This window comes from Amblyomma americanum, chromosome 3 (genome assembly GCF_052857255.1).
Source record: "Amblyomma americanum isolate KBUSLIRL-KWMA chromosome 3, ASM5285725v1, whole genome shotgun sequence".
NCBI classification, from domain to species: domain Eukaryota; kingdom Metazoa; phylum Arthropoda; class Arachnida; order Ixodida; family Ixodidae; genus Amblyomma; species Amblyomma americanum.
The window spans coordinates 50176268-50320446 of record NC_135499.1 but is presented as its reverse complement, the minus strand read 5'-3'; the positions used below and the strand labels follow the sequence as shown (position 1 = coordinate 50320446).

Sequence of the window (144179 nt, the reverse complement as noted above, 5' to 3'; positions counted from 1 at the left end):
CTAAGTTTGCTTTCGCCTTCAGAGGGAGCATCTTGCCACTCGCATCGTTGATTGCAAACTGAACAAGAAAGCTGCATCCACCTTTTGCCCCCGTTAACCAGATGGCGCCACTTGTGCTCGCCAAACTGCAGTGCACAGATCCCATATTCAGGAGCGTGGGACAGAGATGCATGAGAGCAAAAAGTCGCCGGAAAAATCTCGCCAACCTTCGTGCGTAATTATGGGCTCTCTGTTGCGTGTAGAAGTGTATTTTGATGCGAAATCATTACTAGGATATGTCGCGTCTACAAGACGTGTCCGCAAAATGTGTCGCCAGTAGTGATGTCATCACCTGGTGATGTCACTGCAGTCACTGGCAGTATTCTCGAATACATTCACCAAAGTTTTCAGCAACCGTTCATCGTACAGCATTCCGGGTAGCGTCATAGCATTTCTCTTCGCATATAGCTGACATGTTTTAGTCAAGTTGGAGACTTTAGCTTGCGACAGGGGTTCGGACCAATGACATACGCACCTTAAACTGCATGCTTTCCTAGACTACATTTTCTCTTAAGGTGCGGTTGAGGTGTCCAACAAGATATCGATATGTGAAGATAGAAGCTAGCTTGCGATGGGTTCAGACGAATGACATTTGCACCTTCAGTTGCATGCTTTAGGACATGATCGGTCACCGAGATCTGAGAGCTACTGCGCCCTTTCCTTTCCTCAAAAACATTATCTTTCTTCAAAACACATGCTTCCCCATTCTTCGACGTAAGCAGACTTAGGTGCCCTCAGAATTTTTGGCTCAGGTGTTTATAACAACACAGTGCAGTGATTGAGCAAATTGTTGGGCTCTCCTCAGGTCTTTCAGAGCCGCTTCAATCTGTAAGAGAAGGGACATCAAGGATTACGGACCAGTCAGGTTACTATGTGTTGCCTTCAAGGTATTCACAAATGTAATCACTAATAGAATCAGGAGAACCTCAGACTCCAATCAAATAAGGACCAGGCAGGCTTTCGCAAAGGCTACTCGACAATAGACCACATTCACACTAGTAATCCGGTGATGGACATGTGCACAGTACACCATCTCCTATACCTTTCCTTGCAGTCATTACAGAATGAGGGTGTAGAAGTGCTAGATGTAAACATATTGAAAGACACCTAGAGGCTGCAGTGCCACTTAAGTCATCCATAAAGGAAGTACTACAATCTGAATAAGAAAAGGCATCAGGCAGGCTGACACGATCATTGTTATGCTATCCACGATGTGTCTGCAGGAGGTATTCAAAAGACCTGGATTGGGAAGAGTTGAAAAATTTAATGGAGAAAACGTTATTAATATGACGATTCGCTGATGACACTGCCTTGCTAAATAACTTGGTGGAAAAATTGCAAAAGCATGATCAATGACTTGAACAAGCAAAGCAGAACGGTAGGTTTGAAAATTAATATTCAGAAAACTAATGTTCAACAACCTCAGTAGGAAAACTAATGGTCAACAGCCTTAGAAGGGAACAGCAGTTTATGATTGGTTGCGAGGTGCTGGAAGCGGTAAGGAAATATGTCGATTTTGGGCAGGCAGTGACCACAGATACGGACCACAAGAGTGAAATCAGAAGAATAAGAATAAGGTGGAGCACATTTGGGAGGTACTCTCAGATTAGAAACAGCAGTTTACCATTATCCCTCAAGATAAAGTACGTAACTGCTGTACTTTACCGGTACTCACCAAAGTGGCAAAAATTCGAACGCTGATGAAAAGCAATGATCAAGTTGAGGACAGCACTGCAAGCTACAGGAAGGACTGATGGTCGCCAAGAGTAATGGGCTGGATAACAAGAGAAGGCAAGTGTAGAAGGGGGCGGCAGAAAGTTGTATGGTAGAGATAAGGAAGTTTGCGGGGACACGGTGGCCTCAGCTGGCACAGGACCACCTGTAGACACGGAGACTTGCAGCGGGAGTAGTCAGGCTGATGATTATTCCGCATTGAAACCTGATTTTTCTCCATTCATATATCTCCTATTAACAATGCCAGAGCATCAGCACAAAGAGACTGACGAGTGAATTATAAGCACACAATTTTTTTGTGGCGCAACAGAAAGCTTGCTGCTCGATTTTGCAACGGTTTTAGAAACTCTGCATGTGACTTTTACTAAGAATTGGTCGATCAGTGTGTATGCCCACTTTTATGTAGACTAATTCTGGAAGCCATGATCAGTAAAAGCAATTTCTAATGCACGTACGCGGAAGTGATGTACCAAGGACTAGTAATCATGTGCCTTAGACAGCAAGCTTTCCATTGCGCCTAAAAAAATTGGGCGCTTAAAATTCAGTGTTCTGTTCCTTGTAGAGTAACATTACAGAAGCTGGCTTTTTTATGTGACATTATGCAGAAAAAAAGAGTAACAGCATCAGTCACATTACATAAATTTTTCAATTTGTTCAAAAACAGGTACCCAGAAGATATATATCCAAAAAGAAGTTATGACCGCTTTTGTCCCCCAATGCTGTTATTTGTACAAATAAATCTGAATGTCAGTCCTGCTTTACTGAAGATCATCCGAATAGGAAGTGCTGTTGACATTAAGTGCCATATCCAGAGCTTTGTTCGCACGCATGTACAATAGTTGATATGCACTTTTGAAGGAGGGAAAACACGTGAAGAATGGCTGTTTGGTGTAGAGCTGTCTAACGATTTAGCTATTTCATGAGACTGCTGACTTTTCCTGTGCTGCAGTGCCTTAAGATGCAGCAAATGTGTAAAAGAGTGCAAAAGTCAAGATTAAGCACAGGGTCAGAAAGCCTGTGCGTAGTCTCATTTTTATTTATTTCGATAACCTAATGGCCCTTGTGAGACTACATAGGTGGGATTCACCAAAGAAAACATACCTGTACTACAATACAAAACACAAAGCTGCAAACAGGAATAAGGAAGCTAAGAAGCCAGGTACAAACTAAAGGAAAAAAAAATGGCTGGGAACACATTTTTGAAGATTAAGAACTACAATATAGCAAAATAGTCAAATAAAGTAGTTTGGAAACGATAAGAAAAATTCCTTCTTTGGAAGTTACTCCAACCCACACACACACGCACACACTCTTGAGAAGAAAAATAGTGAACCAAAAGATATGTTTCTTAATGTTTCTTAATGTTTTTTCTCGCTTACGTATTTTCGCTGACGACTGCATTATTTACAGATCAATTAACAGTACTGACGACCACCTGGCCCTTTAAAATGACCTTAGCCTAATTCATAGTTGGTGTAACACCTGGTTAATGGCTTTAAATGTGTCAAAATGTCAGGTAATTTCTTTTAGTCGTAAGCGTGACAACTCACATTTTTTATACAACGTCAATAATAACGAATTGTTACATACAGTATCGTATAAATATTTGGGTGTTCACCTAACCGATAACCTCTCCTGGACAGACCATATTACAGCCGTTTGCGCAAAAGCTTCAAGGTTATTATGTTACCTACGTCGTAATCAGAGTAATTCACCTTCCCACATCCGCAAATTGGCCTATCAGACATTTGTTCGTCCTCAGCTCGAGTATGCATCTTCCATTTGGTCCCCACATCCTACATACTTAATCGACATGCTTGAATCAGTCCAGAACCGAGCTGCCCGTTTCATTTCACGTAATTATAGCCATCACTCCTGCGTAACGCAAATGAAACTGGATCATTCCATACAGCCTTTAGTTCTTCGCCGTAATATCGCTCTGTTATCCTTGTTTCACAAATATGTTTATGATGCCACACAATCCACACTACATATCCAGACCGCCTCGAACACGTCTCGTCGTTTAAATAACCACTTAAGTTTTGCGCGCATGTACGGTACGACACATGCTTTTAACTTTTCCGCACTCCCTACCGCCATTCGCTTGTGGAATAATCTGCCTGATCACATTGCTTTCGAGTCAGATCAAGAAAAATTTCGTCATCTCCTACACGAGCATTGCTCATAATAGCACTTAGAAATAACTTTATCTTGTTTCTTACACTTGGCAATCTGCTTCGAACTTCTTGTGATATTTGTGATGCATTGCTATCTCGCTCCTGTGAATTGCTATTTTATGCTGCGTCGTGTGTTGACTTGTATGACCTGTATATATTATTGCTTTTTTGCGTCTTTTTCCCTGAATATCACTTCAAGAATTGTACTCCCTGATATGTTCATTCTTTGTGTATTTTACTTTCTAGTATTAATGCCTTACATTAAGTTTTACTCATGTTATTTCCTTAAGTGTACCTTTGTGGCCTTTCATTACTACAGTTGTTCCTGTTTCATGTTTTTATCTTGGTAGTAATGTTGATGAGCACTGTATTGAGGTGTATCTTTTGTATACCACTTTAGAAGGCTGCTTACTCTGTAACCCCTCTTAAACAATGCCCCCATGGGGCCTGTAAGGTATTTTAAATAAATAAATAAATAAATAAGATGCATACCACTCTAGGTTGCAAGATTCTAAATACGACAGAAGAGGTGCTGGAAAGGATGATGGTTAAGCAATAACTGCAATCCCAGAACGAAGCGAATTCCACTCTTTAATAGCCAGGACCAGAAGTCAGCACTTGTATCATTCCATTCGAGCAAAAAGGGCTTAATCTTCTTGATATGATTACACAAGCAGAGAAATGTGGTACCAGAAGAATATGTGAACATGCAAATAATGGTGTGCTGCTCTGGTAGAGTGCATGAAAAAAGAAAGAAACAACTGAATTTTCTGCGCATAGCCAGTGGACAGATAGAGCAATATTTTCGGTACTGTTACACTTGCACTTTAATGCCGAGAGTATCGTGAAAGAATGAATTGGAACGTTTTGTTTTTAATAGATTCCAATATGTAAATAAGATAGGTGTGATGAGGCTTCCAAACGATTGAATAGCATTTTGAATACGTGTAGTCATGTGTCTTGGTTGGAGTGATGCAGTCGACACTTAAGAGGAGGTTTTCAGTGCTTTGCAAGTGATGATTTCAATACAAGCACTCCAGCAAAATTTCAAGTTAAAATTTGCCCCATGTATTTCACCAACACACCAGTTTCAATTACAGTGTTTACTGCACAGGCATAGACTTGCGCTAGTAACAGCAGTAAACTTGAGATGTTCAGTTTTACCTGCACTAATTATCATTTGCCACCTGCCAAACTAATAAGTTAGCTTATTGAGGGCAGTCTGTAGTGCAATGACGTCAGAAGGGTTAGGGTTAGAGCCAAGTCAAAAGTTGATATGAGAATGGGTGAAAAAGGAATCTGGATATTGGCCTAGGGAAGCAGCAGTAGATTTAATCAAGGGTTTGACGAAAGTTCATTTGGTCAGGCATTAGTATAGAAAAAGTATAATAGTTACTGACCAAATGAAAGTTAGCGATGGATAAAATGGGCAATCTGTCTCTAAAACCTCTGTGAAGTGGCTGCTGAATTGGTCTGCACACTGTTCTATTGGTGTGGTGCGGCCGTTTACTCCCAGAAAAACAGGAATCGCACTAACACTTTCCTGATTAACTGTGTTCCAAAACTTCTTATGGTCAATCATCTAACAAGGAAGTGTGAAATTAATATATTTGCTTTTGGCTTCAGAAATTTGTAGCATCCTTTGTTCAAACCTCCTTCCTGAATGCTTTTTTCCCTACTTATTGCCTTATTGATACCTTCCGTAAACCCAGGATCATTAGTATGTATGCTTATCATTTAATTTGAAATGCAGGAATCTTCAATTTATTTGAGTGTGACAAAACAACCTCCAATTTTCATTAGTCGTGCGATTCCGAAAATTGGCTTGAAAATTGAAAACCATTAGTGAAAGTTTCTAACAACAGGTTCATTCTTTTAACGTCTGCACGTGTGCTGATAGATAAGCTTTTTAATTTTTGTTTTATCAGTACATGGAAGTGAAAAAGAACAGTACAGCACTATGGTCAATGACTGAGATCACAGGTTGGTTTGTTAGGTTAAGGTCCAGGATATATATGTTTACAGCGAGTGGACAGTTTGGGTGAGCTGGCGATATCCAAGTAGAAGAAGTAAATGAATGTGCTCCTGGCGGTTATTCTCGGAGTCAACAGTTAGTGTCATCCAGTTAATGGCAGGAAAGTTAAAGTCACTTGCTAAAAACAAAAGGAAGTTCAGATGTTTTAGAGGTATCTGCTCAGTAGTGTTATTTAACAGCCCTATAAATTCAGGTTGGCTATTTGGCGGTCTGTAGCAGGTGCCTATAATGCAAAGCACGTGACCAAGCTGAGCAGAACCCCGGACTATTTCTAAGGGAGAGTCTATAGTAATAAGATGCGTGGAAATCTTCCTTAACTGCTTTGAGTACTCCTTTTGCTTTTTGAGAATCGGCCCAATTTTTTCTAAATAAAATGACAAAGGAAACGCTATGTCATGGCTTGTGATGTCTTCAGTGAGCCATGTTTCCATGCCCATGATGTTTCCATGTCAGTTGAGCAGGTATGTGCAACAGGTTGTAGAGCACCTACCTTGTTATATGTGGTGTGGAAGTTTGCCAAGAACAACATGACTGGTTCGGTTTCATTCCAATTGATGCTCTTTGCAGTAGACTTGTTTCCGGGGGGCCTTATGCCGGGAAGTTTAATAATGCAGTCTGTTGCCTAATCACTACGGTAAATAGCACTTTTCATGTGAAGTTTATCAAATCTTACCGAATAGTGCTCCTATTCTCCAAGATTTGCTTTGGAGAAGTTGCACAGCTTCCATGCATGAAGAACCATTAGGAAAAAGTCTTCATCCAGCCAAACTTTTGGTCATGCAAGTTCTTCAAATTATGTGCATTTTGAAGTGCCCAGTGTTAAGATTTATACTTCAGAAATTGAACTGTAATCAGTTGAGCTAGATCAGATCGAGGCTGGTCAAGGTGATGAGCATGGTGAATGCCACCACACAGTTTTAAAGGGGCTCTGAAAGGGGCTCTAATAAAATTGCGGTATGCCTGTGATGTGAAACGATGCTGTTTCATGAATATGTTCCAGCAAGAATTTTTTTATGCGCTTAATAGAAGCTAAGTTACCTGTAGTAAAAATTTTAATTTCAGTGTCTTTGCACCTTTTCCTCTCCCCTTGTCACTTTTTGCGCACTAAAAGGTCAGCAGCTTCCTGACCTGCCGGAGCTAACCTGCTAATAAGCAGCGGCCATGGTAGCTGCCTAATGTATGAAAGAATCTAACCAATAGCCATCTCTGAACTGGCATATGCAGGAGCGGTGCAATGGAGGAGGGTGTGAGCATGAAAACATCGCCGGAAAGGGCTCGCCAACTTTCACGCGATTGTGGGTTCTCTGCTGCGTGTAAAGTTGTAATATTTGGCTTAGCTGCCCGTTCATGACAATGCAATGCAGTGATTATGCGAGTTGATGTGTTCTCTTGGGAAAGTGTTTCCGGACTCCTTTAAGGTGCTCACTAATAAAAACCTGAACTAGCTTTTCAGCTTCTGCATAGCCTTCATGTTTGTCTTCAGTAAGAGCTCCCCAGCTGAAAAAGTCCATTGGTTCCAAATGGAATTTTTCCCATTGGGGGCAGTTAGCTTTTCGGACACCAATTGGATGCACTTCCAATTGGTTTCAGTGGTGTCAAAAATCAACTGGTTCCAACTGGAACTCATTAGATTTTCTCCCAGGACCATTGGAGAACATTCTGCCTTGTGCCAACATTCTAGAGGGAAATTGAAATTGCACACCGTTAGGGAAGTGAAGCGAAACAAACCATCACAAAAGCATCGCACACAAGGAACATAAGCTCAATACATATCCACAGAACACACCTTTGCTTCCACTTGTATACTCCATTAATCGGACCCTCCTGCTGGAGCCAGTGACGCTTGTCCGTTGGGTGAAATTATTTCATTTACTCGCACTTGCAGCGGTGGTGGAAATGATGAAAACAATTCAGCAGGTAAAGCTGCCAATATCTTTTTATTTTTTTTTTAACAGAAACCTCTTCTGCTTTAAGCTAATAATGAGCAATATGCAGCTCTCACACCAACCATCTGAAACCTCTATAACCTAGTGAAATGTCCAATTGGAATCTCAAGAACCAATTGGATTTATCTAGTTGGACAAGCTGCAGCCAATTAGAACCCGATGACTCCAACTGATTCCAGTTATCAGTTGGCAAAACCAGCAGGACAAGCTGCTGCCAATTAGAGCCCAGTAACTCCAATCGGTTCCAGTTAATACCACTTGGCAAGACCAGTTGGACCAGCTGCTGCCAACTGGAACCCAGCAATTCCAATTGGTTCCACTTAATACCAGTTGGAATTCCAATTGGGACCAATGGACTTTTTCAGCTGAGCCTAAAAATCAAGCTGCTCCTGCTCACTCTGTTGTTCATACCTTCGACAACACGTGTCAGTTCGTTTGTTTTATGTTTGCCTTAACTTGCTCTACAGAATACGACATGGTGTCGAAGTATTTCTTAACGTCAGGTACAGTGGACATACTCTCCTTGGTGGGACCAACGTGACCCTAATGTTGTTCATTTCTTGTTTGATTTCTTTCAGCAATGCTAATGTTTCAGCATGGCATTCTTTTAACAGTGAGAGCACATCGTCCATCTTTGGTCTGGGGTTTGTGTCCACATTGCCTACACAAAGCAAAAGCAGTGTTAGGCACATGACCTTTTAGCAAGTTTGCTCAGTCATAGAAAGCTGGAGCACAGAAAAGTCAGTGGTCTAGTGAATTCTAGTGAAGTATTTAAAGAATTTGGTGCCTGTAAATATCTTTTTTTTTTTGAACAAGAAGCTCAACATCAATATAAACTAGCAAAAGCAGCCACTGATACAGGTAATCTAGCAACATTTGGCATAACTACTGTTTGCAGAATGTAGCAGAAACTCTATGAAATTGCGGACTTCCTTTATTGTTGTCTGTCATCACGCGTTTAAAATACTTTATGTGAACGCCTGTGGGCAAAAGTTTAACTGGAATGGCTATTTGCCCATGTGAGTCTGCATGTGCCTCACAAGGCTTCGTTTTCTTGGAAAAGACAAGAGACACCATTCACACTGGACCAGCTTCTCCCAAGTGTGGGTAGGGAGGTAAGGCACCAGAGTGGCCTTTTGTGCAAAGGCTATAGGGCAATACTGGCACCGGAATGGCTTATCGTCCGTGTGGGTTCGGAGGTGTTGAGCAACGGTGTTCATTCATGCAAAGCTGTTCTCGCAGTAGCCGCAACGATATGGACGGTCACCCATGTGAATACGAAGGTGTCGCACCAGGGTACTCTTTAGTGCAAAGCTGTCACCGCATTGGTCACAACAGTAAGGACGTTCACCGCGTGGGTACGCAGGTGATCCCCCAGCTTAGTTTTCGTCGTAAAGCCCTTACTGCAGTGACTGCACAGGTGCAGCCCCTTGCTTGCTTCTTCACTATGGTCATGGTCGTGTCCCTCGCTGCTCTCAACAGTTGCAATGCAGAGGCTCGCAGGGTGGTCTCCTTCGTTCGAAATTTGTCCAGGAGGTGTGCTATTCTCCCAATGTGTTGTCACCAAGCCTGCATTTGAAAGCCACAGTATTTTCAGTAAAACACAGGGCCCTACATATCAGCTCACTTGGCACAATGACAACAAGCTTGTGAATGTGCCAGTTTACATTTATTATGCCAATGTATGCAATGACAAATAAAACAAGTTTTATGCAAACATACTGACTAGTCAAGTTTATAAACAGGGTTTTCTTTTTTCAAAACTTGCTTATATTCAGTGTGACATTTAAAGTGGCAAAGAACTTGCAATTACCAGAGCAAATTTTCAGACTCTGTAACAAATTTAAAAGCTACTGAAGCTTATGCTTGTGCTCTCACAGTCACTGCTATCACTACTAGGATTTCAGTCAACTGGCACAAACCCAGCTTTTTAACAATCAGGTGAATGTTGAATAAGACTTTTCAACACAGCACGTTGCCATTAATTGCATTCCTTGTGTCTGCTGGTCGTCTCACATACATCAGAATAACGGTCTTAAAAGGAGATGGTAGAGAATCACGGCTGTGGAACACCTTTGGAACATGTAGCCTACACACTGGCAAATAACTTCACACTCTATTGTTCCATGCCAAGTCATTTTGGCGGCATTTACTCCTACGCACTGCATTTTTTTGTGTACACTTTCTTAAGGCTTAGGTTTGGAGCACTCTTGACCATCAGGTGATTGTATATATCAACAAACCATGTAGCTTTAGAGGAAGCTTTGGAAGTAATTTCATCATACAGCTCCATATTACAGCTACAGAGTACATAACAATGTTGGCTCAGGGTTCCCACAACCATCTCTAATTACAAATGAATACATGCAACTCTTAAGCAGAAAAACGAACTACAAATGTAACCCTTTAATACCTCACACCACTATTATTACGCACTTGATCACATACAAACATGACTTAAGCTAAAGCACAGCAAAAGGAACTACATGGACAAGTTTCTAGCACCAAACAAAATAGAATGTCTATAAAGAATGCTCTTCAGCCTACAGCAGTTCGAGTGAAAAAAAGAAATGGTACATTGCAGAGACGTCTTGCTGCTGCTTTTTCAGGGCTGCGGTTATCGCAAGATTAGAAACCACAATTCGACAGGAAAGTGAACAATATAAGAAGTGAAAAAATGAAAGTGAAAATGAAATAAGCGAAGCGCAAGGTTGTAAAACCACAATAAAGTAGCAGTGCAAGGCACATCAATAAAACTTGAGGTTCTAGAGCATAAGAAACAGGATCAAAGATAAGGCACCATATCAACAGGCATGAAATAGATGCTTACTTCACTGCATATAGAGTTATCCGAAAAAGTAAGAGCCCCCTCCCTCGGGTTTGAAGCTTGCTGCCTGCGTGACGGCGCCAAGCTTTGGAACATGATAAAGGGGACTCTTACTTTTGCCCATGACTATGTTTTCCCTACACACTCAATGGATTTTGCAGAAGCATTGTGCTCTGCAAAACAATCACAAAGCTCGCTGCACGCAATGTCATAAGCATATTCTTTCAGAAAACTCATAATTCATGCTTTGATAATCTCACAGCGGTCATGGTGGAACAGGAAACTGTCTCAAGCGCCCCACTTTGTACAGAGAAAGCACTGAAATTATGCTATTAAAGAGGCTGCCGAAATCAGGCATTGGGACCATGAAGCGTCTCAGAGATTCTTCCTCTGCCAGCTTGTACTCCTAGGCTTGCCAATACTGACCTGAAAAATGAAACAGAGCAAAGCTGAATAAGTGCAAAAAAAGATGATAGGCTTTTAATGTAGTTAGAATGAGTAGAACGTATGAAAGCACATGGGACAACGCTGCCTCAATGGCAACTGCATGCAAGACCTTGTCAGCCTCTATCAGCAGCTGCGTGCGGGAGTGGGGGCAGGATGCTAGTTCCGCGTGTTGACTGCGCAGCTGCGCAAGGCCTCCGCTGTTGGCGTTCCGTCAAAGGTTGAGCCTTCACACAAACCTCAGGTTTTTAAGCTTCGCTAGTTAAGTAGTGCTTTAGCGCTAAAAAGAAAAAAGCGGCAACAGTTATATGCTGTATATGTTTAACTACCATAATTTTTTAGCCCCAGCAAGGATTTGGAGGGCATTGATTTAGGTTTATTGGGTTTAATGTCTCAAAGCAACTCAGGCTATGAGGGACGCCATAGTGGAAGGCTCCAGATAATTTTGACCAACTGGGGTTCTTTAACATGCAGTGACATCGCAGAGCACAGGGGCCTCTAGCATTTCGCCTTCACCGAAACGTAACCGCCACGGGCAGGATCGAATCTGCGTCTTTCAGGTCAGCAGCCGAACACCATAACCACTGAGCCATCGCGGCTGCAGTAATTTAGGTGCAATGCTAACAATGCTAAATTCTTCATGGTTGATAGCGTGGTAGTGGTTAATAAAATGCAGGAATGCATGTGGTAGCCGAGAATTTTCCTTTCAAAAACAGATCAGAGGTATAATAAAATTAGTGCCCAGTCTTGATTCTCCAGTGCAAAACACTCCTCTAAAACATCAACACATGAGGGTAGCTTATTGACACCAGAACCATTGAACCAGTCCTAACGTTAGATTTCAAATTTTGCGAAAAGTGGTACATTTAACAGCTTAAAGGGTGACCTTTACCCCATGTAGCTATTAAAGGGGCTCTGAAATGCCTTCCGAGGAGAGCACATTAACTCACCTAATCGCTGCACTGTGTTGCCGTGAAAACCAGAGCCAAAAAATACTATTTTACACGCAGCAGACGACCCGCAATCAAGTGCGAATGATGGCGAGCCCTTCCCGGTGACATTTTCGTGCTCGCACCCTCCTCCGTCGCTCGCATCTACGAATACATATTGAGAGATGGCGATTGGTTCGATTCTTTCAGACGTCAGGCAGCTACCGTGGCCGCGGCCAGGCCAATAAGCCGCTTAGCTCCGGCGGATCGTGGGAGGGAGGGGGTCGGCGGAGGAGCGCCTACCTTCCAGCGAGCAAAAAGTGATGAGAGGAGAGGGAAAGGCGCGAAGACGCTCAAATTAAAATTTTGACTACAGATAACATAGCTTCTACAAAGGGCATTTAAAAAAATTCTTGCTGGACACTATTCGTGAAGCGGCGTGCTTTAATATTCCAGGCATGCCGCAATTTTATTAGAGCTCCTTTCACAGCCCCTCTAAAAAAATGTTCTGCTGAATGGTCATCGGCTGCAGTTATAACAAACGCTCAGCTGTTATGAATGAAGGCGGTGCTATTGTCAAAACATTTATTATGGCAATGGCATTACTTCTCAGACAATGGACCATGGCTGCACAACTCTGTTAGAGTGAATGCGAAGGTGCCGCAAATTTTTCGCTGCTGTCAGAAAACTTGTGGAGATTGTAGCTTCCCAGCCCCGCGATAACTACCCTTTCGACTTTATCCTCCAGAAACGCAACAAAGAAGAAACAGTAGAACAGCAGAACAAAATTGGCCTAAACTGCACCCATAGGCTGCAAGGTGAATTAGTTCATGCATGTGTGCCGGTTGCACAAATTATTTCATCAGCTTGTCGAGGGAATGAAAACTCTGGCTAGTGCTAACACACACATTTATTGCACTGCCATTGCTCCTGGCACTGTGCCAGCAACTGAAGCTTGCTTGCCCTCGCCGCTCGGCGCCTGCTTCGTTTTCATGTCTGTTGCTGTGCGCATGCCTTTCACTAGTGTGTGCAAGATAGCGAAATCGTACTTGAGCACGTGCTTGTGGAAGCGCTGAAGTCTTGAACTTGTTTCAAAAATATGTCTCATTGTGAACAGATACACTAATGGCTTACAGTCTGTCTCAATGTGGAAGTGCAGTCCCAGCACATGCATTTTAAAGCATTCACACGGCCACACAGCTGCAAGCATTTCTAGTGTACACCTTTGCTGTCAGTACCAGAGGTGGGCAGATGCCCTCATTTTTACTTTTCCTCCCTCACCCTCATTTTTGAAACCATGGCCCTCTCTCGCCCTCATCCTCACATCGTCGGCTCTCCCTCACCCTCATGAACGGTCGTTCTAAAACTCGTTATTTTTTGCAGTCGGCAACTTCTGGCGATATTACGGAGTAATAAGCATACAAGTCATGCCCTCAAGTCTCTATTGAACGAGAGGCTAGATCCTTATATTGTGTGTGTCCATGTACCTGTGTGTGTATTGTTTGAGCTAATACGCGAGACAAAACCGAGGTAGTTACGAGTTGAGTCCGAAAATATCACTCTGCCTTTACTTCTGGCGCTCACTCCATGCATACATGAACCCTGCAATTATAGCATCTCATTGTTATCTATATGCACTGCTAAAATGAGGCAGCACGTTGCGGTCTTTGCACAAAAACTAGTGTATGCCAAGAATATTTAGAAAACAACGCAGTAGCCTTTACCACATCAATTACAGTAAATGCTGAGCACAGAATATACTCAGAACAAGGAAAGTTTCTAGGTCGCCTAATTACCATTGCCCGATGGCACTGCGACAGCATAGGGTATTCTGAATTTCACTGCTTCTAATCTCCCAATATTTCGTGTGGTTTCCTGCATAATATTCTGATGATGCTTCCACGCGCACGCATGAAAGATGATGAAGACCACGTTTTCAACCTGCAGCGTGAGAGATTGGCAGTTAACACACGTGAATGTGAGTACGTGACAAAGGCGACGACATTGCAAGCACAGCTCAAGAGCTTAAGAGCTTGGCAGTTCATAAAGACAGGATGTTAAGATTTTGCCCAACTGATCGTTCATCTGAGGGAAGTGTATCAACCGATCGACTTTGAATTGGAATGGCATTCCCTCTTGGTGATGTCAGTCTTACCTAGCATCTAGTACTTTACTGCTTTGTGTTTTTGTGATGGGTTTCGTGGCATTTCCTAAAAGATTTGTAAATAATTTAGTTAATGTAAATAGAATATATTTCCATTGCAATAAATACATTATTAAAAAAAGCTGTGGCGATGGAGTAGTAGTCTAAAGCAGCGGCCAGTGGAACTGATTTCTAGCGCCGCCGCGGGTTTGGATCCCGCTCCCAAAGCTATGAAGTTTTTTTTAAATTTCTTTAGTGTCTACCTCCAGTGCGATGCCGGCTTTCCGCTGCAGTAAGGCTCTTATGCTGTCGCTTAAAATAAAACATTATCCATGCCACTTGAAAATAAATAGGTCGCTAAAATGCAGCATTTGGGCTGCATAACGGTAATCACTACCCCCCCCCCCCCCTCCCCGGTCTGGAGTGAGCGATTCCTGTGGTTGCCATTTTAGTGCCCTAGCGCTTCCACTCCACCGAAAAGCTGTTGCCTTGCTCTCCGAAGCCTGCTTGTAGCACATGGGCAACCTTGGTCACGTAACGTGACGTCGTCACAAGCTGCCCACTGGATTCTGAGCAGACTGCCCACTGTGGCAGTTCAATTAATGATTAGTCGTGAGATTCCTCACGAACAACATAGGTCTCATAAGCCCCACCGATGGCAGCACCTGCCATCGCAAAGCAGTGGCGCGTAGCTTAACCACTGCACCTCTGCGACGAGAACAGAATCAGAACTCCCACGGATGTGCGAATGCAGAGAATTGACCAATACTACCGCAGTACAAGTCTAAAATGGTGAAATATCATGCAGGCTTACATTATATGATTTATCAACCGAAGTAAGCCAGTTCAGGTCAAGCAAAAGCATAGAAAGTCAAGATAAACAGTGCAAAACCAGAGCGGTGCTAGCGCACAATAATTCGTGGTTAATCCCAAACCAAACGGCCCGCGATTTTTTTGCTTGCACATCTCCACACAACCCAAACACTGAGTGTCAATTCCCTACCATGCCTGCAAGAAATTTGGTTCTTAAAACCAGGTGCGCGATTACGTGGCGACGCGTCTTGCCAGGGACAGAAATAAACCAACAGCTCTTCCTGCTTTTAGAGAGCAGTACACTTTTTTCGTTTTTAGCACATCGCACATAGCAAAGCGGAGCGAGCGATGAATCAGAGCAAGGTGGTTAAGCTGCTTTATTTCCATGGTAAGACTACAATGGTTGGCTTTGCACACCACATTGCGGCACCGCTTTCCTATCAAACCATTCCAGCGAAAATAGAGACACGACTATACTTAACTACTCACAGTGCGTGTGAAAAAATTCCACACCAACGCTACCAACATGCTTTGAATTGGCAGTGGAATTTCATAGAAGTATTTTTACGCTGCAGCCAGTTCTTTGAAACCTCATTAAGCTGAAATCTTTGTTCCGGGAAACCAGGCTAATATTAGAACTTGGAAATTCAATAGCCTTACTAGGTATAATTTCTCCATGCTTTACTCTACACTCTGATGATCCAACAGACTCGGGGCTGATAATGAAAATGCTGACTGCAGTACAACGGTTATCATTAGACCGGCGGTTACCCGCCCCCCCCCCCCCCCCCCCCCCCCGACCAGTGCCTCCTTGTTTGCGCACTATACACGGTGTTTCACCTAAATCTCTACATAATTTTTAAAAATAGGGTTTTTTAATTAGAAGGGCGCTTTTTTCGTCGTAGTAATGTCAGCGGTGCAGTACATCGCGGCGACATTCTTGAGAAGGTATTCGGCTCCCCACCTTTCTTGTTCACCTCGTGTACATCGAGACTGTAGAAACTATGTCTACGCCAGTATCCTTCACCCAAGGACTGTCGCTCTAAAACGGGAATTCCTAACTGGCTGCACAGAAAAGAGCGTTAGCCCGGAGTACGGTCCGAGCCATCAACCTCGCCCTCACAGCGTGCATCTTGCCCTCCTTTGCCCTCACCTCATCATGTCTTTCCTCCCTCACCCTCATCCTCACGAATTTTCATGTGCCAATCCTCCCTCACCCTCACCTCACGTAATGAAATCCTCATGAGATGAGGGTGAGGACGCCCTCATGAGGGCTTGCCCTGGTGAGGATGCCCATCTCTGGTCAGTACTATCGCTATATTAGATACAACTCAAGAACGAAGTGGCTTTTCCCCTTCAAAGGATCCCCTTCCAACCAATGACATCGGCCGATTCTCGTGAGCCTGCTAGCGTGACAATTCAGGGAGTGGCAGATGAAAGGGAATAGTCCCCTCACCACACTGTCATGCTAGCAGGGTCATGAGAATCTGCTTGGTCAACCTTGAACTGGAAGAGACATCCATCAACAAACGCTGTTGATAGGCTGTTGATGTGGGAACGCCGCTCAACGCTATTGATGTTTAACATCAGTGTTGATACTCGGCCAGATGTAGTGCTGGGTAACGGGGTACTGCATGGCTCAGATGCTGGGATGGCAGGTGTCATGAAGTGAGTGAAAAACCACTCGATAAAAGTCAGCCGGAATGAAAGGGCGAGGTAGGGCCGTGGATTTGTCGCACCAGATTGGTCAAGACACAAACGGATGAGGCACCCGCTGCAGCCGGAGGGAACGGAGGTGATCACGCAGGGCTTGCCGCTCAGGGTCCTTGAGCTGTGCCTGGGCCACTCGCTCCCAGTTCACAGCAGGCGGACAAGTGCCAACAAAGGCTACACATGAAAGAGCATCAGCTGCCTCGTTGTCGGTCCCTTTGATATTGCGGATATCCGTTGTAAACTACAATATAAAGACCAGGTGACTGACTTCTCGGTCGGCATACTTGGAAGAGTTCGTATGGAATGCATAGGCCAGTGGCTTATGATGCGTCAAAATGTGAAATTGCTGGCGCTCCGAGAAATGTTGGAAGTGTTGTGAGGTGAAGTAGATGGCAAGGAGCTCAAGGCCAAAATGCTGTAGCAGGTCTCAGTGGGTTGGAGCCTCCAAACCAAGAGAAGAAACTCAGTGGGTGACACTCGGTTTGAGTCGATTTGCTACTGAAGAACAGCGCCGATGGCAACACTGGAAGCATCCACCATGATAAAAGTGGGCACGTCAGTCCTCGGGTAAATGAGAAGGACCAGATCAGCAATGGCTTGCTTAACAGCCGTGAAAGCAGTCAGCCTCGGGTGACCAGGAAAGTGCGAATGAGGAACTCTTGCTTGTGCAAAGGTCAGTCAGGGGGTGCAGAATAAAGTACCGTGATAAAATTCACGAGGCCTAGGAATGCTCATAGCTTGAACAGAGTAGTGGGTACTGGGAAGTCTTTCACAGCCTTGACATGGGAAGGCAACGGACGAATTTCGAATGCCGAGATGTGGTGGCCCAGAAACTAGAGCTCGGTAGATTCGAACCCACATTTCTGGGCACTGACTACCAGACCACATTGGTATTGGAGAACAAACATTTCCCGGACGTGATGCTCGTGGGTGTGCGGTGTGCAACTCGTGACGAAAATGTCATAAAAGTAGGCATATACAGCTGGGAGTCCGCATGTCACCTCAGCATTACATCATTGAAAAGTCTGAGCAGCGCTGCAGAACCCAAAAGACGTGCACGTGCCCGAACACGCCAAAAGCTGTAGTGATGGCCATCTTCGGTATATTGGCAGGCTCAACGGGGATTTGGCGATCCGCCTTGAAAAGGTCCACTTTGCTAAATATCTGGCATCCTTCCAAGTTGAAGGCGAAATCTTGGATGTGGGGAAGAAGATAGTTATCGTGGACTGTGTGAGCGTTGAGCGCCCGGTAGTCTCCACACAGCCGCCAGTCTCCTGGGTCTTCCTTGGGCACTAGATGTAGGGGTGAGGGCCAACTGCTAGACGAAGGTCATACTATACTCAGCTGAAGCCTGAGCTCGAATTCCCTTTTAGCAATCGCCAAGCACTCACCGAAAAGACTGTGCGGTCGTGCGACAGGTGGACCCAGTGTAACAATGTGGTGAGTTACAATGTGCCTGGGTGGCTGGTTTAGACTGCAGGGCTTCGTGACCTCAGGAAACTCTTTCAGGACTTCAGCGTACGGGCATAGCGGAATCAGATAACAGCAGATCTGTTGAAGGACGGAGGGGAGATTGTGCTAGAAAAACTAGCCACCCTGTATATGCAATGCCTTACGACCTTTACTGCACCAAAAGCTTGAAAGAGCACTAACATTATCTTAATTCATAAGAAAGGAGACGCGAATAACTTGAAAAATTACCGGCCAATCAGCTTACTGTCCGTTGCCTACAAGGTATATACTAAGGTAGTTGCTAATAGAGTCAGGGCAACCTTAGACGTCAATCAACCAAATGATCAGGCAGGCTTTCGTAAAGGATATTCCACGATAGATCATATTCACACTATCAATCAGGTGATAGAGAAATGCGCAGAATGAAACCAACCCTTAATTATATAAAGCCTTTACTGACTACGAGGAAGCATTTGACTCAGTGGAAACCTCAGCACTCATGCAAGCATTGTGTAGCCAGGGTGTAGAAGATCCCTATGTGAAACTACTGGAAGATGTCCTTAGCAACATCATAGCTACCGTAGTCCTCCATGAAGACAGCAAGAAAATTCCAATAAGAAAGGGCACCAGGCAGGGAGACATGATGTCGCCAATGCTATTCACTGCCTGTTTACAGGAGGTATTCCGGGGCCTGAATTGGGAACAGTTAGGGATAAGAGTTAATGAAGAATACCTAAATAATCTGCGATTTGCTGATGACATTGCCTTGCTCAGTCGTTCAGGAGATGAATTGCAAAGCATGACCAGGGTGTCTACCAAGTTAACGTTTCCAAGAGTTTTCCAGGTTTTCCTGAGTGCATGTGTAAAATTTTCTGAGTAGCACAGTAATTTGTTTTATGCGAAAACAGGCTGACACAATGCCGCCTGACGCTATCACTCTCCAGTCAGCATGTAAAAAAATAAAAACAAGGATTTAATCCTATTTGAATAGTAAGGAGTAGTGTTTATTTCCTCAAGTGCACCATTTAGATGCCGTTCCCCACGATTGGGAATTAGCGCACACGCGAGATTAGAGATGACGATCCCCTCGCCAGCTTGAATTTCAACGGCAACCTCTCCGCGATCTTTTTGGTGCAGTTCTTCATGAAAGTGGCGCAGTCCCTTCTGAGCCCAAAGATAGCCAAATCTGAAAGTTTCGGGGCCTTTCGGAGCGCATTCTTCGTAGCAAACCAAAGGTCAACCTTGGGCGTCGCAACTACGTTCGCAGTCAGGTCCATGTCCACCTTCATTAACTTCAACGGACTGTCCTGCGCCATTATTACTTACTTCTTTATTATTCTACTTAGTAGTGATCGCAGAAGTTTCTTCAATCAATCAATCATTTTATTTTAATCACAAAATGATGAGGGTTGGTTCAGGCAAAAAGTGGAAACAACTTCCACTTGAAACAGCCTGAACCCCCCGTATACATGGCTTGCAACGTGGGGGACACGTGTACAAAAAAAAAAAGAACACGAATATTATTTGCGTGCGAATTAAAGCGCAAAACATTTGGCACTTCAGATATAAATTCTGGTAACTCAAGAAACATGTCAAGCAAGGCGGTCACTAGATCTCAAAATATACCACAAACAGAAGTGCGTCAAGTGATTGATCTGCTGTTTCAGGCACAAACAACATAAATAACACTACAATCGTAAACATATGTCCCGGATGTCTTTCTGATTGCAGGTGTCAGTACAGACGTTCAAGATAAGTTTATTTAGCAGTACTGGAACGTTATGAAGCAGCATTTGATCACCAATGATCTTCAATGCTGCGCCAAGAAATGGAAGCATAGGCGAATAGGTCTGGAACTGAGCCAGAAACGGCTGCAGTTCCTCCGCGATGCCAAGCCCAAATGTTAGCTTTGCAGACAGCAGAGGATCGCGAATAGCTGTTTCGACCATGCATTCACTGGTGGTGGTTGGTCGATTGTCCTCGTTTCTACACTACTCAATGTACACTTCTAGGTATGGCAGAATCTCAACAGCTGTTGAAATTACACAAACATTTTCAAGCCACCACACAGCGCAAAACTTCATAGGGTAAATGCTCCTACCGGTTATGCGTGCGTATTCAGCGTGTCGGGCAGGTACGCATTTGAATAAGTTGTACAAAGCCCGAAGAAATGCCACGAGTTGTCAACCTGTTGTCGCGTGTCCGGTTTTGAAAGCACCATTCACAACATGAAGGCCACAGCTACCAACTTCTAGAATATGACTGCCGTCGCTGGATTCACAAAGTTCTTTTTTAATCTCACGGATGAATTTTATATTTACATTTGGCCCATCCATTTAGACCTGAAGAATTTTTGATGGGGAGAGTCCATCTGTGGCAGTTTTAAAAGCGGACACCAATTCTTCCGCCCTCGTGCACCTCAGAAAGCATGACGTCATGTAGCGGGTTTTCAAGTTCTGCTCTGCATCCGACCAAAAGCGAACGCACACGTCCATTTTCTCTCTTTGTGCAACTTTGTTTAACGATTCATCACACGTCACCTTGTCCTTGGCTCACTTCCGACAAGAGGCTCTCCTTGAAGAAAGGTGCGTGGCCACAAACAACAGTATATCCTACCTTGTCTTTGCCAAGCTGCACTTTCTTGGCTGTAGCTGATGGTGGGAACATCAAAGGGAACAGAGAAGCCAATGCCACGGCAGCCCGGAGTGATGTGTGCATCATAACAGCATTAAGACACCACATCACTTCAGAATTTATGACCTCTAAGTCACACTGAAAGATATTCTTTGCTGTACAATAGGGTTGGACATCCATCGCCATAGTTGAAGCACTTGAAGGATGTGCAGAAACTGACTGCACTGGCTTGGCATTGGTCACAACGGTGGCCGACGGTGTCAAAAATGAGGCTGCTGAGGGTGTCCCTGCTCTCGTAATGGCCAGCAGATGCTTCTTACTTTCAGCGTGACTTTTCTCCGCTCTTCTTCCCATGTTGCTGAGTGAAAAATTCTTTCTGCATAGTGCACAGTACGCTGCGTTCACGTTACTTTCGACGGGCCTAATTCAGACTGCAAACTCATTAAGTTTCGCATTCGTACAGCCCTGGACGAACATGAACGTGAAGGCAGTCATGCTTGACACATCTCACACAGCTTGCCTGCGGCACCACAGCAGTCATTAAAACTAAGTCTGTTCGTAATGGCGCAGCAAAGTACGGACATAATTCGTTGATTCGTTGCTTTGCCAGCGTCGGCAGATCGCGATAAGGTGCGAAACTATTTCCCCCTCTTCCAAAGCTGCACTGCCTGCATTGCATGCGTGCACCCCCTACGGCAGAAATGGACGCTTCCATAAAGGCGATGCGCAGGGAGGAAGAGTTCATTTGGGACCTGCATTGCTCCCATTGGAAATCGGAAGCATCGCAAGTTCTCGCATAGTTTTCTGCAGCCTTGTTGGATCTGTCTACTCGGAAACACAGGAAAACAAGAGGAGGCCGCTGGCCATCTAACAGCGCAGGTGCGGACTGTAGGAAGCGCGTGCTCTGCCGTCGGCCACAGCATCAGGGAAGCACGGGAAAGTGTCCGCTTTTGAAGTTTGCTTTGAAATTCGAAGCGCCGCTGGCAAAGCTCTTTGCCGCTTTGCTGGGATGCTCCACTTGGCAGCACGACGTTGGAGGCTGGCGGTCGCTGAGGAGAGGATGCGTAATGCTGCACTAGACAATCCGTTCCCAATCTGCCCAACCCAAAAAAGAATCGACTTCAGGACCGGGAGAAATCAGGGCACTGACTACTGATTGACGCTTCATAATAACCCAAAGTTGTTTGCGAAAGCAGTTCATGCCTCCCAACTGGTCCTAAATTGTCTGAAACATCTTGCAATATAGTCTCTTGTTAAAATCAAAGCATTGTAAAGTATTTTCAAGTAATTTACAGTAGAATTTTGTTATAACGTACACGGATATTACGATTTATTGGCTATATTAAATTGTTCCTAAATATTTTCAGTGAACATATGCTTTTCTCACTTTATATATATAGACCGTTTACAGAGCAGATTGCTCTGTCCATGACAGGTTGCGCCACTAAGACGGCCGCCACTTCTGGCCTTTGGAGCTGTCGTTAGCAGCATCGGCGCGCAGTTCTGAAAGCTGCTGCATAGCTTTTGTACGGACGTCAAAATCAAACGAATCACCTTTCATGATGTTCACGTTGGTATCCCAATTTGTCAAAAGCATAGGTGAAAATAACTTAGCTAATGCTCCTTATTTGATTTCGCATTCGCAAATTATTCTTTATTTTTTCCGCAATAGTTGCAATAAGTATATGTGTTGCAATAAACATCTTGCTGTATTATTGTTGGGTTCAGTGGCACATAAGCATCTAAGGTTATCATGTGTCAAACACAAAATGTAAAAAAATATTTTGTGCAGGATTTTATGAAAAAGTATAACACACTATTGGTGTGAAGGCCTAAAACTTATTTCGCACTAGCTATTGGTGACAAAGGACAAAAATTTTACAAATGGCTAATACTACAAGCTTTAAAGAGCGTCGGGTAACCTCAGCACCATCCTTGATGGGGCAAGAATCTCGATGCTTCTAAAAATCAAATGAAGACCGCAGCATTTTTCTCAGGAATGAGGAAGTGGCAGATGAGCGGTGAAAAAAGTCTATTTGTGGTAATAAACAGACTCTATGTCATCATTTCTACCATTTCTTTAAATCAGCTACACTCTTTAAAGGAGCTGCGAAACACTGCTTGAATTATTGCTGGCTATACTTCAGATGGATTCTTTGTCACACAGATGATGACTAAAAAAAATGACAGGAATTGATGCATAGGAACGGGAGTTGTTCAATGAAGAAATTTAGAAATGCAAGCAAAAAAAATGCTGCCCTCAACTTGATTTTCGCCGGGCTTCCCATTCTCATTTCACTCTCCCAATGACGACACCGGGAGGGACCAATCAAAACAGCCTATCTGAGCACATCGCGGAAGTTTGCACACCATGGCTGCCTAATTGCTGTAACTCGTTTTTGCCAAGGATGGTAGTGTCGTTTTCATGGTTACAACAACCACTTGAACGCCCAGTTGACCCAGAGATGCTTCACAGTAACGTCGACGGCGCAGGTGGGAGCACTGATCACTGACGTTCCCTGACTTATAGATCCGAACTCGAGCACGAGATACTGCGACGGAGTGACGCCCTGCGCAAGATACTAGATACTTTTAGAATAGCGCGTATCCCTACTGCTTACAGCGTACCATGGCCCCTACTAGGAACGTGCTGATTGGTTACGGCGAGCAATGCGCGCGCGCTGTTGACGGGAACATGCCGACATCTGGCGCCGCCGCCCGGTAATCCTCCACATGCAGACAATGTGCTCAGCTAAATGTGAAACAAATGGCTTTTTTTTGCATCCTTCTTTGGGACCGAAAGGAATGCTTGTAGAGTGCAATGGTTCCATCGGATCGATTCCGCAAAGCCGTTCTCAGATACATAGAGAGTAGCCATAAGTGCTGTGCGCTAGGTCGTAGGATGTGTACAGAGATTCGCAAAGTTCTTCGAAGCAAAAAAATAGCCAGAGTCTCTGGTGATGTATTTTTGTTTTACTTGCTTTACAGAGCTTTTATCCAAGGCAAACAAGTTGCTTTTGATGATGTAATATAAAACGCAAAAACTTGACAAAACTTATCTACTCAGTAACACAATTTGCAGTTATTTACTCTACTTTACTATATTCAAGCGCGGGATAGCGAAAACATGCATGAAAGCCGCTCTGTTTAGATCATGTGCACATAAGACCCAAGCCAGCTTTGATGCGCAGGTTACCAGGCTTACCGCTGCGGGATACCCGACGAAGATCTTATCTAGCATAGCAGAGTCGATATTAAAAGAATGCAGAATTCAGAAGGAGACGCGCAAACTGGACACTAAGCACATAACATGTATTCCGTAAGTTCATCAAGTTTCGCATAACCTGAAAAAGATAGTGAACAAAGCCGGCGTAAAGCTCCTTTTCTCTGCCAGGAACAAGTTGGGAGGCCTGTGCAAGAGAATGAATCAGGAGAGTGGAAAGAAGTTTTGTCAGAAAAAACACAGAAACAAATTTGTCAACTGTTGCTGTGGTGTAGTGTACAAGGTTCCACTGTCATGCGGCCGTTTCTACATCGGAGAGACCGGACGGTGCGTCAACGATCGGCTACGCGAACACGCGAAAGACATTGAAAACAAGTCACGCCGAAATAATATGGTCATTCATTTCGCAGATTGCGAAGAATGTGAGGCGTTTTTGAACCAAACAACTATCATCGCCAAATATAACGATCATACCTCGCTCCTGATATCGGAGGCCTTTCACATTCATGCATTAGGCAACTCCTGTGTAAGCCAACCATCGGTGGCTCTATTCCCACAGGAGATCGCTTTTTTAAATCAGTGATGATATCCCGAATGCATGCCATATCATGTTTTGCACCGCATTTCTTCTTCCCTTCTATGCTTTATATTGCCCCCTCTTTCGCAATAAACCATTTGGTTGTTAGTTCAGCGCATGTGTCTTTCTTGCCTTCTTCCGTCCCATCCGTCAGCGCTGTTTTGCATACCATTTCTACAAAAAGAATTAGCTGTGGTTTAGCTACTGCTGAACCTGGTTAGAAAGTGAAAGCTGTGGTGTATCGGGCAACTAGATGCAGCTTGGCATCTAACGTTGAGTGTGTTCCGCACACTGAATAGGTAGCGTGCCCACCCTGTCATCCTGGCAGGTGGAAGTTAAATTAATGGTTGATCGCGAGAGGCTGGTCACCTAATGAACGCTGAGGCCTATTGCTGCAGTACCATGTGTCTGCCACAACGTTGTCAGCACTAACGCATGCAGCCTACATCTTTCTCACCTCCCTCACATACCTCAAAGCGCGACTGAGGCGTCCACTGACCCAGAGAGCAAGTCATGCGCACTTCCTTTCCTCAAAACCATGGGAGTCTAGAACGTTGTGAACGCCAATGAACACAATGAACGCCGACGGCCTGTAGCTTCAGTGCCTCGTTTCTGCGTAGTCAATGTCAACCCATGCAGCGCACATCTGTCACTACCACCAGCCACTTCGCTTGAAGCGTGACTGAGGTGCCCACTGTCCCAGGAGGGCAGTTATGGCCTTTTTTTTTGCTTTTGAAGCTCCCGCTCTTAATCGGTTTCAACGCAGTTGCGGCTCGACGATGTCACATGGTTCTCCTCAGTTCAAGGGCATATGAAACACGCGCGGAAGAAGCTACAGAAGGGAGTAGTAAAGCTTTCGTTTTGAAAGATTATGAAGACACCTAAGCAATTATTAATATATGTATATGTCAGAGCATTACTTGTCGCTGAGTGTGCCTCTGAGTAGTAGCCGGGAGCTTGGTGGTGAACGTGGTTTTGCTGCTGCAGCTCACTTCGTACGTTTCACTGCACTGTGATGGTCTCGCACTTTGCAGTGAACTGCTGCCTCCAGCCATGCTTTGCTGTTTTGCCTGGCAACTGACGTTGGTGGCGGGGAATTTCTCTTTTGTGCAATCTCTAGCCACCTTTAAGTGAACACAACAGTGGCACATCGTATTTGGTAGCGTATCTCGCAGAGGCGACATGCCACTGTTTACATGTACCACATCAAGGAGGCGGGATGGCCTCTTGCTCAGTGCATGCAGCAGAGAGGGCCAGCCGCTCCAATCTTGAGTGTGGTCTGCTTTGCTATCTGGGTGAGGGATTACTGACAGCCACCCGAGAGAGGAGGAGGGGCAACCCCGAGCCTGTTTCCAGCTATTGCTGCGAGCTTTGTTTTCTTTTTGTGTTGTGCATTTTGTTTCATCCAGGCAGAGGTGGAGAGTTGCATTCAGCAGTGAGGGGAGGAGTGTTTTTCTCCCCTGCCTGGACAGCGATGGTGACGCTTGCTTGTGATGGGTGATGACGTTATTGGCGGGACGCATTTCTGCCACTCGTGCCTGCCATGGCTTTCTGATGACCGCAGGGTTTTCGCACAACAAGCCAAGCAATGCTCTTGCATTAAACAGAAATTAAAGGAAAAAGACAAAACGTAGGTGGGTGCGGAGAAAGCATGAAAGGAAGAAAGCACGAAAGGAAGGCGGGGGGAGGAGTGTGGTAACCAAGAGTTCCTGAGAAATGATAGCAGGAGGTGCAGGACATAAGGTAAAAGTAGAATGATAGCTTAAAAGAAAACAAAAAAAAGAAGAGGAAAAGGCGGAAGGACCGGTTGGGGCGAAGCAGTAGGGTAAAAGAAACGATAAAGCGGTGATATGAGGTATTGGAAAACCCAGTGTAATTTTTTTTTCTTTGACCATGTGCAAGCCCTTCTCAAAGAATTGCCAGTGCCGCAATTTGCTTGACAGATTATAAGTTTCCTTTGAATATGTTGATCCCTGCTGGTTGTAGGGTTTTAAATTTGTGGATTAGGAATGCTTCTTTGTGTTTTCTATCCCTTGCAGATTTCCGTCAAACAAGCAGGATGCTTCTAGTTACACTTCCTAAAATTCATAAAGTTTTCACAGAAGACTTGTTCACAGCAGATATTCCAGTTAGGCCTATCATTTCAAGCAATAATACACCTACAGAGAACTTGCCAATTTTTCTGAACCACCTTGCAGACATTCCGACACTCCTTCCTCCTTCCCTTTGTCCAGGACACACTGTAATTTTCTTAAATAATAGAGTTGCTTAATCACACAGCCATTATATCGGCAGATAGCACAACGGTTACACTTGATGTCACTGCTTTGTATACGAATATTCCAAGAAATGAAGAGATCAACGCACTCTCAAATGCTCAAATCAAAATCCACACTCGCTTGAAAATGAAGTGTGTCTCTCGCTACTTCAATTGGTACTCATGCTCAACTATTTTGAGTTTGATTCTGCTTATTACCTTCAAGTATTTGGAACAAATATGGGCACTCCCTTTGAACCAACTTGAAGCTTGAAACTTGCTTGGAAATTTGGCCGCTTGTAGACAGAGAAAAGAAAGCCCATCTCAACTTCTTACATACTTCTCCAGACTTGGTATCCGACCCGAAACCCACATTATTAGATTCCACACGAGCCTCCTGCAATAAGCAGAGCTTTAGCCTTAAGCCTATAGGGGCCCCAACCTAAAGTTTGCCTCGCGACGACAGTGCCGTGCTCCTCCCGTAGCGGCGGAATTCTGAAGAGTCGATCGGGCGCCGTGGTGCTCCGACTGGCTGTATTCGCGTGCTGCGCGCTTTGTCTCTCCGCGTGCTGCTCGGCCCGTCTCCTTGCGGACGCAGTGGATGCGAGCACAGCCTGACGACTGCACAGTGCGCCGATTATTTCCATCGGTGGGCAGGTTTTACACGGTGACTGAAGTGGCACGCGGCACCATGGTTGCGTTAAGGCAGAGAAGCGTCTTGCTTGACTTGTGGGCTTCCCTGAAATGACGCATTTGCTTACTGCCATGTGTGCTGTCAACAGAAATTGCCCAGGTGGCAGGAATCGTTCAATGCGAAGTACCGGTGCGGTATCGGGTGCTGCAGTATTGATTAAAAAAATAGTACTAATGATCTATCACCTGTGGCAACAGGAGAGAGCGCTGGCAGGCCCTTAATATATGTGCACTTCCTCAGAGATATGCAAAGAGACCTCAAAGGCTTCACTTCAATCACATGAAGAACATGCATGTAACAACAAGAAAACGACAAGAATGAATACTATGCACACAGGAGGTGAATGACTGTTTGCTCTTCCACCCATAATGGTTGAAAACTTCTACTGGTATAAAGGAGAAAAACTCAACACCACTTGCTTGGTTGACACGACGGAAATGCATTAGCGGTCATCATCATGAACTACGCTCATTTATCAAACACACATTTCTTTTTCATTTCTTTTATTTGTCGTTCCTGCCGTCTTGGTTTTTGTCCTCTTTGAATGCCGCAATGTCGGTCATTCTCTACTTTACAGTCATGGATCCCTGGAAGTCCTCATACCACTCCTGGCGGAGTGGTGCAGCGGTTAAGCGATGGAAGATGTTGCCATCGGTGGGACCTGTGCGACCCAGGTTGCTCTTGCAACCAATCATTACATTAACTGCCGCCTGCCGCAATGGGCACTTTGCTCACCATCCAGTGGGCAGGGCTTCACCTAGGGCTTCACTCTGTTTACTCACCTGCCACTTTCTCCGTGACATGTTCCCGCCAATGCTCACACATTAAAAACAAATGCGGAAAGGCGGAAGCGGATCCCTTCCAATATCCTTTTCTTCACTGCCTATGGAAGAGGTATCATGTAGAAGGCGGTGTTGGCGAATGATGGGCTACGTTCTGGTCTAAGATACTTGGATCCATGCATTTGCGCCTTCTAGAGCATAATACTTTTTCAGATCCGATATGTGAACAGGGCCATATGCTTGCCTACAAAAGCAATGTTCGAACAAGCACGAAAGGTAACACCTCTGAGTGATCCTGTATGATCTGGCTCACTAGCTGGCAAGAGATGTGGTGAAACTTCTGCTGGCATCGCTAAGTGGGTGCGTCCTATTCAGCCTGAGACCACCAGGTGCATATCGCACAGACGTTTGTTGTAATGGCCAGCCCAGTTGAGACACTTCAAGGTGCTGTCTTGTGTTGTGGACTGCGTCTTCTAGGTGTTTCTGTACGTCAGCTGCGAAGTTTGCATAAGATCTACAACGGTTTGCTTTCCGTAGTGAAAAATATTGTCCTGTTTTAAATGCAATTCTTCTAGGTTCAACGCTGCTAGAGTAAATGTTGTGGACCCATTACCCGTCGTTCATGTTGGAAAAGCCATTTCCGGTAGCTTGACACTCCAGTTTTATGATGGACTGCGCGTGCGACAAGCACCGACTTCACTGAAGGTTTAGGGTTACCTTCGCTATACACCGAAGTATGTGTGTGATAATTCCCAGAGCATTACAGCAATCTGTAAGTACCTTCCTGGAGAAGTAGGTTGCATTGTTGGCAACTAACTATAGGAAAACCAAACCTCGTGGACATCTCATGTAGGCATTCCCGGGGTTCTGCGAAAGTCAACTTGCTCAAGGGAAACAATTCCACATACTTCGTAAAGCACTCAGTTAAAACAAAAACAGATTTTGGTGAGGGCTTATAGAGCCCATGATGTCACATGCAACTATCTCCCACGGTTTCATACTATCAAATGGCTGAATTTTATGTAACGGCAAAGCACCATGCGATTCTGGTTTTTGGAAATCAAAACAAGATCTAGCATATCTTAAAACCTGCTTTTTTTGCGCTATGGAACCTCATGTGAATTACCCACTAGCCCGTACAATCTCCCTCCTATGCCGTATTTACATGATTGTAAGTCGAATGGCATGTAAGCCGACCCCCCCCCCCCCCCCCACACACACACATAAAGCATGGCAAAAAAACAAACAAAAAGGGCACGCTTGCGGGCACATTACACAATGAGAATGTATTAGTCACCGGACTATTCATCTGCACTTGTGCCATTGTCCTTGCTAGTGCCGCCGTCGTCAACACTGCTAATGTCCCACAGCACGTTATTGCCCAGTGAAATCCTGCTCTTTGCAAACAACCGCACCACGACAGTGCATGGAACAGCCGAAAATTTTGCCTTGCTGCAGCCACCCTCACCACCTGATTGGAAACGTTGAATTTGTGGCCCAGCGTGCAGTCATTCATTTCTTTGGTGCAAAGAACCACAGCCCTCTTGAATGTAGCCGTGAATGGGCACCTAACGCTCACCAGACCCAAAGCACTCATGACTGAAGAAGCGTGACAGTAAAACTGATAAGACATGGCAGGCAGTAATGCATCAAACAGAGCCAAAAAGAAACTATGCGCAAGCAGTGTCAGCTCTTCCGTCAACTATTGGCACTCCCCAGAAGTGCTGCCATTTCGAGTGGAGCTGCCGTCGCGATTGAAATAGCGGTTTTTCCATGAACTGTCGACGCTCCCCACGAGCACAGAGGGCGCAGTAAAAGCAAAAAGGTATTGAAAAATCCTTCCGAACAAGTGCACGGAATAGCTGAATGCTACCGGGTGGCACCACACAGCAAACATAAAATTGTAGCCATGCCTTAGCTTCTCTGATGTCTTGTCTTTATTGACTGCGCCATACTTTGGTTTCAATTTTAAGTCGACCACCTAACTTCGGAACTTCAAATATAAAAAATAGGTCTACTTGCAATCGTGTAAATATGGTACGCACAACCGCACACAGTCACACAGCCAGCGCTACTTCAGCAGAGCAACTGCCATGGCTTAAATAGCGTTGGTGAGCTTAATGCGCATCCCCAGTGCAGAGAAGAAATCCAGGCGTGTCAAGACGTGTCCCAACACATGTGCAGGCTGTGTCAGAAGTTGAAAAAAAAATGTCCCAAGATGCAGCAACTTAATGAAGAACACACAATGCATTTTCTGTAAATCCTGTAAATTCGTCTGCTTTTCTTGCATTACATTTTTCTTTCAAAGGTACTGAGGAAAACTTGGTGTACAAGAGATGAGCCAGAAAGGCATAGTGGGCCTTTCTTTCAGTAAAAATCATGGCTTATCAAAGCATAAAGCAGCTAGCATGACACTTTCACAGTACAAGTTCCCGTTAAGATGTAGCCTTACAGATTATGTAAATAAGTGCTTAAATTATATCAGCCATTAACCCACAGTTAGGCCAAGTAGTCTATGAACAGAAAGGAGATGCAGTTTGCAGTTCACAATGCTGGGTATTGGATGACGTCCGAAACCGGCGAGAATTGACGTCTTATACTGGCCACAACGCATGCAGGTACCACCACTTCGTTCTGGTGACCCAGTCTTTGCCAAACCCAACGTGTGAACATGCGGCAGGCCATTAACCAGAGTTTCCTGCAGACAGGAGAACAAGCGTAATGAAACCACTGCACTGGTAAAAAGGTTATCATCATCAGCAGCAGCAAGACTATGCACACTGCACGGCAATGTTTCTCTAGTCAACCCTTTCCTTAAAGGAATAAAACGGTGCAGGGAATGAATCACTTGTGAGCTGGTCCATCGAGGCTTAAACCGTTTTCTTCCAGCTCATAGTACGTGGCCGCCAAGACAGCAGGATTGAGGCATAAGCTCGGGAAACATTGGTGGCGAGATATGCATTCCTTGTTGTCTCCTTGTATGGCAATGACCTGTGGCATATCTCTGCAGCACACGTTCTCAACAGCGTTCTCACTGGCCATGCACAGCCCGCATGTACACCTGCGTTTAAGACATACAAGAGCAATAAACTTCCACTGAACTGCCTATAAAGAGACACTGAGGAGAAATTGAAGGTGGCCTAGATCAATGGATTACCACTTTAAAAAAGACTATTACAAAATAACGAGCTCTTTCAAGCCACAAAACAGTGAGAAAATAATGGCAAGCGTCGCTGCCCCACACCACTTCCACAAGTGCATTGCAAGGACAACTGGTGAGATTTTTTGTAAAAGGGAAGAGGACACGAAGGACTATGGGCCGTACATTGACGTAGCTTTCATACTGCTATGGCTAGTGCCCTTTATTCGCAAGAAGAAAAATAAAAACCAGACTTGAAAAATGAAATGAAGCTAGCCTCCTACACACTACACAACCGCCAGCATCATGAGTCTGAATTGGAGTGGTGAGAAAAGATACTTCAAGCCCAAATTTCTTGGTAATAGAAGTGAAATTCGCTAACAAACAAAGGTGGAATCAGAGAAGCTATTGGGCGTTACTACGAGAAAAAGCCTGATGGAGTTGTCAGTGTCTCTTTAAATCTGGAGCGCAAGCATCACACTCCAAAGAACAGTTATGGATAACTGCAGAACATATGCCAAAAAAATGTAGTCAGCTGAGAAGGGAAGGGAAACAAGGGGCTCGTTATGACATGCATGAGTCAACAGTCACCGATACCAAGGAAAGCATAGAGGAATTTGATTTTTTTAATTTGTAGAGTTGATCAGTGAGAAATTTGCAGTGTAATAATTTCATGTTTGAAAAATAATTTATTAGAAAGTAGAGGAAAAACTACCACATGTCACGAGTGGTGTTCAAACCCACGATCACTGAATTTCGCGTCCGGTGCTCTACAAATTGAGGTATGGTGGCGGCTCTCTAATGTTCTACTTTTGGTGGTATTTATGTTGCACGTAAAAAAACCTTAAAGGGGCCATGACAGCCCATTTTCACACATACCCTGCTTATCGCATTTAATTCTCAACACGTTAAATTAAAATTCCCCAAGTTTCAGTTGATTCTGTGCGGTAAATATTTTTAAAACGAGTTTTTCCCATTTTTTCTGCGAGCTGCTTGCTGGTCTGGCAACCTCTGATCGCTGACGTCAGAGCGCCATACCCGCCCCGCGTCGTCTCCCGTGCGCTGTTGAGGTGTTTGCATGCACACCGACGGCGGCTGCTCGAAAATTTTCTTTTTTTTAGCTTATCGAAATAAAATGCATTTTCAGTGTTTTCTTTTCGGACACCATCAGCTTAGTACGCGACCCGAGTAATCCTTAAGAAAGCGGACTTGCTCGTGGCACCCCTTTTCTGATTGTTGAGGAAACAGAAATCGAGGGACCCCTGCTTTATTATTTACGCTATAAACATGTTATTTTTATGCTATGAGTGTGGTTTCTTTTGAGCAGTCAAGTGCTTCCGTATGTGAAAAGCGGCACGTGCCGTGCATGCCTTCGCCGATGTGTGCCGGGAAAGCCGTGACGTTTTGTAGCTGGCTGCCAATTTCTTGTCTGCTATTCATCGGCTCGATAATTAAACTCAAATTATGACAAGGTGGCACTAGAGTAACCTTGAAGCACGAAAGGAGGAGGGAAAAGTGCCGAATGAGACGACTTCCCCGCTGCATGTGTGCATTTGTAAGTCGAACATACATTTCCTTCGGCTCGTAGAACCCTTTTGCAGGAACCATGCCGCTTGCAAAACCCTACGCGACTCGAATGCTTTCACAGCCCGCACCGGTGAATAGTCGCCGCCTTCTAAATGAGTGCTTGAAAATAATAGTACATCATTTAGCGTTCACTGTGCGTGCGCATTGCGGCCCAGGAATACAACGATTACGACAACTGCAGCCCCGCGCTGGGGTTGTTTACATAGCTGTGCGCAAACAGTACTGCTCATTTGCGTGGCATCAAACGCAAGGTGGGCTCTCCTTATCTTAAATATTACGTAGTATTGCTCACAAATTGTAGTTTTACTCATTTACACACTATGATAACACTGCAATAAGCGCCGCTGATGCTATATCGCCTGCTTGGGAAACGCTTCGCGTAGGACCGGCGCTTCCCGCTAATTGTATATGCTTCCTCTGATGTCATCAATATTTGATTTTAAATCGCTCTAGCTAAAGATATGTTCGGACATTACTTGAATTAATGAAGACAACCATATTTGTTGTCCACAGTCGACACCGACGGCTGCTGCCGGCTGCCTTCAGCACATGCTGTGAAGACCGGGCCACATACCGACACTTCCCCCTTTTTGTACTCGCGCCCTGCGATGTAGGCAGTCGTCGCTTTGAAGGCACTGTAGCCAAAACTACGCTCGACAGCTATTTTTGGGCTCTAAAACTTGCGAATTTGCTCTCCACAATCACTGAAATCGCACACACGAATTCTGCGTACTTTCTAGGCCTTGTCACGAAAGGGGCCAGTCCACCGTCAACCAAAATTCAAGAATCTGCCAAGAGTTCCCTGCCGATTAGTAAGAAAGTGTGAAGATATCAAATGCAGCCGCTCGTTTCACTATATTTGATATGAATAAGGTACACAAGCGCAGTTTTTTGGGCCGTCTATTCACCAGGTGTGAAGCTTTTGTTCGGCCACACAAGCCCAGGCGATGGCGGCGAGCGACGAGCGACACTGTCGTGCTGCGTTTTCTGCCTGTGTCGCTTGTCTCGCCGATAGGTTCTATGCGCAGGCACCGATTGAAAGCACTTATTTGCTGGTGCATGCACATCGCGTATGTCCCCGTGACTAGCATCAGGTCCAATAAGTTTTAAAGTTCTTAAGTTCATAGAATGTCATACCAACTAGTCCTCCACCACACTCTGCCAGTTCCCACTAAGTTCACTCTTTACACTACTGCGATACGGGGTCATTGGTCGTGCTGGTGTCGTCGTCGGTCTAGCGTGACAGACCGGTGCGTCAGCGACAGCATTTGCATACCGACTAGCCAACCGACTGTCGAGCGCCGTCACATCGGCTTAGTGTGACCAGACCCTACCTATACCGAAGAATAACTGTGTTACTGTTATTAACGCCTTTGCGGCACCAGTCACTCATATATGGGGGACAACTGCTACTTCGATAGCCCCAAAGTACAGTGGGGAACGGGACCTCGCTGCGCACACTGCAGCAACGAGAGCAGACGACGTTGCTCCGTGTATGCCCTAGTGACGTCAGAGAGCATTCAATATGGCGGTCGCTGCCGGTGGGGGGAGTTCCCAGTTCTCAATTTCGATCGCATTTTTTTGGAATATACTGTGCGTCCAGGGCATCGAAATTTCGAAAACTGACTCATAAGCTCTTGTATTAGTTACTGAAACACAAAACTGCAATATGAAGAACGACCATGTCATGGCCCCTTTAAGACTGCTAACCGGTGTCATCCTCGTCCATAGCAATGGACGTACATTAAATTACCATTATTAGATTAGATTAAAATTCATGTGAATGCTTGTACACACAGACTGTTGTTTGCCTTTTCTGACCAGCTATATGTGGGCACATGAGTTGAGATCACAGGGGTGACCAACATATGCGGAGAGAGCCAAGGAACGATTTTTTGCCGACAACAATAACTGCATGGCGTATAAGTCCCTCAAACACTACTCTCTCATGTAAGATACAGCAGGATACAAAAGGTAACCATAGTCCCTAGTAGGTGATTTTTTTCAAAAATCAGATTTCTGCTCCAGTTATGAACGCATTTAACTGCAACTGTACTGTCATATCTGTTCAGCATAGTCATCATAAAGTTTCTGCTTGCTCGCATGGGGATAAAAAAACTCGCTGTAAGGTCTCAGTCCAATTACACCGCTACATCAATGATGTGCACTTCTGAGCTAAATTTCTGCTGATCACAAGACATGCAACTAACAGTAAATGAGCTCTAAATACTTCTAAAAATGAATTTGTTTTCTCAATCATGACGTTGCTATACTCTGCGGCAACTCTTTTTGGAAATGAAGAGAAAGGTACAGGGACAGAGTGTCTGTGTCACTTCGCCAGTAGCTTGGCCACAGGAAAGCCGCCTGGCATGTTGCTCAATTTGCAAATGCTTCGCTTCACCAAAGGTGAAGATGGCGCCATCTATCAAAGCTTCACACAAGTGGATGCGCTCAAAAATTCACAATCAAAAATGTTCTTGCCGTTACTCTCTAATGTTGAAAATGTACACTTATATTAGAAGTAATATAAAATAGAAATAACAGGTGTTACCGGTACACCATGTTTCAAGAAGAAGTTATTAACTGCTACCAGGGGCTACATTCTGCTGGATAAAACAAAGGGGCATTTCGGCACTGTAGGTTTTCCTTCACTGCCAAAAAAAAAGTTGTGGAGTATAGCTAAACTGTTAATTAAAAACATATTGAATACCTATTTCAGTTCTGCTATCTAGTGCAAGAAATACTTACAGCCCTGTTATAGCCAGTATCAGTGTGTTAGTGAACACATTGCTGGAACTGATAACAGGCTTCTTGTAGCTGCTTTTGTAGCAGCAATTTCAATTTCGCAGTAGAAAAAATGACGTTTTGTAGCAGACGTCTCTGCTATTGTAGCAAAAAAATGGCATTTTGTTGTGAAATTATGCCTTTGTAGCAAATTAGTAGCAAAACTTCCGATTTTTGGAGCCAGCAAACTCAAATTTTGACTTCAATCACAGCAGGGAAAAAAATCATAAACCCTAAGTGCAAACTTCTACATCATAGCACTCTTAAAGCTGCACTAAAAGAGGACTCTGAGCTTGTTTTTTTACCGCAGTAACTTGATCTGGAAGCTTCGAGCATTCTTAAAAATTCTGAATTATTGTCCTGTGCAGCCAATTTTCATTTTAAATCGAATGAAACGTGCCAGCTCCTGGCTTTTTTTTTCTCACCTCCGAAAAGAAGACTAGACAGCAAATGTGTGGAGTCCAGCCACATGGTGTCTTGCTGCTCTGCTATCAGTGGATTGATACATAGCGATCAGCGAAAGCAGAGTCCACACGTATTTTTATTTCCGTGAAAATAATTTGCAGCTATGTAGTCTGCGAGTGAAACTATATGTTCATGAAACCTAAGAACAAAGTAAAAGTGAAAGCAAAGCCGCCACACGACTGGCTGAAAGGAACTCCACACGTTGGCTGACTCCTCTTTTTGGAGGCGAATTAAAGAAAAAAAAACGGGAGCCAGGGCGTTTAATTCGATTTAATAAAAAAACCGGCTGCACAAGACAATAATTCAAAGTTTCTAAGAATGCTCGGAGAGTGTAGATCTAGTTCCCATGGTAAAAAGACTATTTCAGATACTTCTTAGTGCACCTTTAAAAGCCTATAACGAGCAAATAAACAAAAAAATTGTCTCAACACAGTATAATTTCATGCAGTGGAAAATAACTAGACGTAAGAAAAATTCTGCAGAAAATACCCTTGAAGCTAAACCTTCAAGTAGTTCTTCTAGTCTTTAATGATTCTGAAGTGGCATGAGCTGCTGCACTGTCGGCGAAATGCAGCGAGAAGCGGCAACTCTGTCTATAATTCGATCCGCACCATCCCCTTTTACATTGTCTTGCAATGCCTGAAGTGCGGAGCTGGCAGAGGAAATCCGCCTAAATGCTGCCTTCTCTGCAAGACGCAGTGAGCTCAGTGCTCGTCTATCGGCTCAGCTGTAATCATCCCTGTGATGTAACTGTTGCAGCTATAGTGACAGTTTCAAACTGTTTTTTATTGTGACGAATGAACCGTCAAGCATGGTGCCAACTACTTCACTGACCGGCACTACATGCAGAAAGAGTTGTGCAGCCACGGCACGATGCAAGAGGCACTGCAAGCTCCCCCCTTGTAGGACAGAAGCCAGACGAGCAGCCTAGTGGACATGCTTGGATGAGGCTGCGCAGAATGATGGCAAGACCACTGGCGTATGAGTGGCAACATGCGCCCGTTTCAGACCATCACCAGACATGACGTCTTCACAACTGCTAATGTCTGCCGTGAATGAATTGGTCAGATGATGGAGCACGCAGTACGGTCCATTCTAGGTTGGTGTTAAGGTATGCAGAATAACACACTGCATGCCGTTGACGGCAGAACTCCCGCCACGAAAGGGACGGCTATACTAGAGGCGAGGAATATACGGGAAAGTGCCAACGTGCAAACTCTCCCCATGCCAAACCAGTCAAGGTTCATGATGCTGCAGGAGCACGCGCAGCTCCATTGCTGCCGCTGGCATGTAAATTTCCCCCTGGCATGAAACGCTCCCCACGTGACTAAGCTGGGCACCCCTCATTGGTATCCCTGCTCCACGGCACGCGACAAGCTGCCGAAAACGACTCCTTGACCCATTCGCTGCGCGGCAGATCAAACCGCCGCTGCGGCAGGTTTCGTGGCAAGCGCCTTACCGCCGGTGGTGGTGCGTCAAGCGCGGTTTTCCGCCAGTGTGTTTGTAGCTTTAGGAGTGGACAAACATGGTTACACCGGATGAGGAAATGATTGCAGGGCTCAAGATCCCAGCTGACAAATACTGACTGGGGGCTGAAGTCAGCAGGGATGACTAGCGTAAATTTTGAAAAGTGCTGCGGAGGTCTCAGATGTAAGTGGAATTGTCACAGACGGACGGCGGGGACGGGGGCGAGAATTCTGCAGGAGGTGCAGGACAATGCCCCTAATCCAATCCAGCAGAAGAGCAGGCCAAGCTGGCCTTGAGTGCTGAGCAGATGCCCAGAAGGACAAGAGAGAAGTGGTTGGACTAATGCTCCCGAGGCTGATATGTGGTGAGGACAGCCTTCAGCTGGAAGTAGAGCCCTTTCATCATGGCACTGGCCAAAGGATGGTAGGCAGCCGTGTGGATGTGTCGGTCACCCAACCTGTTGGCAAGAGCAGTGAACAGGGCCAAATGAAACTGGCATCCTCGGTCGGTGGTGACAACAGAGGTGCAGCTGAGACACGCTGCAGGCCATGAAGGCTGCGGCAACAGTCTCTACTGCGGTATTAGTAATGGGTAACGCTTCAGACCAATGTGTGATGCAATCGACACATGTGAACCGTTACGAGGCTCCACACAGATTACGGAAGCAGACCCAACAAGGTCAGGACGTAGGAGGGCCGGGCGTCCAGAGGCTCAAAAGGAGAGCAGGCATGATGGCATATCAGTGAACCTGACGCACTAGGGTTGAAGATTGGATCATGCCCAGTGACATGCATCGGCATTTGCGAGCAGTGACTAGCTTCTGCTCTGCATGAATACCGGGGTGGCTCATGAGGTACAGTTGATTACAATGGCGCGATGGAAAGCCAGAAGCTCGGAGGGGCACGGGGCACTGGTGGATGTCTCACATGTCATTTACAGGAAGGAAAATGGCAGTGGACAATTTGCGAAGGACAGGGGCATAGATGAGGAACAAAGACTATGCAGCTCTGGGTCATAGTGCTGAGCCACTGCTAGCTCCTCCATGTTACCGTTCCTACAGGCTCTCACAATGACCATCAAATAATTCCTTTCATGCAGGACCTACTATATAGCAAGTATGCTTTTTCAGCGTAGGGGTGATCAGCCATACACGGAAAGAGCAGATCCAATTTCTGTGACAAGTACAAGCTCATGGATGTCAAACTATTGAGTGCTGTTTACAAACGCCACAATTTTTGAACATGATTTCTGGGAAGCAGATGCATCCGTGATTTTCGGATATTCGTTCGTTACTTCAAATGGAAGCGTGTGGCACAGCTCAAAACAAAACGCAGATTCTGTTCACAACCAATCCCAGATTTGAATATTTCCCCATCGCTACGTTCTCTGACACTTGTGGAAGAAGCGTGCAACCAACATTTGAAAGTGCAGGCTTCAGTTTTGATTTCGCTCTCGCCGTAGTTTTGCAATGACCTTGTAGTGCAGTTGTGATGCAAAAGTGAGCAAAAGCTCGATTTTGTAGCAGCAAATAGCAGCATTTGCCATTTGGCGCAGTCTGGCACAACTGGTCCGGCAGTTCCGCCCCTCTGAGCAAGTTCAATGTTTTGCAGGCAAGCAGCCAGAAAATTCAGTGCATGGCAAATGCACATCAAGGAGTACCAAAAAGATTGCCAGTCTCCTCAAAATAGGCAAACAAATTACAGGGCACAGAGCTTCATGGAGCAGGCAGAGGGACTAGAACACAGTTCACTCTTACTGGCCCTTGAGTGAAAGACTTCATATGATGCTCATTATATGCTAGTTTATCTGCAAAGCCCAGCATTTTAAGAGAATGCATTGCATTGTTTCAACTGAGCCCCGGTTGTCGTGATGTGGACTGTTCATGGGCGTGCACAGGGTTCTTCCATTAGGAGGAGCGAAGTTTCACAAGAGCGCCCCCCCCCCCTTCCCAACTCCTTCCCACTATGATCCATAACAGCGCGACAGACGGGACAGAGAAGAGAGGACACAACACAGAGCGCTGACGCAAACTAAAACGTTGATTGGCCGCCAGTCAGTATAAATACTGCCCTGGTGGCCGGGAAGGATACAAGCACGCTTGACTTGCGTGACATTCAGAATCACCAGTACATCAGGCACGTGTCAACAGGTAAGAGTCATATGTGGGAAATATCACCGCTACAGCAGGCACAAGTTTGCATTCACAAGTTAGCATACACAATCAAGGTAACGGTTTTCCTTATCTGACAGTGCTACAGAAGGAGTACTGATACATTGGTCAGGGGTCCTAGCTGTCAGGTGGGCTTCTATTATTTCCCTCTGTAGCACTGTCAGATAAGGAAAACCGTTACCTTGATTGTGAATGCTAACTTGTGAATGCAAACTTGTGCCTGCTGTAGCAGTGATATTTCCCACGTATGACTTTTACCTGTTGACACGTGCCTGATGTATTGGTGATTTTGTATGCCTTGTTGGCGCATTTAATGCAGGCGGCAATGCAGTCGCACTGGCATGATCCGAGTCATCAACAGGACCGCGTGTGTAAGCTTGACGCTGGCTCACGATTACATTTCCCATCTGTGGTGGTGCGACGTCATGGGACTTTACTCCACCGGCTACGGCTTGGCGTTGCCTACACCAAACACTATCTTCACAAGATCGGCATCGAAAGTAACCCAAATTGCGCACAGTGCAACACACCAGAGACTATTGGACACCTTCTTTGCGTGTGCCCGAAGTATACTTCTGAAAGAACAACATTGGAGGCGACCGTGAAAAACCTGGACTCTCGCCCTCTCTCTGAGGAAACTCTTCTGGGCGCAAGGACGAGACGTTCTGATTGGTGGTGTGTGACAAAAGCCCTGCTCAACTTTTTGTGTGAAACAGGCCTGGATACTCGTTTGTGACCGCCTGTGCACAACCTACATGGTTAATGACATGTGTCGGTGTTGTGTTGCAGACACCAGTTTTGAGTTTTATGTGTGTCCAGTAACCGCGATGCGAGCGCCAGCCAGTGTTGTGTGTGTGTGTGCGTGTGCATATATATCACCCGTGAAACTCATTGTATTATGCCATCATCAGCCTTCATTCACACTTTCCTTTTCCTCCTCTTCCCTTTCCCCTGTGTGGAGTAGCAGGCCAGGGCCCTGTTACCACCGGCCGACCTCTCCGCCTTTCTTTCATTAAAATTCCCTTTTTCTCTTCTTGTATGTCACGCAAATCAAGCGTGCTTGTATCCTTCCCGGCCACCACGGCAGTATTTATACTGACTGGCGGCCAATAAACATTTTAGTTGTGAGTCAGCGCTCTGTGTTGTGTCCTCTCTTCTCTGTCCCGTCTGTCGCGCTGTTTTGGATCATCGTAAACACCAACTCGCCGAACAAATGGTATTGTCCTTCCCACTGAGGTCCCTACAGTCAAAATGCAGTACAACGAATGGTTATGAAACATTTACTTCAACGTGATGAAATTCTAACATGTAAAAAAGATATAACTGAGCAGAAGTTTTAAGTAGCATCATCATATAACCTGCATGGCCATAATCCGCACTTTAAAGAACGATGGGACAGGTCCGACAGCGTAAAGGTATACGGGGCAAACGTGGTGCCCCCTTTAGATGATTGGGAGAGGGGCGGCTGCCCCTCCCTGTGCGTACGCTTAAGGGAATGCTCACTTGACCAAACTGGTATTGGAAGCTGCTTGTAAAGGCGGCATTCAGTTGATAATGATAGACAGACTCCAGGGGGTGAGGAAGTTTATGCAGAAGTGTAGATTTGAAGCGTACGTAAATGGAACGCAGAAATGAATAATGATGAAATGGTGGGCTCCAGAGCTGATCCCTTCTTTCATACATATATTTTTTTTTGCCAAATGGGATGCATCGGATTTTGAAAAGTAAATCTTTCTAAAGTTCCAGTGCTGGAGACCTTTATGAGCAGCTTTAATCGGCCTTTTCATTGCCCATAGTACAAGGATGTACTGAAATCTGTGGAAATTGAATACAGTGGCTTGCAACGCTGGCCAAGTGATGGACGTATGCAATAACAAGGACTGGTTGATTGTCAGTTTTTCTAAACATGCTTGAGACGTTTTGTAGAGCTGCTTTAGACTCTGAATATATCTCCCATCGCCAAGATCTTCAGCGCAGGATACACAAGACAACTTCTTTGATGCCATGCAGCTCTGTCAATGTTAAGGATGTCTATTGAAGGTGATAGGAGCGTATTTCCCTTTAGGGGGAACACAGAAACCACAGCAGGGACTCTCCTCCAAATATGAGCTGTTTGGGACGCTTGCGAGCACTTTTCAACTCTGTAGTTCGAAGCAACTTGGAGTAGCGTAGTCTGTGGCACACGGCTCTTTGCACTGATACCAAGTATGAATTGTACGGTTGGGAGAGGCAAGGGTCTCCTGGAAGATTTAGGAGTTGCACAGCTTGGCCAAAGCCAGAGTTGCTGTGGGTCATGTGTATGCGATAAAGGAAATGCTTCTTGCCTTGAGCGCATGCCGGCGGTGAATAAGAATTTCTCCTGGGAGGTGACGACACCTAGCAGTAGACAACCGGCTTCCGCTGCAGTTCCTGAGTAAGAGGATCCATTTTGGATGTTGAGACAGATGCGAAAGCAACTGTTCTGTACCGCTTCCAGTGCTTTCTTGCTTGTGTGATGCACTCGTTAGGGAAACAACAGAAAATAACGCAGCGCTCCTTCAGCGTAAGCTCTACGAAGGAGTACCAGTGATTGGTAGTTGCTGCCTCATTGTGTTTCCACCATATAAATACCTGAACATCTTTGATGCAGGAACAATTTTTCTCAGAAAGCTTTTAACTTGAGGTGAAGAAGCGAGATTTCTATCAATCACATTACCAAGGAAACTGAGTTCACACATACGGGAGTGCATATCCATCCAGCAGGAGCAGATATCTGGTCAATTATTTTGTAGTAAAGGTCATGGAAACACTCTTTTTCCGGCGGGAGACAAAGACCTCGAGATGCCAGGTACACCAAGACAGTGTATAATGCTCTCTGAAGATGCTGCTCTGCAACATAGCATGAATGTGACGTGCTCCAAATGGGGATGTCTATATATAACATAATATGCACCCCTCGCGATATGTGAATGGACCTGATGTTGAATAGTAGGGGGCTAGGCACAACACCCTGTGGCATGCCCTTTTCCACGACACGAAACGATGTTGGGACAATTGTAGTATTCACGAAAAGTTGCTACTCTTTTGAATAGTTTCCACTGAACCTGTAGAGTTTCCCTATGAGACCACGACTTGTAAAAGCTGCAAGTACTACAAAACAGAGTCGAAGGTGGTCCTGATGTCGAAAAAAATTGCAATCGGCATATCTATGTGTCAACGATGAAGATACTCTTCAAGAGATGAGAGGAGGGCACGGGTCTGACACTGCTTTTGCATCGCACTTGTCCAATCACGCTTTCTCCTTTTGTTTGCCATTGCACTGACGTGCGAGCCACTGCCTGCCTCCACCGAAGTGATACATTTATGCACCCACCCCTTCCCGCAGTTCCTACAATTAATTTTTATTACACTGTATCACAGGCTATATAAATAAGTCACTGTAGTTGCTTATCTGGTTGCCCCAACAAGCATTTTTAACAAACTGTACCAAATCCACACAGAACCATGCTGCATGCACGCTTTATTACTTGTGGTTATAACAGCCATTCCAATATGACTAAAGTTATCCTATCACTCCTGTCTTACAATCATGTCGAACAGCTGCACCTCTTTGCTTATTTCATAACATGACCTACAGTCAGCACAGGAACGCCCTGTCTTTGCCACAGCCATGCCGTATCATCACATTAACTTCCTCTTCAGAAAGCCTTAGGAGCAATGCGAAGGGGAAAAGCAGCTGGCGAGAATCAGGTAACAGCAGATCTGTTGAAAGATGGAGGGACGATTCTGTTAGAAGAACTAGCCACCCTATATACGCAATGCCTTATGACCTCGACCGTACCAGAAGCTTGGAAGAACGCAAATATAATCTGAATTCGTAAAAAAGGAGACGCCAAGGACTTGAATATTACAGACCGTTCAGCTTACTGTCTGTTGCCTACAAGGTATTTACTAAGGTAATCGCTAATAGACTCAAGGCAACCTTAGACATTAATCAACCAAATGATCAGGCGGGCTTTCGTAAAGGATATTCCACAATAGATCATATTCACACTATCAATCAGATAATAGAGAAATGCGCAGAATATAACCAACCCCTATATACAGCCTTCATTGACTATGAGAAAGCATTTGACTCAGTAGAAACCTCAGCAGTCATACAGGCATTGCGGAATTAGGGTGTAGATGAGCCTTATGTCAAAATACTGGAATAAATAAATAGGAACCATAGTCTTCCATAAAGTCAGCAATAAAATTCTAATAAGGAAGGAAGTCAGACAAGGAGACACGGTCTCGCCAATGCTATTCACCGCCTGTTTACAGGAGGTATTCCGAGGCCTAAATTGGGAACAGTTGGGGTTAAGAGTTAATGGAGAATACTTAAGTAATCTGCGATTCGCTGAAGACATTGCCTTGCTGAGTCACTCAGGAGATCAACTGCAAATCATGATCAATGAGTTAGAGCAGTACGATGGATCTTAAATTAACATGCAGAAAACCAATGTATTGTTCAACAGTCTAGCAAGAGAACAGCAGTTCACAATTGACAATGAGGTGCTGGAAGTGGTAAAGAAATATGCCTCCTTAGGGTAGGTAGTGACAGCTGATCCGGATCATGAGAGGGAAATAACTAGAAGGATAAGAATGGGGTGGAGTGCATATGGCAGGTTCTTTCAGATCATGAATAGCAGTTTACCAATATCCCTCATGAGAAAAGTGTACAACAGTTGTATCTTACCGGTACTCACCAACGGGGCAGAAATATGGAGGCTAACGAAAAGGGTTCAGCTTAAGTTAAGGACAGCACAGCGAGCCATGGAAAGGAAAATGATAGGTGTAACGTTAAAGACTGGAAGCGGGCAAAGTGGGTGACGGAACAAATGCGTGTTAGTGACATCCTAGTCGAAATCAAGAGGAAGAAATGGGCTTTGGCAGGGCATTTACTGCGAAGGCAAGAAACCGCTGGTCCATAAGGGTAACGGAGTGGATCCCTAGAGAAGGCAAGCGTAGCAGGGGCGGCAGAAGGTTAGGTGGGTGGATGAAATTAGGAAGTTTGCAGGCTTAGGGTGGGCGCAGCTGGCAAAGGACAGGGTTAATTGGAGAGACATGGGGGAGACCTTTACCCTGCAGTGGATGTAGTCAGGCTGATGATGATGACATCACATCATCTGCAAAAACCACAAAAGCTTTATGCACATCTTTATCGTACTGAAACGTTTTATTTGTCAACCCTGCCATGAACCACAAGTCAGTGGAACAGCCTTCCAGATAACATTAACGCCGATCATGCCACATTTAAAGAAATGACAACCACCATATTTACCTAATCATTTCTTGTTCTGTGCACTTTTTCATGAAAGTCGACATTTACTGTTGTATAAAATGTATGCAGTTGTGCTCTTGTCTACCTCTGTGCAAATTCCTGAACCGCTTCTGTGCAGTCAAATAAATACTGCATAATGACTTCCTTGAAATGTATTGTATTCTAGTCATTTTTACTGTGAACAATCGAACAACATTTTAATCTTTAGTTTTGTTCTTATGTCATAATTTTATGTCTTGTGTTGCTCACAAAATACTCCTATGAAGGACCTGAAAGTTATTCAAATTAATAAATGACACTGTGAATGAATGACCATGAATATAGTAAGGCTTATGCATGTTGTGAGTAGTAAGCAGGAAGTGGTTTATCAAAATAATAATAAAAAGAAAGGAAATGATTTTTGCTAGCTCTAGCATCTGCATCAATACTGAAGCACCTGAGCTGGGGCAGCAGAAATAACGCATAGCAGGCAGAATGGCGAAATGAAATGAAAGAGGTGAGGGGACAGGAAGAGAGAATAGGGGGGGAGGTAATATACACAAAAACTAGTTACACAATAATAACTTATGTACAGGTAGCACGCGTGATTAGTTCATCGTGAAGCAATAAAAACACACGCGCACAGCACTATGTTCACTACAGCTGAAGGGGGGCGTCCAGCTGTTAGTTGTCCAAGGTAGTAGCACTCTCGGAGTGTTCGGTCACTATTCATAACTTCCTGGCGGAGAACAGACGGGATGTCAAGCCCGTCTGTTCTAGGAATGCACAGAGGCTCGAGTCTGGTAGTACGCTAAGTGCGGAGTTGTGAGGGAGCAAATAATTTTTTAGTGCGGCAGCCTTACACAAACATGATTTTGGCAATATTTGCGAAAGAGGTTGCTCAAATAAAACCTGTCACATTGAAGGGGTTGTGAAAGGTCTCAACAAAGATGCGATGTGCCAAGGATGCTAAAAGACGGCGCTTCACAAATATCGTCCAGCAAGAATTGTTTAGATGCACTTCGTAGAAGCTGAGTTATCTGTAGTCAAAATTTGAATCTGCTCATCTTCGCGCCTTTTCCTCTCCTCTCGTCACTTTCTGCACGCTTAAATGTCAGCGCTCCTTCGCTGGCCCCTCGCACTCGCACCCTCTGCCGGCTGCAGACGTGCGTGAACCAATGCTAGCAGTCCGTTGCTGATGTAATGAGCGCTACATGATGTAACGAACGCGGATTCTGACGTAACGAGCGCGGATTCGGGCGAAAGCGCAGCACCGCTGGTCGCCACTAGGCGTGGAAGTGGGAGTTTTCAAAATTGTATTGTAAATTATCAGCTCGCTTTTGAGGTCCTGTATGCGGCATGAACGCTCGTTGGCCTGTACTCTACATTATTTCGAGCCCTTTATAAACAACCCCAAGCACCCTTTTCAGGGACCCTTTAAATCACTGTCTCAAAACAAATGAACTGTTATCACATTTATGCCCTATCAACACCGCTATACAAGGAGGGAAGCGAGGAATGCAGACAGACACGTAGGATATTCTGAGTTATGATACCCCTCATTATCAGAATGATGTCTCACACATTATGCTCCTATTATGTCCTTAATTTTTACCTGTTAGAAACGATGGGCTTACATGTGAGAAAGAAGTTAGCCAAACGGCAACCTTACAGGTTAACAACAGCATTAATTAATTTTGACTGTAATAGTGAGAAGACAATGCTCAACTTGGTAATGCATTTAAACGATACAATATGGCCAGTTGAAACCATATCATTTTATTTTGTTCAGAACATCAGTAGTTTAATTATTTCTTGAAGGGAATGATACTTTGACAAAGTAGGCCTAAAGACAGCCACATGCCACCTGAAAGATCCCAACCCATCACCTCCACATGTCGCACAATGTGCTCTACCAACTGAGCTACAGCAGTGGCTGAGCTCCCCCCCCCACCCCTTCCCCATCCGTATAAACTAGGTGTTATTTTAGGAAATAGCAATTTTTTTTAAAAGATATGAAAGATACATCAGTGGACATGGCCTGCTCGGGTAGATTGTATAACAAAACCACTGGGTAAAATTAACCAGCTTTCTAATGTTTGTTTGATAGAACAATATTATATTACAAAATTTATGGCTATCAACACAGAACTTGAGCGGAGTATTGCAGTTCCAAATATTAAATCTTAAATATACATTTATGAAAATTTTTAAAACAGGACAATTCAAGTTGGCCTGTACTGACAGAGTATTGCATTCTAATCATAGAAACCACTCTAACCGATAACGGAGCAGTTATCAGTAAGAGACTACAGAAAAAAAAGTGGTAGAGGTTTAACATCGTTAAACGAAATACACGTGCGAAACCATGAGTTCATTCTTCAATTGGAGGGAGCACTTAAGCTGCGCCTTAAGGGTGACGCAATAGCCATAGTGGGTAGCTACATATGACAGTACATAGCGTTTCGTGTGTTTTTTGTTGAGTGTTGTAGGTTAAATGTTATGGGCCAAAATAGGCAATAAAGAAAAAAACAGTGGTGCACCGGTTAAGTGATGCGCCACTGCACTGGCAGGTGGCTGTTTCTGTCAAAGCCACCGGTAGAGATTGTGCAACCCATTTTGCTCTTTCCAAGCAACCTCTCGTGGCAAATCATTATTTCAACTGTCACCTACCTTCCATTGGCAGAGCTGGCGCGTTGTTCCTCTCAACTCCCCCAGGCTTACCCAAGAAACTCGGGGTTCAGAGCATGGTACACGAAAAGGCTCTTGCTCAGCGTTGGTACGTCTAGAGCATTGCTTTCACACTAATACAGCTGTCGGCTATCATTGGCCGATTTCGCTAGTAAAATGCATGCATCAATGCCAATTTTTGGTGGACGATTACAGAGGCTACGCTTCGCTGCCATTCCCTTCAAATCGGTGGCAACCTTTTTGGCTGGGACTCACGAGTTTACATGAACTGGCGGCAAGATTTTTAAATACAATTTTCTTGGCTATAACTGCACCTTTCGTTTGCGGACAAAATGCATAGCCACAGAGAGTGACAGAATCAATTTTTACTGAGAACAATAATTTGGCCGTTGTTCTCAGTGTTCCTTTAAGTTGGCTTTCCCACGCTTCACGAATGCATGCCACACACGGCTTAACTGCATTTTTTTATACAGCAACAAAGCAAAACCAAAACCGACACCTCATGAGAATTTGAAAGTAGTGTGCTATTTTCCCACTTTGGCCGAGGAAGGGTGTGAAAGTAAATACCAGTGCCATTTGGAAATGTTTGTGTCATGAGCATTTCCCTCCACACCACGATGACCAGTGTAAATTCCGAATGCTGCAGGTCTGTTTCTCTTCTCACAGGCTGACAACAGGCCTGGCCAACATTATACTCACACCCATATATATATATATATATATATATATATATATAAAGGACTGATTAAAGGATTCTCGGAAGAATTAGGTCGTCCACTAGTGTCGCCTAACAAAGATGTAGGATTACATATGGCACTAATAATTTTGCTATGAAAACAAACTTTTGATGTAGTTTTGGTGCAGATTATTCGTATTTTATCATAATGTAGCAGCATGTAACAGGCTTTGCCTTTTGGCACAATGTGGTGCAATTGGTGCACCAATGCTGCCATAGCTAAGAACTTGCACCCCATGAGACATCAAACCATCAAAACGTAAAATAGCAGCTGGAAAACTTCTGAAAGCCCTTGAACTACAAAGGCTTTCGCAAGGTGTCAGAAAATGCAAACACAATTGCGTACAAGTGCTCTTTTCTGTGAAAACCCACATGGTGCATTGCCCTCAGAGTGCAATCACAGAAGTAAGATCACAAGATCATGGCAGCAATTATTGTCCCTCACCTTGCAGGACCTGTACAGCATTGCTGGCTCTGCAGCAGCAGGTGCTAAGAAAGGGCATCCAGGAAGTCAATGCGGGTTTTAATGCGATAGCATTTAGAACATAGTTTCACAAAAAAATTGCGGCTTCTCTGTAACGAAATACCCTGATACGACAAGAAAGGCCACGTGACCTTGTGATATCATCATAACCTGGCCACCGGGTCATGCACTACCTGCCCCCCGTGGCATGCGGCAATAAAATTTATTCAAATAAATTAAATGCAGTTGTCACCTGCCCACACAAGGCACTGTGCAGGAGATTTACGGGAAGTTGGGAAGAGCAACCACCTGCCAGGGCAGTGGTGCATCGCTCAATTGCTGCACCACTGTGCCAGTAGTGACATGAGGACTCCTTGTTATCAATGAATAAGGTTGCCAGGGCCATTATGTCACCAACCTCACACGACCATCAGTGGGTCAATAATAGAGCACCGTCAAATCTGAAAATCTGAGGCCCTCCAAAATTTGAAAACTGGTCCACTCCAAAAAATTCCCCAATATTTTGGAAGTAAGCCCACCCTAATAAATGGATTACGGTGCATTAAAGGGGATTAATGGGTGGATTAGGGGGTACGAATAGTGTAATCCCATAGTATAATCCAAGAGAAGGCACTGAAATGTTCTAGGTAGTGATGACCCATACATACCATATAAGGGCAATGCAACCGGTTCGAGTTTACCTTGAACACTGTGGCTAAGAAAGCCCCCTCACCCCCCCCCCCCCACCCAAGTTTTTTCAGTGGATATTGAAGGTTTGTCCTGTAGCATCCCTGACGATTAACTTTTTAGAGCAGTGCACGGACTCAATGAACAATCCAATCCAGTGTGACCGGCTGGTTGAAGTGTTTTCAGAACTGCTATTCTTTTATCTGTGCTCCACTCCTCTTAATTTTTTCAGAATTTTTGTTCTTTCACAAGAACTGGAGAACCCACTGAAGAAAAAGAAGTGCGCATAAAGGTGAGGACAGTGACAAGAAAAGGAAGAGGTCCAAACGAAAGTTCTGAAGCAGAGCGCAGTCGTGCTGAGAACATGTGTAGCAGATGCACCCACAGAAACTGAGGCTCAATACGGTGATGTATCCGCGATGGCTGGTCATTCCTCAGAACAAAACTACGTGGGTGGTGCGACAGACCACTGAGAGCAGCTTGGTGTTCGAAGTGGTGTCATGGACATGCTGGATGGACTACACAGCAGACGTACTGGGTGCTTCAGACTTCACTAATGCGAGTGATCACAAGAAACCATGCGCATAGGTCTCTAACTACATTTCTTGGCGAGTGGAAATTGAGCAGGTTGTCGAAGGACTTCACCATGCGGCTTTGGACAAGTGTATAACGTCTTGTCCGGTGGTTTCTTGTTAATTTATGATGTGTTCTGTCCTGCATTGTTTGTCTGCATAAATTGTCCTATCTGTGCGACTGCCTGTGATATCACTCTCTCCACAGTCAGTGAGGACCCGCCCTTGAGTTCATGACGGTAACGTCGCATAGAATTAAGTATTGGCATTTGCACTGGCCCAGTGGTATGCCGTACCTTTCTAACAAAATTCAACAACTCGCCTTGAAGCTTTCTTTATGATAAAGATGTGTGCAAAGTTTTCAGGTACAGTCCGCATCACCCTTGCGTAGAGCGCTCAAGAAGTGCATACTTGGTAAAAAAACAAATTAGAGAGCAGCCATTGATTTCTGGGCAAAGTGCTCATGCCTACCTTGTTTGCAGGTCTATCTGTCATTACGTCCGCACAAGTTTTGTCCTCGGAACCTAGAGGTCGCAAAAAGATCTGGATATGTTTGCAGCAATGTGGACCACCCGAGCACTCACGGAAGGGGGGCGCGGACTATGCATTGATGACTGCTTAATAACTTGAAAGCTTTTACCACGTACCTCCTTGCCCATAATAGTCCTGAGTGCTTTAAAAGCTTCATCACACGCTCTTAGTTTAGGAGTGCAAACTGCTGGGCTAGTTGGTTCATATTGCATAGAAAAGGAACCAGCGAAAATAGACGCAAGACAAGAACAAAGGAGGCACACATCACAACGCTGGACTTGTAAGTCCAGCGTTGTGGTGTGTGCCTCCTTTGTTCTTGTCTTGCGTCTATTTTCGCTGGTTCCTTTTCTATGCTCTTAGTTTAACTCATGAACTTCATAGCAACCCTTTTACCAGGTTTTTAAACCTTCATTTAACACCTTGTGACGACGGCCAGAACTAAGGACGAACTACTGCCTTACAGCACTGCTCGCTTAAAGGTTATAAAAAGAGGGGCTGCTACGAATGGTTTTCGTAATGCATTACAAAAAGGCTTTCACCACGCTATCTAAAGCAGCCGATTTTTCAGTAGCCCTTTTTACTGCGGCTGCTGAATCACTGCTCCAGGTAATAAAGAAGGAAAAAAAAGAAGCAGGCTGGTGGTGTGGACGGTCAAAGCAAGAAACCTTCGTCATGTCATATGTGTACAGGCTGGCACACAGCATCAGGACAGTAGTACTTCCCAGGCATGGTGTGAGCATTGCTTTTTCAGCTCCCTGCAATCTTTCAAACTTGTGCCCACGTATATGAGGTGGCAAACCGAAGAATGGAACGTGCATGATGCAGCACGAGAACATTTTCACATCATGCGCCACATGTAAAGTATACAAGACTCCTCCAACATGCGAAAAGCAGGTCAGTGTATCAATGACAGAATAGAAGAACACTATGCTTCCTGGGATTTTACTGATGAAGTGCACCTGCCTTACCATGGGCAAAACTGTGGTGGGTGCCATATGTTGTTTAGCAATGTCAGTATTCTGGGAAGTAGGGGCAAAAAAGAATGAGAATGTATAGAAGTCCATTCCGTCAGGATGCACGGCAGTGATTGCATCAGCAACTCGCCACCCTGCCTGTTCGAAAAAGATTTAGGCTTTTTAGACAAGAGGAAATAGTTCCGCTATAGCTTTCTATCTTCCCACTATTACTGTCTTCGTTGTTTGCATTTTCTCTAGGCATGATCTGTAAATCTTGCTGCGAAATTCAGCTCTTCAAAAAGCACCAGGGTGATTCCATGAGAGATCGAACAACCTAAGTGTTTCAAGCTTTTATCTTTTTCGATTATTTTATATATTACGCGCACGTTATTAAGTAGACCAATAGTGAATTTTGTTTTGTGAAAATGCTAATATTTCTGGAAAAAAAATATATAAATGTTGTGACAAAGGCAGTGTTTTCGTGCACAGCTCAATTTCGTAACATTGCAATGACATAAGAATTAAGATATTAAAGACATGATGGATGTATTTTTTTGCGCTAAACGTACACGTGAGAATAACAGACAGGCTTATTTCTGCCATTTTGAGGAAGTTCCTGCTTCCTAAAAAATGGCTTTGAAATAGGCACAAGTCTAAAATGAGGCAATTTTTAAGAATTTTTTTCTGCCCAAATATAAAACACATCTCCATCAGATTTGCAGTATAGATAAGCATCTTCGTACTGAAAGAGCACCGACTGCCATTGTTATATATTATAGAGAAACGCAAGATATATTGCCGAAACCTGGCATTCTAGATTATAGTAGAGTTTTTCAAAAGTTGAAGGAAAAAATCCCATCTGTAATTTTTCTTAAACTTCAGAAACAGGTCTCTAGGAGGAGGAGGAAAATACGAAAAACACGCTGCATTCTCTTGTTTCAAACACTCTTATCCCAGCTCAAACCTTTAGCCTCTCGAGAATGAGCAGGAGAACTTGAATGAAAGTGCGGAAACAGCAAATGTGCCCTCCCGCTGCTCTAAATTTTTCCCAAATCGCAAGCCAGACGTTTTCATCAAGAGAGAGGACACCTAATTACATTTTTAAGGACACACACTGATCTGTGACGTTAGCAGGTTATGGTGCCACTGCTATTGCCAAGTTTGGGTGACAAACAATTAACTAGGAGTGCGATGGATAGGAATGTATGTAAACAATTTTTTTAATGGGTTTTTCGGACTGCACAGTGCATCTAGGAGGCCGTGCGTGTACCCAGGCCTTGCATTGACGTTTCACTCTGGTTATACAGTGGCTAATTTTCTTTTCTAATTCGCGCCTGATTTAAAGATACATTTTTTTTAGCCACTGTTCATTTTTAAGCCTGTGGCAGCTATGCTGAAGTAGGCATTCCCTCAACTTATTTACTACTTTCTTTACGCTTTTGGCTATCAAAGAGACTGGATAACGACTAAATGAGGTTCTCCTTGGTTAACAAAAGATGATAAAAGCCTAGAACAGAATGTGGCTGCAAGCACATATTATGATGTTCTAAAAATAATTTCGCTTTGAAATGATGTAAACTTCCACGTTCCTTTCTAGTATGTTGTCAGCTATTTTTAACGAAAGGCAACCTCATTAGTGCACTGTGCAGTCATAAAATTACATTAAAAACTTTTGTTTGCATGCATTCCTACGAGCTGCATTCCCAGTTATTACCCACGCCGGCAATAGTGGCACCACCAAATCCTGCTTACGTCACAGATCAGTGTGTGCCCTTAAAAATGTAATTAGGTGTCCCCTCGCTTTATGCAAAATGACTCAGTCTTGTGATTTGGAGAAAATTTAGAGCAGGAGGTTGCTTCTTCCACCCTTAATTTAGCTGCTCCTGCCGATGCTCGAGAAGCTACAGGTTTAAGCTGTAATAACGCTGTTAAATACAATATAATGCATCACGTCTCTTCGTATTTTTTCTCCTCTTTCTAGGGACTTGTTTCTAAAGTTTTAAGAAAAATTTGGGATTCTTCTTTCGAAAAAAACTACTATATTCAGAAATGCCAGATTTAGGGCAATATATCTTGCGCTTCCCTATAGTATATAGAGAGGTCAGACTTCTTGGTTTGAACAGAAAAAAAACAAAACAATAAAAGTACGCCGAATCCACTTATCGAAATTCCGTTTTAAACTAAAAAGGGCAGTATTTTTGGCCTGCCAGGCATAGCAGGCTGGGTGCTAAATGCAAGTTACATTCACCTAAAGCTCAAAACTAAGTAGAGAAGCCAAGGGTGTGATGAGATGTTATTATAGTATAAACAGTGCAGTAGTGTGGTTTGAGGTGTTGCTCCGCTACCTCGCGCACCTCTGCAGACCGGGAAGTATCATCTCCTCGACGCCTTCTAGCTAAGCACTGTTGCTTCACTGTCATTTGCTGAAAGCAGATAGTCGGTTAATTAAGTTAATCAAATTCATGTAGGACATTAACACGAAACCGTGAAAGGGCATCATGAAAAAGAATGTTTTCGCTACCGCAATGATTGAGCGACAGTTACATTTCTCCCGTCAACACGCAAACTATGTGATACCCTCCCCTTGCGCTCAACAAAGCGTGACAGCCCAACGATAACAAGTCAACCTATTTCTTAAAAGTAAACTTCCACTTCCATTCTTGCCTGCCGGCTATTTCGTTTAACTTGAGTTATTCTTTTAATAAGGGCAGCAATTTTTTTCCAAGCAAAGCTCCATTTGCTTGTTAATTACTGGCAAATTAACTGTTCAAGATGACACTACATTAAGTCACCGAAAAAAGTCACTATTCCATTCGTCGAAAATATTATTTGACAAAGAAAACCAAATGCAGCATAATGAAATAAAAAAAAAAGTCAGTCGAATTTGCGGAAATTATAAACCGAAAAGTCTAACCCCTAATTATATTGTGACGAAGTAGAAGGCGAACTGTGCAGTGGCGCGGGCAGGAGTGCTGCACGCCAGGCTGCTCGCTATTAAAATCATTCTGGTTTAGTTCATTTTTTGGGGTTTAACGTCCCAAAGCGACTCAGGCTTTGAGAGACGCCGTATTGAAGGGCTCCTGAAATTTCGACCACCTGGGGTTCTTTGACGTGCACTGACATCGCTCAGCACACGGGCCTCTAGAATTTCACCTCCATCGAAATTCGACCACCGCCCGCGGTGGTCGAACCTGCGTCTTTGGGGCCAGCAGCCGAGTGCCATAACCACTGAGCCCTCGCGGCGGCTATTAAAATAATTCTGTAGCCATCTGTCATCACATCTCATTCATAGGCTTGCTATCACGTAACATTTGGTGTAAGGTGCTGGGGTCCCTTCATCGACATCCTGGTCCCGGAGCTTCGGCGTCCTGCGCCTGCCGTGGTCATCAGCCGTGGGTACCTGGACCGCCCCGCCCCGCCCGGCTGTCTCCCAGCCGGCTGGATCTGAACCGACCTCGCCGCTCACCCCAGCCCTGTCCCCCGCCCGGATCACAAGACATGATGAACTGACGACGTTGTAGCGACCAGACAGAATGACCCGAACGACCTGAGACACTGCCCACACGTCGGCAGGCCGCACCACTGCCCCTGCCGTTCGGTGCGTCCAAGGACCTCGGCCGTCAGCTCCTGGCAACCTGCAGCCCGCTTGCTTCGTGGACTGGGACTCATTCGCCGATTGTCTCATCCACCGTGGTGGCAAGCCTTTCAGCTCCTTCTGTATTCAATCATTTTTCAAGTCTATCGTCATCTACAGCATTTCATCTTCACAACCGGTCTTCTCATTCGCTATCGGGACGACACCCCGGTGGCCCCGGGTAGTGTGACGAAGTAGAAGACGAACTGTGCAGTGGCGCTGGCAGGAGTGCTCGCGCCAGGCCGTCCGCCATTAAAATCATTCTGTAGCCATCAGTCATCTTATCTCATTCATCGGCTTGCTTTAACGTAACAATATAATAATGGCAGTCTTTTTAGCACGAAGATGCTTATTTATTAATGCAAAAGCATTATTTGGTTATGTTGCGTAAACAAAAAGTGTCCGCAAATTTTGTCCGAACGATTATGTCGTTCTGTGGAGATAAATGTGCAAAAGTTAGTGTTAGGTAGTGGTGGTCCATGCATGCCTCGAGGCCGCGAGATCGGACACGCGTGCCAAGCTTGTGGCATGCAAAGTGTTTCCAAGGAAGCACTTATGAACCATCGTTGTGCGGTGTTGGTACGTGACAACAGCATTAAGTAAATCAGAAAATGCCTTTCGAGCACAGGTGCCTGCAGCTGTCTTCGGAACATGGAAACAGCGAGAAAGCTTATCTTTTGGCCTTCTAAGCATGTAGCTATGAACCTAGTGCTGTGTCCCGGCTCAACCCGCACAATGCATGCACTTCTCGGTGCAGTCCCTGCCCTCAGGCTGAAAAAAATTCAGCTTTTTCACTGCTTCTGCATTTTGAAAAGTTCTGGAAAGCACATATATTTACAGAGGCTTAAATGCTGGTTTATGCTCTCGCCCGACATAAGCTCGGCTGTTCAAGCACAATAGAAAAGGCATAAAAAATTGTTCGGTCACACGGGGGACGGTGGAATACGAGGATTTTGACCACATGGTTTCATACAGCCCGAGTGTGGTGCCGGTAGAATTCAGCCGCTAAATGACAAGGTTACTAGCGTAATTGGTCAGCCCTGCACTTAGAGACGTCGTCGAGGCCGTGGTAGATATCATACCGTAGAACGTCGTATTATATGATTCTGTCGGTTCTTATAGCCACCATGCCACTCTTTGACTTGGAAACCGTCAGGCCTCAAATAAGTAGTGTTGCAAATAACCGTTAGTCTTATAATTCACCCGACTGTTGTACTTCTGGGGCCAGTGCCTTTGCAAAGTATTGCTTACACCTCGAAGCAAAACGATTAGCATTTTACCTTAGCAGGCCAAGCAGCTGCATTTTTATTAGCTATGGTACTCGAGAATAAATCAAGGCGATGAAATGTGCACTGTAGACTTTCACTGGCGACGACACATATACGAGCTGCATAACCTGTTTGCACTTCTTCTGAGTACCTTATGTCCAAGAATTAAGGAATTTCTGGTTGTAGACGGCTCGATTGAGGCGCCAGCACATTCGTCTGATTTTACATTTTGTCTCTATGTCTTTAGGGAGCAACAACGATGAGTGCACACCACTGACTGAGAGAGAAACATGATTGTGTGTGTGCAATTGTGTGGCTGTCCAGTCGCCGGCAGTACCCACTTGGTGTTTCTCTCTCTCACCGCCAGGTGGCGCAACGGCCTACGGACATTGCGGATTTTAAGCGGGTAGAAGTAACCAAGCGAAGGTCATCTGATTGGCGGCTAAAATCAAGACGAGTAAAATTTCACAAGTCATGGCTAGGTGGCTTGAACCACCAACCGATTCAAAGAGTTCAGCCTCCATCCATCCATCCATCCATCCATCCATCCATCCATCCATCCATCCATCCATCCATCCATCCATCCATCCACCCACCCACCCGTCCGTCCGTCCGTCCGTCCGTCCGTCCGTCCGTCCGTCCATCCATCCATCCATCCATCCATCCATCCATCCATCCATCCATCCATCCATCCATCCACCCACCCACCCACCCGTCCGTCCGTCCGTCCGTCCGTCCGTCCATCCGTCCGTCCGTCCATCCATCCATCCATCCATCCATCCATCCATCCATCCATCCATCCATCCATCCATCCATCCATCCATCCATCCATCCATCCATTGCGAACTGAGCGCTCGATAGGCCAGCTTTTGGCTGCACGCGCTGCACCTATACCGATAACGCCTGGTCTGAGATAGCCTGCATCAGAGCATGAGTGGCCACACTGATGATGACACTGCCTTCATCTTTATCGCGACGCTGGACCGCAGTCGCGATCGCGAACTATCGTCTGTGATGGCGCTGCAGTGTGCGGAACAAAAGCCGAGATAACATGACCCGTCGCGGGCTGCTGCAACTGTACACAGGGGGAAAAAGTAAAACTGTCATTACTAAGATCATTGCTAATAATGTTATCAGAAGAGGAAGAGATGCACAAAACACTTTGGAACATCACTACCAGATGTGTCAAGAACGTGATGAAAACAGGCGACAACCACGCCGTCTTCACGTCACATTGCACTTTCTTGGCACCATGTTCTCGAACCTGCAACTAGCCCAACTACACTGTTATCATGAAAGTATATACCATGCCACAACAAGCGGCCAGCGAAGAAACACAGGTGAGTCTCCTGCCTTTTTTCGCCGTCCTCGTACTGTGGCGTGTCATTTATTTTCACGCCATGACATATCAACAGGCCCAAAATACGCTACTGCACTCTCTCACAGTTCTGCTATTGCACCGTCTTTAGATACGCATTCATTTTTACACCGATTTTTTTTTCTCTCTCCGTATGATAAAAAAAAAATTGGAGGCTTATCAAGGTTAAGCCCAGTGGATGCGAAGCATGTTAAGCAGCTGCCTCAGTGTGAATGGGGCTAAGTAACGGAGACGTGGTTTTAGGTTAATCGTCGTACTTTATTCTTTGCAGCCCGACAAACACACTCTTATGGTCCGTAAATGCATGACTCTTGGTTTGCACGTCACTTATTCTGTATTGTCTTTGAGCATTTCTACACAACACCAGTCTAAACTGTTTCCCCACTGAGTCGTGGACTTTGGCTGTCCTTAGCGTTTGGAGGCATCTTGACCGCATACACGCCCGGCGCAAATACGCTGGCGCGGTTGCGGGCACAGAGACTGACGCGACGGCGGGCGCGCGCCGCCTCATCCCTGGCGTGACGTCACATATCACGTGATGCAGCGATGGTGGCGCCGCCGCGCGACGGCGCGAACCGAAGCGTGGAGGCCAGTGATGCCAACCCTAAGGATTTATCCCTAGATTTAGAGATTTTTTCTCTGCTTTACGGATTTAGCGTCTTTTTTTGAAATCTAAGAATTTTTAGGCCTTATAATTCCTATCTGATTATATACTGCCTTTCGAACAGAAAAGAACTATGAAAAATCCTAGTTACTGCTCCTCTATTTTGGCGTTGTGCCAAGCCGATAGATGGCGACCGCAGTTCTGCAACGCGAAATAATCGGCTGCTGCACAGAGTGGAGAAACGAAACCATATGACTTTCAAACTGTTTAATCGTGCGTGTCATCACTGGCGCTACGAGTGACTGCTGCTCTACGAAAGAAAAAAGTTGAGTTTGACTTGTATTGTTTGGATCAACGCGCTACGTTTACACTCACCGCGTACCTTGTCCGTTCAAACGTGCTGCATGTCAGATGGCAACTTCTGGACCAGGAGACTTTGAGGAAGATGAGCCAAGCAAAAAGAAAGCGAAAGCATACGACCGAAAATATTTGACAAAATGGGAGGCGGATCCAAAGTACAGAGGCTGGTTGTCAGCCAGTAAAAAAGGGTCCTTGTTCTTTTCCTGCAAAGCATGCAGATCCGATTACAAAGGGGGAAAATCCGAAATCGACCGCCACCTTGCGAGCTCCAAACACAAAAAAAGCGCTGCGAGCTTGCAATTTACCCGCGCGCTGACATCCATGCCTTCAATAAGTGGGCAAACTCAAGTAGACAAATCTGTCAAAGAGGCTGAAATAAGACTTGCGGCGTTTATCACGGAACACAATCTACCCTTTAATGCCATGGGGCATTTCGTTGATGTCAAAGCGTCGTGTGACGACTCGCAGATTGCAAAGAGCTTAAGTGGCCGCCGGACAAAGTGCGCTGCCATCATAAATAATGTGCTTGGAGAGGAGAGTCGCGAAGAGCTCTGCGAGCTTTTGCGCAAACAGAAGTTCTCCTTTCTAGTCGACGAACCCACTGACAAGGCAACGGTGAAGCATCTGTTCCTCGTCGCCCGAGTAATGAACGTCGACGGCGGCATAATAGATGCGTTTTTGGACTTAGTACCACTCAGTGATGCGACTGCCAGCTCTCTCTACACTAGCCTGAAGGCAGTGTTCAGTGCTGCGGAAATTCCGTACGACAAAAATTTGATTGGTTTTGCGGCCGACGGAGCGAACGTGATGATGGGTGCGCATCATTCCGTCGCGTCGCTGCTACAGGCAGAAATTCCAGGCCTCTTCATTATGAAGTGCGTTTGTCATTCGTTCCATCTGTGCGCCTCGTATGCATGTATAACACTTCCGAGAGGAGTTGAGGATCTGGCACGCGATGTTTTCAACTACTTTTTGTCGCCGAAGCAGACATCTGCCTTCCAAGAATTCCAGAAGCTTGCAGAGGTGAAACCACACAAGCTGTTGCACCCAAGCCAAACAAGGTGGCTATCTCTACAAGTTGTTGTGACACGCTTACTTGAGCAGATGCCTGCCCTGATTTTGGTTTTCAAAAAAGCCGCCACTGACGACCACCTGCTTGCTGCAGGAGCCATTCTGGAAAAACTAATTGACCCGTGAACGAAACTCTACCTCGAGTTCCTTGAGTATGTCCTGCCTTTTTTCGCTAACCTAAATAAAGAAACGCAGTCGGAAGAAACCAGAATCCACTTGCCCCATGAAAAAGTTTCGGCCATGCAGAAATGCATACTTGAATGCTACATCAAGCGGGACTACTTGGAGGCCACAGCGTTGTCCGATGTGCGGCACAAAGACCCAGCCAAGTTCCTGCCATTGGAAGAAATTTACCTTGGAGCAAAGGCAACTGCCGCACTAGCCGGTAACACGCACGGCTTAAACGATAATCAGGTTCACATCTTTCGGCGGCGGTGTTTAGAGTTTTTTTATTGAAGCAGCTCATCAGATCTACCTGCGGTTCCCCTTAAAAAGTGAACAGATGAAAAACCTTCCAGACATAGACCCGAAAGTTGTCCTGGGAAAGACAGTGCCATCAATCGCGTCGCTTGCGGTCTCCTTTCCTCTGATAGTGAAAGAAAACGAATAAGTGAATGAACTGGACAGGGAATGGCGACTTCTCCGCAACATGGAGCTTAGCGACTACGCTGACTTAACTGCGAGCCAGTTCTGGCACAAAGTGTCTCAAATGAAAAAAGGAGACGGTTCACAAGAGTACCCCCTGCTGTCAAGTTTTATGAAGAACCTTTTGTGCCGTGCCTGCCACACTCCAGCGCCGCTATCGAACGCGTGCTTTCGCAAGTCAACATGGTGAAAACAAAGCAGAGAAACAGATTGTCAACACAAGCGTTGTGCAGTTTGTTGCACGCAAAAGCAAAAGGAGCCTTGATGGACAGCTGCTGTTACAAGTTCAAGATCACTCCTTCTCATTTGAAGAGGATGAACAAAGATATGTACGATGATTAAGACTTTAAGATTGTGTGCGCGTCTAATTCCTTAATTGTTCGTGTGCCATATAATAATTCTAGAGAGTTAAGAAAGATATATCTTAAAGCGTCAGCATCGACACTGCACGCGCGTTTACGTTATTTCTGAATACAGTATCATTTGCATCGTACGTGTTTTTATGTTATTGAAGAAAGTGCTTCGATCTGTGCAGCTTTTTTTTCTTAAAGAAAAGCATTCTCCACGTTTGCTAGACCGCTTCGTTTCAACGTGCTGCTCAATTCCAAAACAACATATATATTCTCAGTTTTAAGGAACCATTTTCTGATTTTGTAATTACCCACTCTACGTCTGAATCAGTGCTATATAACATAGCAAGACTACATTTTTGAGGATGTCAAGTTCTCGTGATGTCATTTCTTAGTCGCTCGAACTACTATTTGACGATCTTTGATTGAAACTTTGATAAATAAAGTACTGGGCGGTGAGGTACGCATTTCACCTCTTCTGAGTGTTCTGTTTGAGGCGAGAAGGGGACTTTCACGAAGTCAAACGTGTTCGTCTTTCTGTCTGCATCTTAAAAAGACTGTTAATGTTGTCTGAACAAAATACTTTGATGCGTTAAGGGGGATTAGCAAACAATGGAAGCTCTTTCAACTTAAGTTAATTCAACTCCATTCTATTTACAAAGGGCTGCAACGGTTCTTTGCGCGTAAGGATGAGCCTGCTGAAGGAGCAGCTCAAAAGGCGGTGTGGTGAAACAGGAGTCGTTTGCTCGAATTTTACTTCAGATAGAGCTAGGGGGAGTCAGGAGAGCGTCGTTGCTGACTCCCCCTTTATCTGGTGGTGCCTTCTGTGGGCCTTCTATGCATGGTAACTCTACAAAATTTAAGAAAAAGCTACAGTTGCGGCTAACACACCTTTATCTCAGATAAAATGTACAAGACATGGAATAAAGAGCGAACTGCGTTGAGGCTTTGTTAAAGCTGTAATCGCCACATTAACAAGAAAAGAACTAAAAGCTAGGGATTTTTCTTCAATCTAGGGAGTTTTGGGGGTTCATTTTTGGGAAAAAACGTTGACCTGAGTTGGCATCACTGGTGGAGGCCACCGCCGGGAGGCGACCGACGGCGCGATATGAGGCCCCATCTGCAGCCTGTGCGACGTCATCACGTGACGTCATGTCACGTGACCCAACTTCAGGGTCAATGGTGGCCACCGCCGGGCGTCGCGCGAAGGCCCGAAACCTACGTTAATATGCTTCGCATAATATGCATGAACTGGTCCAACAAGTTGCGCTCTCCATGGCAGTTATACGTACCAGTGCATGTCACGACCGCGGCGCGGATGTAGAGCTGGGGCATCGCGCCTCCGCCTGTCAGTTTGCATAGGTGCGTCGGTTACGGATGAAAGCGCCAAAATCTGCTCACTCTCTCGAGGTGAGCTTGGGGAGCGGGATCCATTATGCTGGACGCCAAAAAGCTGTGGCTGGCTGTTGCGAAGCGCGCACACGTAGTTGCGCGGAGTGCAAAGCGAGCCGAACCGCGCTCTGAAATATCAACTGACAACAGGAGACTTCCGCGGAACTGGAGAAAAACCAAAGGAAGTACTACAGTGAATTGTCACTCGCGACTGATGAAAATATATTCATAGGCCACTGATTAAAAGATGTTCACAAACAAGCCCCATCCGAATGACTCCGCGCGTTGTTGACAGGAGCGGATTGGAAATGGATTGGTAACAAAAGGCATCTACTCTGGGAATAATGCCCTACTCTGGTCTGAAAGAATCCAGAAATCTTCTCAGTACTTGTTTCTAAAATAAGCATCTTCTTTTGCACCATTTGTTTACACCACAACATTTATAATTTGAGGTAACACCTTAAAAGAGACAAAACAAATTTTCAGGGACGGCTTCTCTTTCTCTCGTGTAACATGGCAACATGGATAACCACGCGGGTGATTTGAATACAGCGGTATGAACTTCCTGCAGGTCAACTTTGTGGTGGTGGTTACAATTTTATTGCCACAAAATGGAAGAAATTACTTTGGGCTGGGGCGAGTTCATTCAAGGGCAACCTCTTGAGCTCGCGTGATTAGGGCCAGTTGCGTTGTTTTTCTTGAACTGGCCAAGAGCCTGTCCCATTCCTCCGCTGAGGGAGCTGACAAGAGTGTCGTCAGAGGGTGTTTGCTAGCTCATTCCCATAAAATATGGTCTTGGGTGGCGTGCGTCCCGTCACCGCAGTGGGGACATAAAGGGTCATATTCGCCCTTTGTGATTAAAGATAATCGGTAGGGGCCATATGTATCCTCCTTTGTAGGGAGTAAGAATTGCCTTTGTTTGTTAGCGTCTGAGTGTCGTGGCTTGCGCCCTGTCCGGATCGGGGTGAGAGACGGGATACGTGCATCTTAGGTCGCGATAAAAATTTGCAATCTCCGCGTACGAGCGAGGCGCCTCGGCGGGGGCGTCCGTTCCAGAGAGGTCTCCCGTCCCCCGGTTGGTTAAACCTCGGTCTAGACGGTCGACCCCCTCGTTTCCGGAGTTACTCGCGTGAGCCGTAACCCATACGAGATTGATGTGATCGAGAGTTCGGTGGCGCAGAATTCGCATTGCGAGCGCGCTTAGAGTTTTTGGCTAAATTTTGAATGGCGCTCTTAGAGTCGCTTAGAATAGTTTGGGATAGTTTTGTATGATCTCCGCAAACCTTGCCAGACCGATGTCACATAGGTTGAGTTGGCCTTGTGGTCTGAGAACGACTTTAAAGTCTTCGGCCGGTAGGCGGGGGAGAGGCCTCTTCCTTTGTCTCGGTGGCGGTCTGCCACGTGGCAGCTGTTGCAACCCGGCGTTGTCCTCAGTCGTTGTCGGCGCTATTTCATGTTGCTCCGCTGAACTCGATTGACGACGGTACATCTTTTACACAGCTAGCGCTCCGTCGACGTTCCGTCAGACAGCTCTTCATCGCTGATGTCGAGACCCTCCACGACGTAAGGAATGGTCGGAGCGTTCCCCAGGCACCGCCGTATTCGACGCGCAGCTGTTAGGCTTAGCCGCCCGTGTCGACGTGGCCAGCCGAAACGCTGTGGAAGCACGGAGAAACTGGCCCGCCTGGTAATCCCCGCTCTCAACACCAGGTAAGAGATAGTGTCCGAGAGTCCACGGCGAGAAAATTGCGACTGTTGGTGACTGTCCGCCACGAAAATCTGGCGACAGTCGCAGAGCTCATGTGAGGCACGTCAACTTGCAGGTCAACTTGCGCAGTCCGTTGCAACGTTGGTCCGTTGGGCAAGTGCACTGTCCATGGTGGCATGTATTGAAATGCAGCGGTGTTATTGGGCTAAAATTCGGAGGAGGGCGGATTGTCGTGATGGTCGTGGTCAATAATATAAACCAATTGTGGCATTTTACAAACGCACTGGCACCTATAGAAACAAAATCAGTGAAACAGATGCAGCAACATTGACGCATTAACCATAGAAAAATAAATTCCGTAGCGAATTCGTGCCCAGCTAATTATTATGAACCATGGCTCCAGTTTTTTTTTTTTTTTTGTGGGGAGGGGGGTTGGTCTCATTATAGGTCCTAGCGCCGTCTTTTTGCCGCAAATGTCCGTCAAACCTACAATGTTCTCCCGGTTGTCTGCCAAGAAGAATTATGCTATCGGCATAAATCAACCTTCCTGACTTGCTCTGCACCCTAATATGCTCATTTCTATAGTTTCTTTTAGATCTCCCTAGCGTATACCGCAAAAGAAAGTGGCGATAAAAGACATCTCTGGCCACGGATGTAGGGAGTTTCCTCGGGGAGAAGGGCTAGGAAATTACCTGTACCGGGGTGGGGAAGCGCTTTCTGATTAATTTGTTTTGCCTTGGACACCAAACATATGTGTCCCCAATTTTTGCCCTCTCCGGGATTATGCGTTTAGTTTCCATTAACATATAAAACTCATGGATGCAGCTGTTGCAGCCCTGGGTTTCCGTTGGCAACGTCGTCAAGGTATGCGCACATATCTAAGGCGCATTTTCACCTATCAGAAGTAAAGAGAGTTTTTTTCTGTTCTGGTATTTCGCTGAAGCTCACTTCGAGACACGTGCGAGCCTACGCTAGAGAGAGGCTTCAACTTGTAGAAAACCCGTAACCTAGCTGAAACCGCTTACTTGCGGCGTACGCTCATCCTGTCTTTGCTTTTGGCCTCCCAAGTTGCTATTACATGCGTTTGCTCTTGTGTATATATAATCATGCTTTTGTAGTCTTTAGAATGTTAATTTTCTCAAGGTTTCTTAACTTTCAGCCTGCGTCGTTTTACTTGCTAATTTTGTTCCGTTTGCTAGAACTGGAGAAAAAAGTGGACGTCCTTATATGCCGATGGCGTACTGCCACGTACAGTCTGCCAAAAATACATAGCCCAAGTGGCTTGCTTCCATGCCGCGTGGCGCGGCTCTTGAGAACTTTTGAAAGTCTTAAGCTTTGGGTGAGTTGAGCACTTCAGTCCGTCCTGCGTTCTTGAGATTAGGGTCCCTGAGTATGCAAGACGAGCTGCGATGCACGACTCAGAAGCAGACCCTTGGGCTGTGGAGTTTTGACAAAGACTGTACCGTGGGCATCGAATGGTACATACATGCGTCTGCTGCTTGCCTTCTTTTCAGCACACTGCGTATAATATATTCGGAGGGGAGCAGGAAATATTCCACACATGACCGACGCGATGACGACAGGCTGTGCAACAGAAAAGAACGTAACGCGTCATAGCACAGCCAAAAAATTATGAAGTGACCTTTTGGGGCCTTCCCTGGGACGCACATCTTTTTGGACGCTGCTGGTTTTGGGAAACGTTTTTTTTGCATATGCTCGGTGAAAATGAGCACCTCCCGGAATGCCCCGATGAATTATTTCGGGGAAAATTTTCAGGAGCTTTTTTGTGTTTGCTGGGATCACAGTACGCGACTTCATTTTTACAGTATGCAAATAGCGATTTTAAATAAGCAAATGTATTGAATCGAAACTCCCGCTGCCGCCCTGACACACTGCGCGAAAAGCGAATCTACGTGAGAGCCCTATGTCGGAGGGACCATACAAATATCAGCGATTTCTCCTCATTGTCATTAGGCAGTGACAGTGACGATCGACAATAAGTTTTAGCGCAAGCGAATCCCCATTTAGCGACTACCCGCCGCGACTACAAAGGCCCAGCCATGGCGATGCTGAGTGAACGCAGGGCGTCGTTCTTCAACACGACTGCGATGTGTATAAGCCCTCCTTCAGTTACAGATTATAAAACACTCCAACAATTTCATTAACTCCTACGCTGCCCTTACAGGTGCACATGCGGCGAATACCAGCCGTCGCTAAGAGAAGAAGTTTCGTCCTGTCGGCAGATCGTCGCTGTGCACAGTCTCCTGCCCGGGATCGCTTGCATCTGTCTAGAGTGGCTGTTCCCAATGTTGTAGCTTGACAGCGAGATGGTGGACATAAACAGAAGCTAATCGCAGTTTTACAACCCCAGTTACCTCAAACACCGCAAGAACAGGTATGCGCCCCGCCATGAGACCTAAAATACTGCGTCAGGAGACATTAATTTTGAAGCCGTTTATGAACTTTGACACCTTGATGCAAGTGGCACATTTAGTCAAACAAAGATGCTGCGATTGCAACGGCGACCGAACATTACGGCTAGTCCACATCCCCTTTTTTGCGTCGATATCGACTGAACCACTTCAATTACACTCAATTATTTTGGTTGCTGTTTGCTTCTTGCAGGTTTAATTAACTAAAAGAAGACACGCTATAATATAATTACCTTTGCTCCCTTTCTATTCATTGCTTCCCCTTGGTATAACGGCGGTTCAGCAGGCGTCGCCTACGGGATCGGCACAGCATCCGACTTCAACGACCGCCTGCTACTCGCGAGACGAAGCTCTTCCATCTTCCTCCAAGTCTTGGCAGCAGTCCCATTTGAAATATTCCGAGCACACACGCGTTCGCAAATCGGGGACCAGTTGAGGCGCCGGATAGCACGAATCTAAGTGTCGAGTGCCTCTTAGTCGTTGTGGCAAATCACTGTCTGGTTTTTCATTGACTGATTCGTACATCCTACAACATATAGAACCAGCTACCACCACCCATTGCTCCCAAGGACCCCAGTGCGCTAAGCGTGAGCTAAAACTGTAAGTTGAACCCAACATGCTGCTCGCAAGCTTGCCTCCGTCTGTCTGTGCTTTGACAGGCTGTTCTGAGTATCATGGAATCACAGCGCTTGCAGACGCGGACACAGAGAGGACATACACACATGCGCAATTGTGTGTGTGTCCTCGGCGTCCTTGTGTGCAAGCACTATGATTCCATGATGTCTTACAAAAACCAACTAGCCCAGCAACATACGCTGCATTTTCTGAGAAGCGCCTATGGTAGCGCCGCCGTCCTCTAGCCCCGTGCCAGGAAAACTCTACTCGCGGACAGCTTTGCGTGGCTATGCAGCCAAGGCTATAGACAGGAAAGAGCAGTTGCGCCTTTGTCCACGAACTGTGAGGGCTCGGTTGACATCTGTTGGGGCTAGAGGTGCGGCGGAATGAAGTGGGAGATGGTTTTTTCCCGATTATAGTAGGTACAGTTTCAAGAAATAGATTTGGGTTCACCTGTTACCCCTTGCACTCATCCTTAGCACAGCCAGGCCGGCCGACAAGGGCCGCTGCATTGATTTGTCACCGTCATCCGCTACAAGTTACTTGCTAACTTGTGACGCCATCAAGCGCAAGGTTGGCAGTAAAAAACTTCTGTTTGGCGCGTGTCCGCGTGTCTGCGGGGGGGGGGGGGGGGGGTCTATCGCTCTCAGCTCTGCTGTTTGGGACACGATCTTGATACCGAGAAAAACATATGATACAAATTTCATTGATATCTGTGAGCACCGAAAAATCGCAGGAGTCGCCCTTTAATAACGCCAAACGCCACGCGAGGTATTTTATAAGCGCACGCCCACCCATTTGCAGCATTCGCTTTCTGCGCTGATTGTTCACAAAGCTTTATAGGTGATTTGTTTTCAAATGGAACACACTATTTTATATCTGATTAGAAGTACTAATTTCGTGCATTTATTAACTCTCCGGCAGTGCAAGATTCATCGAATGTAAACGAATCGACATGAACTAGAACTGCGAAATAGACGGGGCAATTTTTTTAGTACGAAGCATTACTTCACTAGAGTACAGCTGAAAAACGCGAGGAAACCCCTTCCAGTTGAGCTTCTCCCGTGTTCATAATTGTTATTTTTAGAAACTCTAGTAAAGCTCTCCCGACTGTGCAGTTGTCGTAGGCGTGAGGCAATGTTTTCCGTGTGATCGCATGCATGTGTTATGCGCGTCAGTGCGTCCCTGTGACATAGTATATACACTATGTATAAAAACTGATGTGCGAATGTTTCTTATTGCTTCCAGCAATGGATATCCACGCGATGCAAGTTTATTAAATGATTGGACGCTCTTACTGAAGAATCCGCACCGTACACACGGTGGCTGGGTCAAGACAACGTTTATTGCTTTGATGCGTGTTAGTACAGGCGTTGCGCGAAACGGTTAGAGAAGGAGTGTGAGGAGGAGGACAGCGGCGATAACTGTTGCCGTAATCTGGCGCGACGTCATTCCGATGTAGCATCTCGTTCCCCCTACGGTACATAGCGGTCTTCTGGGGCGTTTTCATGTCCGGCCCGACCGGCAGTGCTGGCGTCGGGGTGCTTGGGGCAGCCTTGCGTATTACTGGGCCCTGCCCTTGTGTCCCAGCTATATACTTGGGGGATGGCGGTTCCATCTTGGCGCTCAGGGTCGCAGGCTCCATCGTCCAGGTCATGCTCGCCCACACGTGGCTTGATCTGGTTGGTGTGTCGACGAATGTTCTCCCCCTCTGGACCAACGGCGCTCACCATGCGAGTGCCGTCCGGGGACGTGATTCGGGCTGGGATCCATGGCTCGCCTCGCCCGAAGTTCTTTAGCCAGACAGGTTCCCCCGGCCACAACACACCAGGAACGTGGCGGTTAACTGCAGGCTACGGAGCGAGATGCCCCGGTGGTGCCACTGCGTTGTTCAGTCTGGAACGGAGCTCATAGCCCATAAGGAGTTTCGCTGGGGTACTGCCCCACGCCTGCGGCGTCCTTCGGTACCTGTGCAGAATCCTTGCCAAGCGTGCTTTCAAAGACTCATGGGAGCTCTTCTTCAAGAACTCTTTAACACTTTGCACGGCGCTTTCCGCGAGCCCGTTGGACTGCGGATGATACGGTGCGGTTCAGAGATGGGTTATGTTGTTCAGCTTCATGAACTCGAGAAATTCAGCACTTTAAATTGCGGGCCATTATCAGAAACCAGCATCCGGGGCAATCTGAACGTGTTGAACAAGGTGCGCAGGGCTTATATGGTGGCGTGGGCTGTGGTGCGTTTCAGGGGTACTGCTTCGATCCATTTACTATGTGAATCCACAACGATGAGTAACATGTGTACATCGATCGGCCCCGCAAAGTCAATATGTAACCTAGACCAACGCTCGCCCGTTTCTGGCCATGCGACCGGGGATTTCTTGGGAGCACAGGCACTGCTTGTACGCAACTGCGACACGGCTAAACCATGTTCTCAATCTCGTTATCAATCCCGGAGAGAGAGAGAGAGCGAAGTGGTAGAGGAAAGGCAGAGAGGTTGACCAGTAAAATGTTCCGGTTGGCTACCCTACACTGGGGTAGAGGGATGAAGGTGGCGTAAAAGAATAAGAAGTAGAGAAATGCGGTCCGTAGCAAGCACGGAAGCACTGATGCAAGCACTGTAAGTCACAGGCCACCGCAGCTGTAGCCGGCGCACCCTGAGGGCTGCCGACTGCTGCGACCTGAGTGGAACAGATTGAGTGCCCTCCGTCACAAGGCAGCGCAAACCTTTCTGTGTCAAAAAAGGCTGCTTGCCGTTGAGGCTGATAATGTTGGTGACAACGTAAGCATCGGACTTCTCGGAAGGATGAGGCTGAAGGATGCGTTGTGCCAGCTATTGGACAGCTGGAAGCACTGGATTCAACAAATCCAGCATCTGCATTGCATTCTGTGCCGCTGGCATGTGCATGCTGGAAAGCAGCACACGCATGGTATTCCCGATTGGCTTTAGCATTGCAATAACTTGCTCGTCTGCGACATGATCCGGTTTCTGACCTACTACCCGACCAGAGGTAGGCTCAACGAACTGGGTGCGCGGTGCGGGGGTGGGTGCTTCGGGAGCGATGGCCAAGTCACTTGCCGGTTCCGGTCTTGGACAGGAGTTGTGACTTGTGCTTGATTAGCAATGGGCTCGGGACTCTTAGTACGCAATACCTGCTTAGTCATTGCGGGTGTCTGTAGCTCAGGCAGGGATGGCCAAGGCCCGTCTGCGACAACCGTCTGTGCTTCGCCAGTTACATTGCTCCCAATCCTTAAAGTAGCATGCGGAGGGGGAGGACAAGTTGCGGAAATTCTTGGACGATCCTTTCCAATGCTCGCTAAACTTTTATGAGGTCTGTGACGACGACGTTCTCGCACCTTAGTGGCAGCTTCTCTCTGTGTGTGGAATTGTCTCTTGTCATTTGTTTGAGTATAGCCCTTTCCATTTTCAGGCGAGGACAATCTCTTGAGGCAGCGTCATGAGGGCCGCGGCAATTGGCACACGTAAGGAATGTTGTCCGGCAAGAATTGCCGCTGTGTGGGTGAGTACACCGTGGGCACACGATGGGGAAATTGCACACACTACTCACGTGTCCTATCATCATGCATTTCCGGCACTGGAGAGACTTCGGGACGAAAGGCTTAACTGCATGTCGAAAGTGCCCAACCTTCACGTATGTTGGAATGAAGTCCCCTTGGAAGGTCAAATTGATGCACTTTGTCCTTTCAAGACGCTGAGCTTGCAGTATGGCTACACCGTCGGTAGCTGGTTGAATCAAAATGGGCAGATCAGAGTCGCGGATGGCTACGTCGACGTCGTAAATGACGCCTGCCGTAGTGCCACTGCCTAGAAGGACATGAGAACGAGCGCTGATGCCGCCCAGCGTTCTGATGTTGCTCAAACTCTCAAGCGCGTTTCGGCCCATGACATCAATGGCGACGAAATTGCTAAAACGATACACCCTCACATCTTTAATTGCTCCAGGGACGCGGGCCTCCAGGAACGCAGACGTGGCTTGCCTATTGATGTGGTTGAGATTGTCAGTGGGAGTCTGGCACAAATAGGACAGTATGTGCCAATGATCCTCGCTCCGTAGTGATCGTGGACGTACTCGATGACGACGACTCCTCACCTTTGTGCAGTCTCCGCTTGGCCTTCTTGCTTACGACTCTGATGAAGCCGTCGTCAGCGGAAGAGTCATCACTGGTGGCCGAGTACACCACGGTGGTCTGGCTGCTTGCGTCATTCGGGAGGCCAAGACGTTTCCTCTGGGCGGCAACGGCTGATCCATTTTTGCACCTTTGCCAAGTCGTCATCGTGCGAGGTGAGAGCAGCCAGTTGCTTCGCGGACATAACACCGTCATTGAGGTTTTCCGCGAGTAACACATACTCGCCATCTCCGGTTTCTCCCAGGGTCTCTGGCCGAGACGTTGCGGACGTCGGAAGTCGGCTGAGGGCATCTGCTGGAACGTTGTCCTTTCCCGGCTGGTGCTTGATAACGTAGTAGTATGCACTCAGCAGCAGGGCCCATCGCTGGATTCGGGCGGCGACCATCACTGGTACAGCCCGATCTGCCGATCTGGATGAAAAATTCCAACAAGCGGCTTATGGTCAGTCAACAGTGTGATTGGCTTACCGAGTAGGTACTATCGGAATTTCGAGACACCAAGAACTAGTGCCAGAGCTTCGCGCTCCAGATGTGAATAACCTCGCTCGGCTTCCGTCACTACCCGAGAAAGAAAGCCTATGGGCCGACGCACCCCGTCCCCGACATCGTGAGAAAGCACTGCACCGATCCCATCCGGGGAGGCATCGCATTCCAGGACAACCGGCTTGAGTGGGTCAAAATATGCCAGGAAATCAGCGGACTTGAGGAGGTCCTTTACCTTGCTGAACGCCCGTTGTTGACTGGGACCCCACTCCCACTTAGCTTTCTTGCGGAGCAGTTGATACAGTGGGGCCATGACTGTAGATGCTTGGGAAGAAACTTGTAGTATGTTACCATGCACAGAAACGGCCTTAATTCTGCGAGGTTCCGCGGCACCTGCATCAGAAGAATGGCCTCTACGTTTTCCCGACTTTGGTTGTCGTCCCTGTGCACTAATTCGATGTCCCAAGAAATCCACCTGTGCTCGCCGGAGCTTGCACTTGTCCGCATTCAAGCGCACGCCGTTTTACCGAAAGCGCTGCCACACTCCTTGTATTGTGGTGCAGTCATTGCGTTTCACTGCGATGATGACGTCGTCTAAGTGGACCTGAACCCCAGGAAGTCCTTCCAAGATGGTCGCCATGCAGCGTTGGAACACTGCCGGCGCGGAAGCCACTACAAAAGGCAGGCGAGTGAAGCTAAACAGTCCCTTATGCGTGTTTACGGTCGTAAGTTGCATGGCTTCCTCGTCTAACGGTAGCTGATGTAAGCCTGCCGCAAATCGATCGTGGTGAAAACCTGACCACCGTTCAACGTTGCCAAGATATCTTCTACCCGGGGCAACGATTATTGATCAGTGTGACAAGCTTTGTTTACCGTGAGTTTAAAATCACCGCATAGGCGAATGTGGCCGTTACGTTTTACTACCGGCACCACCGGTGCGGCCCACTTAGAATGAGGAGCAGGGACAATAATGCTCGCGGACAAAAGGCGCTGTTGAAGGTGGTGATCGGTGTCGCTTCTCGACGCAACCTCGGTCAAGACGACGTCCGCTCCTAATCGGACGGGAGTGCCGTTGAGTGAAGGAGTTCTTTAGTGGAGAAAGAAGACTTGGCTTTAACTACATATTTACGATCATGTGAGTTCAGAAGTTAGCTGCTTCAACTTCGCCCGTCGTCCAGTTTTATACACTTCTTCCCTAAATTCCTCTGGTTGGGGACGTCCTCGCCGTGGTAGGAGTGGCCGAAAACTTTCACACGCACGCACAAACGGACACCTCCGCACACATGGACACGCCCCAGGCATAAGTTGACCCGAGAGAGGGGGGGACCCCACCGGGCTGCGTATTTCCGTTTGCTAGCCGCTGCAGACAAGCCCAATGTTGCCCACGCCAACGCGCGCGCTGAGCAGCTGTTGCCATGACAAATATGTGCATGCCATGGTTGCCTACGCCAACGCGCACGCGGAGCAGCTGTTCCCATGGCAAAGTGTGGAAAATAGACGCGACGCCGGTAATTGCAAATTGCGGCGCCCTGATGCCTCTGGGTGTTCGTGCTTTTCGATGACAGCAACGATGACTGCCGCTAGCGGCGACTATCAGACTATGAGAGTGCCGTTTGGACAAGCTTAATTCAAGGTGGGTATTTTGTTCGCTTTCATTCTTTGCATCGACGCCGGTGAGGCGGTGAAGCAACGTTGTCTGCCGTAGGGGTGGTACGGGATAAGTTTAATGTAGGTGAGCAATTTATCTGGGACAACTGTGCTGTCCCAGTTTTTTTTAGCGCGTAAGAGACTAAATGAATACATGGCGTAAAAGAGTGCCGTTTGGCCAATTTATCTAGGACATTGGGCTGTCCCAGTTTTTTTTTGTTTAGTGCGTAAGAGACTGCATGAATACATGGCGTAAAAAAGTGCCGTTTGGGCAAGTTTAATTCTATGTATGTGCAAATGGCTGCGTTCCACGACCACAGAACAGTTTACCCTGTGGACTTTCTTCTTAGAGAAAAACAGAAAGAAGTTGTGAAGAACAACGCACCGTGAATGGTACAGGTAAATATTCTAGGCAATGCTCTTTCTTTATTAGAAATTAGCCACTACTTGGGCTATTTTCGTCTTGTTCAATCATGCAAATGTTTTAGAACCTCCTGGTGTTTTCTGGCTTTAAAAGCCGTGAATGGTACAGGTAAATATTCTAGGTATGCTTTTTTTTGTTAGAAATTTGCCACAACTTGGGATATTTTCATCTTGTTCAATCATGCAAATGTTTTAGAAACTCCTGGTATTTTCTGGAATTTTTTTGGATATGCCCAAAATTTGGTGCGTGCGCACGCACGCAGTTTACTTGCAAAATCAGCTGGTGATGACAACAGCTGTAGTTCACCTTTTGGTGTTTTCCGTCTTATTAAAGCTCAGTTTTCGGTGACAGCAGTTCACTTGACATTAGGATATCATAGTCTGTCGAGTAGCAGGTCAAATTTAGTTTATCCTCAATGTTCTTTTAAGTTTTGTTTGGTTTGTGCCCAGTCATAACTGAAGCTTATATTGTGTGTAGTTATGCAGCATTCATTTGGGGGCTGAAATTTTTCAGAGAACTTTAAAATTACTCTCAAAAGTGCACTTCATCCATCAATAATTTAGTTAACATGAGGTTCACGATTGCTATGCACTGAGAGAGCAATAAAACCCTCTCAAAACTGTACGTTGTACAAAGATTGCTTTTAGATATCGGGTCTAAAGCTGTGTAAGTGAGGTTGTATAATGACTAATAATAAGCTGGTCCATCTAAAAACAGATCTTTCATATGCGCAATTTTATATTCCAGAGAGCTGTGGCGTACAATGTTTCTGAACGGCAAACACTGAAATATACACCTCATTAGTGTTGCACCCAGCTTCAGTGTATGTTGACTCGAGATAGGTTGCTCGAAATGTAGGTGCATGAAACTATATCTGAAGGGAATTTAGTTAGGAAATCACTTCCAGTTCTCAACATTTAAAAGGGTCATACACAAGTGTAACGCTGAACAAACTTGCAAAGGCTTAGTCCCGTTTTGAGCTGTGCTAATTTCTCTTGCAATTCTACATGTATGAAATTATATGCATTTAAAAAAAAGAGGCCAGACATGGTGTCAGTGAGGTCATTAATAGTTTCATTCTTGCTGAGATGGCCGCTTGTGCTGCTAGCAGAGCTTTCTCCAACCGTTACGAATTGCAAACATGCTCATGACAGAAGAAGAAAGTTGGCACATTTTGTAGGTGCCAGTCAGAGTTCTTTCATACATTGCGCAAGTAGTGTACTTTATTACATAGATAAGCTTCATGTAGTTACTATAATCTGAACTGCATGAAAAGGTTGATGTATTGTGAACATGATTAAACAAGAATAAAGGGAGGCCACAGTAAATGTCATACTGTCACTCACTTTCGAAAATGACACCTAATTTTAGTTACATCTTGTCTTCTCTGTAGTGAAGCATAAGATATTAGAATACATGGATCACCACATGGTATTTAGCTAGGCCTGCTATGTGATTTAAAATTCAATTAATTTTCTCATGCTGTTTCGGTTTAGACAGCCGGACAATGGCTATGACATCAAAGGTCAGTATAGGTCACTGCTTCTTCATTTGTAGTCATTCTCACTCTTGAGACAGGCTGGTTTTAGCATTGCAGTTAATGAAAACAAAGAAGGAGCAGTTATATTGCAGTTTATTTTATGCCGCATGTGGCGTACACCTACCTTTTATATCACAACCATCTCCTAGCTGCTGGAATCAAAACAGCATCAAGAGGAAATTCGATTGTAAATTATTTAGCCACTGATGTGTATGGGGTGATCCATATATACTAATGTCTAACGCATCGTTTCAAACAAGAAAACACGCAAGCAAAGATTTGGTGTGGGTATAGTTCTGTAAAAAAAGTGAAAAAGCAAGAAAGGAAGGAGGAGGAATGAGAACTACACACACACACACACACAGAATTTGAAGAACAATGAAGAGAGGTAGCGAGTGTGTTACTTGCCTTACCTGCATAATGTTTCTCACGTCAAGAAAGCTGCAGGCAGGTAACGACTGAGCCTATGTTTTTGGTGCCATTTATGCGAGGAGCTCCAAATTTTTGTGGACTTTGGCAATACATTTTGCTGCATGAATGTTCTGTCTTGTCAAGCTTAGAGTGGCGTTCCTATGTCGTTTTAGAGGCATAACTGCTTCATGGTGCTTTTCCAAATACGCATACTGACTATAATAATGAGAAAAATGTGGAGATAGTGCAAAGACAACGGCGACATTCTTGAAATAACAAAAATGAACAAGGATACTGCACCATTTTCACTATGAGCTCAGGCCCACCTATTGATTTGTTGAATTCCAACAGCATTTTGTTAATGAAGATTCATCTAGGACCACTGTTTATTTCCAGAAATGAGACCACTGCCACTCGGAACAGTGAATTGCAAAAGCTACAAAGGAATAATTTCAAAGCATATTAGGAAAAACAAATCTGCCACAACAAGAAACACACTGACATCAATGGCAAATATGTTGAGGGATGTTTGAATGAATAGACTATTTTGGTACAACCTTTGTCTTTCGTTCCATCAACTAACGGCCCTAAATTTTAGACCTCTCGTAAGCTTGCCAAGGTGTACCCAAGGTTGAGCAAAAAATTAAGAGCTGAAAGAGTTAACAAAAAAAGACATAAGCAAACACAGTGCGCCTCAGGGCCATCAACACGGCCCTTTATTCCAACTTGCGGCTCATTCAAAAACATCCCATTCGGTAATACTCTCTGGGGGGCTAAGTTGGTGCATGGTTTTGAAAACAGACGCGGAAAGCAGAAAACGCTGGGGGAAGACAGACGAAACAAGTGCAAATGTTTATTCACCTATTGAAGCAAGTGAATATATAGACAAAAAGGCAAGAGCAGAGAGGGACTTACACATGCGCACAAGCAGAAACAATAAGGTAACAAATGGCTATAGAAAAAAAAATGCGTCTCAGCACATATCTAAAAAGACACTTTCTTTTCTGTCAATTGTAAGCGAGGGTGTGCTTACATAATCTCTTCTGCCTTTGTTGACGTAGAACACCTTTATAAGTTCACGGGCTCTAGTATCTTTGCCCCTGCTTAGGATTTTTGTTTCCTTCAGCTTCGCCTGGCATTTTTTCCTCTTTTTCTCTGCAGGCTTTACAGTAATGTGGTAAGAAAGAACCCGTGCCGTTCTTTAATGCGTGATTATGATCAGCAAGGCTATCATTAATACATTTGCCCGTTTGGTCAATGTAAGATTTCCCACACGTCAGCGGTATCTGTTAAACTACGCCCACTGCACATTTCACAAACAGCGTCACATGCTTTTTCTGGCATTCTGCTTTTTTCGGTTTGTTTCAATCCATTTTGCCACACAAGGAGAACATCTTCTTGGGGGTGGAAAAACTACACGAACTTTAAACTTTGCCTCAACATGTTTCAGATTGTGTGCCATCTTATGAATATAAGGAATTATCACAGGTTTAGTTTTCTGTTTGGCAACATCGTTTTTTGCTCTGTTATTACACTTTTCTTTTTTAACCTTTTTCAGTAACACTTTGGCAACTGAGCAGAATAGGATAGCCAGCTGGTTGAAGCCTGGTCTTGCCTTTTTGCTGATCTATTCACTCGCTTTCCAAGCGAATACACAGTTGCAGAGTTGCAGTCGTTTCGTCTGTCTTTCACCTGTGTTGTTGGTTTTGCGCAGTCTTTTTTCAAAATTCCATTCGGTGACACCTGACTGCCCCAAATAGCGGAAGTAGATGCACATCTGCTTCTGGCATTTTGGCCAATTAGGTGTCGCTGAAAGGGACGTTTTCAACAGGGACACAAATTAAAATACAGGCCGAGATTCGCCCACCGTGTGGAAGTATGTCCATTTGGCAATGCACTGTAGTAAATGCAAGAAACATGGCTGCTGCCCTGCCCTTGAAAACAGAGTGTTCTTTGCAAAGGCAAGAGGTAAAGCTGAAAGGAAGGTAACTGAGGCTTTCATATCGCTAAGAATGCCGACAAAAGTATATGAGCATGCCATCTATCTTCATCATTATCATCATCAGCATGACTGCGCCCACTGCAGGGCAAAGGCCTCTCCCATGTCTCTCCCATTAACCCTGTACTTTGCCAGCTGCAGCCACCATATCCCCGTAAACTTCCTAATCTCATCCGCCCACTTAACTTTCTGCCGTCCCCTGCTACTGTTGCCTTCTCTTGGAATCCACTCCGTTACCCCTAAGGACCAATGGTTGTTTTGCCTTCGCATTACATGCCCTGCCCAAGCCCATTTCTTCCTCTTAATTACGACTAGGATGCCATTAACCCGTGTTTGTTCCCTCACCCACTCTGCCCGCTTCCGGTCTCATAACGTTACACCTAACATTTTTATTTTCATGGCTCGCTGTTTTGTCCTTAACTTAAGCTGAACCCATTTCGTAAGCCTCTACGTTTCTGCCCCATAGGCGAGCACCGACAAGATACAGCTGTTGTACACTTTTCTGTTGAGGGATATTGGTAAACTGCTATTCATGATCTGAGAGAACCTGCCATATACGCTCCACCCTCCTTATCCTTCTAGTTATATCCCTCTCATGATCCGGATCAACAGTCTCTGCCTGCCCTAAGCAGACATATTCCCTTACCACTTCCAGCATCTCGCTTCCAATTGTGAACTGCTGTTCCCTTGGTAGGCTATTGAACATTACATTGGCTTTCTGCATGTTAATTTTTAGACCCACAGTTCTGCTCTGCCTGTCTAAATCATTGATCATGCTTTGCAATTCATCTCGTGCGTGACTGAGCAAGACAATGTCATCAGCAAATCACAGATTATTTAGGTATTCTCCATTAACTCTTATCCCCAGCTGTTCACAATTCTGGCCACATGATGTTATAGCCTTTTTTTTTGCTGTAGTATGCAGTCTCCCTTCATATTTTGTGCATATACAAGGCGTCGGATTTAATTCAATACAAATGGTTTATTAAACATTGCATTTGCTGAACACCACAGCTTTGGAAGTTGAATAATCGGTGAGGCTGATGCCTCATTCTAGTGCAATGTAAATAATAAATGCTTATACATCTAACACTTTCAGATTGGCTTTTTAAATCCTGTGTTTAGGTCATATCTATAGGGAATAACATGACACACACTGTATACCATGAGTATTCCACCCAAACATACTCTTTAAGAATAAATTAAAACACTGAAATGGCTCCGTTGTGCCATCTTCTCACAATATGTGCAATGCTAATGGCTATTGCTAGAGTTTAGCAAGGCCGGAAATAATAGCAGCGTTTTACGGGCGGACATAACAGGATCTGGCACCACATCGCTGGAACTCCTTTATAAAAATTTATTTCTCGCCAACAAAAAAAATATTCTAGTTTTTTTAATATGCGAAACTAAAAGGGTTGACCATTTGGCTAATTTTTTTGTCTAGCACCGTTGCCCACATAGCGTTTTCTGGTCCTCAATGTGGCCGTTTCCGCAGAAATCTATGTACTTTTTATTAAATTACAAAACAACGCAAGGTTCAAGTTTAATTCAAACAGTGCTAGATCAAGGTTTCAGGCAAAACTCCAAAAAAGTTTGCTTAAATTTAGACTCCAAGTTTATTTTAAAAAATGTGGAAATCTTCAAATTTTGCTCCTGTTAAGCACTTCCATTTTAAACAAAAATGGCATCATCCACAGTTTATTTTTTGAGGCATGGACAGCGCATCTCAATACCTGACTACATGCCGAGATAAACTTTGCCGACAAGGACCAGTTCCTGAACAATAATTCCTGCAAAATGCCCAGATGAAGGTGATGTCTTACACTTTGGAGCATGATATATGGAGAAAAAAATCTTTTTTTGAAAGAAGGTCTCTACACTTCTGTTGGGACTGGTCTTCCATGAATTTTCTCAGCAAAATCTAAAATACGAAGAATTTGGTGCATCTCCTTTCGCGTGGAATGACTCTGCTATCCCCTAATTTAATTCTTGAAATCGACTGAGAAGTACTGTAAAAAAAAATTGTTTCATGAACCTCGGCGGCTGTGAATATAGTGACGAAACATTCAAGAAACGGGCAATTTTCTCTGTTAAGGTTTTCTGCCTAGATACATGCCTTACGGAGCATACTTGTCCCCAACAGTTTTATGTTTTCTGGACCACTTGTTTTGTTGCACTCCTAGGACCGCAGCACAGGTCTAGAAAACTGTTTTTTTTTTCAAATTTATGAATTTTAAATTTATTGTATGAAATTGTCTTCTGACTTTAATATGTCAACAAACACTGAATCTCAAAAATTCAAAAAAAAATTTGAGCTTTGCAAAACAAAAGGAATTACAAGAATGACTTCACCCTGCAAGAACAATGAATGTTGAACTAGCCTTCTGCCATATTTTCTTAGCTTTGCAGGTTTCAAGAAAAATATATATCGGAAAATAATGTTCTGCCCATAAAACAGTGACATTTGATGAGAGCAGTCATAAATTATTTTTAAATTGCTCAAAAAATTTCATGTAAATACAGCTAGAAATAAACAAAATTTTGTTGAAAGTTGCGTCCCTTCTGAAATGGAGGTGTGGGACAGACTGCCGGACATATCATGCTGATTGAAATCCTATTGTTTACATCAAGTGCCGTATTTCTTGCTGCATTGCCTTTCTGACTGGTTCTCGCATTTCCTTGTCAAGTGCGAGTGAACTTTGAAAATGGGCAAGGTGCCACCTCTTTTTGACACAGAGTGGCACATGACCAGAAATGTTGTTTGAAGTAATGGCCATTTGGCAATCACTAAGTGACAGCAGACTGGTTGGAAATACGCAGAAATCACTCTTGCTTGACACTTCAGCAGCCGACCATGATGCAGGAATACTTTACTGTGAGACTGTTTATTGCCATGGGTGCACTCCAGAAACTCCACATTGTAGCACTCTGTATGTAGCCACTGTCTGCAAGTTACCACATCTGTTCTTCCATGGCCGAGATAAAGGTGACCCCCTGCCATCATTTGTATCCAAAGAGTCTCCCTATGCATTACTCCCACCATAGTGGCAGTGTTTATTATGCTGTTCGTCCTTTGATACAGCCACATTAGAAGATGCATGCAAAGTTAGTGGGCTTCCTCGTAACAGGAACATTGAAAGGACTCTCAAAATGAACACTGAAGCTTGTTTGGCTGGCTGCTGTTTACTTCAGAAAGTTTTGCATAATACCTTTTTCTGTGTGCTCAACTGACAGCCCTCCCATTTCTGTATTTTATTTTGTCAGAGCAGGGATGAGGGACGTTCTTTAAGAAGGCCATGCATATCATGCGAAACCAGGTGGTGTTTTTCGAATACTGCATGGTTATAGAGGCATGTCTCGTTAATATGGTACTTTCGTCCTCCGTAAAAACTGTTCATAACAAATTGGGAAGCAAAATAAAAAGAAGACATTTATTCAGATATATACACTGGGATTACAGTATGCTTTTCTGCATAACAAGCAGTGAATTGCAAATTATAATCTTAGAAACTTGAACATTTTCCCGGTCGCAAAAGTTCTACAGCGGTGCGAAGTGCCTCACAGGCCGTGAGAGACATGATGGCAAGATTCGCACTGGGTGTCCGATTCTGTGTTTGCTGTTGTATCCACAGTGGCCCTGTAGACGACTTGCTTGTTCACCAGTTGTTCATCACTTCCTGGTCTACTGTATCAGCTGCAGGCATTCCTGAAGACTCACGAGGAGGATGACATTGATGCGCATATTCATTTGCCTGTGACCTCCCTGTGAGGAATGCGATTTCTTGGCTGCTTAGTATCAACGATGATGAGCCAATGTATATGTGGGCTTTGTTAACTATGCAGAATCCTTCCAGGTTTCTGTGTGCGTTTGCACCTTTTGTACTGGAGTTATAGGTTCCCTGGTTCACCTATCTGTTTGCATATGTTTCTGTGTTCATGTTAGCACCATTTGCATGTTCCCTAACGAAATTCCAATTCTTGTGCAGGATGTCTGCACAATGGCAGGCACTGCACTGCTGAGTTGAGCCGTTCCAGAATCTGGTAGTATCGATGCTAGAGTCTGTGCGTCAAAGCTGAGGTAAAGTGTTGAACCTGTCTAACTCCCAAAGTTTAATTTCGGTTTCATTCCTCACTGGTTGGACTAAATTAAATTGTTCTTGCTGCTTATGTAAATTTAGAGCTTTGAACTGCTGTTAAGCTCAGTTCCTCTGCACTTAACCGCAGTCATATCTCAAGACCAAATACCGCTTAATTTTCACCGCAACTGTTTTTCTTGTGTGCTTTTTTTCCCGAGTGGTCATCACAATGCAAGTGAACAGCTTTGTTTTCATTATTTTTTGAGTGGCTTTGTTCTCTTTGCAGGCGCAGGTTGGCGCAACAGAGGTTGACGAAGCTTCCATTCTTTTCTTTACAATGTTGAAATGCTTACGGAGGTGGTCATTTGAAAATTTATTTATTTTCACATCCTGCAGCCTCAGGTGAAACTGTGGCGTGAGGAGCGGAAAACATATGTACCCCAGTGTGCCCTTCTGAACACCTGCCCGATGACAGCAGGGTCTAATACACTGAATATTGTGCAGTGGAATTTTTTCCTTACATATTTCTTTGTACACTTTTTTCCCAGAAGTGGTTGCCCTCATCCTACAAAGTAATGCAACAAGTGCTGTGCAGAAAAAAAAAACACTGACATTAGTTTGCTGCCTGATTTTCAACCTATGCAACAGCTGAAATGCCCTGGAGACTATACCATGAAGCCTTCAGTAACACCCGCCGCGGTGGCTCAGTGGTTATGGCGCTCGGCTGCTGGCCCGAAAGACGCGTGTTCAATCCCGGCCGTGGCGGCTGAATTTCAATGGAGGCGAAATTCTAGAGGCAAGTGTACTGTGCGATGTCAGTGCACGTTAAAGGACCCTAGGTGGTCGAAATTTCCAGAGCCCTTCACTACGGCGTCCCTCATAGCCTGAGTCGCTTTGGGACGTTAAGCCCCCATAACCTTTCAGCAACATTTGCCAGAACATAGTTGACATACTGTGCTTCTGCTAAGTATGCATTCTTTAAGGACCTGATGCCAACATGGTGTGAACATGACATTGAAGAGATGTGTTCACGATAGCTGTCTTGACAAGTTTACGGTGGAATGAATTGTATAGAAGCAGTCCTTTAACAAAGGCACTGTCTCCTCATTGCTCTTCAGAGCAACCAAATTGCCATATATATAGCCAAGAGAAAATCGGACAGCGATTCAATGATTCAATGTCAAAGTGGTTGTTTTCTGTGCCAAACGAGCTGCAATCGTTGTGCCAGATGACTAGGCCAACCATTTCTCGCACGAATAGAATGCGAAAAAAACAAACATAACATCGGATTTTTTCAGTGCACAGGATTCATTGTACATTGGATCCCGCTGTCTTAGATACGGTTTCTTTAACGGCAGACTGGAGTACATTTGAATGATTGTTTTCACGAGCATTGCAAAACTTTAAGTCAGAGAATGGTGGTTTCCTCAGCTTTCATTGCAGAGTATGTAGATGCCAACATATCTTTGACATATTGTAACGGGAAGAAGCATATCTGATAACCTGAGAAATTGTCTGAACAGAAATAATTCATAGTCTGAAAAGAGAAAACTGCACATCTACTCCGGCCGACATTTTACTGCATAAACCTGCTGTCATGATGGTGATTCTTATTCATTCACAGTGCCAGCACTCTTTACTGCATAAGTCTGTGCAAGAGTGCGAATAGTAAATGGCAAGGCACACGTGCCTCGGCACCTTACGTCGTTGACCGAATTGATTTCTTTGCGCAGATCGCTGCTCATCGCTCGGTGAAAATTCCATCTTCATGGCTGTGCGATAACTTCGTCACCTTGAGCTGGATCCATTATCAACTTAGCGGGGTAGAAGCTGCAATCACAAGACCGGAACAGGACGGAACCACGTCACAACAAGCGGGCGTGAACTTCCGGGGCAAGCCTTCACAAGCAAGCTGCGTTCCCGGACCTCATCACAACTGCAGGCAGCTCAGGCACACGCGCCTCGGCACCTTACGTCGTTGACCGAACTGATTTCTTTGCGCAGGTACGTTCTTTTCCTGAGTTTTTCCCGAGCGCGTTCCTGAGCTGCCCGGCGGTGTGTTTTTGTTTTGCCTTGAGATGGGTGGTAAACAGCCATCAACTATTAAAGAAGTAGCAAAGATGCTCTCAGAACTTTCCACAAAGTTTGACGACCACAAAGCTGGCGTTGTGTCAGAACTGCAAGACATCAAACAGTCGCTGTCGTTCATAAATGAAAAATTTGAAGAATTCAAGTCCACCGTAGAAGACATGGAGCGGGAACAACAGACACTGAAAACAGAAAACAACGATCTTAGAGCAGCCCTAGAGAGTGCAAAAACTGAGATCGTAGAGTTAAAGCAGTATTCAAGACAACAGAACATCGAAATCAAAGGACTACCCCTCAGAACTGACGAAAAACTTGCTGACGCCTTAATGCAGTTTGGTGAAACGCGCGGTGTTCCAATATCCAGCTCTGATATTGATGTGATTCATCGCGTACCCGGAAAGGACAAGAAAAATCCAAACGGGATCGTGAGGCTCACATCTCGTTCCGTGCGTAGTAGAATTCTACACGCAGTGAAAAAGATCAGTTTGTCTCCGGTGGACTTTGGCTACGAAGGCACAGACACAGTCTATATTAATGAGCACCTCTGTCCTGAGTATAAGGTATTGCTTGGAAAAGCAATTGCACGAAAGCGAGAAAAGGGCTGGAAGTTCACCTGGGTCACTAATGGAAAGATCCTTGCTAGGAAGGCCGAGAACTCGAACGTGATTCAGATCCGTTTCGAGGCAGGCTTAGCTCTGATCTGTTAAACCAAAATCGACCGTAAATCATGGAAAGTGTGCATCTAGCAAACCAGTTTATGAAAAAAATGCATGTGCTTCTCTGCTTCATTGCAATGTTCGAAGCTTGAATAAGAATATAGATAATGTCTGCTGTCTAATGGCTGAGCACTCATTTACGTTTGACTACGTAGCTGTTTCTGAAACTTGGCTACATGAAGGGGAATTCCACAATATCCAAGAGTTCAATTTTTTTTCCTGTAGTAGAAAAACTTCTACGAGAGGCGGTGGAGTTGGCCTATACGTGAAAACATCGTTGCATTCCTCGCTTCTTCTTGGGTTGACAAATTCATATTCTGCTGGCTTTGATTTTTTGGTTGTTCAGTGTATGAACCTTACAATTGCTGTCGTATATCGTGCTCCAAGTAGCTCTCTATCGCTCTTCTTTGACCATTTTGAATCGCTGCTCATGAACTTATCTAATCTAAGAGTCAAAGTATTAATCTGTGGTGATTTAAATATTGACTGTTTAAGTGATAACAGTGTGGTATATACTAACTTATTACAGTCATATGGCTTCAGTTATGTAGTTATAGGCCCTACACGTGTGACTCCCATTTCTTCGACGTCATTGGATCATATACTCTGCAATTTCGACACATCATCTAGTTTGAGCTCCATATATAAAGCATCCCTTACAGATCATTATCCTGTTGCGATATTTTTTCCTCTGGAACAAGCTGCCCCGGGTAAAACATCTGACCCCCACTGCAGCATCGATGTTATTTAGTTGAGGGAATGTCTTCAAGTGGTAGATTTTAGCTTGATCAACTCAGCTGATGTAAATGACCTATACCAAGAATTTAATGACAGGCTAATTACGGCAGTTTTGCAATCTTCTACACCTCAAATCAAAAGATACCATAGCACGCCTATCTGTCCCTGGATGACACAAGCTATTATGAAACTTATTAAGGAAAAATATCACTGGCATACCAAATGTAAACAAATGCGAGGTAATTCATATTACTTAGTAAAGTTTCGGAGAGCAAGAAACTTAGTTATTGCTGCCATAAGGTCCCGCAAGAAAGAGTATTATTCCCAATTAATTTTGAAAAATGCCCACAGTACGAAAGTTACGTGGCAGATCATTAACTCTGTTATTAAACCCGTAGCAAATCGTTTTATTATGCCTGACATAGAAATCTTGGGGATCTCCATTGAAAATCTAGTTACAACGTTCAATGTATATTTTTCCACTATTGGTGCTAGTATAGGAAATACTTGCCCCTGCACTGAGTACCTCCCTCCTCCGCAAAACATTGTAGTGACCTTTGCATACCATGATATTACAGTGGATGAGATTGTATATACAGCTAATCATTTTCCATCGAAACTATCTACTGGATGTGATGGCGTTGCCTCTATTTCGCTGAAGGAATGCATTGATATCTTGTGCGAGCCACTTGAAAAAATCTTCAACTTTGCCTTCTATTCTTCCACCTATCCCGATCTGCTTAAGCTAGCTAGAATAGTACCGATTCACAAAAATGGTGACCGTAACCACGTTGAGAATTACCGCCCAATTTCCATATTAAGCTGCATAAACACACGTTTTGAAAAACTCGTTGCAAAGAGAGTGAAAATATTTCTCGAGAAAGAAGCCTTGCTATCTCCTTAACAACACGGCTTTAGACCAAACAGATCAACTGGTACAGCCGTCATATCGCTAACAGACACGAGCAAAACTTTCCTAAATGATAACAAAATAGTCTTAGGAATTTTTTGGACATTAAGAAAGCATTTGACACTGTTGATCACGAAATTTTACTGAAAAAGCTGGTGCATTACTGGTTTAGAGGTATCAGTTTAGAATTCTTCCGAAGTTATCTCAATAATCGGCGGCAAATGATCCAACTTAGTGGTGTAATATCTGACTTTGAAACAGTTACGGCTGGTGTGCCTCAGGGTTCAGTCCTTGGTCCGTTTTTTTTCCCTTGTATATTAATGACCTGCCGCATTTCACACAACACTTCTCTGTTTTTATGTATGCTGACGACACTGCTCTTCTATGTGCTCATGAATCTACAACGGAACTTATTAGCACCGCAAACCGAGAATTGGAAACTTTGTGCAGCTGGTTTATTTCAAATAATCTTGTTGTAAACGTTAATAAGACAAAATGCATAATATTTTGGAGCTCCAGAAAAATCATACATGAAAACCTGCCTTCCGTGCAATGGCTGGGAACACCTATTGCACTTGTCAATAACATCACTTATCTTGCAATAATTCTAGATGAAAACCTACACTGGAAGCCATACATTCAGGTGCTTTGTAAAAAGTTAGCTGCAGCATGCTTTGCACTGTACAAATACCGAGATTATTTTGGTAATGACATACTCAGAATTATTTATTTCTCAATTTTTCAAAGCCACTTATCATATTGCATTGAATCATGGGGCCACACCTACCGATCTTATTTGGAACCACTTAGGGTCTTGCAAAAAAGGGCAATTCGATTCATTTCACATTCAGGATACAACGCCCACACTGCTCCTCTTTTTAAACAGATGGATATACTGCCACTACAATCATTACTTGAATACAGGACTGTCTTGACAATACACACATGCCTTAAAGACAATTACCCGTTACACTCATCGCTATTCTGTATCCCACCACTATGCACTCGCAACGCCACTCATAGAAATTTCCTTCTTCCCGAAAAATGTCTGTGGAGAAAGAAGGATGGCCCATGTTGGTATTAAGCTGTGGAACAAGCTTCTAAGTGAACTCAAACATAGTAAAACTCTTCCTGAGTTATTGAAGAAATATTATAAAGAATGAGTGAAGCCAGCGTTTTTTCTTTTCATGTATTTTTGTGTGTTTGTATGCGTTTGTAAAAGAGGCTTGGTGCTCTGAATATTGTTGCTCTATGTACTCATTTATGTATTTCTAATTTCATGAGCTTTTATATGTATGTAATTAATTTTAGTTATGCCTGCAATTTTCTTTGAAACTGAATTGCATGGATCCCAACTAGCTTTTAGCTAGGGATCCAGATGTTTTCACAAGCATGCCTTGTATGAATGTTGAGAAATAAAATTGAATCAATCAATCAATCAATCAATCAATCAATCAATCAATCAATCAATCAATCAATCAATCAATCAATCAATCAATCAATCAATCAATCAATCAATCAATCATCCTTTCCCCTGTATTCATTGTCTGTGTACTTAACCAAAAATAAAAATTACGATTACTGACGCTGCAAGACCAGGCCCCTTCTCATCAAACAAGCCATTTCCTACAGTGTACTTCGCACCAAGGCACTTCGAGTTTTCTGTTCGAAACATAAGTTAAGAAGCTGCACAACAGAGTCCACACAACTTTCTGCACAGTGCGGATGTCAGACGAGTGATGTATTCCTTCCAGTCCTCATAAATAGGCAGTCAAAACACACCTTCGGTCACATGCAGCGTCACACTGATGTGGATGTTAGTTTTCTGTACAGTATGGCACACTGTTAAAGGGAACATGCGGTCGCGTGAAGTTGACTTTCCGCGAGGCGCTGCTGAGGAAAGCCGGAAAGAATGCCGAGCTGATTATGGTCCGGAGTTTTTTTCGGCATTCTCTCCCCATGCATAGATCTCATTTTTCACACCCGCAACACATCGATTACCTCTTCTCGCTGCTGAATTGGCTTTTTCCATTCTGTGGTCGCGTTTCGTGCGAAATAAGCAACATTTTCTGCGGAATAGATTATCCATGTGTGAGTGACTTGGTTCATATGCCACTTAACGCGTATAGTACACGTTGATAAACAGTAATAAACATGCTGTTCTTATTGACAGATTCATGCACTAACACTGCGCCTTGGTTTAATCGGCACCTACATCGCTGAAACAATAACAAAAAACGCCTTTACAGACAGGCTAACTGCTGGAAACGCTACAAAGGCTGGAAATGCTACAAAGCATGCGATAAGGATTATCAGCTGATGTCTAAAAAATGGTGTCATTGCATGACATCAATTTTTTGGGAAGGAAGCATTCAAGTATTTTTTATTTATTTACACATACTGCTGTCTCTTCTCTTAGAGGCATAACAGGGGTGGGCTACACAGCATTTCATTACAACAATGTCAATAACATAGTTAGGCAGTTCTTTTTGAAATTGATTATTTAGCAATGCACGCAGATCACCGTCCAAGTTATTCAGTAATTTAACATTCGGTGGACCTTGATATGCCGGCCTGTTGACATTGCAGATCTGCAAGCTTGAGCCATTTTTGCAAGCCTCCCAAGACAAATAGATTAGGTAAAAAATTGTGAAGCGTAGTAGTGATGTGATTGTTAAAGAGTGCAGGAAGACGGGACACATGAAAGGAATACAAGCAACACAACCACTGAAGCAAATGAATCATTACAAACTCGCCCAAACAGAAGCTTTAATTTAGCGGTGATATGTTCACTTTTTCAAGAACTGGTGAGCGGTTTCAGCAGCTTTACATCGTGCCAGTCTTTTTAGTTTTCATTTGCCCACTGCAGTATGTTTTTTCACATTCACACTGCTCTGATATAATAACTACTAGCCCTTCTGACATGTATGATCCTGACAAAACTCAACAAAATTTGGGTGCGCAGAAAAACCCATATATATGCGCCATAACCCATAGCAACATTTCCAAGGCAATCATGAGGGAACATGCACGCTCCATTCACTGGCATAATGTCAGGCAACTGGTACACAAGGCACCAGCTCACCAATGAAGTTTTTCCTACACAGCCACATTCTGCAAACCTTTGAGGCTGACAAAACAGAAGATAGCAGTGCAGCACAAGGTCATGACTGTGACTCAAGATTTCTGGATGATAGGATTTAACAAAAGTGGTCATGGAAAACTCTATCAAACATGCACATAGCTAACATACAACAGAGGAGAACCGTACATTGGTCAGTTGTTGATATACCATGGCAACAGCAGCACCACAAGACAATGGCACAGGATCAGCACAGCCCCCTAGTTCTTCTGTCAATATCTTTTGGTGCTTCTTCTACCACAGATTGAATATTCTATATTCAGTACTTCTCATGATAACTTGGTATCTTGCAAATACTTTAAAAAATCCATATTTATAATGAATTTAAACACTTCTACCCATTCTTGAATTACTCTTAACATGCTTCAAGTTGTTTTTTTCTGGGAAGAGAGGGGGGGGGGGGAGGCGAGATGCTGGCAGAAAACTTCAAACATGTTTGCTATGTCCTTTTGCATACATTCCTCCCAGATATTTTTGGGGACACTGTGTTATCTGTTCTTATAAGTAAACAGGTTTTTTTGTAATGCTCCTTTTATTATTCTCAATTGGCTGTTAACTATTGTTACAACCCTGCTAGGGACACGTTGTTTGACCCCTCGTTGACCTTACGAAAAAGAAAAAAGATGTATCGGGGAAACTACCCTGGAATCTCCCACGCACGCTCCCCTTGTGACGGACCATGAGACGCGACCGACGATGGACAAGATGACGAAAGGAAGCGGGCAGAAGCGCATTCCCGAGGACGAAGTAGCAGCGGACCTCCGTATCCTCCTCGCCCATTCCCACAGGGCTCAGCGTGCTATGTGCGGCGACTCTTCCGATCTGTGAATCGTGTGGTGAAAGCGGCGGAGCCTCAGTGTATTTAACGAGTGTCCCGAGTACGAATGATCGCTCTGGGCCCTGACGACAAGGCTCATCCAGTTGCTCGACGCTATAAACTTTTAATTCTTGACTGTTTGCTCTTTCGGTTTCCTTTTAAATTATGTAATCAAGTTTCATGAAAAGTGCCAGTAAACCCGTTTGTTTTTCGTTTTCCCAACCTTGAAGTTCCATATTTCTTCAACCCGAAGGCGCGGACACGTTACCCAACGGAGTCCGGGTTCGAGTGAACCCCTGCGCCACGACACTATGAATGATTTACTTTTCACTGTTCAGACATTTTTTACAGTTGAACATAGTCTCAGCAGATACTTTCTTGTTACACAGTACTCAGTACCATAAGTAACTGTTTTCATGAAAAGTATTTTCAACAAATCTGTTTTGCGCTCATGTGCCCAAACTTTGGCCTACAGCAGACAGATCTGAGAAAAAAGCAACACATAACGGCCACTCAATGTTATTTCACAATATCAGCATACGGTGATGCCAAGTTCAGCAATATATAGTACCACAACTTGTTTGGCAGACTTCGCTACAAATGTATCAGGCTGTCTTGCCATGCTGTTGCCAAATACAAGACATGTTAACCAGTTGTAGCATTTGTCATTATGAGCAGGCAGTGGTAGTGAAAAACACTTACAGTAAAAAAAAGAGAGAGAAGAGGCTGTCAAGTACAGATGCTTTGATGAAGCATGTTGATGACCTCTGTTAACACTAGTTATGTCAAACTGAACTGGTAGCCGCGTTCACACTCATTTGAGGTGCTGAATCGAGCTGGACTGGTCAGAAACGTGCTTATGGAGTGTCTTTATACGGTTATGAAGGCATCAACTGTACAGCAATTGTAAACGTTGTCACTGTCATTTTGGCTCAGGAGGGCTAATATTTTAGTGTGAAAGTACTACTTCACGAGGTCTAACTGGCTCACAGAGTTAGTGTGAAGCTTGACCTTGAGGATGACCTTGGCAAACATAATAAAATAAATATTGCCGCAACTGGGATTCGAACCCGCGGTGGCGCGAGCAGATCAATTTCGCTGGCCTGTGCACGAGAGCACTATGCTGCTGCCGCAGACGGCCCCGGCTCGCGTTAAACTGAAACACACGCTCGCGCTGTGCATTGCATGTCGTCGTCTTCCATCAACTAAAACTACTCTAGAACTAATCACGTCGCCAGAAGTGCCGACGACCTAGCAAAGCAAAACCATGAGACAACCAGGCTAAACACGTGCTTTCACACCTACACTCGGTTTAACTACTTTAAAACCCTACCATCCCCCCCCCCCCCCTTGTGCGGTACCCGTTTACTATACAAGGTCACAGTGGCTGAGCTCGCGCACTGCGCTCAGTATTTCTAAGAATATTGTTACGGTGTGGGATGCCACGGGGTGGCCACGGGCCCGCCCAGAGAAATATAGCAGCAGTACGGAGGAGAGCCGGCGAAGCACGACCGGCGGCGGCCAAGCTTTCTCGTTCTATCTCCCTCGTGCTAGAGCCGTGCGCTCGCCGCTCGCGCTCGCTCTCCGCCTCTTCTTTTATTCCCGTATCACCTTTCCACCGGGGGGGGGGGGGGGGGCGGAGAAGTCAGGCCGTGCTTTGATGCAGGGTTTCCTGGGGCGATGCAATGTGGGCTCGCAGATAGGAAACGGTCACACTCTTCGTTGAATTCGAAGTGGGTGAGCTGGGCGAAGGTGTCTGCAGTCGCCGAAGAAGGTCCCACACCGGTTAGGCTAACTTCAGGGAGTTTTATGCATATTGAGCGGCGATCCGTTTATGGGACTGCATTGCGTGGGGAAGGCATGGAGCCAGCAGGCGACGACGGCACTGATGAGGACCCGGTAGCTAAGTCGGAGTCACCGCAGGCGCCGTAGACATATCGCTTCATGTTTGAAACATGCTCTGGGAAAATGTGGTGCACACCGCATGGTCGATGCTCTGGCAGGTCTTCGAGGCGGTATGTCACGGGGCCGAGTCGGGCAACGACACGGTAAGGGCCGCGGTATCGGGGCAAGAGCTTTGCGGCACGGCCAGTCGCACGGATAATGCGGCGAACGAGGACCAAGTCACCGGGCCGGAAGGGGGGATGTGGTGGTGCCGCCGCGTTGGCCGCTTGCACACGCGCGTGAGCCGTGAGGAGGTTGCGCTGGGCGTCGAGGCGGGCGGAATGAAGTCGTTGAGCAGATTCAGTTGGTGACGCAGTAGGATGGGGAAGGCCCAACTGCGCGTCGAGAGGGATGGGGGGCGTTCTGCCATAGACGACTGAGAACGGCGTCACATGCGTTGTTTCTTGCGCTGCAGTGTTGACTGCAAAAGCTGCAGCAGAAACAAAACGATCCCAGTTTGTGTGGGACGGAGCGACGTAGGATGCGAGTATATCCGTGAGGGTACGGTTAACACGCTCCACGAGGCCATTGCACTGCGGATGATTGACGGATGTAGTGGAATGCGCAATGCCGAAGGAGCGGAGGGCTCGCTCGAATTCATGGGACATAAAGCAGCTCCCACGGTCCGTGATGAGGCGCCGGGGAACACCGTGCCGAAGAACGAGATGCTGTTCCACAAACGCGACGGCATGAGCGGACGACGTGTCTGGAACGGGCCGTGCTTCGACCCACTTGGAGAAGTAGTCGATCGCAACCAGAACATACCGGTTGCCGGCACGCGTCTTCGGAAACGGGCCCAAATGATCCAGTCCAACCAGCTCGAAAGGTGAACTTGGTGGCGAAAAAGCCTGCGGGGGTGGCTTGGTTACACCTGTGGACGGTTTTCTGTACTGGCATGTCTGGCAGGACGCCACGTGTTCCTTGACATCTCTGGACATATTAGGCCACCAAAACCGCTCCGACACTCGTGCGTAGGTCTTGCCGCGACCAAGGTGACCAGCCGTGGGAGCGTCGTGTAAGCCGCGCAAGATTTGCGACCGCAGTGTTGCCGGCACAACTGGCAACCAGACGGGTGGTCGACCACGGAGCCGCTTCACATGACACAAGAGGTCGTCCTTCATTCGATAGACCCGGCGTAGTTGGCGGAGGCCTGCGCCGGCGGCGGTGCCAAGGGAGTGGATTATGGCAGCAATGGCGGGATCTTGCGTTTGTGCAGTCCTCAGGTCCGTCAAAGCCGTCACGGAACAAGGGTGGCGAGAAAGGAAATCGGCATCTTGATGGGCAGAGCCGCGCCGATGCACTATTGTGAAATTGTACTCTTGAAGTTGCAGGGACCAGCGTGCAATCTTGGCATTCAAATGTTTGGCGGACTGCAGCCAAGTGAGAGCGCTATTGTCCGTGACTATGGTGAAGTGACGGCCGTACAGGTAGGGACGGAACTTCTCGACGGCCCAGACAACGGCGAGGCACTCGAGTTCTGAAGAGTGGCGGCGGCGCTCAACGTCGGAAAGCTGGCGGCTGGCATAAGCTAGGACTTTGTGGTCACCAGACTCGTCTTCTTGCAGGAGGACAGCGCCGAGCCCATCTTGGCTGGCATCCGTGTGGAGGACGATGGGGGCCGATTCGTCGTAATGGGCCAATGTAGGAGGCTCGAGGAGGGCGTGCTTGACGTCAAGAAACGCGAGCTGTTGTGCCTGCGTCCAACTCCACGGTGCATTCTTCTTCAGCAGGGCGGTCAATGGAGCGCTGCGCTTGGCAAAGTCCGGAATGAAACGACGGAAATACGAAGCAAATCCAAGGAAACTTTTGAGCTCCTTGGCGGTGGTGGGAGCTTCGTAAGCTGTAAGCGCTTTTAGCTTTTCAGGGTCGGGACGGATGCCATGCCGGCTCACAACGTGACCCAAGTACGTCACCTCCGCGAAACCGAAGAAACATTTTTTTTGGTTTTAAGCGAAGCCCAGCAGAGGTAAGGGCTTAGAGGACGAGTTTGAGGCGTATCTGGTGTTCTTCAAATGTAGCCGCGTAGACAATTACGTCATCCAGGTAGACCAACGCCATAGTCCACTTCAAATGGCCTAAGACTCGGTCCATGAGACGCTGGAAGGTGGCTGGAGCGTTCGAGAGACCGAAGGGCATACGGTTGAACTGGTAAAGGCCGTCGGGAGTCACGAAAGCCGTCTTTTCCGCATCATCGGGGTGAACAGGCACCTGCCAGTAGCCCGAGAGCAGATCTAGCGTGGAAAAATAACGGGCCCCCTTCAGGCGGCCAAGCGCATCGTCGAGGCGAGGCAGCGGGTACACGTCGCAATTAGTAATAGCATTTAGCTTCCGATAGTCAACGCAGAAGCGGAGTGTTCCATCCTTCTTGCGCACAAGGACGACAGGGGAGGACCAAGGGCTACAAGAAGGGGCAATGATTCCCTGGTCAAGCATGTCGCACACGTGCTGCTGGATGACTCTCCGTTCGGCTGGCGCTACACGGCGAGGTTGCTGATGAACGGGCCCGCAGTTTTCGGTGTTGATCCGGTGTTGAGCCCAGGAAGTGCACCCGAGTTCACCGGCGCTGAGAGCAAGGCAACTGCGATGCTCGAGCAGCAAGGTCTTCAGAGAGGCGAGCTCCGCGCAGGTCAGGCTGGGTCCAAAGTTAAATTCTTCCCATGATAGGATCGCCGGCGCTGGAGGGTGGCGAGGCGGGGCTTCAGGTTGCAGAGACGCCACTGGTGACCCGGGGTCCAAAACTGAGGCTGTACCCAATTGCGTGCCGGGAGTCAGCGCGAGAGGTACGCTGCTGATGTTGAGTATAAATACGTGGGCCTCTCCTTTGAGCACAGGCAGAAGGCTTCGAGGGGAGGTCATCTGACGGGCTGGAGCTGAACACCGGATGGGTTCGAACAGCACGTCTGCTGTGACCGGACTGTCAAGCTTGGCATACACCCACGTTGCCGCACCCGGTGGCAGGGTCACGGCGGACGCCACAGTCACGGTAGTGACGTCGAACGGCTTGACTCGACACGGCCACTTCGTCGCGAGGTCACGCAGAGATGCTGAGGCACGCTTGGTCGCCGACACCAGGGACTGCCACAGGGCGACACCGAGGCTGGAAACCCGGCTAAGCCAGCCCGGCCCACAGAGAGTTCGGCTCGCCCGTGGTTTGGTTCTAGTAAAATTAAGGACGACTCCGGCTTGCTGGCACCACCCGCACCCGAGGACCACTGGCCGCACCCGAGGACCACTGGTCTGCGACAACAAACTCGGTGGAGATGGTATTTCCGAGTGCTGTCAGGTTGACGACGACACGTCCGACTTGCTCCACAGGGGTGCCGTTAAAAGCTAAGAGCCGGGTTTTGGCGGCTGGCAGAAGCAGGTGGGGCGCGTTAGCAACAAACGATTTGTGCAGTACATTGACAGCCGCTCCAGTGTCAACCAAGGCCTTTACGTGCCGGTCAAGCAGGGCGACGTCGACGAGCACGTAAGGAGCATCAGTGGTAATCGGAGCCGACGAAAGGAGGGGACACGGAGAACGAAGGAGTGTGGGGACGGAACGGTGCCCCCGGAGTTCCGCCAAATCGTTTCCCGACGTTGGAGGGCCGGCACAGTCCCTCGCGTAGTGTCCCCGCAGGCCGCAGCGGAAGCAGGTCATGCGGACGTCGTTACGCAGGCGTCGGATAGAGGCCGCAGTTGGGGCTGCGGACCGAGGAGCCTGCACCCGGACGCTGCGCTCGGCAGACGGTGGCGACCCCCGCGTGGCCAGCAAAGTCAATTCCGCCTCGATGGCGAGCGCCATGGCGGCGCGGACGGAATCAGGACGGCCAGAGCGGACCAAGCGCTGCACCTCGGGGAGTCAGATGGCGTCGAAAAACGCCTCGGTGCCGACCAGGGCCACGGCGTTCTGAGGCGCTCCCGGCAGCGACTGCAGAGCCAGGCGCTCAATGGCGGCGGCGAGGTCCTGGTACGTCTCCCCGGGCTCTTGACGGCGGGCTCGCAGGCGGTGGTACTGCACACGGGGTTGACCTGAGGCACCATAGTGGTCGGCGAGGAGGCCCGCCAGAACAGTGTAAGAGCCCAGCTGGTCGGGCGGCACGTTCTGCAGCAGCTCGGTGGCGCGGTCCCTTAGTTTTGCAACGAGCATCCATGCCTTCATTTGCTCGTCCCAGCCTCTCGCCGCCGCAATACCGTCCAGCTGGATGCGGTAAGCATCCCACGAGATGGTGCCGTCAAATGTGGGCAATTCCACAACGTCCAACGAACACTGCGGCGAGGACGCACCCGCGCCGAGCACGCCATTGGCGGCCACGACCGCAGGCCCAGCGACGGCAGAGCCGTAAACAGCGGCGGCGGGGACGCCCAAAGGCACCTGACCTGTGCTCGGCTCGGCTGGCACCAGGCGACGGAGTTCGCGCCGGAGAGCTTCCATCTCCCCAGCCTGGGCAGTCAGACGGGCCTCCCATGCGTCCATCCGTTGGGTGACTGTATCCAGGAGGCGCTCAACACCGGCGTCCGGCTGCTGCGAAGAGCCGAGCCTCTCCGAGCGCCTAGGTCTAGCGGCGCCGGCCGCCGCGTCGTCGGCGCTATCGGCTGATGGTGGACTCCTGTCGTCTGGCACGTCGGGTGCTTGATTCTGGGAGCGGGTGAGCGGCATGATCCCACCGCTGCCACGAAAATGTTACGGTGTGGGATGCCACGGGGTGGCCACGGGCCCGCCCAGAGAAATATAGCAGCAGTACGGAGGAGAGCCGGCGAAGCACGACCGGCGGCGGCCAAGCTTTCTCGTTCTATCTCCCTCGTGCTAGAGCCGTGCGCTCGCCGCTCGCGCTCGCTCTCCGCCTCTTCTTTTATTCCCGTATCAATATTAGCTGTGTGAACTCGCTTAATTGAACAGGTCAGGCCTGAAGTGATCAATTTCGAATCACGTCACGCGGAGGTACTATCGGCAGGCAACATTTACGAGGTGGGAGGGTACTGGGAAGAAGATTGGTTTTTGGGGAAAAGAATTGGCGCAGTATCTGTCTCGCATCTTGGCGGACAACTGAACCGTGCCGTAAGGGAAGGGGTAAAGGAGGGACTGAGAGAAGAAAGGAAGAAAGATGTGCCGTAGTGTATGGCTCCGGAATAATTTCGACCACCTAGGGATGTATAACGTGCACTCACATCGCACAGCACACTGGCGTCTTTGCGTTTGGCCTCCATCGATAACGCGGCCGCCGCAGTCGGGTTCGAACCCGGGAACTCCGGCACAGTAGCCAATCGCCACCTAAGCCAATCGCTCGAAGTGTCTGAACGAGGGGACTTGCATTCGCCACACGCTGGTAGCATTTTTAAAGCACTAGGTCGCGAGGAAGCCCCACAATAACTTTTCTTCCCCGAGAACACGCACCCCAATAACTTTTGCTGCTGGTGGTACATACATTTACGCGGTATGAACTCGACTCTGTCCGATAGGATTACGCAGCAGTAAAAGCCTCCGAAAAGAAAAGTGACCATAAGGTACCTCAACTGCTGTTTTCCCAAAATTTAGTACAGTACTAACGAAGGCCGTGTAGGTAGCCGCGCAGCACTGAAAGCTCACCTGAACTGGCTCCAACGAGTCATACTTGAACACTGCAGCATAACTTTTCTCCTTGCGCTTAAAGATGCACTCAGTGCTACAACAAACGCAAGAACAGCACCAATCCAGCCACAGATACAAACGACCCGCGGCACGCAGGATGATGCTGATGTCGATGGGCAGGTCGTCCCAGGCAGATGGCGCTACAACGCTACCTACGAAATGAACTTTTTCTGCAACTGATACGAAATGCGCTGGAAACATGGCTCACAATTTTTAAGAAATGACACCACAATAGCACCATAAAAACAATGAAAGCTGACAGCAAAAATAACGAAAGTACAGATTTTAGACAAAACTGCCAACCGTAAAATCAAAACCGAAACTCTGCAAGGAATGCACTCCGCAGGCAACTTCACCATTTTTTTTTCTGTCATCGAAGCGCGTTGACCTACAGCTGCACCAATTTGAGTCTCAATTTTGAAGCGTGAAAATTTTATTCCTAAAACCGGCACCATTTTTTTCCTGTCAGAGTCGCGACAGGGCCTGCGTCACGGCAGCGGCAGATTTGCCAGGCATGAGAAGTATTTCAAGCAGAAATTTACAAGCTACATATGTACACCGTAGGTCCAGATACTCTTGCGCGAATCAAATGCTCTCTCGTAACCGAAACATTGGTTTCAGTTCAATAGCGTGCACTGCCATCAGACAGTACACGGGCCTCTAGCATTAACGCCTCCATCGAAATGCGACAGCCGCCGCGGGATCGAACCCGCGTCTTTCGGATCAGGAGCCGAGCACAATAACCACAGCAGCGGCTGAACGGAGGTGCTGGCATTCATGGAGGTACATGGAAGATATGGCGAAGCTATTATAGTTATGCAGTCTCAACCTCTTTTCTTGGGGCGTCATATCTCGTTTCACAATTGGACGGGTAAAGATTGCAGGCTGAGATAAGCCGCGTTTACAAGAATACAGCAGTGCCGCACCCCATATTTCGCGGACGCGACACGCCACTATTCACATATGTACTATCGGACACAAAAGTTTGCGGGACGAGAGTTCTTGGAAAAACGTTGATTGCAGCTGCACCTCTCTAGTCAGTCGCCAGATAATGTATGAAGTATACTAAAGAGTGCTTGGCTAAGGTGGCCTAGCTTGGCCGTTGTCTGGGCCCTTGGCAAGTTTCGACTTTATCATAATGGCCGTCCTTTTGAAGTGGTCACCAACCACCACGCCCTATGCAGGCTTTCTTCGCTAAAAGATCCCTCCGGTCGCCTGCCATGGCTCGATGGACTCTCCATCAACAAGAATATAACAAAATTGTCGTATATCGGTCGGGCCGCAAGCACCATGATGCTGACGCCTTGTCCCGCTCCCCGCTACTGGCCGAGCTTGCCAGCCTCTCTGCCCTCGAATCCGCTGCGCCTTTGTTCAACACCTGCGACATGACTTCTGAGCAGCATAAAGATCACTGGATTGCCTACTCTTCTTGACTTTCTCTCTGCCCCATCTACGGCACCAGCGTTCCGCACGTGGAAAATTTGTAAATTGTAGGGTTTAACATCCAAAAACAACCCGCCGGCTACAAAAATCGCCTTAGTGGAGGGCTCCGGATTAATTTCAAGCACGTAAAGAAGACTGAAAAGACTTACACTCAATGCAATGTGACCATGCTGCCTCGAGAACTTTTGCATAGGCTATCAGAAGCAAAAGGCCAAGGGCGATCCCGAACTATTTCCTGCGTAAGGTCTCATGGTGTCAGAAGCTTCAAACCATTTAGGTAAAGAGAGCTAATTGATCAACAGCTCAGAGCGAGACTAACAACGTTCTTGCTTCAGGTTGTTGATCAATTTGACCTCACCATGACATCTGCTAGGCATCCTGGTTAGCTTAAATGTAGAGTGACTGCCCAGGCAAGCAGTGGTCTCTGGTTTTATCCCCAGACTAAGAAGAATTTTCCTTCAGCTGCAAAGCTTCTGAGAAAGCTGTCTAGCTTTGCTCTGCAACCGTATAACTGCGATTAAGTAGAAACTCATGAGTAATTACAGCCTAATTGAAATGCATTTCACCTCTAGTGTTTCCCTTAAACACTTTGGACTACATTCTGAATGTGCATTCCAAGAGCATCTTCCATTCCCAAATATTATCCTTGCCCTAAAACAGTTAGCAATCTGAAACTCAAAACAAAACAAGAGGCTCCATGCTGACACTGTCAACAGGAATTTTCTATTCAGTATTTAAGAATATATGCATCCTATTGTAACGATATTTTTGATACAGCATTGTGTACACAGACTTAGGACAAAAATCAATCGCACTCTCACTTTACAGTTCCATTCAGTGCCTCTTACGATGAACCTTCATGTCTACTCTTTGGTTATAAGAGGGTTTTTGCTGCAGTGCTGCCTGCATTACCTACCCCTTTCCAATTTCCTATTCTTCTTTTGCCAAGGCTGTGGAGTCTGATTGCATCTGTTTCAGTTAATAGGTATATTTAGCAGGCTAGTAGCTGCCGTCCACAGAGTGTTTGAAGTTACTTTCCTTGCAGTGGAATAAAATGTAGCAGGAAGCTTTTAGACAACTGGATTCTTATGCTGCAAAATTGTTGGACCTAACATGTGCTTTCTGGCAGTTTCTCAGGGTCATCTTTCTGCATTTTTGGAGTACATTGAAACTTAGGATTAGAGACAATGTTAGATAATGCTTTGTGCAACATGCATGGAAGCAACTTCACATTTTTTTGCCATGGCTGCAATCCTAGCAAGATGACCTAGAGCATGAATTAACACATGCTGACGTTTGAGTTTAGGTTCCCTGTTGGGCTTTCTAGAAACTATATGCTTGCTGCATGAAGTCGAGGGTTGGACGGAAACCTGTCTGGTCGGGGCTGTACGTGGAGAAGGCAGAACACTGAGCAAAATAAAATGAACTCCTAAATGACGTTTCAGCTCCCACACGAGTGCCTTAATTGTTCACAAACAGGTGCAGACGTGTAAGGCTGTCTATTTTAGCTTGAAAATGTGCCCTAGGCAGCGGACGTATGCACTAGGAAGTGCCCCGTCAATGCGATTAAGAGTGTGTTTGGTTGTCTGAATAATCAAGGATTCTAGATATAGACAGCTCTGGAGATTCTCTTCTGTTTTCAAAATGCACGCGTTGCTCAATCTATATGATGCTGCTTGCTTTCAGAATTTTCGACGAGTGCATTTGACGAAGCTTTCTTGTTTGCAACATCATACTGGTGTTGTTTCACCCTTTCAACGAAGTTTCCACTTTCACCCACATGCACATGGTTTTACAGTCTCTGCACGGTGTACTGTACACTACGCCCGGAAATTTTTTTTTGGTGCGGACAACAGCTCTATACCTGCCTTGAAAAGTGATGATATTCTAGAGTTTCGTTTTTATTCAGTGTTCTCAGCAATCACTGTCTGCAACTCTCTACTAACAATCATCGCATCATCTAGTACAGAAGCATCATTCCATAAAAGGTTGAAAAAGTGTGTACTTTTTAATTACCTTCATTTGCCATGCCAATGAACCCTGTATTTATTGTGTATGGCTTTTATTGCTTGAGTGCTTTTGTATAGTATTGTGTTCTCTTTTTGCCATGTTCCTTAATGAGTTTGTAAAATTGAGCATGCTGAATCTAATTTTTTGTTGTGATTGTTAATTCCTGCTGCACCTGTTTTCCGATATGTAGTTGCTATCTGCCATATGTTTAATATGGGTCATATATACAATTATTAACAGGAGGTCCCCCTGACAGTTTCTACTCAGGGCCTCCTCCTCTACTAATTTATTTACCTCATGCCTGCACTAGTTTTTGAATAAACAATAATGTATGTCAAACAAAACTTTGCAGCGGTTATTCGTCATCTGCATGCCGCCTTGCTCACATACTGTTAGATTCACACCGCCTGCTAAGCTAGACCGCATGCTGAAGGTCAGATTTTGAGTTAACTAGATTGGTATATTATTCCAAGATGTTAATTAGGCCAAGGTATTTGGTCCTGATGATATTCCGACAGTGTAATTGACAAATTGTGTATGATTCACCTACTTTGCTAAAAGCTTTGCAAACTGTTCACATCACCTTTACAAGAAAGTGTTGTAATCACTTCGATAGGTACAGAGTTAATCTTATTACTTTAAGAACAAGCAAGAAATTTATGTTTAGGAGTGCTTTTTATCTCAGGCCTTGGATTAAGCATGTGAATTACATTTGGAACGAGGCAGATATCAGCTCCGGGTTTATTACAGTAGAGATTCGGTCATTTGCAAAGTGATTTCAGAATACAGATGATAGTCAAGTCTGACCTATACTTGAGTATGGATGTGTTTGTTGGGACTTGCATACATGGCCACTTATAAGTAAATTGAAAAAATTCACAACAGTGCTGCTTGATTTCCACCGGAAAATTGAAGACATCAACTCAGAATGACATAGCAAATGCAAATTGAAATAGAAACAGCAGCAGAACGACCACGGGAAAAATCTTTGATTAAAATCTTTCTACAATATTTACTTGCTAAAACTGCTGTAAACTGTGAGAAATATACTCAACCAACAACTTAATTACATATTCAAGAATTTCAAGGTAAAAGAGCTTTCCTGAAAGGGTGATGTTTTCCATTCCTCTGTTTTTTACCTATCCTAGAGTAGAACAGCTTAGTGTCAATTACTGTTCATATATTATACAATGGTGCCTTCTTTCATGATTTCAATGAGTAGACTGTTTTCTTTTTCAACATTTTTAACTCCTTGGATGCTATGGGGTGGTGCAAGTAACTATTAAAAAAATATATTGGTGTTCAAAGAAGTAGCCACCTTTTTTTTTATTCTGAGGACACTAGATAAGCTCCAAGCCATCAAAGGGGGGCTCACTACACAACATCAAAAGAGTCATTATGCATTGGATAAAAGGAGCAAGCACATAAACCACGCATGGAAAGCAGGTCTCTAAGTGAGAGAAGCTTGCATTTTCAGAAGCAATATCACTTACGTTTAGGACCTACCAGATAATAGATTGCAGAAGATATGTGGATGCCACATCGAGCTCAGATTAGACACAGAGCAGTGGATGCAATATTAATAATGACTACTGTTTGCACAGTTTATTTAGGGGCGGTGGTGCTTAGTGGGATTTTTCCCTTCCTGTGCCCAATGTTAAGATAAGACAACAAGTATATGCCATCATGAAACTGTTTGCAACAATGTCTAAATTAAGGAAATGATCTTACAGCCCAATACACTGTTCTAGGTTACCTGACACAATTGACACAAGCTCCTTTATTTCAGTTTCGCCTAATCAATCATGCGACAACGTCACCCGTAACCGCGCGCAGCTTTCATGAGACATGTGAGATAGATATGAACGTTTGACAATTCAGCAATTTGAAAAAAATGTGCCACAACCCAAGACGAAGAATGGGCAAAATGAGTATGGACTGTAGTGACAATTTTAGCAGTAAATCCCGAAAATATACGCTGAAAACCTACAAAATACAAAAACTACTCCGGCAGGGACATTACAGTAGCCGCGCTAAGAGAAAAGACTCAGCAAAGCGACGGTTAAGCAGAAAATTCACCGACAATGAAACAAAAGTGCCAGAAGGAATGTTGGCTTTCTTATTGTGAAATGCCAGGAATTTTACACACTGCCTGTGACACTCACCTATTCGCACAAATGCAGGCCAGGCTAGCGTTACTACAATACAACTTGGGCCTGGCAGACGCTTGCATCTGTCGGGAACGGACGTGGGCAACACTGCACTTGGCTGCAGCGTCTGTTTTGGCAACATTGCACTTGTCGGGAACGGGCGTAGGCAACACTGAACTTGACTGCAGCGTCTGTTTTGGCAACATTGCACTTGTCGGGAACGGGCATGGGCAACATTGGGCTTGTCTGGGCGATCCACATGGAGCGAATTTGCGCTGCGGATTTTGAGTGTCGCGGCGGTACGCCGACGCACCGCCACCGACGCCGACGCACCGACGCACCGCACAAGCGGCGGAAAACGGGCGGCTGCCGCCAGACCGCAGCCGCCAGGATTTCAGCATTTGTGGAAACGGCGTGATTCTCTATGCTTATTAAAATGCTGAAAAGAACAGCTTTGCATTTAAAATTAAGCTAGTATTGATCCCATGACGACAAAGAGAACCAATAATTCTTTGTGACCCCTTTCTGAACCAACATAGTTAACCTCCTTGAGCCTCCCGAGCTTCCTGACGTCACACGACGCGTAGTGTCTAAGCCTAGCAGTCTTAAAAATCCAGAAGCATTCTGAAACTCTGGCGCGTTTCTTCGCTAAAATTTTGTGGTCCGCGGATCTTCAGACCAAGGGGAAGCTCCATGTGCCTTTTGTTTGCCATGAACGTGAGGCACAGTGTAGCGGCAACGGCTAGTTCATGGTGAAGCGAGCGGCCGCTTCGGCAGGCGCGGCCATGTTGTAGAAGCGGGCGGAAGCCAGACTCAGTCGCGCCCTGATTGGTTCGCACTGATAGCCCACGTTGGCCGCTTCCGGCCAGCGGCTGACCGCCGGGCGGTCATATCTAGCCCGGCTTGATCGGCGGCGAACGGCCGCCCGGCGGCCTGCGTCCGGGCGGCGGCCAGACGCCAGTTTTCCGCGAGAAAAACGCTCCATGTGGGTCCCCCTTAACAGGGGGCGGCGGAGGCGCTGGACTCCAGAAAGGGAAGGTTCTCAGAATCCTGCTCCCCGTTTGGGTCCCACGCCACGACCGGGCGAAGCGCGGTAAAGGCACCATGCAGACACATGGCGCGAGTTGCTGTCTCGGTGGCAAATCTCGAGACCTGCTGGCGCCAATCTTAACTCCTCCGCGGCCAGGAAAGTATCGATTGGCCAGTGGTAGCAATCCCTTCCCGAGGAGAGATGTGCTGGTCTTGGGAGTGGGAGGACCGGTTATCTTTTGCGAGCACCAAATCAACCACCAAACCTCTCACAATGACAAACAGCGGCCGGTTCGGCCCCAGCTACAAGGCCCCACATGACGCGCAAACACTGTCTCTGCCCCCGACTCACAAGACTTATCCCAACAAACATGTCAATAACATAGCAAATTTTGATTCCGAGTGGTTCAGCCATTTAAGTCAACGTATCAGGGACCTTTGGGTAACAACCAAGTCAGAGCCGTGGATCGGAGTACACACACACACACACACACACACACACACACACACACACACACACACACACACACACACACACACACACACACACACACACACACACACACACACACACACACACACACACACACACACACACACACACACACACACACACACACACACACACACACACACACACACACACACACACACACACACACACACACACACACACACACACACACACACACACACACACACACACACACACACACACACACACACACACACACACACACACACACACACACACACACACACACACACACACACACACACACACACACACACACACACACACACACACACACACACACACACACACACACACACACACACACACACACACGAAAGCTGGAGGACCTTTTTTTCTTCAAAATAGCACTTCAAAATAGCCTGCTTAATCCATCGGCATTGCCATTCAACTTCCCTTTCTTATACCTCACAGAGAAGTTATATTCCTGAAGGACGAGGCTCCACTGCAGCAAGCGTCCGTTCTTTTGAGACATCTGCCCTAGACACGTGAGTAGGCAGTGATCCATCTCAAAAATGAACTTCGATCCGTATAGGCAGCATGACAGTTTTTGTGCTGCCCAGACTATGCATGCGCATTGTTTTTCTGAGTCGCTGTAAGATTCCTCCCTTAGCGTCAGTTTCCGGCTTGCGTACAGGATGCTCTTCGTTTTCCTTTCCCATCTAACTCAATACAACACCCATCCCTCTATGTATCACTAGCGTCGCACTGAACTACAAACTCTTTTGTGTAGTCAAGCGTCCGCAGTACGGGCCGTGAAATGAGTACTTTCTTTAGCTCTTGAAAGGCGCTCTCCTTCGCCTAATCCCAAATAACCTTTTCGGGCTTTGTCTTTCGGAGTGCATCTGTCAATGGGCTTGCCTGTTGAAAATAGCGAGGAATGTACCTCTGATAATACCCTACAACGGTATTATCAGAGGTATATTATCAGCGGTACCCCCAGAAAAGAGCGAATGTCTTTCTTTGTTCGAGGCGTTGAAAAGTCAGCTATGGGCTTAATTTTTAGTTCCAAAGACTGCCTAGTTCCACGACCTACAGTCTGTCCCAAGTAGGTCACCTGTGAACAGAGGTGGGCAAATGCCTTCATTTTTACTTTCCGCCCTCCCCTCACTTTTAAATCCATGGCCCTCCCTTATCCTAATTTTGAAAAGTTATCCGGCCCTCCGTCGCCCTCACCCTCACTTCGAAAAATTTCCGGGTCCTCTCTCAGCCTCACATCGTCGGCCCTCCCTCACCCTCACTAAAAGTCATTTTAAAATTCGAGTTATATTTTCTAGTGTGTAACTTCTGGCGATATTACTGAGTAATAAGCATACAAGACAAGCCCTCAAGGCTCTATTGGACGAGAGGCTAGATGCTTATAATGTTGTGTGTGTGCGGGTACGTGTGTGTGAGCTGTTTGAGCTAATACGTGAGACAAAACTGAGACAGCTGTTGGTCCCTAAAATATCCCTCTGCTTTTACTTCTGGCACGCACTGCATGCATACATGTGGCTTGCACTTATAACATTTGTAATTATGTATATTTATTTTGCTTATACTGCAATCCCCACTGGGGATTTAGCAGGGTGGCATACAGATAAGTAAACACAACGTAATAACACAGGCAATGAGCACAAAAGCAAAGTAGAATAAGGTAGCTTGATAATTTTGAAAAATAAGCATCCACAACAGATTTTTAAACAATACTGGAAAGAAATGTTGACATAGATGATTTTGAAACGTGGTCATTGGTTAGGAGATTCCTGTCAATTACTGCTCATGGATAGAAAGAATATTTAAAACGGTTATTACGTGTGGTAAATGGCGTTACTGTGCGGCTATGTATTCGCCTAGTGGCGTATACAGAGGAAAAAAAAAATATTCTCGTGAGATCTGCCTTATAGCTAATAAATTGAAATATGAATTTCAGTCCTGACACACGGTTTCTTTGCGTTAATGGGGGCAAGTCTGCTTTAGTTAGGAGTTCTGTCACTGGCGTACGTCCAAATCTATTATAAATGAAGCGAGCTGCTTTTCGTTGCACCATTTCTATCACATGAGTAAGTTTTAGCGAAAGTGTCCAAAATAACGCATGCATAGTCTAGTATCGGCAGAATTTTACAGTTTTGTATGCGAGCAGTCGGACAAAAGGAGGAGAAAGTCGCAAAGCTCTCTTGAGAAAGTACAACTTGCGATTAACATTAGCCATTATGTAGTTAATGTGCTTAGTTCAAGTGAAGTCATTAGTGTTCAAGAGTCCGAGATACCTTTAATGTATCTCGACAAAAGCTCGAGAAAAGTTTCGATAGGATGAATACTTAGCTCTTATCTAAAGCGGCGTCTGCAGTAGTAAGCAGTACAGCTTTGTCGTTCGATATTACAACTACTATCTGGCTATTTGTTTTGGCATTAATTGATCCGCTAACAAATAAGAGGCCGAGCATTGTTCGAGAATTGCCCTAAAATTTGGTATTTTCTTCTACACTCTGCATTAAGTCGAAGGCAAAGGCAATGCCCAACATAGCTTCACCTTCGGGGTCATGCTTTTTAACTGAAAAATTTTAACAGCCTACCTCAGGCAAATTAAAATATCCTGACAGTATAATACGATTATCGGGTTTAAAATTCGTGCACAATTATTGTTTCAGTTCGTATAACACGGCAACGGTAGAGTTGGGGGGCCTGTACATTGCTCCAATAATATATCTAACGTTTCCATAGTACGTTGTGCAAAAATGCACTCTACATTGGGTACATCAGGCATTGTTAAAATTCGTAGGGATGATTTAAACAGAATGCTGACATCTCCATCTCTACTATCAAGATCTTTTTGGTATGAACTGTAGCCAGTGATAAAGAACTCACTGTCAAACGCTGTACTGTTAAGCCAAGTTTCTGTCAAAGCTGCTATTTCAGGGTCATGCAAAAGCATAAGAGCCTCCAACTGATTTGCCTTGTTTATGACTCCTCTGAAATTAACACATAGTATTTTTAGGGTCCGAGATAAATTAGCCCGAAGTCAGATTGATTTCTTTCTAAGCCTAAAGCGAGGAGCTCTTGTTTCATACCAGCCATACAGTGCGCTTATCATAGATTAGCTTTAAAGCTTGGCGCACTCTTTCCCCTCTTCTACAGAGCTTTTCTACTGTTGTTTCCGTATTTCCCTAACTCGTTTAGAAAAGTATTCAGCTAATGATTTCGAGCTTTTTTGGTGTTTGTATTTTGAGCTGATTTTAGTCTTTTTGAGTTAATAGCACGAACGTAATATTGAATTTTTTCATAAAAATCGAGTTTCAAAACGACTGGTCGCGGCTTGTTTATTTCTTTTTACCCACCCTGTGGTATCTTTTGACACCCCTCACTGTTAAACCTTGTTCCAGAAAAAAATACCATCAATTATTTTCTTTTCCAGTTCCTCGCTAGTCTCTTCGCTAAGCGGTTTCATTCCGTAAGTTATCAGGTTATTTATCCTGCCTCATGTTTCTAAATCGTCTGTCTGGTTTCTAACTGTACTAAGCTGCTCCTCATTTTCCGATGTGGCCGATTCCATGTCTTTTACCTTCGTGGCTAAGGGATTTATGCCCGACAACTGTTTCTTAATACCATCAATTCGCTCAGTGAAACCGGAAAGTTATTCCCAGTTATGTTTAGAGACGCCTGCCGGCCCTTCATTGTTGAATTAATCTTGCTCTGGCCTTCTAGCAATTCCGATAGCATTAGTTTTTCAATCGGGCTAGGATTCGTTTCAACACCGCCAAAAGACAACGGATCTTTTGGTAATGCAATCATGCAAGAAAGGAAACGCTGGACCTACACTGGGCAGGGCAGCAGTACTAGCAAGCGATCGTCACTCATGTAGCAATGTGCAGATTTGAAATCACTAACCAAGAAAGCTAAGCAAAAAAGGATTGCTTAGCACGCTGCTTCGTTTGCTGCCGCCATGCCCACTGTACTAAAATGGACTGCTAAAATCAGTCAGCGTGTTGTTGTGTCTGTGCAAATACTGATGTACTATAGAGGACAAAAGTGGTATATTCCAGGCAGTGGGAGCCGGAGCAACGGAAAACTGCATTGTAACGCCACCTACAGGCGGCATCTGGGATCTGCAGGTATGTCACTTGACTCATTTCAATGTTTCGTGCTTTAGATGACGTTGCGATGCAGTTTTTCGTTGCTCCGGCTCCCACTGCGTGGAATATATCACTTTTTCCCCCGATAGTACGCCAACACTATTTAGAAAACAATTCAGTAGCGTTTACCATCATAATTAGAATAAGTGCTATGCACAGAATAGACTCAGAGCAAGGAAATTTTGTAGGTCGCTTAATTATCATTACCCGACGTCATTGCGATTGCACTGGGTCTTCTGAATTTCAGTGCTTCTAATGATCCGCCGTTTCGTGCGGTTTGCTACATGCTCGTCTGATGATGCTTCCACGCGCATGGCTGGAAGATGATGAAGACTACGCTTTCAAACTACAGCGCGAAAGACTGGCACTTTCAACAACTCTCGCGAACGCGGCTACGTGACGAAGACGACGACATTGCATGCGCAGCAGAAGAGCATGAGTACATCATTATCATCATCACGAGAGATTGGCAGTTCGTACAGGCACGATGTTGGGATTTCTCCCAACAGATTGTTTAAATTAGGGAAGTGTATGATCTGACCGACTTTAAACTGGAGCGGCACTCCTTGGTTATGCGCCCAGCCTATACGTTCCCAGGTAACGCAGTTTCTTGTGGCAATGTTATCTGAATGGTATGAAATGTTACAGAGTAACGTTATTTGAATGTTGCTACTTTTCTTTTTTATACGGGATAACGTTTTTAGTAACGTTCCACAACGCAAAGCTAACAATCTCATAACGTTTCTCCAATAAAAAGGTAACGTCTCCACAATGTTGAGCTGTGTGATATTACCTTGCAGGTAACATACAGCTTTAACATTCTTACAGCGTTAGCACCATATTACGGGTGGCAATGGCGGTCATAATGGTTAGCTTAACCGCATCTTAATCTCTTGACCCTTGTTGCTGGTTCCTGACGATGCTAATCAGAAAGCCAGCAACCATGTGCAAAAGCTGCTGAGCAGTTTCTTGTATAAGTGATTTCAGGAGTGCCAGATGCTAGCAGAAGGGAGCGCTTGTATGTGTAAAATGTAGGCAAGCTAAGCAACAGCAGCTACCTTGAGGTTCACTGATGATGTGCCACCAAATGAAATGATTGCACAGCACAGCAGGCCTCTGAGCGGAAAACAATTATGGTAGCATACCGCTGCAGCTCTGCACGGAATTTACACAACGCGCACCTGATTAAAGTGGTAAAGATGACATGAAGGCCATGCAGCATGTATTGTCTGTTGGCCCAGATATACCTGCCCCTTGATCTATGTAGTGAGCAGGAGCATTAAGCCCATCAAGTCTTCAAAGGAACACTTGTCCTGCACAAATAACAAAACACAAAAAATTATCACAGATGCACTGAGGAGAAAATTGCATATATGGCAGCACTTTCCTGAAAAATGCCTAATAAGCTGCTGCAACATTTCGGCCACACTGGAATTATGCTAGCATAGCTGTTTGCAATACATTTTAGTACACTGAAAGGAAGTACCAGTTCCAATTAAGCAGCTGGTCACTTGATTATAAATTTTTCGTCCTGCAAAAAATTCCATTTATGATTTGACTTGTGAGGTTTAACGTCCCAAAGTGACTCAGACTATGAGGGACGCCGTAGTGGAGGGCTCCGGATAATTTTGACCACCTGAACCCCATGTACTGTGAAACGTCAGTGCACAATATTTCACTGACATTGCACAGTACATGGACCTCTAGCATTTTGCCTGTATCGAAACGCGACCGCCGCAGGCGGGGTTGAACCCACATATTTCAGGTCAGCAGCCGAACACCATAACCACTGAGTTACAAATACACCAAAATAAGGAGGCAGATAAACACTGGTGCGTGAAGGAGGTACTTCACCACTATAAATGTATACAACCGGATAGGGGTATTCAAATGTCATGGGTGCCATTTTGTTGTCCAGCACGTAGCTTGAGCGGCGCAGACCAGATTTGGTGAGGATAAGCCGGCTAGACACGCGTAGCGGCTTTTAGGCATGCTCCGCGAGCAACTAATGATGGCCATTGTCATGTCGGTGAATATTCCTGTGTACAGATTAAACAGAAAACCACAAATAATTAACTGCCTCAGGAATCTTTAATCTCGCTTTCTTCCGATAACCTTGTTTACAGCATGCCAAATCTACAAATGTTTGTTTCTCTTCAAATAATGCTTCATGTTCCACAATTTTGCTTTGTTAAACAGTGATTATGGTCATAAATAAAGCTTAAATTTGATTCCTTATCTCCAGAGGTTAAGGAATAAATCACGGCCAGAACTGCGACGCAGTGGAGAATGCTAAGAATCTCCGGACCTAGCGGTTCGAGCCGTAGCTGGACTAGCTGTACTGTTTATGGAGCTATTAGGCATTACATATCACAGCAGTCAGGAGGACTGTTGAACCATATGCATGCATTATTATACAGAGGTCTGCCAGACAGCGGAGAAGGTGGTGTGGGTTTGAATGGTGAACTACCACAATAATCAAGAAGTGAACAAGTGAAAAGCAAGAGGTGGGGTAGCTAGAAAATATACAACCTCGAGAAGAAAAAGATATAAAGAAACAACAAAGCATGGAGCTCTCAAACCTCACAGTGAACATATATTGAGCAGAACCATCAAACCTAGCCAATAACTCGAAGCTATGCACCAGAAGAAAATATATCAAGGCCAGGATTGAGCAAACAGAAAATCATGGAGGAAACCTAAAAGCAGCAACAAGCAAAGAGATTATGCAGGAGCGAAATATAAGCAGCACGAGACAGACAGCAAGTAAGCTTCGATTTGTTGAAGGTTCTGCTAAGTATCTACGAGTATGAATTGCAATGTATGCTTGAGGACCTAAGCAGAGGAAGAACTGCGGGCATAAACAGAGTAAGCATAAACCACAAGTGAAGTCAAATCGTCTCTAAAGAGACCAACATCCTACGATGAGTAGAGGAGTATTAGAAGTGGTAAGGGAGCTCTAAGTAAGCCAAGCAGAGTTTGGAGAGCTGGACCATGAGAAAGAAATTATCAGGAGATACAGAATTGCCTGTAGTGAACTCGGTGGGCATTCTTGTGTTCTGAAGCTGCCTAATGATGTTGCTCAAAAAAAGCCACATCTCGAAACGTGGATGCTAATAAGGAGGCTTGAGATTAAATGCAGGAATAGTAGTTCACAGAGATGAAAATGTTAGCGCTAAGACTGGACAATGGCAACACTGATTTCAGAACAAGCCTGAATTGTCTGAACAAGCCTGAACAATACTCTGGCAGAAATTAAAATAAAATGAACCTGGGCAGGGCATACGATGCAGAGAATGAATCACCAATGGTCTTTTAGGGCAATAAGGTGAACTTCACGATGTAGTTTAATGGCACAACGGTATCTGCACCTCTGTCAAACCACGCGTGTTTTCATATTTGAAAACATGCTGCTCTATTGCACTACTCCGCCTAAAGTTTAGACATGAACATCAAGTACCATGATCACTCTGCTAGTAATTCATGCCACAGGTGCTTGCCCATCAATTTTAGATGACCTGGACCACAATAACAAAAAGACTTGGGCAGCAAGCATTGCAGAGTTGTCAAATTTAAGTGCTACGGGAACAAGTTGGCAGTAAATTTTCAGCACAAAGGCAGTCTGGGAAAGAGGACACCGCGGTCTGCTAAGCATCGAGTTGATGCTTGTATGTGCCCGCTGTACGCTAAAAAATGTACAAATCCACATATGCAGCAAGAAAGCTTAGAAAAAGCAAAGAAATAGAAAATAGGCTCACTGTGGCAAGTTCGCAATTCCAACCTGCACAACATTCTCGACCGTCTGACAGACCTCTCTGCGAGAATGCGTGCATATGCTTACTGTAGTGCACATTATTTAACTGTCTCAACAGGACAGAAGACTTGTCAATTAAAGGTGTAGGTTGAATTAGTGGAAATCATTTGGTCTATATAATTCCGGCACATATAGCAGTTACTGAGTCGTGAGGTAAATGGTCAGTTTAAAACTTGAGATAAACATGCTGCAATATATGCAAAAGAATGCTTTGCAAAAAATATTAAAAATGCTTTACGTGCTCTCTCTTACATGACGTCAGTTAATGGCATCATAGTGCTCTTAGTACACAAAATGCACGTGCGGAACATATACGTGCACCGTTTTTGTTCATATCTTACCATGGCCTGTTACTTGCTGGGCAAGAAACAGGTAGTCACTAATGTTGTGTTGCAGCCTTTCTTCTGGTAGAATTTGAATAATGTGAAGTACAGCTGAAAAAAGTTCTTTCATACATAAGTATACTTCATGCAACACAACAAAAAGTGCACAGCCCCATGCTGAGTAGAAGTTTAAACTGATAGTCAGCATTTTACTACTCTATTTAACATGTGCTGCAAGTCAGTGATGCTGGCGGCATAAAACAATATATTGTGAGGTACCAAGAACTAATGTGAGCAATCATGCCTTTAAGAGATATTGTCTTTATATGTGCTCCTGAATGAACTAGTTATTCTTAGGAGCATTCAGAACAACACAGTTATGCAGAATGCCATTAGCCAGTATAGGCCTTTTATGAACCAGTTGTAAATGTAAACAATTCGGCTTTAAGACCACGCTGTGCATGCTGTAACGCCAATACAGTTGCATACAAGCAAGTTGTGTACTACATCCCTAGTTTTATGATGGGTCGATACTGCCCAATTTTCACTCAAGGTAGTCAAAAATATGTGCTATAGCACAGACCTCTGCTTACTGAAAGCAACAAATAAATACTGGGTTTTTAAAAAGGAAAGAAGTTACAAATTTAATACTGTAGGATTTGTACTTCAGCTTAGTTGAAAATATCAATCCCTGACCTCCAATGATTGAAGTTTCAACAAAAAACATTTAAATTGTAATAGTTGAAACGCTGTTATTTGACCCATGACTTTTCGAAAACCTACGTTTCATGAAAGCTATCAAGTAGCCCTGATAAAAAGAAACCAGTAATGACACCCAGCCAAGCCCTTGTAGGCAGAAAATGGCACATTTTCAACTAGTATATATTGGTGATTAGCTTTAAAGTAAGTGTTAAACAATACAAATCCATTGATTTCCTTCATTACTTATCACTGGTGTATACATACAAAGATAACCGCACAAGATGTGGTTCTCTGCACCTCGTAAGGCAATCCTAGGGCTTACTCGAGAGGTAACTCGCCATAAAAAGAGTGCACGGTAGAGAGAGAGTAGGCAGACGGTTTCTTGACACTCGCAACCCTCACAAAGTGAACAAAAAAAGGGGAAAGCCTCAGGGTGCTTGCCAATGTTTCGACAAGAGGACCTGTCTTAGTCTGGCATCGAACATACCAAAAGGAAACTTAGAATCTCTGAAGTAGAGGGTTGTCCCCTCTTAACGCGAACACGTGAACACATGGCCATGCTCTTTGGAGGGCCACTGCATCCCAAATTGCCGCACATCTAAGCGAAGAGACAGACGACATCATAATCATCAGCCTGACTACGCCCACTACTGGGCACTATGAAGCCTCATCTTCCCAGCATTTCAGTGGCTCTTCACGGTGGATCAAGTGCAGCCTCGCCAGTTTTTCTTCTATGCAAAATATAAAAAACTTAGAGCACAAGAGGTAATGCGGCGCTGCATACTTACGCTGGCCGGCTTTTCTGGCATAATCTTCGGACCGTTGTTTTAAAAATCAACATTTACGTGATCTCCACCAGATGCTTTTCCCTCTTGTATTTATTGTAAAGCTTTCTTTGCTTCATCCTTCGTAACCGGCAGGATGTCCGACTCTTCTGCACTGACGTCTCACTCCGTCATTGTACCATCATTATCATCAACATCAGCATGACTATGCCCACCGCAGGGCAAAGGCCTCTCCCATGTCACTCCAATTAACCGTGTCCTTTAATTGCCAGCGTCGTCTACTGCACGCCTGTAAATATCTTAATCTCATCCGTCCACCTAACTTTATGCCGTCCGCTGCTACGCTTGCCTTCTCTTGCAATCCACTCCGTTACCCTTAAGGACCTGTGGTTATCTTGCCTTCACATTACATACCCTGCCGAAGCCCATTTCTTGCTGTTGATTTCGACTAGGATATGATTAACCCGCATTTGTTCCCTCACCTACTCTGCCCTCTTCCGGTCTCTTAATGTTACACCTATCATTCTTCTTTCCATAGCTACCCATGTTGCCCTTAACCTGAGCTGAACCCGAAAGTTAGCCTCCACGTTCCTGCCCCGTAGGAGAGTACTAGCACTACATTCAAGTCCATCTTCTTCTGCGCCATTTCCAGCGACGAGTAGCTCTGTCACACGCTGTGGACCTCTAAAGAGTGTGGCCACGTGCTCACATGTTTGCACTAAAATTGCAAACCTGCATATTCCAGCACTGCGTAATTATTTAAAAAGGTCTCACACGGGGTCAGAGGTTTCCCCAGTACTTCATATTGCTGATTTGCCGTTTCTTTCACCCTACCCCTCCAGCCCAACCCGTCATTTCATTCATCCTTATACTTTTACCTTATGCCCTGCACCTCCTACTATCACTTGTCAGGAACACTTGGCTTCCACACTCCTTTCCTTCCTTCTTTTTGCCTTTTCTCAGAACCCGCCCTCATTTTCTCTTTTTGTTTCAATTTTTTTGCCCCCTCACCACCCCCGCTCCCCCGGTATTTCATTCTTCCATACTGCTTAACTCGTTTACCCTAGTTTTTCAGGTCAAGGCAGCCAGCCATAGCAAGTCACCTGTTGCAGCTGGACACACAGCCTTTCAAGCCAACTATCTCTCCATGCTCCACACCCCGGGATTCCTTTCTACTGAGCTCGCCTTCTTCTTTTCACAGTTTTGCAGGTCGACCGGTTAATCTTAGTAGCCATCATGCCTAGACAAGATGCACCCTCCAAATTATAACGCCATTCCCACATCGCCCCCTCCTCCCTCGCATCGGGCCTTCCTCCTCGGAGTGAAAGCACTACATTAACCTTGCCAATCATGAATGCTTTGCCCAGATGAAGACAAGTCCTCTCGACGAAACGTCGGCAAGCAGCCTGAGGCTTTGTCCTCTCTTATTCAGTTTGTTAGATACCAAGGATGGGTGTCCAAGCTATCATACCAAACATACCATAACAGCACGTTTTATCTTATCTAACTATTCCCGTCACGCCAGCATTACTTCCATGAAAAGCGCCCTTGCCCTGCCGGACCTTTCTTCGCGCCGTAAATGCTTTCGACTTTGTCTTTTTCATAGAATGTATCATCATAACCCTGTGTTAAAGGATCATCTTTTTGCTCGCCCATCACACATATCCTCCCGTTCTGACCACATGTTTAAAGTTGCTGTCCCATTTTTCCGAACAAAAGCGTGCCATAATTCATTTATTCCCAAAACCAGAGCAAACTGGAACGACCTTCCTCCCTCCATCGCTGCCATTTCTGACATTAACAACTTCAAGACAACTGTATTTTCTGCCGCTTTGTAAAATAATACTGTATAATATGCACTGTTTATGTTAAGTACCAATACCACTCCTTTCTGTAATGCCTTCAGGCCTGGAAAGTATTCGAAATAAATAAATAAAAAATAAATAAATAAATAAATAAATAAATAAATAAAGCACATTTTTAGTAACAAGAAAGGCTCAGAGCCTCTCCTTCTGACCACATTCTGAATCATGCTCTGGTGGCTCACTATACCAAAATACTGGACATGACAAAAACAGGTAATTAGTGTGGGCTATTGTTTGCTGTATGTGAAATTAAAACATCTCTGTACTATAATAATGAAACGAAACCACCAGCATTGACATCAATGTACAATTTGCTGCAACATACGGTCCCAACAAGGACCATCTAGCTGGATGTAAATTCTCTTTTTACATCTCTAAACTGCATGTATTCTAGAAAGCATGAGAGCACAAGCCCGTGCATGGTGCCAAAGAACAGAGTGCACAATAATACCACTTATGATGTGTTCATGAGCAGATGCCAAGAGCATACTTTGTAAATGGTGATCCGGAGTTGCAGAAAATCAGAAATAAGTGCAATTCAATTGAGATCTAGTCTGGGATATGCGTGGATTGGCTGCCATTACTTTAGCAACACAATGATACTATACTAAACATACCTGACGCAGAACAGCTTTACCCCTTGCAAGTTCCGCACTATACCTAGTACCAAGGTAGTGCTAAAGTAGCCTGGATCTTTCAACCAACAGTGAGCATGTGAAAATGTAGGATGTCAGATTAAATAAGACAAATTTGATGTTTACATTGTTTCACTTTTTAAGCACTCTGTGATAAGGCATCAGGTCATTATTCAAGTTTTATTTGCCATGCTGCGATATCGGGCCAGTTGAGTGATTTTCACAATTCCTGGCACTTCAAGCTTCTTGCTCACTCCATTCACCCGATATTAATTTTATGCAGTGACTTCAAGTCATTGCCTGTGCACAAACATCAAGTATCAGTCACCAACAAGGATGGGTGTTAAAACTGATTGAGAACAGAATGAAAAAGTAAAAAAAAACACGTCTTTTGTTTTCAGAAGGTTGCATACAGAGATGCTGCAGAATTCCCTTTGCGCTGAGATGAAGGCTCAAAATATTATCACTCATTAAGAGTATCATGTGCAGCCACACAGAAAATCACTGCGTTTGTTATTTTTAAAAGAACAGGCAATTACCGTCAGTGCTGCTTAAATGAGCTATGGCTTAAAGGTTTAACGTCTATATTTTGAGGAACTGAAAGGGACGAAGTTATTCTGGCTCCATTTTCCCTAGCACTGGACTGACTCGTGGCTCCACTCTAAACTTTGATCAGTCCTCGATGCACTTCCATGTCCAAGTGCTAAGAAGTAACTCAAAGTATCCAGCATGATGAGGCACTTGTTTGCCATCCATCCATTCCTTGGCACTTCGAGGTTCATGAACACATTGCATACCAGTCACTATTTGCACTGTATATGAAGTTCCTCGTGGTGTGGTGCATCTTGACAGAAAGCATGATAACTAAGTGGATGAGATAAACAAGCTTGCAAGGATAACGTGGCGTCAGCTGGCACAGGACTGGGTTAAGAGGAGAGGTATAAGACAGGCCTTTCCCCTGCAGTGGACATAAACTGCTGCTGCTGCTGCTGATGATGATGATAACAAACACTGTGGCGCTGGCCCAGGGCGTGCCAAGTAAGAGGAGCCGTGATTCAGTGGCCTGAAATTGACGTACGAGGGTTTACAGGACAAAGAAGAGGGATTTATAGCCTTGTTGTCAAGTCGCTGCCAAGGGAAAGGGGGCTGCGTCTTTGTCAAGATGTATCTTACAGCTTTTTCTGCGCTTCCGCTGCCTGTACCTTTCGAGGCAGAAATAAAATTTTATTTGAAAGTTTGATTTGATTTGAATGATGTGTCTTAGGAGTGCATGCTCATGAGAGGTGATTGCAGCTGCGGACGCAGCTGTCCACCGAAGTTTTGAGTCTATGTCGAGATAACACATGGGGTAACGTACTCCCTGTTTTACTGCAGAAGGCAAAATTGTCAGCGAGTGGAGTTGCCTTGCTGTTCAATGTGGATATCTACTGCTCAAAGAAAAGAAAACTAGGGTATAAGAGATGAAGCATTACACATTATGCTTTGATCAAATGCAGTGAGAATGGAACAGACTAGAGACTTGTCTTATGATTACACTCCATACTTTGCACCAGAGGCAAATAAATTTGTGTGCAGTTCACCTTCTGCTTGCCACTCTGCTAGGAGAAGTGAATCCAGGTCATAGAAAGTCTATAAAGAAAAGTTTGATGCTGCATGTGCATTTCTCTGAACTGTCCTGAAATATGTTGAAATTACTAATTTTTTACTGCCTGATTATATATCGTAATCTTTGAAAGGAATATGAGGTTGATGGACTGGGAAGAAAAAGCCAGGAATGGTTAATTTGGTTCCTTGGCACCTAGACAAACAGCTGACCCACTGGGCGTCCCCAGGGGCTCTGTTGCCAGGCGTTCGTAGCAACAGTAGCCACTTGTCCAGATCCAAAGGAACCACCCGAATGATTACCGAAAGGTTAAGTGTAAGGAGAGCAGATGCATGAACACTAAACGGCTTTTCAGCGTTTTTGCAGTGGGACGAATGGTCCATGCCTCTGGACCATATCTGGTAATAGAGAAATTATCACACAACCTCGTGCGCAGAATCATCTCAAAGCACATCCTACAAGCAGTACCAACATTGACAGTTCGTGCTTCATTGAATCCAAAAGTTTACGCTGATTGACTAATGCTGCTTCAAAGAGGGACGGAAAGCGCATGCACGTCATACTGACGGTATTGTGAACAAACATGCGACGATACGCAGGGTTACAATACAAACAAAAACACTGCGCCCACAGTCGGAACGCAGTGAACAGGGAACAGGCACTTTGGAGCAGTTTCTGTTCTGTGTTTGCTGCGTGTGTCCCGCGCTTTGTATTGTCGTGAGAGTGTGTGTGCGTGTGTGCGTGTGTGTGTGTGCGCGCGCGCGGCTCGTACGCCACATTGGATTGTACAACGGTTCTTGGTGTCCCATGCGGCGTTGATGCATAGTAGAACGACCGTGCAGAATGTGCGTTACAATGCCAGTGGCCATGCATGAAAGAGTCGACTTGAAGCCGACGGAAAAGCTGCTCTCCCTCGTGGAACAGGAAGAATCTGGCGAGGAACAGGTGACGCGCGTTTCGTAGGATTATTCCGTTTATCACGCCTAAAAAATCAACACTGGCCAACAGCACTGATGAACCGCTACTGCATTATGATATAAACACCTGTCTAGTGTTTGATACAAGCTTGTTGGATGTGAACGTGACCATGAGTGGTATTCGTTGAGCAGGAGGTGGCACCAGTCGATTCCTGAAGACTACTGTTTGCCCGCGCCCTGGCGCCTCGCATACATGGGCGTTGAATATTTATATCTGAATTTCAGACGTAGTTGAACTGTCGCAAATATTACAACCGCATCGTTCTAACATGCCGTCTAAAGAACACCTTTTTCATTTTTTTAGGGAGCGGGTGGGGAAAAATGAGCGGCTGCTGAAATGTCATTATTTTGAGCTTGAGGGTTGATCATACTCGCCTGTTTATTGCACTGTAAGCTATGCATTCATTGGGCAGAAATTTATTTGCTGTTGTGTTGGCACAGGGTTAATGATTTTCATTATACTGTAGTGCCACGCTCAAATAAAACACATAATTGTACACTCTCTTTGCAGGATGTCTAATGGGGTAATAAATTACTGAGCAGCGAGTATGCACTGTGATAAATGCTAGGAACGTTACTGAATTACTTCACACTTGACATGTTCTGTGGTTACGTATGTTTCGTCGCCTCCTGTTTTCCAGTGTAGGGGTGATAGGCATGTCATGCTCCACTTAGCAGCTTTTTCCCCTCCACTCTGTACTGGTCAAATGGTAAAATAAACTGAACATAATGCGCGCATGGTCTAGCTTAGCTTAGACTACATTTCATTTCATTTTTTTACTCTCAGGGCCATTCGACATTACAGAGAGGAGTGGGTGACTAACAAAAATACATGTGTAATCCGCAGATTTATTAAGATTATTATACACAACAGACTTGAAGGCGTCGGGTGCAGAGGTGAACATGACGGAGGTGGAGACCGTTGGATATGTACAAAAATAGAGATCTGCGCGAGTTGGTACACGACTTAAGCTAAACACTAGCAAAAAACTAAGAATGTGCACAGGATGGAGGCCAGAGTTAAATCTGTAGTTTAATACAAAAAACCGCCTCCAAGCAAACAAAAATGAACACGCGCAAGCAGTTATATGAGCACAGAACAACCTAGCAAATAAAATGAAACTCTTTTAAGAAAAAAGCCAAGGCACATTGCTCACTGTGATGTTGCTTAAAAACTAGATGTCTAGCTGTGCCCCTTCATATCTGGTCCTTCCAGACCCAGCAACTGAGGTGTCCCCCAATAGGAGCATCTCCAATCATTCCAATTACATGGGAGGTACACATCTTTAGATTTCAGGGGCTTGGTGTCTCCTCACCATACAGGCTAGCTAGTTTGGTCGATATAAACTCTACCGCATGTAAGAGGTATGTGGTAGCCTTGTAGGTGGAGTATTTCGTAAGTCTTGCAGCATGTTGTACAGTGCAGGTATTTTTCTTTATTTACATTGCAGTTATATGTTAGCACAGGCTAGAAAGTTTGTAATTGAGCAGAAAAACAATGTTCATGCCATGTCATAGCCGCATTCTTATTGTTATATAAAATACAGTGCGAATAAGGATACGCCTTATTTTTTTGTTAGCTTTTTCTTTCTGAGCCTTGATCTTTTTCAAGTTAGCAAACTGGAAGAGTCTTCTGAAGCTGTCAGCTGGCCCACATGTTTGTCAAAGCTGCTAAGTACAGAAAGGGTGGTGTCAATTAATGCAAGCTCAGTAAAGGAGGGACAGAAAATGCATGCTTTCAGAGTACTTTCCAAAACAACTGCTATTATTTCCTACTTGGGATCCTTAGGTAACACTGCGTTCTGGCATTGACAGTGCACATCATCGTTGCCATTGTAGCAATTATGGCTGCTTGCTGCTTTTTGGCAGCGTTTCACTTATCTCCAGGAAGAGCAGGCGTGAGTGGATGGTAATAGGTACCTATTGAATTAAACATTGCAATGAGCAATATTTTATTGTGTTTTTGCTTTTCTAATTTATGAAGGAGTTCGTGTTTTTGGTGGTTGTGTAGCAAAGATGTGACTGCTGCATTGCACAGCGTTCACAGATTTCTTTGCCCATGCTTTTGATTTTTTCAGTGGTTCGTTTGCTTACCAAACAGCAGCTGGAAGTTTATCTTTCAACCTGTGCGTTTTCTTCACGTTTCCAATCTATTTTCAGCCGGTGTTCAATTTCAATTGGAAATGTTGTCTAACAGTTAATTAACTGTGTCTAAATGTTTTCTAACAGCTGACCTCATTACGCTGCAGTTTTCAAACAAAGAGAATGTTGCCGTAACATTTTTATTAAGCGTTAACCTATCATGCGGCTCGCAACATGGTAAAAACGTTTTTTATGAAAACTTAGTTGACGTTCCTGTTTTAACGTTATAGCAAACTAAGGCCTTTGTTATTTAACGTTGTGCACACTTTGTCACAATCAATCAACGTTGAAGCAAAATTATGCGTTACTTGGGTTGCCTCTACTGCTCTGTCGCTGTCTTTTTGCGATGTGTTCGTGGCGTATTGTAAAATGTTTGTAAATAATTTAGTTAAATTAAATAGAATATATTTTCAATCCTATAAATGTCATGCTTAAAGAAAGTTTGTGGCGGCGGCGTAGTGGACAGAAGTAGCAGCCAACGGAACTGATCTTTTAGTGCCGCCGCGAGTTCGGATCCCGCTCTCCCAGCTTTAAAATTTTTGCTCTCTTTAGTGTCTTCCCCCGGTGCGGTGCCGGCTTTGCGCTGCAGTGAGGCTCTTATGCGGCCCCTTAGAATAAACCATTATTGAGGCCACTTGAAAATCAAACTGCTAACTAAAATGCAGCCTTTGGACTTAATAATAGTAATCACTAACTACCCGAGTCTGGAGTGAACGATTCCTGTGGCTGCCGTTTTATTGCCCTAGCGCTTCCAATCCGCCAAAAAGTGGTTGTCTGTCTGTACGAAGCCTACTGCACGTGGGCCACGTTGGTCACGTGACGTTGTGACGTCATAACAAACTGGCCATCGGATTGTGAGCCTACCGTGGCAGTTCAATTTAATTATTAGTCGTGAGAGATTCCTCAGGAACAGCATAGGTCTCACAAGCCCCACCAATGACAGCACCTGCAATCGCAGGGCAGTGGCCCGTAGCTTAACCGCTGCACCTCAGCACCTGGAGCGGAATCAGTACTCCCAGGTATCTGTGAATGTATAGAGTAACCAATTATACCGCAGTACAAGTCTAAAAGGATGCAATTACACGTAAACTTACATAAGACATATCAATCTAAGTAAGCATGTTCAGGCCAAGCAACAACATAGAAAGTCAAGATAAACCGTGCGAAACAGGACGAACGGTGCTTGCGCACGATACTTCCTGGTTAACCCCAAGCGAAACCGCCCGTGATTTTGTTGCTTGCACGTCTGCGCCTTACTCAAACGATGAGTGTCAATTCCCTAATATGCCTGCTAGAAATTAGGTTCATAAAATCAGGCGCGCGATTGCGCGGTCACAGGTCTTACTAGGAACAGAAATAAACCAAGAGATGTTGATGTTATTTGGAGAGCAGTGCAACTGTTTGTTTTTTAGCACATCCTACATTGCAAGGCAGAGCGAGCGATGATTCAGACCAAAGTGTTTAAGGTGCTGCTTTATTTTCATAGTAAGACTACCTTTGCACACCACATTTAGGCACCGCTTTCCTATACCGCAGTTCCAGAGAAAATAGAATACAGACAGAAGATATGACTGTACTGAACTACTCACAGCATGAATAAAAAAAACCCACACAAACGCCTGCTAACAGGCTTTCATTTAACAGTGGAATTTCTCAAAATCATTGTTTGCGCTGCAGCCAATTCTCTGAACCGTCACTGAGCTGAAATCGGACTTCGTTCCGGTGAAGAAGGGATAAAAATTGGGAATTCAACAGCCTTACTAGGTATAATTTCTACGTGTTTTACTGTACACTCTGATTATCCGACAGACTCGGGGCTGATAATGAAAATGCTGACTGCGGTACCATGGCTCCCGCTAAACTGGCGGCCACCCGCACGGCCTGACCGGTGGCCCCTTTGTTAGCGCACTATACAGTGTTTCAACGAATATTTAACTCAATTAAAAAAAAAAGGTTTTTGAGTTATAATAGCGCTTTTTTTCGGCGGTGTAGTACATCACGGCGGCGGAGAAGATGTGCTGCACCCGCATTTCGTGCTCGCCTCGTGTACCTTGAGTGCAGAAACTACGTCTTCTTCGGGATCTTCACCCTAAGAAGCGGCGCTTTAAAACGGGAATTCATAACGTGCGGCACAGACAAAAGCGTTAGCCGGGAGTACGGTTGGGGCCACCACCCTCACCCTCAAACAGTGAATTCTGCCCTCCCTCGCCCTCACCACATCATGTATTTCCTCCCTCACCCTCATCCTCACGTATTTTCATCCGCCCATCCTCCCTCACCCTCACCTCACCGAGTGAAATCCTCGTGAGGTGAGGGTGACGACGCCCTTATGAGGGTTCGCCCTCGTGAGGATGCCATCCCTACTTGTGAACAACAAAAGTTGCACTTTTCAGATTTCAATGTAAGCCCAGCGTCCCGCAACCTTGCCAACACGTTCCTCGGGTGCACGATATGCTCCTCCCAGTTGTTCGAGAAAATTGCTATATCGTCCAAGTACGGGACTGCATAGCTTTGCATGTCTTCAAGTATAATATCAGGGAATTTGGAGAAGCCATACGGTGCCTTCTTGAGGCCGAAGCTTAAAACTAGAGGTCTGAACGTACCAATCGGTCAAATGAAGGCGGCATAGCGGCTTGAGGCGTCTGAAAGAGGGACCTGCCAATATCCCCTCACGAGATCTAACGTAGAGATGAGCTGTGCTCCACTTAGCGGCTCCACTCTTTTCAATATTCTGAATCGGATGGAGCTGGTCTCTGGTGATTGCATTGAGTTTTCGATAGTCCACGCATGGACGAGGCTCTTTACCTGGCACTTCGACGAGGATCATAGGGGAAGGGTAATCACTTTCAGCTGGTTCGATTACCCCGATTTCGAGCATTCGCTGAATCTCTGCCTCCATGATCTGCTGTTGACGTGGTGACACTCGATAAACTTTTTACCTGATTGGTTCGGAGGAGGTCAGCTCGATCTCGTGAGTGATCAGGTCAGTTTTCCCTGGCCGACTGCTTAACATCGCCTTGAATTCCCCCAAAGTCCCTTAAGTTCATCTACAGTATACCTGTCCCTCTTTGAGAACATTAGTCCCCAAAGAGCGCGCAATAATTTACTGGATCCGCAATCCGCATCGCTGTCTATCCCTAACTCAGGTAGATCAGCCTGTCCTTCCTCGGGCACGTTTAGCATCATGTTTACAGTTCCTTCCTGCATACATAGGGTTGCACCAAATTGCAGTAGTAGATGGTAACCTCATTTCTCTTGGCGCGTTTTTTCAGGACGTAGTTTGTTCTTGACAACCTGTGCTGAACTTCCACCGGCCTCTCCCACTGCACTTCTATCTTGTTTTTCCTGGATAGTCGCAAAATCATGACCTTATCGCCCGTCTGAAATGTTCGTTGCCTTGCGTTTTGATCACTGTGTTTCGATCGTTGCCTTGCGTTTCGACACGATGACAGTGCTTGCATTCTGGCTCTGAACCGCTTCCCTTTTGCTATGCAGGCCCTGCTTGCAGTCTTTCTGCCGTGGCTACCGGGAAATTCGTGCGGCCTGATATGGCATCCTTCGACACCACCGACTGTGGATTTCCACCGCGCCTGCGCGTCTGACGATGTGCTTTCGTCGCATCTTGCTTTCTCGCCCTTTCTGGACGCACCCGGCCCGGTACAACTCGCCTGCAAACCACCTTTAGGATCGACAGCAACATCATCCTCTTCCAAGTATATAAGAAGCCAGCACGGAAACTTCCGCTTCAGTGGACACGACGACAGTGCTTGCATTCTGGCTCTGAACCGCTTCCCTTTTGCTATGCAGGTGTGTACCGCCCTTCCTTTATATGTCAAGAAAAGTAATAACGTCTGCATAGTACTTTTGCCGTGTCGACAAGTGTTGTGTGAGGTTTTCTGTGAATGTTTTCCTATGACCCTTTTGCTGTTGCGTGCGGGTGATGTGGAGAGCAACCCTGGGCCCCCTACCAAACGCTCGGATTCGCTCCAAGTCCTTGAATCTCTACCCTCTGATCCCGCGGTACAGATGAAAGTTATATTTCAGCTGCTAAAGGACGTTCACACTCATTTCCTGCAAATCTCTAAAGCTCAGACGGAAGTAGCAGCTGACGTTAAAGATATAAAAAACGGACAGAAAGCAATTGAAAAAAAATCAATGGTATTCAAAACCGTTTAGAGGCCCTGGAGGAAATTAAAAAAAATTGAAGAGCTCAGCGACGAAATTTCAACCATTCGAAGTCAAACAGATGAACTTTCCACCCAGGTCAGGCCATTACAATCACGACAGGATGAGCTGGATGACAGATCACGGCGTAATAACTTAATTTTCTACGGCATTCCAGGTGCCGATGAAAACTGACGGGACACTGAAGAAAAACTGACTTCTCTTCTTACCGACTGCCTTTCCCACTCCTTTTCCCCCCATGCTATTGAACGCGCGCACCGTTTAGGAACCTTCAGTACTGACAAATGTCGTCCGGTTATTGCGAAATTTGTGAATTTTAAAACGAAAGAATTGATCCTCTCCAAGCGCAACAGCCTAAAAGAAAGCAAGGTCACACTTACTGAAGATTATTCAGTCGCAACACGTCTCGCACGTAAAAAGCTTATCAATTTTGCGAAAAGCCAACCTGATTCTCCCACTCATAAGATGCGCTACAACAAGTTACTTATGAACAAGAAATGTTACATGTACGACTCAAACACAAACACCGTAATTAAGATTGATACACGCAGCGCACGTGCCAGTTCAGCCTCTGCCGATAGCTCGGATCGCACATCCTAGGCATGTGAGAGGGGTAGTGGTCAGGCAACCACAGCTTCAGTATTGGTTCTTTTTACTAACATCAGAAGCGTTCTTAACAAGCATAACTCTATCATCAGCTAACAACACTTGTTCCTCTAAAATCATCGCGTCAAAAGAAACTTGGCTCACTGCGCATGTTCGCGACACCGATATCTTTTTCGATGCTCCTCACATTTCGTTCTTCCGCTGTGATCGGGGCACGCAGAGAGGCGGCGGAGTGCTTCTCGCTATTTCAAACGATGTTATATCATCATGTATACATGTCCAGACTAATCTAGAAATAGTATGGGCTGCGATCACTCTTATTCACCTGAGGGTAGTAATGGGCGTATGCTACCGTCCACCTTCCTCGTCGCCTACGTTTAGTAACGAACTTTACGATGCTATTAATATCGTCGCAACACGATTTCCTTCATCCCCACTATTCTTATTCGGCGATTTCAAGTTTTCGAACATAACATGGAATACCGACTCCCCTTTAATGTCCCCGTTCTCTTCTCAAGGTCGCGAATTTCTAGATGTGTGCTCAGTGTTCTCGCTAGTGCAATTGTGCACACAAGCAACTAGAATAACTGACAGCGCGTCGAATACACTAGATTTAATCTTGACAAATCGATCTGATATAGCCTCACCTATTATATACCTGCCGGGCATGAGCAACCACTTGCTAGTGCAATTCGACATTAACCTATCCCCTGCGAATTCTAATAGAATGAAAAGAAATTACACGAGACTACAACAAAGCTAAGTTTCAGGCGATAAATAATGAGCTGTCTCTTTTTATCGATGTTTTCCTTGATAGCTTTGATAACCGTAGTGTTGAAACTAACTGGAGCATGTTCAAAGCTAAAGTCTTCCAACTCACTGAACAATACATTCCTCAGCGCACTGTTATCACCCTCTCAAACGCTCCCTGGTACAATAATCACATTAAGCTCTTATCTAACAAAAAGTAACGCCTCTATCGCATCGCAAAGCTCTCCCCAACTAGTGAGCGTTGGGCTTCGTATACGGCAGCTTCCAACACGTATGTTCAGGCGCTCAAAGACGCTAAAAAGCACTTCCACTCGCATGTTCTGCCCTCTATGTTAACGACCAATGTGAAAAAATTCTGGCGGGTCATTAATCCTTCCACCGATGATAACATCGCTTTATCCGACCCATCATGCAACCCCATTTCTTCCGATATTTGTGCCATGATTCTGAACCACGAATTCACTGACAACTTTACAGCCATGTCTAATGTACATAAGTCACCAACTCACCACTTGAACTATGTATCCATGCCACCTATAGCTGTTGCTACTCCTGGTGCCGATAAACTTATTGATGCACTCAATGTTCATTCCGCTCCAGGTTACGACTGCATTAACCCAAAGTTCTTAAAAAGCGCTTCAGCTTATTTTTCCATTATACTAACCAAAATTTTCCAGCAATCACTTGACCAGTCAACGCTACCTACCATGTGGAAAATCGGAAAGGTTTTTCCAGTCTACAAATCCGGCAGCAAAGCTTCCCCTAATAATTATCGTCCCATATCCCTTACCAGTACTTGTTGCAAAATGCTTGAACATATAATATTCACCAACCTTGTTAACTTCCTCGAATCTAACTCCTTTTTTACGTCTGCGCAACACGGTTTTCGAAAATCTTACTCTTGCGAAACACAGTTAATATCGTTTACACATGCATTGCATCATATTGTAGACCTATCGTCACTAGCTGACTGTATATTTATAGACTTTTCAAATGCTTTCAACAAGGTATGTCACAAACTTTTACTTCACAAACTAAAACAACTGAATATTGACCGTAACTTATTGAAATGGATTGAATGTTTTCTACTTAATCGCTCACAATTTCTTTTTGCTAACGGTTTCAACTCCAGTTTTACCTAGGTGTCTTCCGGGGCTCCACAAGGTTCAGTTCTTGGACCCCTACTGTTTCTAATTTACATTAATGATCTTCCCGCTCTTGTTAACTCGCATATTCACCTATTCGCTGATGATTGCGTCATTTTTAGAGAAATAACCAATGCTAACGACGTTACATTACATCAGTCAGACCTCAACACAATAGGAAAATGGTGCAAAGATTGGTTGATGCAGCTAAATATTAACAAATGCAAAGTCATGCGTGTATCTAGAAAAACTTCCGCCCCGCCTCACTACTACATTGATAACAACTCATTGGAATTATTCTCATCACATAAATACCTAGGCGGTCACATTTCTTCAAATCTTAATTGGTCTCTTCATACCTGGAACATAATTAAATATGCTAATCGCATGCTAGGCTACATACGTCGTAACTTTTTTAATGTCCCTTCAAATTTGAAACTATTGCTTTATAAAACACTGATACGATCTAAACTTGAGTATAGAGCACTTGTATGGGACCTTGCCCATGGAAACTTAATTAATGATCTTGAGATAATTCAAAATAACTCTGTACGTTTCATCCTTGCTAACTACAACCGCACAGCGAGTATAACTGCTATGAAATCTAATCTCTGCCTCCCTACACTGACATCGCGTAGAAAAGTGTTTCGTCTCGCCCTGTTCCACAAGATGTTTCATCATTCTGCTTTACGTGATCACCTCATCCCCAAGCCAATATATGTATCCCGCCGTATTGAGCATAATCTAAAAGTCGGAATTGTGTCATGCAACACGAAATGCTTCTCGCAGTCATTCCTGCCGCGAACCTCACGTGAGTGGAACCACTTTCCCGCAGAAGTTTCTGGGATTGTAAATTATGAGCAGTTCCGCGCAGCAATAGCTAACATTGTATATTCAGATGCTTTTTAAATATTCTTGTTACCAACTGTATTTTCTCACTGTTTTTGTATATTTACCACTCCCTCTCTTTAATGCCACTGGCTCTGAGGGGTAATGTAAACAAACAAATAAATAAACAAATAAGACTTTTGCCCCCTGTTGTGCCGCTTTAAAGTTTTCCTCTACTGGAGCACGCGTAGAACTTAGTCGGTCGAGCAATTCCAACACGTAACTCACGACAGTTTGGCTTTCCCCTGTTCCCTCCCAGAAATTCTCGCAAAATCTGGAGAGGAGAACATAGGGCTCTCCCATACACATGTTCAGCCGGGGTGAATCCGATCGCTTCATGGGGAACTGTTCTGAGCGCGAACAGCGTTGCCGGCAAGCAGCTCTCCCAGTTCTTTCTTAGTTCATAGCGCAACGCTCGCAGAGGCCTTTTGAGCACGGAGTGCCTTTTTTCGGCACTGTTCGAATGTGTATTAGCTTGATACCACACCTCTTCAAAAATGTGGTTGTTAAGGCGCTGGTGAACACGGTTCCCGGATCCGCCTGAATCTGCGCGGGAAAACCGATTCGTGCAAAGGTGCTGAGCAAAGCGTCCACTATTTCTGAAGAGCTTAGTTCTTTGAGAGGGACTGCTTGGGGGAATTTTGTTGCTGGACACAGCATGGTAAGGAGATACTTGCATCCTGATTTCGACTACGGTAGGGGCCCTACCGCGTCGATCACTAACCGCCGAAAAGGCTAGGTGATCAGTTCAACCAATTTAAGGGGAGCTTTCCATTTGTCTCTTGGTTTCCCGACTCGTTGACATGCGTCACACGACTTCACGTACCGCTCAACGTCTTTGAAGCACCTTGGCCAGTAGCACTCCATTAAAAGTCGGTCTTTTGTTTTGTTGATTCCCAAATGTCCCGACCAGCGTTTCACATGACACAAGCTCAGAAGATCAGCCAGGTATTTTTGACGGAATTACTAGGTGATCAAACGCCTTGCCTTTACGATCTCTGTAGTGCTTGTACAGCAGTCCGCCTTTTCGAGTATTGTGATGTTACGGCTCGCTACGCCCTCTTCCGCGGTAGAATGCAGGCGCCTCAAACTAGGGTTGTTCTTTTGCTCTGCCTTCAGCATCTCTCTGTTTAGTCTAGCTCCAAAAGCCGCTCAAAGCTGCGCGAAGTGGGGGTTAATACCGACGCTTCGGCGGGCTCTATTTTCTGCGGTCCCCTTGGCGCCGCAGCTGCGTTTATGTCGCCTGATCTAGGGACAACCTCGACCCCTTGTTCAGCCACTAGGTTGGCTCCATGCTTTCAGGTTCAGCTCCGATTTCCGCCTCTTCCTGCCCGGGTTCTGTGTTAACTGAGCTGCGAGCTGGCGGGTTTTAGAGCGCGTTAGTGCCTGTACATTTCCCTCTTCAAAGAGCTGTCCTGGCTCACGCAACAGACGGTCAGTGGGTTTTAGAACAGATAAAGATATTAAAGCGGAACTGTTTTCGAAACGACTGCCTCCGTCATCAGTTTTCCAAAGGGACCTGAAATCTCAACCCTTGCCATAGGTAAGCAAACACTGTGCTCCTCCAACACCTGTTTAATCCACGTTACTCCTCCCGTGAAAGCCTCAGACGTAACATAGGATGGGTGCACTACATCCATCGTAGCCGCACTGTCCCTGAGCACCTTACAAGGCTTGCCATTTACCTCTAACTCATGAAGGTAGGGGCGAAGCAGTTCTAGGCTTTCATCACTACCGTTTATCTACGAGATCACCAATTGCTGGTTTCTACATCTTGCAGCAATGCGCGCTGTTTCTTGGCAGTTATAACACCGCAGCGGTTGCCTGGCCTCGAACTCCTTTTTGCGCGCCTTTTCTACCCCTTCGTCCTTCGTGTGACCGCCGCTCGTTTGTGGAGCCTATTTCGGTGACCGTTTTTTTCGTCGCACCCAGCCCCACGTTTACATTGAGAGCCGGCCGTCTTGAAGAAACATACTTTCTTGAGGTAGTTTCTTTTTCTGACTGTCCTTCTTCCACACTTGCGTTTCTCCGCTTGGCGAATTCGTCTGCGAGGTGAGCTGCTCGCTCGACTGTCTCTACCTTTTCCTTGTCATGCACCCAGAGTTTTACGGACGGCGGGACGCTGCGGAAAAACAGTTCCAGACAGACGCACTTGACTACCTTGTCCTTGCTTTCGTACACGCCATCCCCTTTAAGCCACACTACAAGGTAGCTTTTCTCAATGTGTACGCAATCTCCGCATAATTCTCATTGCTTTTTTTTGTTGCCTCCGAAAACGCTGCCGAAATGCCTCATCTGAAAGGCGGTATTTCTTCAGTAGAGACGACTTCACCTTTTCATAATTTTCCGCATCCTGTTCGCTAAGCCTGGGGATCACATTAGCCGCCTCGCACGGTAAACGACCCTGCAGGCGCTCTGACCAGAAGATCTCTGCGATTTTCCTCTTTTGACAGGCCTTTTCATAGTTAACTAGGTACAGACCGATGTCTTCGCCCATCTTGTAGGGATACATCCAATTGTCTGTACGGTGAGACTCCACCCTGTTTAACCTATCAGTAATGATTGCTCCCCTATTTTGGGCTGCCAGACGCTGGCTTTCGACTTGGAGCTCCATCATTTTCAGCTGTCTCTGTTTTGCGGCTTGCTTTTCTGTCTTTTTAATCCTCTGCTTTCTTCAACCTCTTTTTTTCGTCCGCTGCTTTCTTTTTGCCGTTCTAGCTCCTTTGTGTCTATTTTCCACGCAATTTGCATCACTTCTTCGTCTGCCTAGCTATTTTGTTTGCTTTTATGATATGCCATTTCTTCATTCATTTCTCCACTTCCACACCCAACTCTTCACCCAACAGCCACAGCTCTTCCTTATCTACCTTCCTGAGGTCTATGATCGCTGCCGCAAATGTTGGTTTTGCCCACTCACTAATGGTTCTGTGCAAACTACGACTTTGCTACAGATACCCGATTTCCAGCAGTTCAAACTTTTTGCCCAGAGTTTAAAGCCTGGTGAATCATAGAACAATGACAAAGCGCTCACCCATACACGCAGAATGATGTCACCTGGTACATCCCAAGCGCTGCCAACCAGTTGTTCAGGGTGGCGATCGGTGTCTCTTCTCGCCGCAACCTCGGTCAAGACGACGTCCGCTCCGAACCGGACGGGAGTGCCGTTGAGTGAAGGAGTTCGCTAGTGAAGAAAGAAGACTTGGCTTTAATTACATATTTACAATCATGTGAGTTCAGAATTTAGCTGCTTCAACTTCGCCCGTCGTCCAGTTTTATACACTTCTTCCCTATATTCCTCAGGTTGGGGACGCCCTCGCAGTGGTAGGAGTGGCCGAAAACTTTCACACGCACGCACAAACGGATACCTCCGCACACATAGACACGCCCCTAGCATAAGTTGACCCGAGAGAGGGGGGGGGAACCCATTGGACTTGGTATGTGACGTCAGCTGGTCCGCCAGCTCTCCAAAGTGGTTCTGCCATTAGCGAGGCCGGTGGCCGCTGTGGACGAGCGGTACCGAAGACCGCCGAAAGGGTTGATTTCCACGCTTGAGCGCTGCGCCCGTTCGGGTCCCGGGAAGCCATGAGTAGTCGGGTCGTTAGAGAAGCCGGGGAATGTTCGTAGACGGCCGCGGCCGCTTAACAGGCGGCGGAAGACCGGCGTCGGGACTCCAGAAAGGAAACGCTCTCAGAATCCTGCTCCCCGTTTGGGTCCCACGCCACGACCGGGCGAAGCACGGTAAAGGAACCCCGCTGACACATGACACAGCGCTCGTCCGTGTGGTTTCCTTCTTTTTTGTCTTCCGTCCCTTTCGCGCTGTTTTTTTTCCACCCAAAATGAACGCATACCAACTCGCCCAACTTTCCATTCTACTACATGGCGAGAGTTGATGTCGAAACCTGCTGGCGCCAATCCTAATAGAGCTCAAGTTCAGCGTCTACTCTTGAACCAAAGGCGTATGGAACTTCGCCTGCTTTCCAGAATTTCGGTACCACGTTGTCCCACATCTCAGTGTACCGGCAGAACCCCTGATGAGACCCAGGGCTGGCGCGAACGTCAGTGAATTCTGTTACCAAACGGTACACGTTAACACAGTCCGTCCAGACGAAAGGCCTGCGCTTACCTGTCGTGTTCACGACTATTACTGTCGCTTCCAGGATGTTGAACGCCTGTATCAGGTCGTGCCCACACAGCTTGGGGCCGGAGCAACCGAGGAGTGTCAGGGATCCGTCCGTCGACCGGTTTCCGCACGAGACCTTGAGCTTGAGTTGGCCCCGAACGGGAAGCCTTCCCAGGAAGCAAGTCAGTTTCAATGGCGAACAACGCAGCTTGGGCCACACTGTCTTGTTTTGCTCATAGGTGGGCCATGTGATGACCGACAGCGTTGAGCCTGTATCGACCTGCATGTCCACTGGAACGCCCCCACAATTCAACGTGCGTACAATAGGTTGCGTGATGCCTACGTGGCTGACGTGACTGTCCGCCTTTTCCAACGCAAATGCCGACAGATGTGCTCTCCTCCCGAGAAGATAGGGTATTTACTTGACGCGACAGCCCTGGTGGCCCTTCAATGAACTCTCTCTCGACGGAAACAGGCTCGGACGATATGGCCTCGCGGTTGGCACTTGAAGCATGCTGCCGAACGGAACCGGCAATCCTCTGGTTCGTGCCCTTTCGCTACGCAGCGGTTGCACGAAATAATCCGTGGCCGGTTTTTCGGGCGATACGGCTGTCCTCCCATCCCATGTATGCGCTTCCTTCAGCGGCGTGGCTCCTTATCTACAGCGCGCTCGCTTCGGCCTTTCGGCTGAAAGCACTATTTCTTCTGCTTCACTCATCGTCAGCTGCGGCTTAGCAAGCAACTGTTGACGAACTCCTGCGCTTCGCAGCCCGCAATCAATGCGATCTCGGAGCATTCGATCCAACGTTGCGCCAAAATTGCATGTCTCCGCTATTTGACGAATGGCAACTATGAAACTATGAAATCTTTGACAGGTTCGCCTGGCAGCTGGCCGCGTGCAAAGAACTTGTATAACTGTGCTATTTCGTTTGTTGCAGCAGCGCTTTTCGCCACAACTAAAGTTACCACTTGGGCTTAAGAAAGTTCGTGCACCTTGTCTGGCGCGCATCGACCACTAAGTAAATCCACAGCTTGGGTCGTCAGCGTTGAAACCAACAGGGCCCGCTTCTTCTTGTCGTCCGTGACGCCATTGACTTCAAAGAAGGCCTCCAGTCGAAATTGGTAAACCTGGCCACTTGTTAGAGAAGGAGTGTGAGGAGGAGGACATCAAAGCGATAACTGTTGCTGTACTGGCGTGACGTCATTCCGATGTAGCACTTACTGCAGACAAGCACGCTTTTGATGGCAGCAGGGGAGGTTGCTACAAAATCGCAAGTAGGAAGTATAAAAAAGCCGCGTATTGTATTGCACTATTGCAAATAATATGCGCTTGCGTTTCTCTCGTTATTACCCAGACAACACTAAACGTCCTGAGGACGTCTTCAAAGGATCAGAACGTCCTCATCCCGAACAGGACATTCTTTACCACCTTTTGAGTGCATCGGTGGCTAGATGTCCTCATGAGGATGTATTCAATTTGTACTTTGCTGGACGGTTCGACGATGAAAATTCCTTAAATGTCCTACAATCGGCCTATCGCAGGATAATTATGTGGAACCAAACTGACATCAAACCAGCCTTACCTCTCGCACTCGGCTCTCAATAATTAAAAACTGCAGGTTTATTAAAATATATGCGTCTACAATAGCGATCTAATGAAGGAAACCCCCGTGACCCTGAAAATTATATATCTTGAGATATCTTAACATATTGTTGCTTTTGCACCTGTCCTTATGTATCGCGTGTTTCTGATGGGGCTAAACTGTAGACTTTGGAGCCACAGATCTTTCCCATTCATGCAACAGAAGTCAACTGGTAAACCCGTGCTTCCTGGTAAACAATCGTTTACGTTCGCTTTAAGTATTATACAGCACTACCATGGAAAAAGAATCTCTTGATGCAAATCCTGAAGTAGTACTGAACACGCCTTGAGATATTATCAAGACATATCATAAGTATGCGCAACGAATGGACATATGGATCCCAGTTGGACTCGGGAAATTTTAGATGGTTCATTGCCTTCTTTCTTCAGAGGGGCTCGGGCCTCTCCAAACGTGGTTATTCGGTGGTGATGAAGGAGGAGACGCTCAATGATTCAAGAGATGAAGACGTAGAGGAAATATATTTACAGAAATTTGCACGTTTAAAAATTTCAAGTCAGAAACGAAGTCACACAGGCAAACAAATTCAATAACTTGAAAGGACTGATCTCACACTGCGAAACACGTACCCTACATGACCTTAGGTTGGAGCCTAGGTACTAGTAAATGTATGTGCCAAGCACGGAGCCTCTAGCTCTGCACGTGCGTCTGCGCGCCCGGCTTGTTGCCGCGTCAGCATCGTCTACTTCCCAAAGTATAACGAGTTGTCGCTAGCGGACAGGGCGAGTTATTTGCTGGCTCATCGTGGAGCTGTTGGATGGAGGAGGCAGGAAACGAGCCCCGCGACGCTTCGGTGCTGGCAAGAATGCCTGCAAACAAAAGGGCGCCTCCCCTCGCGAAGCTATTCGCAGGTCCGCATGTTTCCGCGCAAGTGGCATGGCGATCCGCGGCCGTGGGAGCGCCAAACAGTATTAAACAAAATTATCCAATGACTCTACCATGGATGGATGGATGGAAGATAGGAGCGTCCCCTTTGGAACGGGGTGATGGCAGTTGCCATTAAGCTCAGCTTTTTTTTCCTTTGCTTTTGTCTAACTGTGTTGTAAGTTATTAAAATTCGCCATCGTCATTAAATTCGTCTTTGCTGCACTTTTAGCCCTATGTCACCTCTCTGCCTTTGAGCCACCAATCTTCCAATCGCTTTTTGCTAGTTTCCACCTCAGATTTATTTACATGACTATTGTTATCTCTAAACCCTAGGGATCCCAAGCTCGGCCAGGCGGCGCCGTGAAAGCAGACAATCAGCGCCCTCTGCGGCGGGATTTTCATAACGCGGGACGAAGGCAGCTGGTGCTCTTCGCTTCGCGATGTATCGATTGCGGTGTGGCTTTAAAAGGATAAGTGATCTTGATGGACATTTTCGCCGCTCGAATCTCATGAAAGGAGAGCATTTGGTACCTAATGTGTACAGTGTGGAGCAGATCATTGAGGACAGCGATGTTTGTGTTCAAGCGAAGTGCGTGTCGCAAGTGAGCGATCGCGTCACCTACGACGTGCATCTCGAGGTAAGTGCACAGTCCTTCCGCTTTTCGGAGAGTAAAGACATTTTTACTGCTAGTGAGTAACTGTTCGCGTTCTGCATACTGTGTCGCGTCGATTTTTGCATGCTCGGCGCACTCGCCTGAACTCGCCGTTTGTCACGCATGTGGTTTCGGATTGCATTACAGGCTCATGGCTCAAGTGCTGTTTGCTTTTACATTTGACTCGTGAGTGAGCATACAAACGCGGTTCAGCACGCCGCGGCATTCTAGTTCGCACGTTCACGTGTGTACGCACGCACTTCAACAGCAGAGCTGATATGTGCCATGTGATGCTTGGATGACGACTGCGCGCGAGCACTCCGCTGTTTATGACTCCGCTCTTACTTTTGGCCGCGCGTGTACAACTGCGCGCTTGTCGAGGCATGCACTCTGAGACACTTATTTCTAAACTGTGAAACTGTTGTGCAGGGCTTAATTTTGACCACCTGGGATTCTTTAACGTACACTGACATCACTCAGTACACGGGCGCCTGGAGTTTCGTCTCCATCGAAACGCGGCTGCCGCAGCCAGAATCGAACCCGCGCCCTCGGGGTCAGTAGCCGAGGGCACTAATCACTGAATCGTCGCGTAGGGGAGGCAGCTCAAAACATTGCATTAATTCGCGAGATCATTTTCTGCGGTCGAGTCACAGTGTGACCGAAGGCTGCTTTCGACTTGCGAACAGTGATCCAGTCACAGTGTTGACTGCGTGAATTTAAGCGGCACTTTCTTTTTTTTCACCACAGCTAACTTGGTCAATTCATGCAAAGCAGGAGTTTCATATAAAGGACGGCCGCTGCACTTGTAAAGCGGGCATTGCAGCGCAGTGCAAGCATGCCGCCGCGGTGTGCTTTTACATGAACCGCTACGAGGAAACTTCCTGCACCAGCCAGCCTCAACAGTGGGGCAAACCGAGCATGAAACCCCAGAGGCCACGGAACCAAGACTTGATGGCATTCTTTCCCAGTGAGTCTCAGCACTATTGGTTTTTGTCTAAGGTTATTTCCTACACTTTCAGTTGTGTGCGCATGCTTCTCTTCTCATATGAAGCAAACAGAAACGTTAAAGCCTTGCAATTTTTTAGCATCTTGCTGCGCTGAATGTCTAAACAGCTTGTATTTATACTAAAATTAAGTTGCACTTCTCTGTTCAGAACGTGTGTAACCTTATGGATGTTTGTCTATGTCCCTTTTGCCTAACAGGTCAAGAGAGCAAATCGGCTAACACAAAGGCTGCATCTCCGTCCATTCTACTGAACTACCCGGACATAGTGAGTTCGATGAAGGAAATTTTGGAAATGGGACAAATGAATGCGGAAAAATTGGTGTGCCAAGACGAGCTTAACAAAATTGTAGATCAAGCTTCGAAGGTGGTAGATGAAGAAATTTTGGAAGACCTGCTGAAATCAACAGCACGGCGGCCTGTGTACCACTGCCTGAAAGTTGTCGACAACCGCGCAACAAAAAAAAAACAATCATGCGCAGGGACCTTGCAATAGAGATGAATAGCTTAGAGGCTGCTAAGTACCAAACCGACGTGGTCCTCTCTTGCAGTCCCTGTAAACTGTCTGTCCTAACACAAGGCCAAGCAAAGTGTCCACGGTAAGTTATAATGGTAGTGAAGGCAATCTTTCAGCTGATTCCAAATCATTCGTTTAAAACGTGCAGGTGGCTTCAGGAATGCAGGTATCGGATTAGCAGCACCAAAGCACATTGTTTGCGCACCAAAAGTGATGAAGATGGCTACAGGAAAGCTGCTGAGCAACTGAGGACTGGACGCTCATTCAAGAATGCTGTTATGTGTTACGGTAAGATCTAACTTCTATCTTGCACATTATGATGCAAAGCTGATGACAATGGCATGCTCTCAAGTTATATATGAGATGTGTCGAAGGCAAAGTTGAAGCACAAATGAGGTTCATTGAAATCAAGTGATTGACATGTGGATGAATTAAATGGAAAACTTGAATATTCAACAGGTATCAACACAGAAGCCAGATCACGAGAAGAGCTGGGGCGGCGGCTTGAGGCACACATATTTCAGGTGCGATTTTGTTTGTTTGCTTTTCTAATGCGCATATGTGCTTCTGCCTTGCGAAGAACATATTATTTCAGAAAATTATTTTCAATTCCTTCCCTCTCCAGACACAGTTGGTAGTGCTGCCTGAGCAGCCATGGCTGTGTTGTAGCTCTGATGGACTTGTGAAGCTTGAGAATGAGACAGTCCTCGTGGAGATAAAGTGCCCATTTAAATATAAAGATACGCCATTAATCAACTATGATAAAAGGTCTATAAAATTGCCCTACCTGGAATTCCAAAACGACCAAATTGAGCTTAGGTCTAGCCACCAATACTACACCCAAATCAAGGTACAACTGTATGTTTTGAATTTAAATAAGGCACTACTCTATGTTTTCACTCCTCAGCAATCTGTGATTGTAGCAGTAAAGAGGGATGAAGCATTTTTGACTGAGCTCATCCCGAAGATGGAATACTTTTATTTCAAATTTCTCATCCCAAACCTTATCTAGACTTTAGTATAATTTATTTTGTTTCCACTCACAAGCAAAGAGGGTTCTTGTAAGTCGGCACACAGTACGCCAACAAATCAAGCTTTCTGTTTTAAGTGCAATATTTTCACTCCATCTTCTAGTCCTTAAGCATTGTTACTGAATTCTTACAAAGCACAAGTAATCATGGCAGTTTTACATCTTAATATTTTTGGGAGTATTTATGTGTGTATGGTGAAATGCTGAACAGCGACAATAACTTATTTGAGTGACTTGGTATTGTAACCAGTGATACTAATTGTACTCGTTTTCAGAAATAAAAGTTTCCTTTTTGCAGCTCTATTGGGTACACTATATCATTTCACCATACTTAAGACCAAACATAAAGCATTTCTTCCAGATTTATAAATTCCTTATGTCATAGAAACAATGCTCCTTACACAATATGAGTAAAATACGGATAAGGAATGTATTTAATGCATGTTAAAGAAAAAAATACCAGCCAAAAAAAGACGAACACACCAGGAGAGAACACAGAACAACGGCTGGACTAACAACTGAATTCTTTATTGAGTACAGACCGCCAAGTAATCTCAACGCATGCGCCAAGGCAGGACAGACGCTCAAGCATACTTATTCAAATAATCAAGTTCTTTTATCGTCAGCGCTATCGATGGTGAACTGACGCAAGCATCGCCATGTTTTGCTATTTGAAAGGCCTCAAAGATTTCGCGGGCCTTCCGTGTTTTCCCATAGCCCAGAATGGTGACTTCAGAGAAACGTGGGGAACACTTGCCCGGACATCTACTACAGTGCCAAGCAAGATTGCCATCTTCACCAGCGCCAACTTTTGTTTTGTGCTGGCGCATCCTCTCATTCACACAGTCACCCGTCTGGCCTATGTAAAATTTTCCACAGGTCAGCGGAATCTTATAAATCACTTCAGTCCGGCACTTTGCGTATATGGTTCTATGTTTGGTCGTGCAACGCTTCTTGTTTCCGCCAGGAATAATTCGTGCACAAAGTCCTGAAAGCTTGACGGGCGCCGAAAAAATCAAATTGACCCCCTGGCGCTCGGCGACTTTCTTAACATTGTGCGCCAATTTGTGCAAATAAGGCATGACTTGAAATTCTTTCCTTTTCTCAGTGGCATCATTATTTCCCTTCTTGACCTCGCCGTTCATCTCTTTTGATACGGATTCAGCGACCGCTCTCAACATTTCTGCAGGGAAACCTGCATCAGACAGGCGTTTGGCTTGCGTAGCGACACTGGTTGACACGGTGTGACAGCAACTTTTTTTCACAGAGTTCTCGAAATAAGCCTTAGCAATACCTCTCTTGACTAGTTTCGAATGGCTAGAGTCAAAGGGTAAGAGCCCTTTTTTGTCCTAGGCGAATACATCCAGCACACATGGCCTTCTCCAGAAAAGGTTAGTAGCAAGTCTAAAAAACAGATGGGGTTGTTAGTGGCTAATTCGTGAGTAAAATTCAGAAGGGATGAGCAGCGCCTAAAGGCACCTAAAACATGTTCAACTATCATCTGATAGGAGTCATTAGGTCGGATATTTAAAGGCACTAAAAAGTCATCAACGTATCTGACAATTCGCAGAACACGCCCGTCATCCAAAACACTTCGAAGCGAGCGGTCAAACTTTGCTAAGAAAATATTGCAGAGCACTGGTGCTACACAAGCACCTATGCAGATCCCTTTCTTCTGAATATAAAACTTGTTGTTAAACTAGACAAGAGTGGAACAGAGGTACATAGCAAGGAGCTCCAAAAAACATTCACTCTGGATTCCACATCTTGTTTGAAAGGCCAGTTCACCACACAATTCAATCAGTTCTCTCACCGCATGAAACAGTTCGTCGTGAGGGATAAAATAGTAAACCTCCTCGATGTCCACAGAGATGGCCATGTCTGCTCCTAGTAGGCCTTGCTGTAGCTCCTGTACAAGAGCTGCAGAGTTCCTAATCCCGAAAGGGTCTTTTGGCGTAAGGCTGTTCAGATGTCGTTGAAGATATTGTCCAACCACCTTTTGCCACGAGTCCTCTTCTGTAACGATGGCCCTCAACGGTACGGATGGCTTATGTGTCTTCGCTGAGAAAAAACAACTCCATCCGTTTTTTAGACTTGCTACTAACCTATTCTGGAGAAGGCCATGTGTGCTGGATGTATTCACCTAGGACAAAAAAGGGCTCTTACCATTTGACTCTAATCATTCGAAACTAGTCGAGAGAGGTACTGCTAAGGCTTGCTTCGAGAACTCTGTGAAAAAAAGATGCGGTCACACCGTGTCAACCAGTGTCGCTACGCAAGCCAAACGCCTGTCTGATGCAGGTTTCCCTGCAGAAATGTTGAGAGCGGTCACTGAATCCGTATCAAAAGAGATGAACGGCGAGGTCAAGAAGGGAAATAATGCAGCCACTGAGAAAAGGAAAAAAATTCAAGCCATGCCTTATTTGCACAAAGTGGCGCACAATGTTAAGAAAGTCGCCGAGCGCCAGGAGGTCAATTTGATTTTTTCGGCACCCGTCAAGCTTTCAGGACTTTGTGCACGAATTATGCCTGGCGGAAACAAGAAGCGTTGCACGACCAAACATAGAGCCATGTACGCAAAGTGCCGGACTGGAGGGATTTATAAGATTCCGCTGACCTGTGGAAAATTTTACATAGGTCAGACGGGTGACTGTGTGAACGAGAGGATGCGCCAGCACAAAACAAAAGTTGGCGCTGGTGAAGATGGCAATCTTGCTTGGCACTGTAGTAGATGTCCTGGCAAGTGTTCCCCACATTTCTCTGAAGTCACCATTCTGGGCTATGGGAAAACACAGAAGGCCCGCGAAATCTTTGAGGCCTTTCAAATAGCAAAACATGGCGATGCTTGCGTCAGTTCGCCATCGATAGCGATGACGATAAAAGAACTTGATTATTTGAATAAGTATGCTTGAGCGTCTTTCCTGCCTTGGCGCATGCGTTGAGATTACTTGGCGGTCTGTACTCAATAAAGAATTCAGTTGTTAGTCCAGCCGTTGTCCTCTGTTGTTCTCTCCTGGTGTGTTCGTCTTTTTTTGGCTGGTATTTTCTTCTTTAACATGCCATACCAACAGGCCCACCATTCTGCCCTGCTTCAGTATTTAATGCAGTTATCTGCAAAAATTATAAACAGCAGGCAACAAATACCACAACCCAAAATGTGAACATAAAATATCACATAAGGGTAGTAGTGCCACTGCAGAAAGATCCAATCAGGTATCATTGCAAAAAAATCTATCATTGGCATGGCACAAGTGAAAGAGAACAGCACTCAGAAAAAATCATATTCAAGCACTACAGACCTTAGCATTGCCACAGTAACACAATGCATTTGTTCATTGTCTTTGCACACAGTTGACAGTGCACTTACTGGTTGCGCCAAAGGTACAAAGAAGAGGTGCCAGTGCATGACACAAATGCGTGAAATCCATCAATTAGTATTACACATAAGGAATCCAAGAAATACAATTATTTGGAAATAATTAAAAACAGCAATAGAACAACAAAAACAACAACCAATATGTCGACATAAAATACCACACAATGGTAGTGCCACTATGCACAAGCTGTGCATAAATCTGCAAAAACATCCCATCAGGTAACATTGCAAAAAATCTGTCATTGGCATGGCACACGTGAAAGAGAACAGCAGTCAGAAAAATAATTTGCTAGCACTGCAGAGCTTAGCATTGCAATAGTGGCACAGTGCATTCGTTCATTATTGTTGCACACACGACAATGCACTTGCTGGTTGTGCCAAAGGTACAAAGAAGAGGTGCCAGTGCATGATACAAATACGTGAAATGCATAAATGAGTAAAGCACGTAAGGAATGTAAGTAATACAATTAGTTGCAAATAATTAAAAATAGAAGTAGAATAACAAATACAACAACTAATATGTGAACACAAGAAAATCTTTTTCACTATCCAGTGGCCTTTTCAAAGTGGTTTAGGCTAGTACGCAAGTCATTTGAATTCTTGTATTAAAGCACAGTGCATAAGCTTTCGAAAAAGATTGCCAGGTTCGAAGTCGATACGACAGTGAAGGTCTGCTCATTTGTTATTGATTCAAGGCTGAGCCACCGACTTTAAAACAATGAAGAACTGCTTAAGATCTTCGACACTAAGGTGAGAAAGGCAAAAGCCTGGAGCCTTTTGAAGGAGGCTGGATTTATTAAAGCACTGAGCCAGAAAATACCATAAAATATAATGCAAGCGCAAAGCATTCAAATATCGTGCCAGTAGACAAAGCAAAGGGAACAACTTATGAGCATGAAACCAGTGATTCCCTTCCCAACTATACCAGGTAAGCGGACATGCATTTAGCGATATAGTAATGATGCCTGCAACACATATCAAAACTTACAGAGAAGTAAAACTGAATTCAGGTCTTGAGTGTGAACTAAGTGTGCCCATCATGTCGCTTGGGCAGCGTGAGAGTGGGGAGGGTTAAGGAGCAAACACAAGTTACTAACACCCCACTTGAGATGAAGCGAAAATGGGCATGGGCAGCA

General features: G+C 45.5%; 1 pseudogene; it reads right to left on the bottom strand.

Annotated features, from left to right (window-relative positions):
- Nucleotides 1-38200: 38200 nt before the first annotated feature.
- LOC144123715 (uncharacterized) lies at nt 38201-137242 on the bottom strand (annotated as a pseudogene).
- Between the last annotated feature and the right edge of the window lie 6937 nt (nt 137243-144179).